The 144,179-nt window shown below is 32.6% G+C and overlaps 6 protein-coding genes across 10 annotated transcripts; all 6 read right to left on the bottom strand.

Annotated features, from left to right (window-relative positions):
• Nucleotides 1-31,060: 31,060 nt before the first annotated feature.
• LOC100260726 (peroxidase 43) lies at nt 31,061-33,727 on the bottom strand. Its single transcript, XM_002270914.5, has 4 exons — nt 33,316-33,727; nt 33,047-33,229; nt 32,753-32,915; nt 31,061-31,593 (listed from the first exon to the last, which is right to left on the bottom strand). Exons 1-4 carry the CDS (start codon nt 33,532-33,534, stop codon nt 31,172-31,174), a joined length of 987 nt encoding a protein of 328 aa, XP_002270950.1. The 5' UTR covers nt 33,535-33,727; the 3' UTR covers nt 31,061-31,171.
• A 20,902-nt stretch (nt 33,728-54,629) lies between these two features.
• Nucleotides 54,630-59,676, bottom strand: LOC100245216 (serine carboxypeptidase-like 42). Its single transcript, XM_002268361.4, has 10 exons — nt 59,211-59,676; nt 56,751-56,858; nt 56,552-56,644; nt 56,349-56,441; nt 56,169-56,254; nt 55,783-56,061; nt 55,546-55,679; nt 55,277-55,369; nt 55,067-55,184; nt 54,630-54,972 (listed from the first exon to the last, which is right to left on the bottom strand). Exons 1-10 carry the CDS (start codon nt 59,464-59,466, stop codon nt 54,808-54,810), a joined length of 1,425 nt encoding a protein of 474 aa, XP_002268397.1. The 5' UTR covers nt 59,467-59,676; the 3' UTR covers nt 54,630-54,807.
• Nucleotides 59,677-88,757: 29,081 nt separating this feature from the next.
• On the bottom strand, nt 88,758-103,536 carry LOC100255656 (uncharacterized). The gene is made up of 6 exons (XM_002271163.5): nt 103,145-103,536; nt 98,333-98,544; nt 93,292-93,609; nt 93,070-93,144; nt 92,858-92,932; nt 88,758-89,527 (listed from the first exon to the last, which is right to left on the bottom strand). Exons 1-6 carry the CDS (start codon nt 103,341-103,343, stop codon nt 88,973-88,975), a joined length of 1,434 nt encoding a protein of 477 aa, XP_002271199.1. The 5' UTR covers nt 103,344-103,536; the 3' UTR covers nt 88,758-88,972.
• Nucleotides 103,537-111,573: 8,037 nt separating this feature from the next.
• LOC100267521 (sucrose-phosphatase 2) lies at nt 111,574-118,065 on the bottom strand. Of its 5 annotated transcripts, none has more exons than XM_010659284.3 (10): nt 117,758-118,063; nt 117,386-117,456; nt 116,147-116,209; nt 115,544-115,843; nt 115,231-115,332; nt 114,872-115,066; nt 114,477-114,767; nt 112,945-113,131; nt 111,908-111,954; nt 111,574-111,837 (listed from the first exon to the last, which is right to left on the bottom strand). In XM_010659284.3, the coding sequence occupies exons 3-10, from the start codon at nt 116,183-116,185 to the stop codon at nt 111,742-111,744; spliced, it is 1,257 nt and encodes a 418-aa protein (XP_010657586.1). In that variant the 5' UTR covers nt 116,186-116,209; nt 117,386-117,456; nt 117,758-118,063; the 3' UTR covers nt 111,574-111,741. The 5 variants fall into 5 exon arrangements, with proteins under 5 accessions (XP_010657586.1, XP_002268435.1, XP_019078788.1 ...); XM_002268399.5 differs by having other exon boundaries at nt 116,120-116,209; nt 117,758-118,062; XM_019223243.2 differs by having other exon boundaries at nt 116,120-116,209; nt 117,851-118,062.
• A 13,102-nt stretch (nt 118,066-131,167) lies between these two features.
• On the bottom strand, nt 131,168-131,803 carry LOC100262359 (vacuolar iron transporter homolog 4). The gene has a single exon (XM_002268438.1). The coding sequence runs from the start codon at nt 131,801-131,803 to the stop codon at nt 131,168-131,170; it is 636 nt and encodes a 211-aa protein (XP_002268474.1).
• Nucleotides 131,804-141,220: 9,417 nt separating this feature from the next.
• Nucleotides 141,221-142,199, bottom strand: LOC100257248 (vacuolar iron transporter homolog 4). Its single transcript, XM_002268483.4, has one exon. It carries the CDS (start codon nt 142,185-142,187, stop codon nt 141,438-141,440), a length of 750 nt encoding a protein of 249 aa, XP_002268519.2. The 5' UTR covers nt 142,188-142,199; the 3' UTR covers nt 141,221-141,437.
• Between the last annotated feature and the right edge of the window lie 1,980 nt (nt 142,200-144,179).

The raw sequence follows: 144,179 nt of genomic DNA, 5'->3' as shown, positions 1-144,179 counted from the left end.
AAAACTCAATAAAGAACATCAATACAGTTTCATGGATAAAACATTTTCAATTATAATTACAAACAAGAGATATAACATATATTCATTTTTATAAAAACTTTTGAGTTAAACTATTAATACATTCAAAACTTTTTAATAAAACTTTCTCATGTCCATTTCAAAACAATTTCTCTTCAAAACCAAATCAAATACATTCAAAATGTCTTTACTTTGGTTATTGAATAATATATGTGCACAATTAGGTGAGACTTCACAAATGAATGACTAGTTTTAAATTTGTTCAATTTAAGGTGAACAAAATTAAAAGTCAACAATTATAACCCGTTGACTAGGGTCATATAAACCAGAGTCAAACACTTCATTTCATTAATTCAAACTTACAAAACAAAATATCATATCTCCACAATTTTCATTTTTCATAAACAAAGAAAATGCTTAAACATATTTTTCATACAAAATATATATTTGATCCGTGCATAGAAATAAAAATAATATTTTTGCACATTTCAAAATACAATATAAAAAAAAATTATTTCATTTTACAAAATTTGCATTAATTTTCCTTACCTTAAAGAAGCACTTAAAAATATTGGAGAAATAATCCTGAGAGTCTACTCTTCACCTAACATAATATCAAATACAACTATTACTATTGTTTATTTATCTAAAAGTATAAATTTGACAATCTTTAAAATATTTTATTTAGTATTAAAAATCCTAACTAATTTCCTATGTCAATGTTATTAACATTATTATTATATCCAACTTCCTAAACATTAATAATTTAAATTAATAAGTTCTCAAATTTTAAGAAACTCATATTTCTTTCTAATCTTATTCTAACCATTTATTTCTTTTATATATATTTAAACTAAATTAAACTTTTATTAAAAGTTATTATTATTATTATTATTATTATCTAACTGTCACTTAAACACAATTCCTACCCCCATTATTATTATTATTATTATTATTATTATACCGATACCTTTTTCTTTTCCACTTTTTAAACAAATGTCATGCACTTGAATTTTTTTTTTTTTCCAACTACTCTACACCAACTCCATCCTTTACTATTATTCTTTTGTTTCCCCAACATTTGACCCCCTTCTCTGTCTACACATTTATTTATTTATTTATTTTTTGTTGAACCCTACAATACACTACGACACACATTTACACTATTTTTTTTTTCCTACAACCAAAATATATATAATATATATATTTTATTCCATATCCAAAACTATAATTTATTTTCTTCAATATTTTTTTATTAATTATAATATTAAAAACTTTTTGATGTTTATTAATAACTCTATTCATATGCATAAATTTTAATCTTTTTGATCTAAAAATAATTTAAGAAACCCTAATCTAGATTGAAATCTTTCAAAACAAATAAAAAAAATCTAAAGTGTTCAAAACTAATTAATGAATATAAAATACTAATTTAAGGATTAAAATCTTACCCAAAAAAATTGATCTTCAACCCTAAGCCTTCAAATCTTTAGCCTTATGCTCTCTCATCTCTCTTATCTTTGTGTAAAAGGATTTTTTGAATAGAGAAGATAAGAAAAACCTAATTTATACCTAGAGGTTTTAAATACGAAAAGACCTTTTTACCCTTATTAAATTAATTTAATTAATTACTTAATTAATTAATTTCTAAATTACAGTTTTACCCCTAAATTGGGTTTGAGGCATTACATCCTCCTCTCCTTAACAGAAGTTTAGTCCTCTAAACTTGGCATACATGAATCTTGAAATAAATGAAGATGTTTTTCTCTTATCTCTTCATCTAATTCCTAAGTGAGCTCTCAAATACTAAAATTGCTTCACTAGACCTTTATCAATCGGACAATAATAGAACAAAGTTCTTTTCCATCTCGTACCACATTGGCATAAAACCCTTAACAACCTTTCCTAAGCAAGGAACTAGCCCATAAAGCCAAGATCATACACAACGATCGAACCACATGCTTTCCCTTAAAACTAAACTTATATTGGTCAGGAATATAGAAATCACTTTTTTACCAAAATAATTAACAGAAGCATAATACAAAGCTAACAAATCTATTCCCAAAATCACATCAACAATTTGAAGGTTAAGAGTACTAAGTCAATTTACATCTCTCTATAACCAATCATCACAAACAACCTCTAAACATTATATTGTCCACAATAGAATGTCCCATAGGAATAGCAACAATCAAATCAAAGTCCAAGCTACCAACAAACATACCTAACAAACCAACAAAAGGTATTGAAACAAAGAGTGTGTTGAGTTTGGGTCAATTAGGGCTCTAGCAAATAAAGTGCACATTTGAATAGTACTTATCACCACATCATAAGTGGTTTGAGCATCTTGATGAGTCATAGCAAACATCCGCCTTTGGACTCTGGGTTTTTGTTTATCCTCCTTATTCTCCTCCGTAGGCTTCCCAATTATAAACTTCTTATTCTCTGGACAATCTCAAATCATATGTCCATGCTTCCCATAACCAAAGCAAGCTTTAGTCTCTTTATAGCAAGGCTTACCCTAATGTTTCTTACCACAAATAGAACAAGTCAAATCTAAATTTTGCAATGTTCCCATTTATTCTGATTCTCAGTTGAAATGAACCTTTTTAGTTCTTGGTTATCATGGGCACCATCACTCCTACTTCTCTTCCTTTGTTGTTCTCTGTATTGTTGAAGCTCTTTATTATCCTTCTTCGCAATAAGGGATTTATCTACAACCTCTGAATAGACACTAAGCTTCAAAATAGATATCTTATTCTTCAGATAGGGCTTCAATCTATCCTGAAACTTTAATGACTTTTCATTCTCTGTAGAAATCAACTATGGAGAAAAAAGTGACAACTTTATAAATTTGGCCTCATATAGGGCCACTGTCATATTCTCATGTTCCAAACGAACAAACTTTCCTACCTTTTGTCGTCTAAACACTGTTAGGGAAGTACTTTTTTTAGAATGTCTCCTTAAATTGTCTCCAAACTATAGGTCCTTAATTCTCTAAAAGCCTTTTGGTCATACACCACCAATGATCTTGCTTCTTTATCTAACATAAATGCTGCATAAGAGGCTTTTTGCTCCTTAGAGCAATCTATAACATCAACGAATTTTTCTATCTTAAGAATCTAAGCCTCTGCTTCTGTTGGATCTAGAGTGCCAGAAAAATAAGGAGGACCTAACTTCTCAAAGTCATCAAATTAGCTACCCTTAGAAGATGAAGATTGTCCCTAAACATTAGTCTTAACAGCTTTAGCCTGACGTTCAACCAAACTAGCCAAAGTCCCAAGACACCTATAAAGCTCTTCTACATTCATGGGAGGCAAACCCTCAACTAGAAGAGGTATATCATCTTTACCCTGACTGTTTTAGGAAGATGCTAGTCTTCTTGGTGGCATGTTGCAGTCGTATAAAACATTAGGTATAACTAAATTAGTCACTAAGAAACCAATTAGACAATTTAGATTTATAAGGGAGAATAAGAATTTATACAAGATGAAGCTTAAACTTAAACTAATGCGTCATTCATTTATCCCTAAAGTAAACTAAAATAAGTTCCCAACAAGATGATAACCTAGTGTTTTGATACCACTATATCACGCCCCAAAACCCACTCTAAGGGCTGATGGTCATTTCACACCTCAAGTTTGAAGGCTCAAAGTGGAAACGATACAAGCATTCATCCTATAATTGGAAATTACCAATTACCAAATTCTTGTTAAGAGTAGAAAAATAAAAATTCTAAAATCTTCAATTCTCAACTTTTAAACCAATATATCAACCATAGTGTTATTGTCTAAATAATTTCAAACTCAAATAATTCAAACGAAAATTAAATTTTAACATCTAAACAATGTCCAAAATAAAGTTGCACCAAAAACCTAACAAAGAAAAAAAAATCCCCAGCCTAGCCATCATTCCTCGCTTGAACTGAGAGTACCTGAAAAATTATCAACAAAGAGGCATGAGCTTAAAGCTCAATAAGGAACGTCAATACAATTTCATGGATCAAAACATTTTCATTATAATTACAAATAGGAGATATAACATATATTCATTTTCATAAAAACTTTTGAGTTAAACATGCTAATACATTCAAAACTTTTCAACAAAACTTTCTCATATCCATTTCAAAACAATTTCTCTTCAAAACAAAATCAAATACATTCAACATATTTTTACTCTAGTTATCAAATAAAAAATGATGCTCGATTAGGTGGGACTTCACAAATGAGTGACTAGTTTCAAATTTGTTCCATTTAAGGTGAACAAAACCAAAGCTCAATAATTATAACCCGTTAACTAAGGCCATAAGGTCAACTATTATAACCCATTGACTAGGGCCATATAATATCAACTATTATAATTCGTTAATTAGAGCCATATATGTCAACAATTATAACTCGTTGACTAGGGCCATAGAAATTAGAGCCAAACACTTCATTTCATTAATTCAAACTTACAAAACAAAATATCATATCTCTACAATTCTCATTTTCATAAACAAAGAAAATGCTCAAACATATTTTTCGTACAAAACATATATTTGATTCATGCATAGAAATAAAAATAATATTTTTACACATTTCAAAATACAATATAAAAAGAAAATTATTTCCTTTTACAAAATATGCATTAATTTTCCTTACCTTAAAGAAGCACTGAAAAAATATTGGAGAAATAATCCTGAGAGTCTATTCCTCACCTAACATAATATCGAACACAACTATTACTATTTTTTATTTATCTAAAAGTATAAATTTGACAATCTTAAAAATATTTTATTTAGTATTAGAAATCCTAACTAATTTCCTATGTCAATATTATTAACCTTATTATTATATCCAACTTCCTAAACATTAATAATTTAAATTAATAAGTTCTCTTAGAAACTCATATTTCTATCTAATTTTATTCTAACCATTTATTTCTTTTATATATTTAAACTAAATTAAAACTTTTATTAAAAACAATTATTATTATTATTATCCAATTGTCACTTAACCACAATTCCTATACCATTATTATTATTATACTAATACCTTTTTCTTTTCCACTTTTAAATATTTGTCATGCACTTGAATTTTTTTTTTCCAACAACTCTACACCAATTCCATCCTTTACTATTATTATTTTTTTTGTTTCCCCAACATTTAACCTCCTTCTCCATCCACACACATTTATCTTTTTTTTTTTAACCCTACAGTACACTACGACACACATCTACACTATTTTTTTTTTCTACAACCAATATATATATATATTTTATTCCATATCCAAAACTATAATTTATTTTCTTCTATATTTTTTTATTAATTATAATATTCAAAACTTTATGATCTTTATTAATAACTCTATTCATATTCATAAATTTTTAATCTTTTTGATCTAAAAATTAATTTAAGAAACCCTAATCTAGATTGAAATCTTCTAAAAAAAAAAATCTAAAGTGTTCAAAACTAATTAATGAATATAAAATATTGATTTAAGGATTAAAATCTTACTTGGAAAAATTGATCTTCAACCCTAAGCCTTCAAATCTTCAGCCCTATGCTCTATGATCTTTCTTATCTTTGTGTAAAAGGATTTTTTGAATAGAGAAGATAGGAAAAATCTAATTTATACATAGGGGTTTTAAATACGAAAAGACTTTTTTTTTTACCCTTATTAAATTAATTACTTAATTTATAAATTACGATTTTACCCCTAAACTGGGTTTGGGGCATTACATCCTCCCCTCCTTAATGGAAGTTTAGTTCTCTAAACTTCAATACCTTCATTAATTAAATGCCCCACACTTCAAGGAGTCGGAGTGCATTTGGTAGTGATTCTAGGAGTTAACGTTTTAACCTTTTACCACTTGAAAATTTTTATCTTTCAAGACTTAAAAATGTTAGAAACATTTCTTATAATCATTGCCTAACCAACTCTTAAGTATTGTTGTTTGAAGGCCTTATGATTCAATTGTGATGGGCATTTAGATCGACTAGTGAAATGTTATGTTTTTCCAAATAAACGAGGCTGAAAGTATCTCACCACCCTACCTACTCTGATCACTTCCCATTCCATCTTAAGTGTGGAACACATCTCTATGGCATTTTTTTTCCGATGGGTTACCATTATCCAATCGCAAAAAGATATACCATCTTGGTTATCATCGATTGATCCTAACCATTTTATGGCTTGATTGATGGATTTTATCATTTATCATATCAAGACAAAATTTTTAACCTAATTCAACTATGTTAAGATTGTTCTTACTCAATCAAAAATGGTTTTTAACAAAAGTTATGATAGGGTAAGGGTTTAGTTGTCGCCCACTAGGATGAATTAATTGTGATAATTAAGACATAAATGGGAAGTAAAGAAATGAGTGTGATCAAGTGAAAATGTGACAAATCATAATAATAATAATAATAATAAAAACGACAATGACTTCAAATTGAGAAAAACAATTCAAGTTAAAACAATCAATATTTTAAAGAATATTAATATGGAAAAAAAAACCTTTTTGAGTTAGGATTCTCTAAGAAATAATTTTTATGGTGAATAGGAGTTCAGATCTATTCTTCATCAAGTTAAATTAAAAACATAAATTTTATCTAAACTGATTTTTTTATTTAGCTTTAAGTCTATATCTATTTTTTCTTCAAATTAAATAATTTAATCCAAAAGATCAATTCAATTCATATATTCAATTAATCTAAAATCATTTTCCAATAATTCAAACAATGAAACTATGCATTCTCAATAAATCTAGATTTTAGGTGTTAATAAATCTACTTAGTTTGCATAGTAATAATCATTCAAGACAATTTGAAGAGAAAAAAAACTCCAAAATTCAATTAATCAACCAATTGGATCAAAATACCTTCATAATTCAAGTTTTATTTTCATAAATCACCATAGATCTTGCTTCTAGATACTTCTTTCAAGAAAAATGAGATTTAGTTATTCATATTTGGAGATTTGACCTCACAGTACATGTTTGAGTAGTGAGAAAATGAAAGAAAGTTGTATTTGATAAAAAAAATATTTCCAATATGAAACACCTAAAATTGATTAAAAGATCAAAAAGTCCTAACTGAGAGTCTCCAACTCCTCTTTATATCTCCGTGGTCAATAAATACATGGCAACATCCTAAATAGTATCTAAAACCTTCCTTTAAAATCAAAGGCCTCAATTTGAGTTACAATCAAATCTCACATAACAACTTCTTGTTTCGCATGGGTATGCTAATTGCTAAGAACTATAAAAATGGTTTCCAAAAATTTGTAAAGTGCACCTTTCTAGTCATGTTAGCACGGGCATGCAAACTTGACTTTCTGCATGTGAAAATTTTATTAAAAAAAAAACACAAGCCATGTGAGATCACTTCTTCCTCATTCAAAAAAGTCTTTTTAAAACCCATCTTTGATTATGCATTTGGCATAACTGCACAAACTTCATAAAGTATGCGAAATTCAAACACAAAGCTCTTTATAAATGTAGCCTTATTGGTCATATTCGCATGACTATGCGAACTTAACTTCCTTCATGCGAGAAAAGAATACTAACATCGCTTAAACATGTTCATTTTTATCAAGACCATTTCCACTTCAACAATCCATCTTCCTTTGAATGACTCCCTTCTGAAACGACCTCATTTCACTCCTCTTTCCACAAAAGGCTACTCCAAATATTCTTGTCAATTTCACTTAAATTTATCCTTAAAAATCACTTCACAACTCAAAAAATTTGTTAGTTAAATTGCAAGAGTACTACCAATATGCCAATTGAGTAAAAATGATATGATTACTATCCAAAAGATGTAACATATATCATATTTTATCATCCAAACTATGTATACTTTTTGAATAATGATCATTTCCTCCCCTCCCCCCAACCAACACATTACTAGACCCTTAGTGATAAAAGAAAAAGACTACAAAAAACACAAATCACCATAATCCATATGAAAAAAATCAAAGGAAAGATTTCATAAATGATTCATAGTATACATGGTTGAAAATCAAGCAACTTCACTACCTAAAAAATATCACTAGAACTCCAACATATTTATCATTTATAATGGAAAACCATCATGTGAATCAAGGACTCAACAACATATCCATTTCCAATCCCCAAACAGTTTTACCATGTAAGTCTTGTGTGTAATTGAGCTAGTTCTCGAGTATACTACTCAAAATTAGTCATTTCCTCCAACCTAGCTCAAATCATTTAAGCAACACAAACCAGTATGTCAAAGGTATCTAACAACCTATTTTTATTCTTCATCATTTTGTTTTGTATTTTTGTTTTTTGTTTTTTTCAAATGACCTATTATAGGGGCACAATGCTAAAGGTATATCTCAAGTATTTGGTCCATGTAGAAGGGATCCAACAATGACTCCCAACTATAAGGCATAGGGCACTGAATTTATAAGATTGTTTCACTAGTCACTAACTCCTCAAATTTTACCTTAGACTCCACAAAATAGTGTCTAATGCCTTAGCACCTACAATTGAGCTCATACTTTACCCATCCACCCATGTAGCGAGCATTGAGGTTGGTAGCTCCCAACCAAAATGGCTTAGGGTGTTGGGCTTCAAAGACCTTTAGGCCATATACTCCTTGGACGTAAGTTATGTTTCAAGATAAGCATAACTCACATTTTTTGTTCATAATTTTTTCTTTTTGTCTAGTGATAGTTTATATTTTCTTTTTCTATATGAATTTATTCCTTCTACAATACTTATGTTTTGGTCCTATACCTTGTAATGATGCCATTTTTGATTGATTGATTTTGTCATTTATCATATCAAACAAAAATTTTAACCTAATTCAACTATGCTAACGTAGTTTTCCCATAGTTTCTTTATTTTCATTGGAAGTTTAGGTGGCTGCCCAAACACTCATTTTCTTTTTTCTATAACTGATGCTTGTGTGTAGTAAGATTTCTTTTGATGGCCTTGGTCTTAGTTAATTTGGATAGGGATTCGTGAATGACAACTATTGTAGTAACAAGATCTACTATAGGCACTAAACTTTCAATTTCCTCATCATGTCCAACCACCTCTTCATTTTGTATTTCAATAGTTTTTTGTTTTCTTACTACCATCTATAGCAAAAAAAAAAAAAAAAAAAAAAAAAAAAATGAAATTTAGACTTTATAAATTGGAACATATGGCAACTTATATTAGAAAATTTCTAGAAAAGATTAAGATAAATGTCCTTTAGAGATTAAGCACAAATATAGCTCTATGAGATTAAAAAATTACTCAAAATGGTCTTTAGATTACAAAAGGAATTAGTATTTTAGATTTTTAATTTAATTTCCAATAGATCATAAACCAAAGAACCTAGTGAATAATGTCAAATCAATTATGCCATTGAGCTAAATCAACATTGCATCCTAAAGAAATTTCAACAATGAGACATAATATCCTGATTTTTCAGATATTTCATTTAAGGGAGAAATTTCACCCACCCTGTTCAAAATTGCAATGAAGAGAAAATTTCAAAAAATAAATCTCATACCATCAATTTATGAGCTTTAAAAAAAGGAAAAAAAGAAACTTTGTGTAATGAAATGGTGAGTGGGAGAGTTTTTATCAAATTTTTGTCGTTTAGGGCAAAGAAAAGCCTTAAAGAAATGACTTATAATTGTTTCCCACTACGGACCTGCATTCTTCACATGCGTCCCCACTCGATGGCGAGACTCACTTTTGATTATGAAAAAAATTAGTTTTAGTAAAAGCAGAGTCACCACTTATTTTATTTTAAAAAGGAAAATAAAAAAAAGAAAGAAAACCCTAAAAAAAAATGTAATTGCATAGTTTTGGAAAAACATGTCTTCGAAAAGCCTGAGTTTAGGTTCAAGGATTAGGTTACCTATTGAGAAGGTCTCTACTAGCTAGGTTGAGGGAAGTATGACAATTAATTGATTGACTTAAGGTACCAAGAAGAGCTAAGGTGATTTTAAAAATCTACAAACACTAGCATGTCAAACAAGAATTCAAATCATAATCATAAAGAAAAGTTAGGGTATGTATCTTAATTGCTTCTGCGTTATTGTAGACCCTCAATTTTATCCCTTTAGCACATGTTTTAAAGTCCATTACCAATACTTTACAGTAATCTCTTGATGGCCCATTACTACTCATGTAGCTTACTTTCTTTGAGCTACTTTGGAGACTTTGGTTGAGGGGTTTGCCCGGCTCCACATTATGACCTTGGTTGCCCTTCAAGTTTAGATTAGGCTTCACTTAAGTGCACTTCAGGTTAGACTTAATTAGGCCCACCTAGTCTCACCCTAGGCCCACTTAGGTACACCTAGCCCACTTAGATTCACCTAAGCTCACTTAGGTCCACTTTAACCCACCTAGTCTCACCCTAGGCCCACTTAGGTCCACCTTGACCCACTTAGGTACACCTAGCCCACTTAGATTCACCTAAGCTCACTTAGGTCTACTTTAACCCACTTAGACTCACCTAAGCTCATTTAGGCACATCTAGGCTCACTTTGGTTTGCTAGGTCCACTTAGGCATCCTGACCCACCTATGTTACCTTTTAGATAATTCTTGTATGACTTGCATAGTTCGCATGATTTGTATTTCTTAACACTTGCATGAGCTTGATTTCTTATTCATTTATCTATTTATTTATTTAGTTATTTATTTATTATATTTGTTTACTTTTATCTATTTATTTGTTTTTACAAAATTGCATGTGATCAATTATCTTATCTCTTTTTATGATTACTATTAAATGTTTTTACTAATATGTGCATTAATAAATGTTTTAGTAAGTTATTTTGTATTTTATTTATTTATTTATTTTTATTTGGTTATCTTCTTAAAGTGCTTTTAATATATTTTTTGGTAAGTTAAGTTTTTTTAATATATATATATATATATATATATATATATATATATATATATTCGTTTATACCAATTTAATAAGTTATTATTATTATTATTATTACCTTTAAAAAGGTTTGTTAATATTTTTTTATTTTATTTTTGGAATTATGATGTATATAAAATAGAAAAGCACTTTCCACAAAAGTTAAAATACCACTTTCCAATTAAAACATCACTTTCCGTTACAAAAGAAAAGAACTTTCTATATAAAAATCAAAATACAAGCCTCCAAAAGGGAAAAAGATAAGAATAACACTCCACATTTTTTTAATCAAAGAAACAACCCAGTTTTTTTTTATCTCTTTGGGGAGTAGCAGTCCACAATTTTTTTAATCAAGAAAACAGCCCGGATTTTTATCTCTTTGGGGAGTAGCAGTCCACATTTTTTTTTAATCAAAGAAACAGCCCAGATTTTTATCTCTTTGGGGAGTAGCAGTCCACATTTTTTTAATCAAGAAAACAACCCAGATTTTTATCTCTAATGGGGTACTTTTCCACATTTAAAAAAAAAAAAGGAAAGGCATAGTCCACTTACCAAATGAGACGCGGGCCGCATCTTAGGGAAGTCCCCAATGTGAGCCACATGTATGCACCTTCCTATATCACGTGCATCTTCGGAAAGGATAGGAAATATGAGAGTGAGGCTGCCATATAAGAAAGGAGGACACGGAGAGAAAAAAGGGATTTTTTTTTTTTAGAGGAGGCCATCCACGTGCATTAGAAGGAAAAAGGAAATAGAATATTCCATATAAAGGGAGGTTGCCACATAAAAAAGAGTTTGGCAGAGAGATCCAGACGGAGGGACCTTTTTGGCTTGGAGGAGGAGACTTTTTCTTTTGGAGCGGAAATTCACATACAAGGGTGGAGAGGACACATCAAGAGAGGATTGTTTTCGATACAATACAGGTTAGTTTTCGATTTTTGATACAGTATTTTTTTTTTTTTTTTAGTTTGGGTTTTAATTGATTGGTTTAATTAATTGTTTGTGATAAATTCTTTTAAATCTCGATTTTGAACAATCTTTTATTTTTCTTAGATTAAATGTCTCTCTTTTATGATTGTAATTCATTAGTTCTATGCTAGTTTATTTTGATCTACATGAAAGTTTAAATAAAGTTTATATTTTTAATTTCGATTAATTTAAATTTTAGTTTATCTTTAATTTGAATATGTTATTGATCGTAATTTTTTTAGTTTAATTGATCTTGTGAGGTAAAATTCATATTTTTAATTTCAATTAGTTAAATTCTAGTTTATTTTAAATTTGAATATGTTAATGATCTTAATTCTTTAATTTAATTGATCCTGTGAGGTAAAATTCGTATTTTTAATTTCAATTAGTTTAATCCTAGTTTATTTTTAATTTGAATACGTTATTGATCTTAATTCTTTGATTTAATTGATCTTGTGAGGTAAAATTCATATTTTTTAATTTCAATTAGTTAAATTCTAGTTTATTTTAAATTTGAATATGTTAATGATCTTAATTCTTTAATTTAATTAATCTTGTGAGGTAAAATTCGTATTTTTAATTTCAATTAGTCTAATCCTAGTTTATTTTTAATTTGAATATGTCATTGATCTTAATTCTTTAATTTAATTGATCTTGTGAGGTAAAATTCGTATTTTTTAATTTCAATTAGTTTAATCCTAGTTTATTTTTAATTTGAATACGTTATTGATCTTAATTCTTTAATTTAATTGATCTTGTGAGGTAAAATTCATATTTTTAATTAGTTAAATTCTAGTTTATTTTAAATTTGAATATGTTAATGATCTTAATTCTTTAATTTAATTGATCTTGTGAGGTAAAATTCATGTTTTTAATTTCAATTAGTTTAATAATAGTTTATTTTTAATTTGAATACGTCATTGATCTTAATTCTTTAATTTAATTGATCTTGTGAGGTAAAATTCATATTTTTAATTTCAATTAGTTAAATTCTAGTTTATTTTAAATTTGAACATGTTAATGATCTTAATTCTTTAATTTAATTGGTCTTGTGAGGTAAAATTCATATTTTTAATTTCAATTAGTTTAATCCTAGTTTATTTTTAATTTGAATATGTTATTGATCTTAATTCTTTAATTTAATTGATCTTGTGAGGTAAAATTCATATTTTTAATTTCAATTAGTTTAATCCTAGTTTATTTTTAATTTGAATATGTTATTGATTTTAATTCTTTAGTTCAATTGATCTTGTGAGGAAAAATTTATATTTTTGATTCCAATTAGTTTAATTCTAGTTTATTTTAAATTTGAATATGTTAATGATCTTAATTCTTTAATTTAATTGATCTTGTGAGGTAAAATTCTTATTTTTAATTTCAATTAATTTAATCCTAGTTTATTTTTAATTTGAGTACATCATTGATCTTAATTCTTTAATTTAATTGATCTTGTGAGGTAAAATTCGTATTTTTAATTTCAATTAGTTTAATCCTAGTTTATTTTTTATTTGAACGTGTTATCAATCTTGATTCTTTAGTTTAATTGATCCTGTGAGGTAAAGTCTACATATTTTTAATTCCAATTAGTTTAATTCTAGTCATTAATCATGTGTTTCTTGAAATCTAAATGTTAGTTTTTTGGATGATAATTTTGTTAGTTTAGGAAGTCATAAATTTGTTGCCTTAGTGATTGTTGGTCAAATTTTTTGAGGGCCACTGGAAAACCCATGAAGGTTGGCCTTTACCCTCACCACTTTAATTGACAAGACTTTCTAAATCCTTTATTTCGTGATCTTTGTTTCCTTTTGTTTTGATTGATATTTTGTTTTCTATTTTTTGTTATTTTAAAAATTAATTTCTTTTATTTTAAAACAAAACTCTTTTTCTAAAAAAAAAAACCTTTTAAGAAATTTTTATTGTTCATTTAAAGCCTCTAGAATCAAAATCTTTTTTTTATTTAAAAAATAACATGCAACCATATCTTAGTCGGTTTGCATCCCTCTCAATTTTCAACAAAAATTTTGGTTTAAAACAAAACGTGAATCAAAGCTTGTGATCCCAAATAAATGGGTCAATTTTAGGCTAAATTCGTGTATATTAATTTGGGGAATTGGTGAAACCCCTACATAAGAAAATCTTTTGCAAAATTTATTTTTTGCTACCACCCTACTATTTATTGTAATCATATTTACATTTTTCTTTTTAGGAATTGTATACAAGATATGTATGATAATTAATTATTCCGAATTTTGATAATTTTTGCTAATTAATTAGATAAGCATGCTAGGATTTATTATTTATTATTTATTATCTAACCCCCATGTTCTGAGGAAGCGCATTAGGAGTTATATATGCTATCTAGGTACGTTCCCAAAATTTCATGAATATGCATGTCGTTGCCCTTGTTTGGTGCCATACTTGATTGTCTCGATGCTTGTTTGATCATCCTTGATAAAATGCATGTCGTGTGTCATATTTTTGAATTAACCATTGATGTTTTATGATAGCGCTTAAGAAGTGGTTCAAGTACGCACCCTAACTCTCCTTTATTGTGATTGATCTCTTTATTTAGCATGCTACTTTATGAAAATCACCTAGCTTACTTAGGTATCTACAATTAATCAATTAATTGTCCCATTTCCTTAATTTAGTCAGTAAAGACCTCTTTAAGGCTTAGAGGGGTGCTACCTCCTAGAGGTACCTTTCCAATAAGTAACCTGATCCCCGGACCTAGACTCGGGTTTTTCAAAGACATGTTTTTTTTCCAAAAATTATGGAGTCACATTTTAGGGTTTTTCTTTCTTGTTTTATTTTCCCTTTAAAATAAAAATAAAATAAGTGGCGACTCCAACTTTTCCAAAACTAAATTATTTTTTCACCAATAAAAAGCGAGTCTCGCCGATCGAGTGGGGACGCACGTGAAAAATGCGGGTCCACAGTTATCATAAGACATTAAAGTCAATTAAAGTAATAAAGCACACAACATGCCGAAAAATAGAAATACTTGTAGAATTTTGAAATTTAAAGGATAGGAAACATACCTGGGTAGCAAGTTGAGTGCTTAAATGGGATATACAGTTAGTTCATCAACAAGAATAAAACAATCTCATATGTATCTTGAAGTGGATCAATGTCAATCAAATTCAAACAATCATATCATTTGAATTATTATCGAAGAAAATATTATGGATGTTGGTCCCCCATCAAGACCCAATTATTTTTGCATGAATTAATGCTATGAATCCAATTATTTTTTGGGATCTTAAAGTTTATTCATGCTAATGAGCATTTAAAACCTTCCTTTAAAATCAACGGCTTCAATTTGAGTTACAATAAAATCTCACACAAGACTTCCTATTTTGCATAGGTATGTGAAATTGATTAGAACTATACAAAATAACTTCCAAAAATCTATAGGGTGAACCTTTTTGGTCATGTTGGCATGGGCATGTGAACTTGACCTTCTCTATGTGAAAATTTCATTATAAAACCTTATTTCCCTTTTTCTACGAAAGATAGAAGGAAGCTTGACTACAAGACCCACCTGTCGAGCAAAGATGAAAATCGGCCTTAGTGATCTGATGGTGCCGAGTGGAAAGGTCGTCACTCAATGGATAAAAGTTACTCTAGGGATACCAGACTGATCTTCCCTAAGAGCTCACATCGATGGGAAGGTTTGGCACCTCGATGTCGATTCTTTGCCACCTGGGGCTATAGTATGTTCTAAGGGTTGGCTTGTTCGCCCATTAAAGTGGTACATGAGCTAAGTTCAGAACGTTGTGCGACAGTTCAATTTTCCTAATTTGAGGGATGACTTGTTTTGACAATTAAGATGGTTTTCCCATGGTGAGTACACTAGTATATGTGATGCATATCGAATAGGACCTATGGTGAATTATGATATAAGGGTATCGATTGTCATGATTCACCAAGCTACTATACAGTATGGACTCTCAACCTTAAGAGGATATCAAGGTAGTCATATATCCATGGATTGGGTCACTATTGATAAAGCTTAGTGGCAATAGGTATTTTCAATAGAGACACCGTGATATCTCATAAGATTAAGACAGTATGTCCCTTTAGGTGATCTAAAGGACATGTGATCTAGAAGACTATGACCATAATATTTCCTTTAGTGGAAATTTGACATTTGCTCATTGGAGGTAGAATATATCAATTGATCACATAATAAATGGGATCTGTAACTCAAGGATTGAAGAAGTAATCTTGATAAGTGATAACACTACTTTTTAAATTATGAACACTAATTCATGGGGGTCTACATGCAATGGATAGTAGGTTGTGAACCTGAGTTTCATCTCAATGTTATTTACATAGGGTACAGGAGTGCGGTTAATTTTCTTTAGCAGAATATTGAATCAACTTTAGAATTTAATTATAAGGGAGCCAATATTCTTATGGGTTTCAATGGTCCTCATTCTGAGCTCATACACCATGATGATACAGTTTATGAGGGTTGGATTGGCTCTAAGTTCACTTTTATACATAAAGGCATTTTGGTAATTGTAGACCCGCATTTTTCACGTGCTTCCCCACTCAATGGCAAGACTCGTTTTTATTGATGAAAAATTAGTTTTGGAAAAGTTGGAGTCGCCACTTATTTTATTTTATTTTAAAAGGGAAAATAAAATAAGAAAAAATACCCTAAAGAAATGACTCCATAGTTTTGGAAAAAGAAATCTTGAAAAACCCGAGTCTTGGTTCGAGGATTAGGTTACCTATTGGGAAGGTACCTTTAAGAGGTCTCTAATGACTAAGTTGAGGTAAAAGTGACAATTAATCAATTGATTGAAGGTACCTAGGTAGGCTAAGGTGATTTCAAAACTAGCATGCAAAAAAAGAAATCAAATCACAATTGTAAAGGAGGGTTAGGATGTGTACCTGGACTACCTCTCAAGCGCTCTCATAAGACATTAAAGTTAGCACAGAAATATAGCACACGACATGTATTTAATCATAGAAAATCGAACATACATCTAGGCACCTAAGGGTGGAATCAAACATAGATATAGCTCACAATAATATGCATGTTCATAAAATTCTAAAAAGTAAGTGGTAGATAGCGTACCTGGATAACATGCATAATTTATAAGATTCCTCCAAAAATGCTAGAGTGGTTAGGACAAGTATAAATTATATAAAATATTCATTATGTCTAATATACAACATCAAAGCCAAAATTGAGCCAAGATAAGTCAAATGACTCAAAAAAATAAATAACAAATTTAAGCAAAGTACAAGATTATCAGCATGCAATTAGTAAATGGAGCATCACAAAAAAATTTCTAGAAAAAGGTCTTGGAATGGAATTTAATCACAAAAAATTTCAGGAAACAACTCCTACACATCTAGAACAACATTCCAAAAACCAGATACTCATTCAAGTGATAGATTGTAGCAAAGACACCTAAAAGTTCTAGAAGATCCATATTAGGTAAAAAAATAATAATAATGACATGCATAAATTAATTTTTTAAAAATAAAAATGGATCACATAAAATTTTATTAAAAAATCACACACATCTTTCAAAGTGTCTATATCACAGAAAAAAATAAATTCAAGTTTAAGTAGTACTCAAATTTTTTTTTTTTTTAAAACACTCCAACTAAATTCAGGTTTAGGTTCAAATAGTAGGTATGATTTTGACAAATCATATCTCCTTAAAAAAATGCATAGTTTTTAATATTTTATATGTCTAAGATCAATTTCAAGAAGTATAGAATTAAGAAAAAAATAATGAATCAAATTTGAAAAGTCATCTGTTATTTTATTTTTGGAAAAAGATTTTGAGTGTGCAGAACTGGGTGAAAACAGAGCCCCCTTAAAGACTCATTTATATCTTCTATTCCAGAATTGATTTCTAACTCAAACAAAATTTTAAATATAAGTTCAAAAAGTGAGGAAAATCATACTAGTTTTGGAATTTTTTAAAAAGTATTCTGAAGTTGCTGAAACGAATTTTAAAGATAAAGGGTTAGTGATTGAGTGAAAACTGGCAGCAAGGAAGAGTTTTGAAAAAATGATTTTATGTAGGGTTTCCACCAATTCCCCAATCGATATATACAAATCTAGCCTAGAATTATCCCATTTATTTGGGACCACAAGCTTGGATTCGTGTCTTACTCAAAATCATAACTTTTATTGAAAACTGAGAAAAATGCAAATCGATCAAGATATGGTTGCATATTATTTAAGAAAATGAGATTTTGATTCTAAGGACTCTAAATGAGTTTTTGAGATGCACTTTAATGAGGAACATTTGAGAAAAGTATTTTATTCTAAAATAAAATGAATTAATTTGAAAACAACAAAACATAAGAAACAAAATACCAAGCAAAACAAAATAAAACAAAATTACAAAGTAAAATTTTTGACAACCGAGCAAACTAAAGAGGTGAGAATGGAGGTCAATCTTCACTATTTTCCGATGGCTTTTGAAAAGTAAATTTGAGAAGGGACTACCAAAGCAATAAACTATTAAAACTTAGATAAAATAAACTAACGAGATATCCATCAAGAATTAATGACTAAGATGCAAGAAACACATCAATTGAGAATAACAATCAAGAACTAACATAAGGTCAATTAAACACACAAACACATTTAAACTATAAAAAAATTAAAACTAAACTAAATTGGAATTAAAAACATCAACTTTATCTAATAATATTAATTAAACTATCGGATTAAAATTACAAACACATCTAAACTAAAATAAGTAAATAAATAAGTAAATTAAAACTAAACTAAATCAGAATTAAAAACAAGATCTTTACCTAAGAGGTTTAATTAAACAATTGAATTAAAATCACAAACACATCCAAACTATAGAATAAATTATAACTAAACTAAGTTGAAATTAAAAATATTAACTTTATCTAACATGATTAATTAAACTAATGAATTAAAATCAACAACAATTCCAAACTAAAAAGATAGATTAAAACCAAACTAAATCGAAATAAAAAAAAAAAGAAAAAAAAAAGAAAAAAAATTAACTAATGAAAATCATGGGATTGATAAATAAAATAAAAGAAGATTAAAAAAGAAAAGAAAAGGAAAAAAGAAAGACCATTTAATAAGGCAACCACATGCATATTGAAAGTCAAAACAATTCAAGCAATTTTCTATTAAGTAAGTAAATAAATAAAAAAGTAAACAAAATAAATATAATTATTAAATGCATGTAATAATAATAAAAAGATTTTAAAAAAACCAAATGTTAAACTAACAAAATAACCAAATACTGAAAATCGAAACACCGAACTCATATAATTAAATATCAAAAATTCACCTCAAGCAATCAAAAATCAAAATTAAAGCTAATACTCGCCTCAAACTCAGAAATCATGCAATCAAAATCAAGAACAAGCCTAAGTGAACTAAGCCCAGTGAAGTGTCTAAGTGGGCCTAAGGTGTTCAGGACAGTGCCTAAGTGTGCTATCCTAAAGGTGCATCTAAAAGCTACCTTAAAAAGGAAGGAAAAACCTAAGTCTAAATTAGGGCTGTTAAGAGTCATAATGGGGTTAGATAAATCCCTCAACCAAAGTCTCCAAGGTGACTAAAAAAAGGTAAGTAGTATGAGTAGCAATGGGCCACCAAGGAACTACTGTGGAGCATTGGAAGTGAACTTAAAGACATGTGCTAACGGGACAAAATGGAAGGTCTATAGTAATTAATTAGCTAAGGTTGTACAATGGATAGTGAACAAGTTCTTTGGATTGGGCTAATTGATTAATTAAATGACCCTATGTGGTTAATTAATCAATTACAACCATTTTTGGTTGGATTAAGTAGCGCAAGCCTTGGTGGGCTCAAGTCATTTAAGCTTAGTTGGGGAACCTTATAAAATATCCTCTTAGGGGTTAGGGTTTCTATAACTTTTGGTATGAGAGCTAGTTTTCACTTTCATATATATATATATATATATATATATAGATAGAGAGAGAGAGAGAGAGAGAGAGAGAGAGAGAGAGAGAGAGAGAGAGAGAAAGAGAGAAAGAGAGGGGAAGGGGGAGGGGGGGGGGAGAGCTAGGACTCCTTCCTTCTAAATCCCACACTTTCGAGTGTCAAGATCGTTGTTTGAGTTATCAGGCGGAAGACCTTTGGTGTATGAGATCCCCAAACTCTTTAGGCTTCATCTTCACTACGTGGAACCGATTTAGGAATGTTCGAATTGGAGGTAAAGTCTTCTAATGCCTTGAATTTAGATCCTAGAATGATAAAAATGATATTTTTCACTTTTTTCATAAGATCTAAAGGCCTAAGGTAGTTAGCATGTACCTATTCAATCCAAGGTATGAGAATAAAGAAATCCAAGGTTCCCTGCATAAGACACTTTACAATGCTTTAGAAAGTTCAAGTGCTTGGTGTCTTAGTCAATTAAGGCCATCCTCTATGTATAGTCACATAAAGGAACTCTCTAGAACCCTTAAAGGTTCTCCACTACTCTAGAACTCTCTAGAGTATACAAAAACTATGTATAAGGTATGTACAATAGTTCTTGTGAACTCTTTAAAATCCTTAATTGTAGACCCTCTATTTTGTCTTCCTCGCACATGTCGTTTATAGCAATTCTCTGGTGGCCCATCAATACTCGTGTAGCCTATCTTTTCTAAGCCACCTCGGAGACTTTGGTTGAGGGATTATCTGACCCCTTATTGTGACCCTTGGCAGCCCTAACTTAGATTTAGGCTTTTCTTGCTTTTTTTTTAGGATAGCTTTTAGGCACCCTAGGCCCACTTAGGCACCCTAGGCCCATTGAGGTAACCCTAGGCCCATTTAGGTACACTTGGCCCATTAGGCATCACTTTAGGCCCATTTAGACCTTTAGGTCCATTAGATACACTCGAGGCCCATTAGACATTCTTTGCATGACTTGAGTTGCTCACATGATTGCATGGTTGCATAGATTGTGTGACACTTTACTATTATTATTATTATTATTATTATTATTATTATTATTATTATCATTATTTACTTAATTATTTTTTTAATTTAATTTGTTTATTTATTTTATAATTTTCTAAAACACCTTGGGATTCATTCATTAAGTCTAATTTTCTTTATATTTTTGTAGAGAAATTCACCAAAGGAATCATCACTAGAGAGAAAAAGGAAGGTTGAAAACATGTATTGGCAAGGATATTCATGTCAGGTTGAAGGATAGATTCAAGGTGGTTGGAAGAGGAGAGGACGTATGGAAGGAAATGAACTAAGAAAGAAAGCAAGTATGCGCCCATGCATGTGCTGATTGTGCTTATGATGGAAGGAAATGAATGAAGAAAGAAAATTACCAAAGCTATTTTGGCATGGAAAAAGGAAAGGTTCAATGGGTATTTGGACGGAATGAAGACTATGTTCAGGAGGGAGAGTCCTGATGATGCTGGACTAACGTGGATGATTGAGGCTCTCCGGGCTGGTGAGTTGTCTTCCCATGTTGGCAGAGTACTAGAGAGGAAGGGGGATAAGAAAGGGTGACACCAAACAGGAGGAGGGCAGCAGCCGCACTAAGGAGAATCCGGGTGAAAGGAGCAAGATTGATTTTCTGGAATGTGAGAGGGTGCAGCCGCACCATTGAGAGATTTTTTTTTCTAGTACAACCGCACCATTGGAGGTGCAAGGTAAAGTCGCACCCTTGAGGGAATTTCCAGAACAGCCGTACCGGTGAAGGAAGGAAAGAAAGTTGAGTTCCGGAGACAATCTTTGGTCCAGCCCCTCTCATCGGAGACACCATAGCCGCACCAGAATTTTAAGGAGAGATTCTTCTGTCCGGAGAGCTACAGATCGATTCCGAAGCGTGATCCTCCATTGCTTGTGTTGCCGCAACACTTTGCGCGATACCCGAGCATCTCCGACAACATCTTATGGCCATTGGAGGTTCGCACCAGCTTGTTAATCTCGCCACCTAAACACCACAGCCGCACCAGATTTTCAAAGGAAATTCATCTCCTAGCAGCACTTTGAGGATTTGCAGTACATAGGTATCCACCACACCATACATCCTTGGAATTTTTTTAATTAAAAAGTCCTACTAGTGGAAAGTAGTCTTCACATTTTGAAATGATATTTAAAGAATTTGTTGTGCAAGGGTATCCACCACACTATGCATCATTGGAATTGTTTTTTTTTTTTTTTTTTGTTTTTATTAAAAAATCCTACTAGTGGAAAATAACCTTCACGTGTTAAAAAAAAAGTAAACTAATTCATCCCATTTCAATTTTGCTCCATGAAACATTCAATTCAATTCATAGTTGTTTAGAATTTTGGTTATTTAGTTTAATTTATTCCAATGTCAATATATTCATGCTGTCAAGTTGTTAAGTTTAGTTTTAAATTATTCCTATTTGGCCTATGCATTTTCAAGGTTTATTTTATTGTAAATTCATATTTAGCTTAGATGTTAATTTTTAATTTTTCTTAACTAACTAAATTAATTATTACTGATTTATTATTCTTGCTTGAAAATTATGATTTATGTTTAATGTAGTTAAAATTTATTTTCTTAGTTCGAAAAATTAGATTTTTTCTTATTTATTTACTTATTATTATTATTATTATTTGTTAAAGTATTGGTTTGGGCAATTTTGTTGATAATGGAAAAGTTAGGATTTTTTAGAGTTTGGATAATTTGTGATAATGGTTAAAAATTTAGAATTTTGATTAGCATTATTTTTGTTCTCAATTAGGAAATTCATAATTTCTTTTAGTTTAAGTTTTAATTTATCTTTTAGTTTAAATGTTATTAAAATTCAGTTTATTAGTTCAATTGATTCCATGCCACTCTTTTCATATCTAAAGGTTGTTAAATTTAATTCATGATTCATCCTTTTAGTTTATTAGTTTTAGAATTTAAGTTGGTTAATTTATTTCATTCTGCGTTGATATATTCATGTTTTATAATAAAAATAATAATAATAAAAATAAAATAAAAATAAATAAATAAATAAAAAATAAATAATTATTTTAATTTTGATTGATCTTGTTTTAGTTGATATTTTTTAGAGTTTTAATTAATTTGATTGATTTCATATTGTTTAGTTTATGTTAAGATTTTTTTTTATTCCATTTTTCCATTAATTCTATGCTTTCGAATTGTAGGCTATTAGTTTAATCTATTCCCATGTTGTCATTTTGTGTTTAAAAATAGTTCATTTTAGTTTTTGACTAATTTTATTTATTCTATGTGTTTGTTTTCTTTTATTCAATTGTTTAGTTAGTCGATTAAATTTATGACTCCAAATCGTCAATATTAGTTTATACGTATCGTTTGTACTATTTTAAAGATCACATAATATTTAGTGCTTGATTAAGTTTATCTTACGATTAAATGTTGTTAAAGTTTCAGTGCTTGTAAGATCTATGGTTTTGGTTCATCACTTTGGTCATCCTTTGTCAAATTCAATTTTTGGAGGCTATTGAAAAATAGTGAAGATTGACCTCCATTCCTACCACTTCAATTTTCTCGGTTGTAAAAAAATAAAAAAAAAATAAAAAAATCCTATTTTACGATTTTGCTCTCTTTTGTTTTGCTTGGTATTTTGATTCATACGTTTTATTGTTTGCAAACTAATTTCTTTTATTTTTAAAAAAACATAACACTATTCTCAAAAGATCCCTTTAAAAAAATCATTTAAAAAAAAAATTCATCTAGAGTTCTTAGAATCAAAATCTCATTTTCTTAAATAATGTGCAACCATGTTTTGATTGGTTTGCATTTTTCTCAAATTTAAAATGAAATTACAGTTTTGAGTAAGATATGAATCCAAGCTTGTGGTCCCAAACAAATGGGATGATCCTAAGCTAGGTTCATGTATATCAATTGGGGAATTGGTGAAACCCCTACATAAGGAAAATTTTAAAACTCACCTTTGGTGCTCCCTTTGCTATTTGATGAAATCATGTCTATTTATCTTTTTAGGAACTATATAGAAGATATAAGTGATAATTGATGGTTTTGTATATTGTGACAATTTTTTTTCTATGCTAATTAGACAACAAGCATGCTAGGACTTGTTATTTTATTGTTTGTTATCTAACCCCTCATGTCTTTTGGAAGCACGTTATGAGATATCTATGCTATCCAGGTACGTCCCCTGTCACCTACTTTCTAAATTCTATAAATACGATTGTCATTGTAAATTACACCTATGTTTGAGAATGCTTGGGATGTCTTGATATTTGTTACGTTGTTTGATCATTCATGATAAAATGCATGCTGAGTGATATATTATCTAAACTAACAATTGATGTTTTATGATAGCGCTTAAGAAGTGGTTCAGGTACGCACCCTGAATTTTCTATATGATTGTGATTGATTTTCTTGTTAACATGTTATTTTAAAATCACCAAGCTTACTTAGGTATCTATAATTAATCGATTAATTGCCACATTTCCCTCAACTTAGTTAGTAGAGACCTCTATAGGGCTTAGAAGGGTGCTACCTTTTAAAGGTACCTTCCTGATAGGTAACCTTATAGGTAACCTTATCCCCGTACCTAGACTCGGGTTTTTCAAAGACATGCCTTTTTCCAAAAATTATGGAGTCATTTTTTAGGGTTTTTCTTTCTTGTTTTATTTTCCCTTTAAAATAAAAATAAAAATAAGTGGCGACTCCAATTTTTTCCAAAACTAAAATTTTCACTTTTCCAAAATAAAAGTGAGTCTCGCCGATCGAGTGGGGGCGCACGTGATAAATGCGGGTCCACATTAATAGTTTTCCATTATCTTCTACTCATATGTGGAGATGTGTGGATGTCTCTAGAGTCTACGAAGCTTCTTGCTTATCTATAAAACTCAAGTAAGGGGTCACTTTGAGCAAGTTAGGACACTCTTTCCTACCAATGCCATAGATGTCTTGATCGTCCTTGTTGCCCATAATCGTTTGATTTGTTTTTTTGAACTATCATAAAGCATCTACAGGATCTTGACTAGCCTTGCTTTTTTATAGTCCCTTTTTCGCTTGACTAAGTACTCCATTATAGGAGGCACCTTGTCTCCTATGACTTGGTCTGTTAAGATGTATTCTACTTCCTTGTTGTACAAGTAACTTGCATGGGAGACATAATGGATCTTTAACCTTTATGGGTAACTCCACCTTATAAAATACCTTATTGAATCTTCTAAGTATAAGGAAGGGACCTTCATATCTTCTCAGGATGCCTTTAGGGATTTGAATTACTAAGGAGGTAGCTTGACAACTAAGTCTCCAACTTGATACTTAATGTGTCACATTTTCTTACTACCCCACTTTTTCATTTTCTAAGTGGCCTTATCTAAGTATGAGAAGGTGATAAAAACTTATTCTTGACATCCTTTAGAAAACTTGAATGTCGTTGGAATCCTCCCTGTGTAGCCCACTACTAGTATGTAAGGAGTAAATGGTTTCTATTTTGTAGCTAGCTCGAAAGGCTCTTGTTGGTTACTTTACTTTTTTTTTGTAGGATTGTAAGAGAATTGGGCCCATATCTAGCAACTTTGCCCAATCCCTTTGATTGGCACTCACAAAGTACATCAAGTATAGCTCTAGCAAGGCATTAACCTATTCAGTTTGCCCATCCATATATGTGTAAAAACTTATAGAGAAGTGGAGTTCTAACCCCATCATCTTAAAAAGCTCTGTTTGGAACTTTCTAGTGAAACATAGGTTCTGATCATTAATGATGAGCTTAGGTAACCCATAGTACTTGACAATGTGCTTTAAGAATAACCTTGCTATTTTCTTTGCGGTATAGTCTATAGGAGCTGCTATAAAAGTTGCCTACTTAAAGAACCTGTACACTACTATGATGATGGAATCACATCCTTTCGACTTAGGCAACCTAATGATGAAATTGTAAACCTAAAATTGGTCCTAAGGCATTTAAAAATAAAAAATAAAAAAAGAAGTCCACTCTTATTTTTATTCTTTAGGTTTATCATATATGAGTCTTCAACCCATTCTGTAGGCCTAACCCATTAGGTACTGATATAAATAAAGACAATCTTTGGTTTTAAGGGTTTTTTTTTCCTTCCCCACAGTCATGTAATCACTTACTTTCTTTTTTTCTCTCTTCATTTTTCCTCATTTTCTCTCCCCCTAGACACCTTTTCCCTCTATATTCTTCACCATTTTTCCCCATTTCTTTTTCCTTCTCCCTCCATTTTTCATCCAAATCATGCCACCCACGCACTACCACCAACCACCCTCCATAACACCACTATCACATTGTCAGCCAATTGTCACCCACACCCTTCGACTAGCGTGACATTTCCCTCTCTTACCTTTCTCTCTCTCTCTCTCTCTCTTTCTGTCCATTTCCCCTTCCTCTTTCTCATCACTTTCTCCACTAAATCTGTCTCCTCCCACCATCACTTACCTTACCCACACTACTGCTACAATCTTCATCCTCCATTCCATGCACTAGGTGTACCCACTGCTCCCTTCATGTTCTCCTCCCCGCATCCACTATATCCACCGACACCATCACCACCATCGCACCACCTATCGATGCGACCATCGCACCACCTATCGATGCCACCATCGCACCATCTATTGATGCCACCATTGCACCACCTATTGATGCCACCACCACCCTACAGATCCAACATCACCACTCATTCTCATTGCTAGCACATGGACTCTCCCCTTACCGTCATCTCTAGAAAAGTTATCGTTGTCAATGTCATCTTCAAGCCTATGATTTCAAGAACATGGGAAAGTTGCCACTTGAGTCTTTAATTTTTTTTTTTTTTTTTCTGAGAACTTAGGCCTTTTTGTAGGTTGTAATTTCTACTTCCATTATTTGATTCATTGATCCATATTTATTGATATTAGACTTGGCTTAAATTTGACATTGGGCTTGGGCTTAAGTTTTCATTCAATTTGGGCTTGGTTTAATTATTTATGTAGGTTTTGGGCTTTCATCTTAGTTAATATTTAGGTTGGGCCTTTTCACTTAAATATTAGTTTAGGTCTATTTGTAAGTCATTCATTTAGCCTTACTTGCTATTGGGCTTTGGACTGCATTTAATCTTTGATTTATATGGTTAATTAACTCTCTCCATGGGAGAGGAAGAACAATAATTTAAATACAATGTCGAAGAAGACTCAAATGATGGTAAATTATCAAAAGTTTAGACCTCATTCTTGATTTTTTTTGGAGTTACCTTTGTGCTTGAATTTTGAGTGCAAAGGTAGGGTTATGTTTATGAGCCCATATCTCTAAGAAAAAGAGAGTAAGCCATCTTCCATCCCATTAATTGCACCAATCTTCTCCTGAGTTCACAAACTATCATTGAATTTTTTAAGGCAACCGCACTTGTCTCTTTGTCAGACAGTAATGAACTATTGAAGAGCGAGATGAACTTGAGCTTTATACCAAACCCAAGATCCAGCTGGCAAGTGCCATCTTTTCGATATCACTAGCAAACATGTTTCTTGTCAACAAGGAAGCAAGGTGGTTACGTTAATATATAATAATATGAACTACTTTTATATGATATCATGAACATATGATTTTCTAGAAACTTACATCGGAAGCTAGGTCCTAAACTTAAGGTTAAAGAATTGAAGACTAGAGTCATTGAGGAACATACATTGAATAAAAAAATTAAGACTTGAAAGAATAGTTTATGTATGTACCTTGAGTGGAGTTGAGAGAGTTGGAAAGTTAAACTTGATTTAAAAGTTTCTAAAAATTAGAATTAGTTTTATTCCCTAAATGTCAAAGATAATAGTTAAGTGTAAGTATTTATAAATAAGAGATTAGGTAATATTTGAACAAAAAGAAAGAGTGATGGAAAACAATAAATTTTTTAATTCTCCCTAATTTTTATCTTCTTTGGTAATTGTTTGTGTTTCTCTTTCAACCTTGTTACTCCAACAAGTATCAAAGCCGTACAAAAAAAAAGAGAAGTAAAATGAATCTATTTCAAGTTTCCCAACTCCACAAAGATAATTTCAATTATTGAAGTATCAAGATGAAGGCTTTGCTTAGTTCACAAGATAGATGGAAGATAGTAGAGAAAGGCTACAAAGAGACACAAAATGAAAGCACTCTATCCCTAAATCAAAGGGATTTTTTGAAAGAATGACAAAGAGAGATAAGAAAGCTCTCACCATCATCTATCAACCAATTCTTTAGAGAAGATTTTAAGTGTAACTACTCCAAGGAATCTTGGGAGATATTAAAATATACATCTAAGAGAGTCAATGAGGTATGAAAAGTTCATCTTCAAACCCTTGGTGAAGAATTTAAAGGTTTAAATATGAAAAAAAAAATGAATTAGTCTCTAATTATTTTTCTAGAGTGTTGGCTATTGTAAATTTATTAAAAACAATCAAAGTTTAAATGGTACTTGTTTGATTGAAAAAATACTTTGATTTTTTATTCAATTTGATTATATTGTTGTGACCATTAAAGATTCTAAAGATTTAGATTTTATAAGCATTGGTCAACTTATGAGATCATTGCAAGTCCATATAAAGGGATTAGAAAGGAAGAACCAAGAAAATTTAGAACAAGTTCTTTAAACAAAACTTGCATTAAAAGAGAATAAAGAAAAATTTAATGAAAAAAGTTAGAATAATCGTTGACATGGTCGTGGTTGTGGCTGTGGACATGGTTAACGTAATAGAGGAAGAAATATTTTCAATTCATCAAACAATGAAGGAACAAACCAAAATTCATATGCCTTAAAAGACGTAGAAGATGGCACAACTCAAGGCAAAATGAAAGGAGAAAGATATGATAAATCCCAAATTCAATGTTATAATTATAAAAAAAAAAAAAATGATCATTATGCTTATGAATGTAGAAGTGTCATTAGCAATATGGAAAACCAACTATGTTGGAAAGAAAGGTCAAGAAGCACCTACCGTATTCTTGGCATATAAAGGAGAAAGTGTAGAGAAAAACACATGGGATCTTGACATCGGAGCAAACAATCATATTGTAGTTTCAAAAATATATTTATGGAACTTTATGAATCAAAAAGTGGTCATGTTACTTTTGGAGATACATCCAAAATTCTAGTAACATGCTTAGGTAAAATCTTAATTCATTTGAAAAATGGAAGACATCAATTTATCTTTAATGTCTATTATGTGCTTGAAATGAAAAATAATATATTAAATTTGGACCAACTTTTACAAAAGACAATGATATTTATATGAAAAATCAAAGGTGCCTCTCCATAAGATATCAACATGTCAATTTAATTGTTAATATGCATATGACAAAAAATATAATGCTTTTGTTAAACATTCAAAATAATGTTGTAAAATTTCTTAAATCTTGTTTCAATGATTCTTCTTGGATTAATTTGACACTTCAGATTTGGACATCTTAATTTTGAAGGATTGTAATTGTTGAGGAAGAAAAATATGGTAAGAGGATTATCTTCTATAGATCAACCCAATCAATTTTGTGAAGGATACCTAATTGAAAAACATGCCTAAAAAAGTTTTTCAAAAAGAGCAAGCATAAGAGCAAAAAAACCCTCTAGAGCTTATTCATGAGGATGTATATGATCCAATTTATCCAAACTCTTTGGTAAGAAAAAAATATTTTTTTCTTTTCATTTAAAATTCTAGTAGAAAAACTTGGGTGTATGTTTTGAAGGAAAAATATGAAAGATTTAGTGCTTCTAAGAAACTTAAAGCACTTGTTGAAAAGGAAAGTGACCACAATATAAAGGCCATGAGTTCCAATAGAGGAAGTGAATTCAAATCAAATGAATTTGAAGAATATTATGAAAATCATGGGATTCATTAGCTTTTAATGGTTTCATACATTCTCCACAACAAAATGGTGCAGTTGATAGAAAAAATAAAACTTTTCTTAACATGGATCGGAGTATGTTGAAAAGCAAGAAGATGCCTAAGGAATTTCTAGCTAAAGTGGTTGATTGTACGATTTATTTGTCAAATTGTTCTCTTGCATGAAAAATATTACAATAAGCTTGAAATAGAAAAAAGTTGAGTATTCCACATTTGAGAGTCTCTGAAAGTATTGCATATACTCATGTGTCATATTAAAAGTAATCAAAGTTGGATAACAAGAGTGGAAAATATATTTTCATCAATCATAACTCAAGCATTAAAGGATAAAAGTTATATAATCTAAACAATGGAAATGTAATTATTACTAGAAATGTCAAGTTTAATGAAGAAAAAGCATGAGATTGGAGTGCTTAAGATGACAACTATGATACTCTTTTGTATGAAGAAAAACAAAGAAGAGAAAACTTGCAAGAGATTACTACTCCACTTTCACCACCATTGCTATCAACTCAAGAAGTTTCAACAATATTATCATCTTCATTGGAAAGTTCAAGTGAAAGGGAATCACATTTCTAAGTCTATAAGAGATTTATGACATAACAAAAAATAAAAATTATCGATCGAACCCTCTTTTGTCTTTTTGCAAAGTACGGATTTTGAAGAAGCAATTCAAAAAACAAAGATAAAAAATGAAAAGATTCTATGGATGAGGAAATAAAAGCAATAAGGAAGAATGATATATGAAAACCAAAATTCCTTCCAAAAGGGAAAAGGACAATTGGAGTAAGATGGGAATATAAGGGAAAGAAGAATGTAAAAAGAAAAATAGAGAAATAAAAAACAAGATTGGTGGCTAAGAGTTACAAGCAACAACTAGGTATCCACTATGTGAACAAAAAATCAATGATTGCATTATCAAAAAATTCAGTTTTCCATGATCGAAATAAACACATTGATACAAGATATCATTTTATTAGAGAGTACATTATGAAAAAGAAAGCATAATCAAAATTCTTAAAATCTCAAAATCAAATTACGAATATTTTTATCAAATCTCTTTAGTTTGAAGATTTTAAAAGGTTAAGGATGCTACTTGGAATTAAATCAAGTTTAGGAGGACATGTTAGAAAGTTTCTAAAAATTAGAATTAGTTTTAGTCCTAAAAGTCGAAGAGAATATTTTATTTTTAATGGTTGTTTTACTTTCTATATTTGAGTAATCAAGTCATAGATTGTTTTTATATTTTATTTGAATAAAAAGAGAGTGGTGGAAGACAGTAAAATTTTTCATTCTTCGCGATTTTATCTTCTTTTGTAATTGTTTGTATTTTTCTTTCAACCCTATTATTCCAATTTAAAGCCTTGCACTTAATAAATATACGTGGAGGTGAAACAGTGGAATAGGAATAACTATTTCTGTATATTTCAACATTCCATAGAATTGAAATTCGGAATTCTATGAGTATATATATGATGACTAGCTAGGGAGAATGGTACATTAAACATAGAAATTCAATTAAAGGCTCCGCAAACTCGCCTGATCTCCCCATCAGAACCTGTCTCCACACCGATCTGGCCCATTTTCACCATTGAGTTAACAAAATCTTCCTCAAAAGATGGTCCAAATTGTGAGTTTAGGGGGCCGAAGTAGGAGTCTATTACGCTCTTAGTTGCTTCATCCTCCATAAGACTAGCATCTGACTGCAGCACAGCAAATCCACCCCTAATGTTTTCCAGAATCTTTTTGTCAAATGTCTCCCCACTTCCCTGGTCCATTGGTAACCGAACATTAACATCACCATCCTGAGGGCACTTTGCTTTTAGCTCTGGGAGGAATTCAGGGCTGATAGATGGATCGGATCCCCCACCCGGAAAAAAGTTGTACAGCCGGTCTGTCATGAAGAAGCATGCTGTGGTTCCAATGGTGTGTGCAGCTGAAAATACACAAAAAAAAAAAAAAAAAAAATGTCACAAGAAAATACCAATTTGTTGGAAATAAAATTTTCCTGATTTTGAGCTGAATTGTAATAATAAAAATGATGGGCTTTTGGATGTCAAATGAAAGAAATATGGTAACACCATATTAATTCAAGAAATAAGCACTGCGACTCTTATATTTGGAAAAATAGCAGTGATTCAATAGAAGAGTAGTTTAGTGCCCTTCAATGCTTTAACAGACAAAAAATAAAAATGGTCTCCGGTACCACTACCCCACAAAACTAGGGGCGGTTGAAGATTGAAAATAACAGTTGATCAAGGTTTCAAGCTGTCTTTATGTGAAGTTTTGCTGTCTTTATGAGAAATCTAGTTAGTATATAAAGGAGAAATGTGTGGGTATTAGCTAGCCATTCGTACTAGGGTGGACCTCTACTTTCATGATCATGACCCAAAAGGAACCCATTTGATGATAGCCCCTCCAAATTTCATTTGTAAAATGAGAAGACTATACTTGGGACATATATATACCTGGAATGTAACTTAATCACCGTATGATTTGTGCCAAGCCTCACAAAATTAAAAATTAAAAAAGGAAGAATAAAAGAACGAAAATTAAAGATTTGCTCATAGACATACCAAAAAGAGGACACAATTAAATGGTTTGTTATCATTGAGCTATCTATATTTTAATGTGTAGCCTTCAGACCATTCAAGTGGACCAATATGGTTCGGTAGCCACATTAATTCAACAGATAGAAACATGTGGTGCCCTCTTTGATCAACTCAACACATTGGAAGGTTAACAATGAGCTGGCTTTGTTGAACTTTAAAAACAATGGGGAAAAAGAAAAAAGCCAGAAAAATATGAAGATAGATCAAGAATAGTATTTTCCTCGTTCTTTTCTTCAAGACCAAAGCCAAGTCTTTGCACTCAGATAATCTAAGACAATCAACTTGGAGTCTATCATGGCTCTGCAGTTCATGTCAGTGGTTCTCTTTGTGCAGCTAATTTTCTGATAAAATGGTCAAGTTTTAGATTTTTTTTTTCTAAAGTGGGTCATGTGTTATTAATAACCTTATTCATATCCCTTAAATTTCCACCAACTGTAAGATCACAAAATATGAATGAGAGGGGATGAGAGAGAGAGGAAATACCACTGAGGAGCACAAGGTCTTTTTCTGAGAGACCCCTGTCTAAAAACTTAGATTTCAGCTGTTGAATTGAGTCACTCACATCAGGCATATCAGCTGCCAGTGAAATGTTGGAGACACGGCCATCTCTTCGGCCTGTGGGAACCTGGTATGCCGGTCCATTAGCCTGCACAACCAATTAGTGGGAGCAAATTGAGGACTTTACAAATAGAAGTTGTATGAAACCAAGGGAACAAAAGAGAATTAAAGGAGTTGTTTTTTTTTTTTTTTTCAAGAATTATGATGAGGAAGAAGTACCAAGGCCACAGCATCTCGAGCAGCTAATGCCACAATATCTGCACAAGAAACCACACCCGGACATTGGGATTCCAGCTTTTCCTTGGCAATTTCTATCACTTCATAGCCTCCAACACCTTGGTGGCCAAATGCATGCTTCTCAGCATCAGGATCATTGTCAATGAGAATTGAGCCATCACAGCCCTATCAATATTGAAAGGCATAAGTGGATGATAATTAGGGGTTTACAAAGAGAGGGAGAGAATTAAAGAGGAGGAGAGATAGAACACCTGAACATAGCAGTCATGAAAGTGGAGCCTAAGCAAGACTGCTAGAATATTGGGGTTGGACAGAGCTGCATCTCGAACAGTTGCACCGACAATAGACTCAGCATCTGGGCATGTTTCAGTGTAAAATCCCACACTCAGTTGAGCTTTTGAAATCCCAATGAAAAAACCAAAAATGAGAACCAAAACCAAGGCCATCACTTGCATTAATTTGGAAACCATATCAAGAAAAGAACTCTAGCAATTCTAAGAACAAGCACAAGAAGAAATGCAGCATAGGGGAAGAAAGAGGGGAGTTGTGTCATCAGGGATGGAATCTTGGCAGCTCTTAAGCTGGCAGCTTTTAAGGGTTGATGCAAATGTGTCAACTAAATCACATGCACCTTGTTTTCTTGCTACTTTTTTCATTTGCACTTATCCAGCTACTACTATTTTTTAATGTACTTTTGGAGGAAGTGGAAAGAACTTGAAAGGGGCCTTCAAAGTAGAACTCAGCTTTGCCTAGTCCACATAATATTATTAGAGTAAAATCCAAGTTAACAAACTATTTTAGTATGAGGAATATTTTTTGTTGAGTAAGGGATTTCTTTCTCTCATTAATGATACTGCTGATGGAACTAACAAACTGTAAGAACCATACCAAGAAGTCTTTGGTTTCCATTTTCCTGTTGTATTTTTTTTTAACCTTTTTGGGGGAAACAGTTATTCTACTTTTGCTCACACAATCTTCATTTCTTAACACACACACATGTCTGGCTATGGATATTTGTCATGACTTGATCTCTCAACCCTTGCTGTGTGATGCTAGTGAGGTGTATTGTACTGAATTTATTTATTTAACTTTGGTTCATATTTTTTGAAGGGCATACATCCTCCCTTTTACTATATTCAGAGATTGGTGGAATTTCAATCAAAGTCCTTTGTCTTTTTCTGCTAGAAAGTGACTGATACCAACAAGGGAGTCCATTGGAAATCACAAATAGACGTTCACAAGAGGAGGCTAAAGGCATGTTGGTTTCTATTTGTACTTTATATTTCTTTCATGTTCTTATTCTTCATTTTTTTTTTTATTTACTGCAGAGAGAAGATGGGTCTCATTTGTCAAGGGCCACTTTCCCTTTCTACTATGAAATCAAAATTACGAAAAAATCATGATCAAATCAATGATTAGGATTAATTCGTGTGTATATATATATAAATGTACTTTTTTGCTTCAACTTGGTTTTACTAATTATGCATGGCATGGGAAATATGAAGACTTTACTCTCCAAGAAAACTTAATTTAGAAGGCCAAGTGGGCTACATAATTTCAAAAGTTTGGTGAGCAAAAGCATCTGTAACCTGCAAGTTGCACTCTCTAAAAGCTTGAATAGCCTGGTACGTACCTCACATCCACAGTTCCATTTTAATCTTATGAAGCTCATACATCAAATTCCAAGGACATCTCAAGACTTTAACAATAATAAATGCAACAACTTGCTCACATTCCACAAAGGTACTTCCTTTCACCTTAAATTGAGTAAAGGTGAAAGGAATTATGACTATGTTTTGCAGTGTTTTTATTTGAAGAGTTTTTAGCAAAAATGTTTTTTTTAAAGTATTTTTGAAAAAATTATTTATTAAATATTTCTCCAAGACAACACTATAAATGGTTTTTTAATTTTGAAAAATATTTAAAAATTTTACCAGACACTTTTTTTTATAAAAACAAACACTTTTTTTTATGTTAAAAGTACTTTCTAAAAATACAATCGAACAAAGTCCAACCCTTTTCATCTTTTAAATTCCTTTTGAGTTTGTAAGTATTTCTAGCGATGATAAATATTTTGCTTGTCTAGTTCATAATTCAGTACATTGTGGTTGATTAAAATTATGTATTGCAGTTAGAGGCCTTGGTGCCTGCACGAGGAGAGTTGGTGTAAGTTTTGTTTGGGCCAAAAATTGGTGTAGATGTTTTTAGTAAATGTATTTGAAAACCCCTGCTCCAAATTCAGTTTACACCTATCCCACATCTCAAGCATTGGTGTTGCTTGTTAATGGTACAAGTAGTATCCAGGGTTGTTGGGCACTTAATTTTGGGTGTCTCCCCTACTTACTATATGATTGTAGCCTGTACTAGTGCACTAATATATACAATGCCTCTGTTGCTGACACGTTGTGTCTCATCTGCTTTGGTGGTTAATTAATATGCCAGCTTGGTTTTGCATATCCATTGTTGTAAGATCAACATCGACAGGCATGGATGGTAATCTTCCAACACAGTAGCCATAGGAGCCGACACATCCATGGGGAGAGATACCATGGCAGCCAAAGAGCTAGAGAACATAGAACAAGGGCGGTAGCTGGCCTCAAGTCTCTAAGGACCTGCTTGGCGCTAAGCCATAGGAGCAGACACATCTGTGGTGAGAAGTTCTTTTGGATTAGAGATATAAGACATTGAAGAGTCGAGGTTATCTTGGGTTCTCGAAAAATAGTAAGGAAAGAAAAAAATTATTAAGAAAAACTATTTTTTTCATATTTGGTTATCTTAAGAAAAAAAAATGTAATTAAAACAATTTAGAAACTTATATATTTTAAAATTATTTAATTTTATATTGATGAGTTAAAATAAGTAAATTGAATTTGAAGTAATAGATAAAAATAATTTATTGATTTTTAATCTTTTTTTTTTCTTCATTTTTTCCTTCTATTTTTTTTTTTTTTTGTATTTTTTTCTCTTACATTTTCCCTCAAATTTTCCTGCAACAAAACATACTCTAACAGATTCTTCTTAGGAGAAAGTTACCACTCAAAGCTTGGTATAATAGATATGAAAAGCTAACATATATACAGTTCTAGAGTTTCCATTATTATTATTATTATGTTGATGTAACATTTCGGTCACAATATATAACTACTATTTCATTTTGGTTTATTTCCTTTCCTTAGGGCATAGCAAATTAATAAAGGCAAATTAAGCTTGTTAGATGGTGGGTTGTGACCTTATGTTAGGCCTTTTTTTTTTCTCTCCATCTTATTTAAGGTTGGGATGCATTTTCCTTATCTACAAGTTGGATGAGGATATGTAATTTATAGCAACAAATGTTATAGAAGTGAGAAATATAGAAATATACATCAAACTTATTATCTTTGTTACAAGATAGTAAGAACCCAATTGAAAGGGATTATGTAAAATCATTTTTATTTATGCTGTTTTTATTAGTAGCGTTTTTATTAGAAATATTTTTAAAGAAATTGTTTAGCATTTAGATATAAAAGAATAATTTAATAGGAAAAATTGTGTTTTCAGCTTAGTTAGACTTGGTAATTGAGGTAAAGTCCTCATATCACTCATAATTAAACTTAAAACCCAATGAAAGAGTAGAAATTGAGAGGAAGGATATCGCCTTTAAAAAATCCCTAAAATACCCTTGACTATTAAATGAAAAAGCTAACAAGCCAACCCATCTTTTTCATTCTCTTTTTTGGCTCTTTCACCCTTCTCTCACTTATTTTATTAATGGGACCAAGGTGAATCGTTTTCTAATCATTTCTCCATCAAATTGAATATGAAAGATGAATGTTTAAAAATTATTATTACTAAATACATTTTTGAAGTAAATAACTTTTAAATATCTCATCAAATATTATTCTTTTTTTTCAAACTTACATAATATATAATAAATATTTTTAAATACTTGGAACTTACATAATATATAATATTAAATATTATTCTTTATTTCAAACTTATAGAATATATAATTAATACTTTTTAAATACCTTAGCAATTTTTTTTTGTTTCTTACTTACAAAATAATAAATATGTTGTACATTATTTCTTATATATATTAAATAATTTTTAAATACCTTATAAAATATTTTTTTTTCTAACTTGCAAATTAGACACAAAGTGTTTATTATTTCCTGTATTATTTTGGAAATAATTAAACACTCACATGCTATATATATATATATATATATATATATATATATAGTATTAATCAAGAAAACAATATTTCTAAGACTAATTTACCAATCTTCCAATAATTTTGAAAGTGTAAATAGCATAATGGACAAAATTAAAGTCTTCAAGATATTCAAAATTTCTTCATTCCAAAATTATCTAATTGCTCCTCACACTAATCCTAAATATTTTTAAATAAAGATTTAAATATTTAAAACTATTAAAAAAATATTTTCTTATTAAAGCAATTTTTTAAAAGTAATAAGATAAAAATCATGAAATCTTCAAAATTATAATTACAAAAAATATTTTTAATTTTAAAACTAATTTCATAATTTAAATTAATGATTTAAAAAAATAAAAATGTTACAAAAATAATTTTTGTTTATTTTTAATTCCATTTAAATATGATTTTTTTAATCTCTATTGATAACAATAAAATTATGTTTATAAAGGCAAAATAGTAAAAATATATATCTTTCATTTAATTTACTTATAATGAACAATTCAAACATGATTGATTTTAATTTTATTTCTTATGTGTTCATTTTTGTAGGGAAGGTCTTAATGATATAGTTTAGTTATAAAAAAAAAAAAAAAAAAAACACTATCAATAATCATCTTAATGTCAAGTTCAAGTTGTTTAAAAATCATACAAAACCTATTAGGAGCTTTGTACACCCTTGTACACTTGACACATTTCCCTTGTATAGTTAATGTAATACCCTTGTACAATAGCGTAAATTTCATATCCCTTTTAAGTTTTGTGTTCATGTAGGTGTATTAATCATGTTTTCAATAGTTTGGTTGAGAAAATGGTGAATGACTTAGAGTAAAAAAAAATTTCCCCAAATATCATTATTAAGGAAAGTATGAGAATTTTCATGTGGGAATTAAATAAAGTTCATGACATAGGTGTACAATCCTTGGGTGATAAGGAAAATAAAGGAATGGTTCAATTGAAATCTTTCACAAATGATAGTTTTGTACACCTTTATACACTTAGTATATTTCCATTCTACACTTAGTGTAATACCCTTGTCCAGTGACACAAATTTCATATCACTCCTAAGTTATGTATCCACGTAGGTATGTTTAACTATATTTCCAATGGTTTAATTGAGAAAATGGTGGATGACTTAGGGTCAAATTTTTTTTCCCAAATATCATTATCGGGAAAGTTTTGAAATTTTCATGTGAGAATTAAATAAAATACATGACATAGGTGTACAATTCGTGGGTGATAAGAAAATGAAGGAATGATTCAAAATAAATTGAAATCTTTCATAAAATGTAGCCTTGTACACTTAGTACATTTCCCTTGTACAGTTAGTGTAATACCATTGTACAGTGACACAATAAATGAAATTTAATTCTTTTTATTATTTTCATATAAAAAAAATAATACTAAACAAGGTTTTAAATTTTTATTTCTAAAAATAGTTTTCATTTTTTAAGTAAACGTATTTTCAAAAGAGACAATATAGAAAATAAAAATTATTTAAAAAAAAACTAGAAAAATATTTTTAAACCAAACTTAAACATAATCTATATAATTTTTAACTACTTGTTTTCATATAAAATGAGTAAATATACTTTTCAACCCTTTTATATAAGAAAGATTCAATCTCTACCATGTATTGATATAATCTACTTCTAAAATTAGGTCATACAAAAACATTTTAATTGGGTATTGAAAATAAAAACTCTCCATCCATCCTTTTTTTTTCTTCTTATTTTAATAAATTTTCAATTAATTCAAATCATTAAAAAAAATCCTTAGTAAACAAATTTGCAACTTTTCATATAACTTATTACTAAAAGTTATTAAAATACGGAAGGAAGAAAATTAAAAAAAAAATTAAAATTTTTATTTTATAATAATAAAAAAACTTTAAAATATTTTTTAATATAAAAGAAAAGAAAATAGCAATATATTTATTTTAAATAGTATTTTAATCATTAAATTATTTCTTGTAAAATGTAAAAGATAATCTTTATTTATTAAAATTAACATTTTTTAGAAAGTATTTTCCAAAATAGTCTTTAAATCATTAATATTTTTTTAATAATTTAAAAATAGAAAATAATGTTGATTTTTCAATTATTTATAAAATAGTTTTAAAAATAATGAAAAATCCAAAAATGGTTAAATAAGAGAGAATTTGATGGTAGTGGCATGTGAAGAGTGGTAAAAGAGTGATAGAATAAAGATAAAAATGAGTCGAAAGGGTATTTTTGTCCATTACTATTTCATATCTTGTAATCAATTATGGGTTATTAAAGGATCTTATCTTAATTATTAAGCGCATCAATTGGGCTTAAAATACAATTCTCCCTAATTTAATAGTGTCTTTACTAATATATTATGTCGAAGATTGAGTTAGGATTTGTTAGATTTTAAAATAAAATTGAATTTTAGATTATATTCTGTTATGCTTTTATTTTAGGTTGTTTTTCAGTTCCTATTTTTAGAGGAGAATGGTTAACATCTCTCTACCTATTAATGTAATTCTAATTGACTAAAAAAGAGTTTGTTTTGTTTTTCCCTTTAAAACCTTTATGGTATCAGAGCATTAGGTTTTATAACTAGTGTTCATGGTGAAGACAACAATGATGGGAATCCATAGAGGGGATGCATAAAAAACTTAACAAGTTATTCCGCCATTGGAGAAGTCATCAAATGGACAAGACCATGGCAACATTAATTTGAACCAACAAATTACAAACCATAGACTAAATAGTTTGAAGTTTCTATAGTGGTCCTAGGCAGTCAAATTTTATTTGCATGAAAGGAGGAAGATAGGTTATTTGGTTGGAGCAATTAGCCAGCTGAAGAAGACATATGCAACCTTTGAAAATTGGGATGCCAAGAATTCTCTAATGATGGTGTGGCTTCTCAACTTGATGGAGTTTGAGATTTCTTAGCCCTACATGTACTACCAAATAGTGAAGGAAGTTTGGGACAGTCTAAAGGTGGTGTGCTCTAACCCTGGAAATTCTTCTCTTAAATTGGATATTAGAACACAATTCCATGGTCTAAAACTAAGAGATCAAACTATTAAACAAAACTATAACAATCTAAAATCTCTTTGGCATGAATTAGATTTGGTCACCGATATGGATGGAGTTGTTCTACTGATAGCATGAGGTACCAACAATTGTTCGAGAATGATCATGTTGTCGACTTCCTAGCAGGTCTAAACAAGAAACTTGACAATGTAAGAGGATGAATAGTTGGAAGAGAGTCGTTGCCCAATTTACAAGCTATTTTTTCTAAAGTCACTAATGAGGAAACACATTGTATAATCATGTTAACCAACATTGAACTACCAATGGAGAATTCAACACTTGCATCCAAGAGTTTTGAACCTAGTGGAGAGAAATGGAATGACAAGAAGATGGGAAAGTTGTGGTGTGATCATTGCAAGAGGCCATAGGATACTCAGGAAACCTATAAGAAATTTCATGGTAAGCAATAGCATTGGAAGAAAAAGGCTAGTAGTGATAGCAAGGCATTCCAAGTAACTGTTAAGGAATTTCAAGGGCACCAAATTAATTTGGAGACTCTTCCATTCAAACAGTATCAATTAGATCATTTTTGCAAGCTTCCCCAAAACTTTATAAATTCCTCTTCTTCTTATTGATTAGCCTAGAAAGGTAATTACCTCACTGCAACCTTAGTTAATGTTAATTCGAATTGCCCTTAGATCATAGATTTGGGAGTAGCAGATCATATGACTAGTTGTTCCAAATTTTTTTCTACTTACAATCCTTGTCTAAGGAATCAAAAAGTAAAAATAGTAGATGGTTCTCTTTCAACTATTGTTGGAAAAGGATCAATTGTTATATCTCCATTCCTCACAATTCGTAATGTTCTTCACATTCCAAAGTTGTCTTGTAAGCTTCTATCTATTAGCAAATTAACTCAAGATAAAAAATGTAAAGTTAATTTTTTCCATGATCGGTGTGAATTTCAAGAAATGAACTCAAGGGGGATGATAGGCAATGCTAGATAGAGTGGAGGCCTTTATTACCTTGAAGATGGAACTAAACTAGGAAGACAAATTCAAAGTACTTGTTTAGAATCTATATTTGTTTCTAGTGATAATAAAATAATGTTATGGCATTTTATGCTAGGTCATCCTAATTTTCATTACCTTAATTATTTGTTTCCAAACTTGTTTAAAAATAAAAATCCGTCGTTGTTCCAATGTGAAATTTGTGGATTAGCAAAATATCATCGTGCATCTTTTTCTCCACAGCCTTACAAAGCATCAAAACCTTTTTCAATTATTCATGGCAATGTTTGGGAACCTTCTCAAGTTATTACTTTTTTAAGCAAAATATAGTTTATCACATTTATTGATGATCACACACGAATTTGTTGGGTATATTTGTTAAAGGAAAAATATGAGGCAGAACAAGTATTTAAAATTTTTCACAACATGGAGCAAACACAATTTCAAACTAAAATTCAAGTTTTCAGAAGTGATAATGGAAGGGAATATTTTAAAAACATTTTGGAAAATATTTTTTGAAAAATGGGATTGTGCATCAAAGTTGTTATAATGACAATCCACAACAAAATGAGGTATTTGAAAGGAAAAATAAACACTTATTGAAAGTAACACGATCTTTAATGTTTTCTACAAAAGTACCTAAATACCTTTGGGGTGTAGCAATTCTAACAACTAATTTTTTAATTAATTGCATGCTATAAGAATTTTAAAATTTTAAACACCATTAAAAGTTTTTCAAAATTATTATCCCACATCAAGACTTTCTTCAAATATTCCTTTGAAAATATTTGGATGCACAACCTTTGTTCATATCGATAATCACAATTGGGAGAACTTGATCCAAGAGTTAGGAAGTGTGTTTTTTTGGGATATTCTCCAACATAGAAAGGATATAAGTGTTTTGATCTGATCTCAAAAAAATTGTTTGTAACCATGGACATGACTTTCGTTGAATCAACACCTTTCTTTAGTAACACTCATATTTAGGGAGAGACCAATGGTAAAGATTCATTGTTTCATAGTTTCCTCGAACTAGAGAAATCAACTTTAGTTCTTCCCATGCCTGAGGACAAACCTATTGTTGTTGCTAAGGAAACAACTTTGTTTTTTCCCATGCTTAAGGATGAACCTACTACTACTGCTGCTCTTTCAGAACCTAGTCTTGCTGCTACACCCAAAAACACTCCTAATGTGCATGTTGCAAGTCCTATTAAACTCCTTATAAGAGCTACAATACTTGAATCAGAGCTTGAGATTGCAACTGAAAGGGGTTCTTTTTCAAATCCTAGTAAGGAAACTTATATTTCAGGTGAGAAAATTTTACAACTTGCCTTAATGCCAACTAAGAAAGACAAACAAATAGAAATTGATGGTAAAAAACAAGCAAAAATAATGACTAATAATGTTTACTCAAGAAAGTTCTAAAAGCAAAAGAAGGTTGAAGCTCTACAACAAAGTTATGACTCTAACCTAAGGTTATATTCAAAATCCACAAGCAAATCAAGTAAAAATTCTTGTGATTTAAATCCTTGTCTTGAGTCTATTGATCTTCCTATTACTTTTCAAAAAGGAGTTAGATCTAGCACAAAATATCCTATGTCAAACTTCATGTTGTATGAACCATTGTCATCATCTTACCATGCTTTTCTCTCACAACTCTCTTATATAGAAATTCGTAAAAGTGTGTAGGATGCTCTAAATGATCCTAAGTGGAAGGAAGCTATACTCAAGAAGATGAGGGCTCTTAAGAAGAATCAAACTTGGGAAGTGGTGAATTTACCAAAAGGAAAAATGATTGTTGGCTACAAATGAGTTTTCATAGTGAAATACAATTTTGATAGCTCTATAAAAAGAATAAAAATACAAAATTCGACTAGTAGCAAAAGGCTATACTTAGACTTATGGAATTGATTACTCGAAAACTTTTGCATTAATCACGAAGCTAAACACAATCAAAGTCCTATTATCCATTGCTACCAACTTAGATTGGTCTTTACAATAGCTATATATAAAGAATGCCTTCCTTAATGGTGATTTGGAGGAGGAAGTCTATATGGATATCCCTTTAGGCTTCAATGAAAAGTTTGACTTGAAGATTTCCAACCTAAAGAAATCACTCTATAGGTTGAAACACTCACCATGAGCTTGGTTTAACAAATTTGCCTAATCTGTAAAAGGGTTTGGTTACACTCAAGCTCAAACGGACCACACCTTATTCTTTAAATTTTCTAATGAAGGAAAAGTAACCATTCTGATAGTTTATGTTGATGATATTATTCTAACAAGAGATGACTTGTTGGAAATAAAGAGATTGAAGGAACACTTGGCTTTGAGATTTGAGATCAAAGATCTAAGCCCGATAAGGTACTTTTTTGGAATGGAAGTTGCTCACTCCAAGAAAGGAATTGTTATGCCACAAAGAAAATATATTCTTGATCTCCTTAAAGAAACAAGAATGAGTGGCTGCCAACCTGTAGATACAAATATGGACCCTAATCAGAAAATTGGGGAAAATATAGGTGAAGTTCCAATTGATACAACTCAATATTAAAAGTTTGTAGGCAAATTGATATATTTATCGTACACTCGATCAAATATCTTCTTTGCAGTAAGTGTGGTTAGTCAATTCATACATTCACCATATGAATAATACCTAGAGGCAGTCTATCGAATCTTGAGATATTTGAAACCAACACTAGAAAATGGACTTTTTTTTAAGAAGAACCCACAACGAAGCATTAAGGTATATATCGATGCAAACTGGGTTGGTTTTGTTATAGATAGAAGATCTACTTTAGGCTATTGCACATTCATGTGGGGAAATCTTGTCACTTGGAGGAGCAAGAAACAAAGTGTAGTAGCATGAAGCAGTGCTAAGGGTGAATTTTTAGCAATGGCACATGGAATTTGTGAGATTCTTTGGTTAAGACGAGTTCAAAGAGAATTAAAGAGACCAACATGTTAGCCCAAGGGTTCTCCTAATCTGGTTTTGATGATAACAAACCATGGTTAAGTAACTAATTGGTTTAATGTTTAAGAATCTCAAGTATAAACTCGAAAATTCATCAAATGACCAAATGGATATAAGATCGAGACGCTTGGAAGACTTGAGATCATAGGAAACTAATGTAAGATGAATGCATGAGTGCACTTAGGATTTTCATAGGTTTTCATGCATCTTAGAAAACTCGATTTATTCTTTAAAACGTCGACTTCATTAAAACCCGAGTTTTAAACTAATTTACCTTAGGCAAAATGTTTCAAAATTGGCTTAATAATTTACCTAAAGACCTTGCCTAAGTGTTAAAAAAGAAAAGAATCATAAAATAGGTTTTTCTGGGCCAAAAAGGCTCAACCAGTCGAGGCTATGGCCAACCGGTCAACCGATTGAGGAACCGGTCGACCGGTTGTGGTCGTCCGATCAAGGACCGGTCGAGGAAGGTTAAAAACCTTCTCTCTCTCCCAGTAGCCTTCTCTTCCCAGTCGAGGTTATTCCTGGTCCGATCGAGGACCGGTTGAGGATCGGTCGAGGTCCTATTGAGGCAACGGTAACTTGTCATGCATTAAATGCTCCAACGGCTAGTGAACCGGTCGACCCCTAGCTCGACCGGACGAGGTTGTCTTTTGCTGATTTTGACTCCCGAGCTTAGAAACCTATAAATTGAGAGCTCCACTTCATTTATTGATAAGAGAACAATTGCATTCAAAGCTTACCTACCTGTTCTTGATAAAAAAAAAAGCTCTCATTTCCTTCATTGTGCATTAAATCACCACTTGCATATCCTTTAGTGCACTCTTGTTTGTCATTCTAGCCTTGTCTTGTATTTGAGCCATCTTTAAGCTAGGTTGAGTGATTATATCTTGTAAAAATCCGAGTGTTAAAGCCTTCAAGAGGGTTGAATCTTGAAGAGGTTGTGTAAAAGCCCATTGGAGCCGGAATCCAAGTGTAAAAAGATTGGAAGCTTGGTTGAAGCTTCAAGTTAGTGGAACCCTCACTCGGTTAGGAGGTTGAGGAAAGTGGACGTAGGCAAGGAAGTGTCAAACCACTATAAACCCTAGTTTGAATTCTCTCAACTCTATCTCTTTACTTTGCTTATCTTTTATTTAATTTTGTTATGATTGAAAAGATTTTAAAAACCTAATTCACCCCCCCTTCCCCCTCCTCCCCCCTTTTGGGTGTTTTTCTTAACTAAACATAGCCTTTGTTTTCTCAATTGGTATCAGAGCTAGACCTCTTCTTTTAAGACTTAATCGTTTAAGAGGAAATGGCTATTCCATCAAGCTCATCCCAAGCTGAAAATTTTTCAAAACATAGAGCTTCATTCTTTACGGGAACCGACTATCCCTATTGGAAAACTAGAATGACTTGGTATTTTCAATCTACTGATTTAGATGTATGGGATGTCATTGAAGATGGCCCAACTTTTCCTACTAAAATAGTGGATGGTGTTTTGGTTCTAAAACCCAAACAAGAATGGAATGAGCTTGATAGAAGAAACTTTCAATTAAATGCTTAAGTCGTTTTTACTTTGCAATGTGCTATGGATAGAAATGAATATAATAGAATATGTCAATGTAAATCGGCTAAAGAAATTTGGAGGTTGCTTGAAATAACTCATGAAGGAACTAATCAAGTGAAAGAGTCAAAAATCAATTTACTTGTTCATAATTATGAATTGTTTTCAATGAAAGAAACTGAGACTATTGTTGAGATGATTACAAGGTTCACCGACATTGTCAATGGTCTTGAAGCTTTGGGAAAAACCTACAAGGAATCCGAGAAGGTGATGAAGATATTGAGGTCTCTCCCATCAAAGTGGCATACCAAGGTCACTGCAATTCAAGAAGCAAAAGACTTGACTAAGCTACCTATGGAAGAGCTCATAGGGTCATTAATGACATATGAGATCAATTTGACAAAGAAGCTACAAGAGGGTGAAGACAAAAAGAAGAAGAGCATAGCCCTTAAAGCTACAACCAAGGAAGAAGAAGATGTTGAAGAAGAAAAGCCAAGTGATGAAGATGATGATCTAGCCCTCATCACAAGAAAGCTCAATAAAATCATGAGAGGTGAAAGGTTTAGAGGAAGGAAATTCACCTCTAGAAGGGATCCTTCTAAAAAGGAATCTTCATCCCATGGTGAAAAGGAGAAATGGGAAGAGAAAAGAGAATTAACATGCTTCAAGTGCAAAAAACCAGGACACATCAAATATGATTGTCCTCTTTACAAGAGTGAAGCCAAGAGAAGAATGAAGAAGGTAATGATGGCCACTTGGAGTGAAAGTGAAGAATCCTCCGAAGAAGAAAATGAGAAGGAAGTGGCAAACATGTGCTTCATGGCAATAGATGATCTTGATGAGGTAAACTCTAACTTTAGTGATGAAGATATGCATAATATCTTTGAAGAATTATATGAGGATTTTGAAAAACTTAGTTTGAAAAATAATTCTCTTAAAAAGAAAATTCAAGATCTTGAAAAGGAACTTGAAGAAGTGAAAGAAAAGTTTTCAATTGATGAATTATCTAAAACTCATCTTGAAAAGGAAAATGAGATTTTGAGGAGTGAAAATGAGATTTTGAAAAAGAAAAATGAATGGTTAACCTCCTCTTTTTCAATTTTCTCTTGTGGACAAAAATCTTTTGAAATGATCTTAGCTAGCCAAAAATATGTCTTTGACAAACAAGGGCTAGGATTCAAATCATCAAAAAATCAAAAGTATTTTAGAAACTACTTTGTAAAAGAATCCGCAAGTGTAAGTCCTTCCACCACTTGTAACTTTTGTGGAAGAGGAGGGCACATTAGTAGTACATGTCCCTTAAGAAATGGTACTCAAAAGATTTCTGATGCTAAAGCTAAAAAGGTTTAGGTTGAGAAATCCAAGGTCACTAACCCTTAAGGACCCAAAAAAATATGGGTACCTAAATCAACTTGAATTTTATTTTGTAGGGATCAATGAAGGATAAGTGGTTCTTGGATAGTGGATGCTCAAGGCACATGACTGGGGATGAATCCAAGTTCGCTTTCCTTACAAAAAGAAAGGGAGGATACGTTACCTTAGGAGACAATTCAAAAGGAAGGATCATTGGTCAAGGCAACATTGGTAATGGGACATCCTCTCTTATTGAAAGTGTTTTATTAGTTGATGGTTTAAAACATAATCTTTTGAGCATAAATCAACTTTGTGACAAAGGTTTTAAAGTGATTTTTGAAGCATCTCATTGCATCATCAAAGATATTCAAAATGATAAAACCATCTTCATGGGCTATAGATGTGATAATGTTTATGCAATAAATATTTCAAAATATGATGACCATGATAGATGCTTTTCAAGCATGCATGATCAAAGTTGGTTGTGGCATAGGAGGTTGGGACATGCTAACATGGACCTCATTTCCCAACTCAACAAAGATGAACTTGTTAGAGGCCTTCCCAAAATAAATTTTCAAACAGACAAAGTTTGTGAAGCTTGTCAAATGGGAAAGCAAATCAAAAACTCTTTTAAAAACAAAAATTTCATTTCAACAACTAGACTTCTTGAATTGTTGCATATGGATTTATTTGGTCCTTCTAGGACACCAAGCCTTGGAGGAAAATCTTATGCTTTTGTTATTGTGAATGACTTCTCTAGATACACTTGGGTCTTATTTTTAAGTCAAAAGAATGAAGCCTTTTATGAGTTTTCAAAGTTTTGCAACAAAGTTCAAAATGAAAAAGGTTTTACAATTACTTGTATAAGAAGTGATCATGGGAGAGAATTTGAAAATATTGATTTTGAAAACTATTGCAATGAGCATGGTATTAACCACAACTTTTCAGCTCCTAGAACTGCTCAACAAAATGGGGTAGTTGAAAGGAAAAATAGAACTCTTCAAGAAATGGCTAGAACCATGCTAAATGAAAACAATTTATCAAAATACTTTTGGGCCGAAGCGGTTAACACTTCTTGTTATGTTTTAAATAGAATTTTATTAAGGCCTATTCTTAAGAAAACTCCCTATGAGCTTTGGAAAAACAAGAAACCCAACATTAGCTATTTCAAAGTCTTTGGGTGCAAATGCTTTATATTAAACACCAAAGACAATCTTGGAAAATTTGATGCAAAATCGGATGTTGAAAATTTTCTTGGTTACTCAACTTCAAGTAAAGCCTTTAGAGTTTTTAACAAAAGAACCATGGTAGTTGAGGAGTCCATCCATGTTATTTTTTATGAATCTAACAATTCTCTCCAAGAAAGAGAGAGCTTTGATGATGATTTAGGCTTGGAGACCTCCATGGGAAAATTACAAATTGAAGATAGAAGGCAACAAGAAGAAGTTGTAGAGGATCCCAAGAAAGAGGAATCATCTTTGGCATTACCTCCTCCTCAACAAGTGTAAGGTGAATCAAGCCAAGACCTCCCTAAAGATTGGAAGTTTGTCATCAACCACCCACAAGATCAAATTATAGGTAATCCATCTAGTGGGGTAAGAACTAGATCATCCCTTAGAAATATTTGCAATAATCTTGCTTTTATCTCTCAAATTGAACCTAAAAATATAAAAGATGCTCTAGTTGATGAAAATTGGATGATTTCCATGCAAGAAGAGTTGAACCAATTTGAAAGAAGTGGAGTATGGGAATTAGTGCCAAGACCTCAAAATCAAAGTGTTCTTGGAACTAGATGGGTCTTTAGAAACAAAATGGATGAAAATGGCATAATTATAAGGAATAAAGCAAGATTGGTAGCCCAAGATTTTAATCAAGAAGAAGGGATAGATTATGAAGAAACCTTTGCTCCCATAGCTAGATTGGAAGCCATTAGGATGCCACTTGCCTTTGCATGTTTTAAAGACTTTGTTTTATATCAAATGGATGTAAAAAGTGTTTTCTTAAACGGATTTATAAATGAAGAGGTATATATTGAACAACCACCCGGTTTTCAAAGTTTTAACTTTCCTAATCATGTTTTTAGACTTAAAAAGACACTTTATGATTTGAAACAAGCACTTAGAGCATGGAATGAAAGATTGAGTAAATTTCTTTTGAAAAAGGGTTTTAAAATGGGAAAAATTGACACAACTCTTTTCATAAAAACCAAAGATAATGGCATGCTCTTAGTATAAATATACATTGATGATATCATTTTTGGAGCTACTAATGTCTCTCTTTGTGAAGAATTCTCTAAATGCATGCATAGTGAGTTCGAAATGAGCATGATGGGAGAACTTAACTTCTTCCTTGGACTTCAAATCAAGCAACTAAAGAAAGGAACCTTCATCAATCAAGCCAAGTATATAAGGGATCTCCTCAAAAGGTTCAATATGGAGGAAGCCAAAACGATGAAGACTCCAATGAGTTCATCCATCAAGCTTGACATGGATGAGAAAGGTAAGCCCGTCAACTCAACTATGTATAGAGGCATGATAGGTTCTTTGCTATACTTGACCGCTAGTAGACCCGACATCATGTATAGTGTATGCTTGTGTGCTAGATTTCAATCTTGTCCTAAGGAATCTCATTTAAGTGTTGTAAAATGAATTCTTAGATATTTAAAAGGAACTATGGACATAGGCCTATGGTATCATAAGGGTGATAACTTTGAATTAATTGGATACTCAGATGTCGACTTTGTCGGTTGTAAAGTTGAGAGGAAAAATACTAGTGATACTTGTCATTTCCTAGGACATTCACTTGTTTCATGGCATAGTAAAAAGCAAAATTCAGTAGCTTTGTCTACGGCGGAAGCCGAATACATAGAAGCTAGTTTATGTTGTGCACAAATCCTTTGGATGAAACAAACACTTAGTGGTTTCAATTTGATTTTTGAGCATGTTCCTATAAAATGTGATAACACTAGTGCCATAAACATTTCAAAAAATCTGGTACAACACTCTACGACTAAGCATATAAAGATAAGACATCACTTTCTTAGAGCCCATGCACAAAAGGGTGACATTACACTTGAATTTGTAAGCACAAAAGATCAACTTGCCGAAATTTTTACAAAACCCCTAAGTGAAGAGCAATTTGTTGATATTAGAAGACAACTAGGGGTGATTTCTTTATGATCAAATGATTGCTTGATGAATTCTTGTTGATATTACTCTTGAATATACCCTATGATTGCGTGAAATTCATATCATATGCATCATATAGAAATAATCATAGGAAAGAGGTCAAATTTTGACCAAAAATCAAAATTCCCGTGGCATTGGACATCAAAATTTGGGGATTTCAACTAAAAAGGGCAAAGGGAGGATCACGAGACAAGAAAATGCAAGAAAATTTTGAAAAATTGACCATTGACCGTTGACCAGGTGATCAATCGATTGAGGAACCGGTCGACCGGTTCGTCGGGGTTGAGAATTTAAAACGCCCCCTACGCGTTTCATTTCTCCCATTTTTTCCTCCAGAGCTTGCCGTCCCTTCACATCCCTGCTTCCAGAAGACTTTTTGCCAGATTTCGGACCGATTACAGGCTGAGGACTTGATTTTGGGACGGATTTGAGCTAGGGTTTTGGTTTGAAACCCAGGGTTTCACCTTTTGAGAGCGTCTTCTCTCTGCACCGCGTGTCTCAGGGCTGTTCAACTCCATCTCCGGGCGTCCAAGGTTTCGGGTTGGTGGTTGCTTCTTCCTCTTTGCTTTCATTCTCTCTTTGGACTCCTTCTTCTCCTCTTTCGCTTCATTGATGGCACCAAGGAGAGAGACAAGCAATTCTAGGGCTCAGGGCAAGCGCCCTACTGAGCCATCTTAGCCCGAGCAGACGGAGGCTCGCCAAAAGGCGAGGTTTGACACGGCACTCTTCAGTTCGAATGAAGATTATCAGCGCTACAAGCAAAAATTTGCTCAAAGGAAAGTCGTCCTAGGGAGAAGTGTCAATTTCTCCCAACTTCAGCACTTCGGGTTTGAGGAGCTATTCAGACGGATGGGATGGTTGCCCGTAGTGACGATCTCTGAGCCGGTCTTCCTGACTCTGGTGCGGGCTTTCTATTCTCGGGCGACCTACGAGCTTGGAGGACCCGTATTATTTACTGTGAGAGGAGTTGAGATCCGATTAAGTCCCGAGAGCATCTGCCGCATTCTCGACATCCCTTCGATTGGACTCCGTGTTTATGAGGCCAAGACGTGGCCCACTGTGCCGGGATTCGAGCCTAGAGAGGTTGTTCAGAGGTTGTGCGGACTTGTCGATCCCTAGGGGATGGGCAAACCATCGGCTCACAGCTTGACAGTGACTAGCTGAGTCTTTCACCATATGATTTGTTCGATTCTCTTGCCACGTGGAGGACATCGAGACGAGGTCTCCTACCTCGAGGCTTTCATTGTGGACTTGATCCTCACCGGGAGACGGATTCATATTGGATACCTTATGATGATGCATATGATCTCCTGTGTTGAGAGCTCGACAAGAGTACTCCCCTACGACCGCTTCCTTACCCGTGCTTTCAAGGATGCCAGGGTCGACTTGAGTAAAGAGATAGATTTTGAGGCCCCCACCACCTATGACACGTATGATGAGTAGTCTTTGGGGCGCATGAAGTTCGAGAAGGCACCCGATGGCTCCTGGGTTAGGAAAGCCGAGCGACAGGCCCGGGGACATGATCAGATACACCCCGGAGTAGAGAAGGAGGCCGAGATTAGAGAGATGGAGGATGGGTTGGACCCTCAGAGGGACTTTGAGTAGAGAGGGCCCGAGCTTGACATTCCGCCTCCACATCAATTAGACGGCATTCATGTTGAGGTTACCTTCCCCAAGCCTATGATGACTGAGTCGTCTTTCTCAGCAGGCCCTTCATCTCAACCTTCATTTACCGAGCTACCATCTCAGGCACCTCATGTTCATGATCCTGCGCCTTGGATGGATCTCTCCGCGCAAATCAGCTCTCTTGGGACTCGTATGGAGGAGCTTGCCCTAGTCCATGACTCCCGCTTCTACTCTATGGAAGAGCATCTCGATCAATATCATACTGGAGTCACCTCTCAGTTTGATCACTTCTAGCAGCGATTTGAGGTCATAGAGGAGCGTATGGATCAGCAGCAGGCTACCTTCGACCATCTCGAGCAGCGCATGGATCGTATTGAGAGTCGTCAGGCGAGTCAGCATGAGGAGATGATGGCCTATCTCCGCTCTGTGTTTCCTCTTCCACCTCCTCAACCTTGATACTTTCTGGACATCCCCCTTCGTTTCTTTTTTATGTTGCCAAAGAGGGAGATATTTATAGGATCTAGGATCTATAAGATCTAGGAGACTCTCATGCATGTCATTGTGATCATTGTCATATCTATCTTATTGTACATGTGAGGTTTCCATATATATATCATATGATATTTTTATCCATTGATTTTTCGTGTTTTACATTGCTTATTGTTTGATTGATCCATGATTGGTTTGAGGGGGAGATTTCTTTCTCTCCTAGATAACCAAGGTTTGTCATCATCAAAAAGGGGGAGATTGTTAGCCCAAGGGTTCTCCTAATCGGGTTTTGATGATAACAAACCATGGTTAAGTAACTAATTGGTTTAATGTTTAAGAATCTCAGGTATAAACTCGAAAATTCATCAAAGGACCAAATGGATATAATATCGAGACGCTTGGAAGACTTGAGATCATAGGAAACTAATGTAAGATGAATGCATGAGTGCACTTAGGATTTTCATACGTTTTCATGCATCTTAGGAAACTCGGTTTATTCTTTAAAACGTCGACTTCATTAAAACCCGAGTTTTTAACTAATTTACCTTAGGCAAAATGTTTCAAAATTAGCTTAATAATTTACCTAAAGACCTTGCCTAAGTGTTAGAAAAGAAAGGAATCATAAAATAGATTTTTCGGGGCCAAAAAGGCTCAACCAGTTGAGGCTATGGCCAACCGGTCAACCGGTTGAGGAACCGGTCGACCAGTTGTGGTCGTCCGGTCAAGGATCGGTCGAGAAAGGTTAAAAACCTTCTCTCTCTCCTAGTAGCCTTCTCTTCCCGGTCGAGGTTATTCCTGGTCCGGTCGAGGATCGGTCGAGGTCTGGTTGAAGATCGGTCGAGGTCCGATTGAGGCAACGGTAACCTGTTATGCATTAAATGCTCCAACGGCTAGTGAACTGGTCGACCCCTAGCTTGACCGGACGAGGTTGCCTTTTGTTGATTTTGACTCCCGAGCTTAGAAACCTATAAATTGAGAGCTCCACTTCATTTATTGATAAGAGAACAATTGCATTAAAGGCCTACCTACCTGTTCTTGATCAAAAAACTCTCATTTCCTTCATTGTGCATTAAATCACCACTTGCATATCCTTTAGTGCACTCTTGTTTGTCATCCTAGCCTTGTCTTGTATTTGAGCCATCTTTAAGCTAGGTTGAGTGATTATATCTTGTAACAATCCGAGTGTTAAAGCTTTTAAGAGGGTTGAATCTTGAAGAGGTTGTGTAAGAGCCCATTGGAGCCGGAATCCAAGTGTAAGAAGATTGGAAGCTTGGTTGAAGCTTCAAGTTAGTGGAACCCTCACTCGGTTAGGAGGTTGAGGAGAGTGGACGTAGGCAAGGAAGTGTCGAACCACTATAAACCCTAGTTTGAATTCTCTCAACTCTATCTCTTTACTTTGCTTATTTTTTGTTTAATTTTGTTGTGATTGAAAAGATTTTAAAAACCCAATTCACCCTCCTCCCTCCCCTCTTTTAGGTGTTTTTCTTAACTAAACATAACCTTTGTTTTCTCACAACAGATCATCTTATGAAGTTGTATTGTGATAACGAAGCTACAATTAGCATTGCACATAACCTGGTACAACATGATAGGACCAAACATGTTGAGATTAATTGGCTTGTTATAAAGGAGAAACTTGAGGCTAGTGTTATCTGTTTGTCATTCATTCCGACAATGCAATGGATAGCAGACATCTTGATCAAGGGACTTCTAAGATCTCACTTTGAACATTTAATCAACGACATGATTGATATCTATGCTCTTGGGCATGATTGATATTTATGCTCCAACTTGAGGAGGAGTGTCGAAGAGTCAAGATTTGTTAGATTTCAAATGATTTTATATATCTGTTTTATGTTGTTTTTTTAGTTCCTATTCAGATTAACTAAAAAAGAGATGATTTTTTCCCCTCAAAACCTTTATATTATATAAGAAAAAGTCATGTTTGGAAGAATCACTCTTTAAATGATTATTGAAAAATCACTTGAAGTGAGCGATTTTCTAGAATTTCAAAGTGAATTTAAAATTAAAATTTGCTAAATACTTAATTTCTTGTACAAAAGTATTTTCAAAGATCAGGAATAACTTTTAACCCTTTTTAAAATTACTCTCAAACCAGCTCTAAGTGAAGTATGTTTTCTCTTCTACAGAGTAAATTAGTAAAACAATATAACTATATTCAATTGACATAGAAAAATGTTCCACTTTATGTGGCACCATTCCATCTTTTTTCCGCCATTATAACTAGAAGATTGAATATAAAAGTTCATTGGCAAACAAAATTGGGTAAACAAGATTTTCAAAACTAGGCTAACTACAGCCAATGTCGATAGGGGAGATCGATTGCAGCTAACTTTTCAATCAATGGAAGGACGAGTATTATTGGGTAATCGCCTGCCATGAATAAATGTAGCGAACAGGTGCAAAGCTCTCGAAGGCTGTGAATATGATACCATATGAGCAGCTCCTCTCACAGTTGCAAATGTTAATAGATTTCCATATTCGGTCTGCCACCCTCCTACCTGTTCCTCATCACCATTTTATTTCAGAAACAGAGAAACAGTATCAAGTAACATATCAGCCAAACTTGAAGATTATATCGATTTTTCGAAGTACCTGTCCCTTGTGAAACCAAGCTCCATATGGGACTGTGTGCTGGAAGTTCAAATCTTTAGCTAGCTCACGAACGAGTGTCCGAGAGCCCATCAGTGGCACAACAGAATCTTGATCTCCACTGGAGTCAGGAAGATAATTCTCAATCATATCTTCCATTTCCATACTAGCTATGTTTCATAGGGAACAAAAGAGCAAAAATAAAACATTAACCTGAAAATCCAGACGGGTATCTTATCTTGGAGTATCCTCTTAAGCAATGGAAGCATGTCAAGATTACTATCTCCCTCGTTGTAAAACAGTATACTATGATCCAAAGACAAAAACATGAAAAAGAAAAAAATCAATTCACAACAAAAAGGCATAGAATGTGACATAAAAGTGATGCTACCATTACTAATATTAACAGCTGCATATCTCTATGGGCATGGCCTAAACCTAAGATATGAATATAAAGATCTTTAGATAGCATTGGCACATACTTGCTGCACGTTGTCCAATGATACGGTAAGTTAGTCCGATTTGCATGGAGGGCTTTCTGAACCTCTGGAAGGTTAAAGTAGAAGGTTCTCTCTGCAGTCATGCACACATCAACTCCAATACTGATTTTGGTAACCTGTACAAAAAAAAAGTAGAAAAATGAATGGAGAGAATGAGAAGAAGAAGAAAAACTAAAAGATGAATGGAGAGAAAAAGAGTATATGTAGCTAGCTAGATACCACTTTGCGCAACCGCAGCTCCTGCTGAACTATAGAGGGATAACAAACATCCAGGATAACATCATAAGGGTTTATATAGCTTCCCACAATACTGTAGGCATCGTTCAGCGCTGTACTGCATTCGGTGGAAACATTGTGTGTACCTGAGAAGGTGTAATCCTCAAAATTACAGTCATTCATGATGGCAAGGCCAACTTCATCAGAAATCATCCCGTGTGACCAGAAGAACTCATACACCGCAGGAACATCTCTATCAAGTTGGAGGAGTGGATTCCCAATCTATTCAAGCCAAAGAAAAAGGTAAACATTACACCAAAATCATCTACAAATATATTTATATTTCTAATGCAAGAATGGGAATTCAAAGGTTGTAGGAGGTTCCCTACTGCTACTCCTTTGATGTTGAACTTGAAATCCTTGGACTTCTTATTATAGTCAAGTAGAACATTAGCCAACTGTGGTATGTAATGCCCTGCAAGAAAAATAGACTCCCACTATATAATCAGCATACAAGGAAAAGATATATGTATGGGTTCTCAACTCAATCTAGCTTGTGGAGTTCAAACCTGCATAGCTTTCACCAGTGAGAAACAAAGGTCTTAACTTGTAACCTGGAAATTTCTTGAACCATTTCAACATGAAAGTGAGCATGTCACTTGCTGGAAAAAGGAAAAAGATCAACATTAGGTTAGGCTAAGCATACATTAATTAGATCTATACAGGAAACAGAAGAAGAATTTGGTGTTTATATGAATAGTGATCATGTTACCAGTGGAAGCATCCCCGCAATTGTAATCAGCACTTGTGTTTGAGTATGACCACCCAACTCCAGCAGGAGACTCAACAAAGAGGAGATTTGATACTACAATGGGTATTATGAAATGGCAAGTCAGTATATAATCACGTCTGTTAATTGATCAATATTTACATACTATCCCTAATGTTGAGTAGTATAAAGAATGAAACACCTTTGTTCCATGATTTTGAATTTCTTCGGACCCCTCGGCTATGTCCTTTAGGGAAGAAAGGTCCTAGTGCTGTGAATGCACCACCTCCAACTGAGGAACAACCAGGGCCTGGACATGAAACTTCTCATTAACAATGGAATTTGAAGAATTATCTTGAAAAAAAAAATCAACCTCTATTTTGAAATTTTCAAGGATTGATATTAGGCACATTCATACATTGCACTAGCAGTAGAAAGGTAATATATGGCTTCTCAAAAGGAGCACACATGATGTGAGAACATTAGGTGTGACCCATCTACACCATTACAGCAACTTGAGCATTTTTCTTTAATGAGGCCACATGGTTTGAAAGCAAATTCTCATCATGGCTTCCAATGTCCTCTTCCTTTCCAAATATTTTATTTCTTCCTCAATTCTACCATTATTTTTTCCAAATTGTTTTTGGTTGGCAACATTTTGAAATTATGCTGAAATTTCTGCTAATTTACTTTTGTTGCTTCGGTGTTTGTTTTTCACTTAATCTTAAATAGAACTTAATACTAAATAGTATTTTATAGTATTAAGTATTAAGTTATTTGTTTTTATAATATTTTATAAAGAAAAACCAATATATTACTTTTTTTCATTTAGAAAAAGATAAGATATTTGGTTTTTTTTTTATTCAACAAAAAATTTTCAATAAATCATAAAAAAAAAAAAAGTAGAAAAACAAGCACCCTCGATCTATATTTGGTTTCTATATTTTGTTTTCCCGTTTAAGGCTTGTACAAAAATTTAGGCTCTATTTATTTATTTATCTATTTTTGTCAAAGTCAAAATGGATTAAAAGTGTTTTACTATTGTTTACTTTTCAATTCTCTTATTTTAAAATATTTAGAATGTGTTAAATAATAATTTTAGAAAACATTTTAAATATTTCTAATACTTGAAATATAAAAATTTTCAAATGTTAAAAATATTATAAACATTTTCTAAAAACCATTGTGAAACAGACTCTTAATCCAAATAGAATAAAAAATATTTTTATTCTTTTTATGAATTTCTATTAAAATTAGATATAAACTCAAATCTATTTAGATTTTAAATAAAAATAAAACCATCTTAATATCAACTTCCCCTAAATTTTGCTTAGCTTGAAAAAAATCCTTTTAAAGCTATTGGATATACAAGTCTTTCTCTTTTTTTTTTTTTTTTGATAAAGATGCTAATAAATTCAGAAATAAAATTAAACAGTTCAACTACTTTTCTTTTGGATTCTCAAATAATTAATGAGGGAACCTAAATTTAAGTTCTCCAACAACCCCATCAAACTTGAAGTTGTCAATTCTTATCCCTTTGATTTCACATCAATTAATGATTGACGGTAAAAATCTGGCTTCAAATCAAAATTAAACAAGGAATCTTAACTGATTACTAATATTAAATGACAGAAAAAGATACCTTATTGAATGACCCATCAACTAAAAGCTTAAAAGGAATGATGTCCAAAAATGAGAGAGACGTAGGGAGAACTCAAATCTCTTTTTCTGACCAGACTACTTGCATGTATAATAATGGGGCACGTGAAAGGGAAGAAGGGTAAGGAAAAGCAAGGCAAAGAAACATAGAAGGTGTAAGTCTGTTTCATAAAATTAATTGTAAATCTAAAATGTCAATAAATAATTTCTTTATTTCCTTGTATATTTTTAAAATTAAAAACAATTATACAAATGAAAGCTTAGATTATTTTGTCATCTAAGGTTTTTCCACCACAAAACTAAAAGCCCGCCCATTTGACCGTGTGATTAAAAAATGATTTTCTGTTTTTAAAAATTCATAAGGAAATTTGGTTGTTGTTGTTTGAGAACAGTTATTAAAAACAAAGTGAAATATAGAACATTTTTCAAAGAACAAGTAGAAGTTGTTTTAATCTCTATTTTAAAAAATAAAAGAAAAATATAGAAAATTTAAAAAAAAAATCATAAAAAACAAATCAAAGTGAATATTATATCATTCTTTTTCTTTCTTCGCCATGCTTTAATAATATTTTTTTTCTAAAATTCCTTATTAAACAAATAAATTATAAATCAAACTACATTTGATACATAAAAATTATTTTAAAAAATATCTTATTCAAACAAGTTTTTTGAAAAAAAAAAAACCTACTTTTAAAAACAATTGTCAAACACCTTTTTTATAAACATTCAAAAACAGTTTTTTGTTTTTGAACTTAAAAATATTATTTTTAAAACAAGATTCAAATTAAAAAAACATGGCCAAACAGCCCTAAAATTTTTAGAGATGAGACAAGAGAAGACATTTCATCACAGAATATCACAAACATTTATGACATGCATTTGTTCATGTGAAACTGTTCAAATGGTGGCCTTACTGTAACAATGGTAGCATTCATATTGTAACAAAAATGATCATATACATGAAGAAGACAAGAAGGCAAGAAAGCAAAGGATAAGAATGAACCTCCATTCAACCAGAGAGTGAGGGGCTTGTTCTGAGGATCCTCTTCAGCTTCAACAAAGTAGTAAAACATACTCCTCCCAGCCTTTTCATCCACATCGACGTACCCACCAAACTGCCTGAAACCAACCTTTGGCTGCCCTGGCAATCTCACCACAAGGTCTTCCTCCGGCCACCCATTATTCGCAGCTCCACACACATCACATAACAACAACACAACACCCACAAAAGCTCTATCCCAGCTCCACCCACTAGCCATTCAACGAGATCACAAACTCTGGGTTTTGAGGCTTGATGCTTTCATTAATATGACATATGATGTGTAAAGGGATGGCTCTTTTGAATCTTTGATATTCTTCAGTAGCGAGAAATGATGAAGATGCATTAGTACCAGCTCTTGGAAATAATCAATGGGGCTGATTGTGGCACGTGAATATCGGGGTTTCTTTACCTTTATTATAAGTGACGTTTTGGCTTTGATAAACAGAATTTGGTTGTATAAAATACGACTATCTCCAGCGGAAGCTTCGAGCAATTTATTGTTTCTGTTGACTACTAGGGTCCACCATTAATGTGGTTCTTCAGTCTCCCTAAATATTTTTCTTTTCTATTTTTGGTTGTATGACATGTTATAAATTCAATGAAAATCAAATTAATGAATTAATTTAAATAAATATAAAAATAAAAAAGTAAATAAATAAATAAATTGATTTTTCTTTCCTAAAATACCCTTTCATATATTGAAAATTCCCAACAAGTCCCATTTTCTCAATCTTATTTTTCATTTTTTTAATTAAAAAATATAGATAATAAATAATAATAAAATTATTTACTTAAAATGTCTATTGTTTCTCTTAATTATTTATTCTTTAATATATCTCTTGGTATTTTTTTAAAATAAAAATAAATAAATAAACAGTTTATTTAGTAAACATTCCTTATGTTCCACCCATTTTTTCAACCTTATTTTTCCTTATATTATAAAACTATTCTCAACCAAATATTTGCTTATGTATTCCTCTTTATAGTTTCCGTTATTTCTAACAACTTTTCTATATATTATGTTCTCTCAATCAATATATCATATATCAAAAGTAATCTTCTACACCAAAGTTATAGTTTGCTATTAGAATATTATTAAATATCAAACCAAATAATTTCCTTATATTTTTTTCCTTTTTATAATTTCCACTATAACGATTTTTCTATATATTTTAATAATTAATAATTAATAACAAATTAATACTTTTTTCTACATTAAAAATACCCCCAATCAATACCAAATAATAACGAATAATCAATTCATTTCTGCTATGTTTGGTTCCTAGAAAATTTGAAGGAAAATGTAAGGGAAAGAAAATACAAAGGAAAAGTAGAAGGAAAGAAAAAGTGAAGGAAAAAAAAAAAAAAAGATTAAAAGTTGATAAATTATTTTTTTTGTTACTTTAAACTCATTTTATTTATTTTAACTCATCTATATAAATATTAAATAATTTAAAAATACATAAGTTTTTAATTAGTTTTAATTATATTTGATTTTCTTTGATATTTTTCATAGGACAACCAAACTGAAAAAATCATTTTCCTTTGCATTTTTTTTCTTTCCTTAGTATTTTCCGGGAACCAAACATAACCTTCATATCAAAGGGTTATGTATGCATCCGCCTAATGTCTCTACTCATCCACTTTATTTTCCATCCATCTTAAAATGTTATGAATATACTTAAAATACTTTTCTCATTCTTCTCTTCCATATCACACTTTCTTTTTTTTTTTTTCTCTTATTTTTCTATTCTTAAAAAACCCTAAGGCAAAATCTTATTTGCCCAAGCTTGTTTGCCAACAAGACAAAAAAAAAAGAAAAAAAAGTCAAGTTCAAAACCAATTCCAACATCTTTTATGTATTATTTTTAATCCATAAACTAATATTATGTTTGTTTCACATGAATATAATTTAGGGATTATTATTTTTATTGTTTTTGACAATTATTTGTTGCCAAATGGTTAAAAAAAAAATATTTAGAAGTAAAAATATTTGAAAAATTGAAAGGATTAGAAAACATTACAAGCGTGGGAACCTAAAAGACCAGACACCCTTAAGGGTGCCTCCAAGTATGGTGCCAAAGGTTTTAAAAAATTCAAATTTGGTTTCTTGGGATATTTTCTTTTCAGCCCTCATTGCTGATTTTTTTTTTTCCTCTGAGTGTTTGTTGTCTCATTCATTGAAACTATTGTAGTACCCAATCTTCTTATTATTATTTTTTTAATCCAAATCAGAGTACCTTGTAGCCATATATTATCTATTTATTTCGACCTTCATTGCCAATTGCAAAGTTTTCTTTCAGCCCCAAAACTCTCTTGCTTCCCCTTTTTTTTTTTCTACCTTAATTACCCAGAGTTTTTTTTTTTTCCCTAGAACATCATCATGTTTGATGCAATTGAGGTGTCAAATACGTCCGAGATTCAAGTGACAAAGACACTAAGCATAGTTTTAGTTGGAGATTTGCAAAATACTCAACCAAGTTATTGGTTGAATGGAAAAAAATTGCTTGAAATTATCTCAATTGTTCGAATCTTTCTAAAAGGGAAAGGCAAATTTGGTCATCTTCCTAGTATTAGAGAATTCATTACAATAGATTTTCTTTCTATTTTTAAATTCTTCTAATTACTTGTAATGTCCCATTTTTGTTGTAATCCCCTAATTTTAGGATTGTTTCTTATTTTTGTGTTTTGGGTAGATTGTTTCCTATTTTTGTGCTTTAGGTTTGTGTATATATATTCATTCTTAATCAATGAAAAAGTGAAGCCATTGTTTCTCAATAATCCTCTCTCTACTTCAACATGGTATCAGAGCCTAATCTTCTTGGGAGTTTTTTTTTTTTTTTTCCTTCTCCTCAATGGCTTCCGATGCATCCGTCTCTTCCTCCAACGATCCTATCACCATCCAAAACTCCCAAAATCCTCAACATCCCCTCCTTACAATCAAGATCTTCATCACTTTATTGATGGTGCTCATACTCCACCACCACCCACTATCACCGTCACTAGTGTTGCATCCCCAAATCTGGCATACACAACTTGGAAGTGTCAGGATCATCTCATCTTTAGCGCTCTCCTTGGTGCTATCTCTGTTTCACTACATTTACTTATTGCCCACACCACCACTTCTCTTTATGCATGGCAAACCTTAGCATCATCTAAGAAACAAAGTACAGTTGCTCGGTCATCCACATAGGCTGAGTATCGATCAGTTGCCGCTACTACTTCAGAAATCGATTGGATTTGTTCCCTTCTCACAGAGCTTGGCGTCACTCTAACTATAACTTTATTCAAGATCAAGTTCAATCAGGTGCTCTTCATGTTATTCATGTTTCTTCAACAGATCAATTTGTCGATGTTCTTACTAAACCGCTTCCACGAAGCCACTTCTAAGAATTACAGGTCAAGATTAGCGTCTCCTCCGGAGCTCCATCTTGAGGGGGCATATTAGAGAATTCATTACAATAGATTTTCTTTCTATTTTTAAATTCTTCTAATTAGTTGTAATTTCCTATTTTTGTTGTAATCCCCTAATTTTAGGATTGTTTCCTATTTTTGTATTTTGGGTAGATTGTTTCCTATTTTTGTGTTTTAGGTTTGTGTATATATATTCTAACTTAATCAATGAAAAAGTGAAGTCATTGTTTCTCAATAATCCTCTCTCTACTTCAACACCTGGCAAGGGTTCAAAACCTGGGGATCTGAAGTTCGACACTTAGGATGAAGTTGATTCTATGGTAATGTCATGGCTATGGAATTCGATGATGGCTGAAATAAGTGATACCTGCATGTTCTTGGAAATAACAAAGGATATTTGGGACATGTGTAGACAAACATATTCACAGGTTCGTGATGCTGCCCAAATCTACAATATCAAGACTAGAATCTTAACTACTAAACAAGACTATCGCTTTATTACTAAATATTCTAATATTTTGCAAAATTTATGGCAAGAATTGGATCATTATAAATGTATAAAGATGAAATGTAGTGAAAATGCTACCATTATTAAGAAATTTATGGAGAAAGACAAAATTTATATTTTTCTTTTTAGATAAAATGTTGAATTTGACGCTATTAGATTGGAAAAAAATACCTTCCATCATTGAATGAAACTATTGGAATAATCTAAGGAGAGAAAAGTAGGAGGGAGAGGGGAGGGTCATATTAGAACCTTAACCAATGGATAGTTCTTCTATGGTAGTAAAAGACATTAATGCAAGGAGTGGTGGGGCAAATCACCAGCTGAGCACCTATTCTAATGAAGTGACAAATGAAAGTAGCTAGTCAGAGGTGTTAAAGGCTGGAAACAAAGATCCAATGTGTGTACTTATAGTAAAAAAAACCACGACACACTAGGGAAAATTTTTGGAAACTTCATGGTAAGCCCTCAAACTTTCAAAATGCCCAAATAAACAGCAGAAGATTGGATGACAGAATGGACCAACAAAGAGACAAGGACACTCAAATGTAACCATAATGCAACTAGGAGAAGAAACAAACTCTTTTCAAGACCAAGCTGAGTTTAATATAGAAGATATTGAAAAGCTGAAAATTTGTCTACGAACTTTAGAGAAATCTACAAATTTAGGTACTTGTTCCTTGGCTTTTTCAGGTAATGTATCTCAATCCTTTACTCTCAGTGTCTTGAATATGCCCCCAACAAGATCTTGGATAACTGATTCTAGGGTCATAGACCATATGACTAAGTCTTCCCATGACTTTGTCTCTTACTGTCTTTGCCCTTGTAATAAAAAAATGTCTACGATAGATGATACATTGATTACAATTGCTAGTCTGGGAGATGTTATCAATTCAAAAATTGTTTTAAAGAATGTTTTGTATGTGCCTAAATTGTTCATAAATCTTGTCTCAATTTATAAACTAACAAATGATTTGAATTGTACTATGACATTTTCTTCTACACATTGTGAATTTCAAGACTAGGGCATGGGAAGGTGATTGGATTTGCTAGAGAGAGGAATTGACTTTACTACCTTGAATCAAGAAAGCAAAATAGCTCTAGGAATAATTTTCCTTTTTCATTCCTTTTTTAGTCATCTATTTCAAAAATAAATAAATTTAAAAAAAAAAATTGGTCGTATCATTTTCGTCTTAGTCGTCCATCGTTTAATGTTCTTAAATTAATTTTCTAGATTTGTTTAAAGGGATTGATATTATAATATTTCATTGTGATGTTTGTGAGCTTGCAAAATACAAACACGCTTTTTTTCCAATAAATAATAAAACAATTTCATCTCCTTTCACTCTTATCCATACTAATGTTTAGGAACCTGCTATGGTTCAAAATGTTTCCGACGCTCATTGGTTTGTTTTCTTTATTAATGATTGTACTCTTGTGTCATGGGTTTTTTTGTTAAAACAAAAATATGATGTTAGCTCTACTTTCCAAACATTTTTTTCACATGATTAAAAATCATTTTGGGATAAGACTTAAGAGGGTTTGATCAGATAATGCTAAGGATTATTTTAATCAAACCTTGTCCTCATTTTTTCAAGCAAAAGGAATAATTCATGATTCTTCATATGTTAACACACCATAGCAAAATGGGGTGGCAAAAAGGAAGAATGGTCATCTTCTAGCAATTACTTGTGTCTTATTCTTTAAAAAAAATGTTCCAAAAAAGTATTGGGGAGAAATTGTTTTAACTGCTACTCATCTTATAAACATATTACCTTCTCAAGTCCTTGATCACAAAACTCTTATGCAACTTTTTTCAAAATTCTTTCTTAATTTCAAAACCATAAACCATCTCACTCTTAGAATATTTGATTGTGTCTCATTGATTCACATCATAGGGGTGAATTTGATCCACGAGCTCTTAAGTGTATCTTTGTTCAGTATTCATCCACATTAAAAGGATATAAAAGTTATCATCCTCCTACAAAACAAATTTCATGTATCAATTGATGTTACATTTATTGAACATGAGAGTTATTTTTTCAAACCTTATCTTTAGGAGAAGACATCATTCATGGAAAATAAAGATAGAGATTTGTTTTTACTCGATCTTTACTCTTCCCACGTTCATCATCATCTTTGCCTTCATCATCACTATCACCTAATAAGTCACTATCTTATAATCAAATAGCTCTAGTCACTCCAAGTTCTATAGGAAAGGGTAAACATATTCAAAGTGCTACTTGCTCACTACAAGTCTATTCAAGGAGGAGTGAATATACTATTTAACCTATGTAGGTCCTAGAATCACAACCAAACCTTGGTACTGATGATAGAATTGATGGTATTGAGGTAATTTCTAACTCTGAAGCTTATGAAAGTGATGTCTCTAATCCTAAGCCTGAAGATGATTATGATATTTCTATTGCTATTAGGAAGGTTGTGAGAAAGTGTAACCAACATCCTTTATACCCATTATCTCTATGTTTGATGCAAATTTATATGACAGTCAAAAGCTTTCTTACTCATCTAAACACTATAACCATCCCAAAAATAGTATTTGAAGCATCGGGAAATAAAGAGTGGAAAGAAACCATGAGAGTTGAGATTAAGGCTCTTGAAAAAAACAAAACATAGGAATTATTTAAGCTACCTAAGGAAAAAAAACAATGGGATGTAGATGGGTCTTCACTATGAAGTATAAAGCAAATGGGTCAATTAAATGGTTTAAGGCTAGGTTGGTGGCCTAAGTGTATACTCAAACCTATGGAATAGATTATCTTGAAACCTTTGTACCAATTACCAAGATGAACACTACAAGGATTTTGTTGTCTCTAACTGCCAGCCATGGGTAGAGTATGCAACAATATGATGTTAAGAACACCTTCTTACTTGGCAATCTTGGTGAAGAAATCTAGGTTTTGAGTCAGAAAGTAATGAGGTGTATAAATTGAAAAAGGCGCTTTATGGGTTGAAAGCTATAGGATATAAGCAAAGTCAAGGTGATCACACACTGTTTGTTAAACATGAGTAATTCATTATCTTCATCAATAATTGTGAGATTAAATTTTGAGCTAGCAATCAATGTATCACCCAATATAAGTAAGAATAACAAAAATACAAGAAAATTTATTAAAAAAAAATCAATATAAAATGTTCATAATATTAAAAATATTTTAAGTTGGTTACCTTCCATTTCATTCTCCCAACCAAATTTAAGGCCTTCAAAGTACTTGGATGAAGTTTATTATGATGTTTTGATACCATTCTACCATCCATATTGAAGGTCGACTTTGATGCAACTATAGATACTAGAATGACATACATATCTCGAACAATCATCTATAAAATTGGATACTTAATACCATTTTTTTCCACCAACTCAAAACATCTATAAAATAAGCTCCTCTAAGTAATACTCTAACTCAAACTTTATACAACCTTTTCCAATGGTACTATGAACAAATAAGTCAAACTTAAAAAGAGGATCTTGTTCATCATAGTTGAACTCTAAAAAAGATGAACCTTATGAAGTACCATAGGATGAAGTTTGTTGACTCATCTTAGACTTTGATTGGTACTTAGAAAATAAATCATAACATATTTGATGATTTTTTTTTTCCAATCTCACTCAAAGCTTTAAACCCATACATTAATACGAAATAAAACTCTAAAATCTTCATCTTGTATCTTTAGGTTTAATATAACTACTATTAACATTACAATGACACCTAGTCAAATACTTGTCAAAATTTTCCAACATATTTGATTTCATCATGTTTATAACTTCATTTAAGCAAATAAGCTAATCATATAATACTTATTTAATCTCAAATACTTTGATAAAAAAAAAAGTATTCGTAATGGGATAATTTTGTCCTGAGAACATCTTTGTTGTATTATAAATAATTTCAACCTTCCATGTATTTCTTTTGTTGTATTCCACTCTTCCTTTGATGACATTGAGGTGTAGAGTTTTTCACGTTGCTTCAAACATGGGAACACATCTTTATAAGTTATAGATGTTCGTAGCATCAAGTATGTAGAATTCTATCATGTTTACAATCAAGATAAAACTTCTTATTTCATGAAAAGCATAATTAACAAGATGTAGGTTCAAACTTTTCCACTCTTAATGGTGTTGCTAACCAATATGCAACACTCTCACAGATTTTTTCAATTTCTACTCCAATGACATCTTAACCTTCATTCATAATCAAGTTCAAGACATGTGTTACACATTGCATATGAATGACTTTTCCATTCAATAAAAGTGAACCACTCAAAGATAATTTCTCTAAGAAGATATCAATCATGTCATTATTACTTAAACAATCATCCATAGTGATTATAGATATATTTCTATCCATATTCCAATCCAATAACACATCAAAAAGAACTTCTTTTATATATGGAGAAGGCACATAAACAAAACTACATTAAACAACATATAAAAAAAAAAACATATTATTAATATAAGTGGTATCATTAAATGATAAAAAAATAAAAAATAAAAAAAAATTGAAAAGTTAAATAAATAATATATGTAAACTTACAATACGATGTTACAGTAACCAAGACTCATCAATGTAATGCACAATAGCCATCTAGCATTTCTTTTGATTGGATGTCCACATATTAGTTGTTATCTACTTTCAAGTTTTTCCAAGCTACTCACTTTCCCTTTCTCAACCTCATAAATCTTCATTAGGCCATCCTTAATTGTATTGCAAGAGACCATATTAAACAAAGATTGAAGGCTACTAGTAATTAAAGCTCACATGAGTAAGCTTCTCTTTTGAGAAATCTTAATCAAATGTAAAACCACCAATTTGCAGTTTTCCATAACCTTTTATCTCTACTGCTAATAATTGTTGCTTGATTTCAACATTTATTTGTTTGATGCACCTATCTACATGAAAATGCAAATGTTTAGTCTCATTCTTACTATCAACCTTGAGTTTTGATTTACAATACTTATAAATAACATAATCTTGTCCATCTACTATGACTTTCTCAAAATAATTCTAAACAATCAATGTCGGCTTTCTTTTTCTAGATATTAATGTTTCGTCAATAGTTAAAGTACTACCTATAGCTGGATTAGAACCAATACTTGGTATGGAAAAAAAATTCCCTTTCTTTGGATGCTATTTTGTTGAACCCTTAGAATATTCTAAAATAGTTTGAGAACGCTTTAATCACAATAAAATTTTATTTTTCATAAATGATTAAAATTTAATCTTTAACAACCTTTCTTTATCGATCTTAGAAAAAGATTTCAATAACTAAATTTATTTTTATCATTTATTATTTTTAGGAGATGTGTACTTTGATGCCCATGACAAAAACATTAGTTCTAGTACCATGAAAAAAAAATGAAAAAGAAAAAGAAAAATAAACAATTTAATTTATTGTAGCCTAAGTTCTAAGATTAGACTATTAGTCTAACAAAGAAAACAAGCAACTCTTTCAAGTGAATCAACAAAAAATTGAGGAAACAAGTAACCAAAAATTTATAGAACTTGGAACCAAGATGTGATATTTCTACATTGATAGATTTTCTTAAAAAAAAAAAAAAAAAAAAACTTCTTGGAGTCTCTGATTGAATCAATGTTGTTGAGAACTTAGACAATAACTAGTGCCACAATTGGGACAAATATGTTGATTTTAACCTATGTTAGACAATGAAAAAACATGAGTTACAAAAGAAATTAAGAAAAATAAATATTATTGATTTGAAAATAAATATTACATTGTATATGAAAAATATCACTACAAGAAAAATGTCAAAAGATGAATCTTTTTAAGTGTCAAGATACATATAAGATGACGTTTTCCAAAAACGTCATATTTTAAATTGTCATCTTATGAATTTTCATAAATTAACGCTTTTCAAAAGCATCATAATGGGTTTCTACATTTTTTTTCTCTCTTTGTGAGATTTCTTAAACCTCTTGTTCCCTAAAACTCTAGCTTTTTAGGATGTGTTTTTTATTGAGGTCTCTAAGAGCTTGTGAACCTTCAAACCAAAACCATATTTTGGTTTCTTAAATATCAAACAAGAAAGGGGGAAATGCTTAAATTTGAAAGGAGGTTGATGATTCAAATATGCCTAAAAATCATTGAGTTAAGCATAAACACATCAAACATACTAAAAACCTAGGAAATAGAGTCTCACGTCATTCATTATAAAGCCTATTTTAGATTAATTAGGACAATTCACTAACATTCATTTGTCCAAAACATAATAGAAGCATGAATACATGAGTTATATGGTAAAAATGTGAAATTTTTTTCTCCAAGTGTGAAAGCAAAACCTTGATGATTAACTGTTCATGATCTCTATGATGATGGTTTTTATACATTACCATCGTAATAACTAGATAGTACATACTATAGGAAACATTAGGGCACAAGTTGAGGAGGATACTCGACCAACATCAAAGCACTAGCAATAAATAAGGAATAGAGAGTTAGAAAGAATGGAGAATCACATGGTTTGTTGCTCATTGATGGAGTTTGTAAAAGAGGAATGGAGTTTCGGTGCTTAATCTCTCTCATAAGAGTCACAAAATGGAGATTAAAAAATGATGTCCAGTTTTTGCTACTCAAGATCTCACACTAGGGCTTGGAAATGCATCGTGTGACAAGATCTCTAACATCAAGAGACTCCACTAATCAATATAGTTTGTAGTTCACTGGGCTCAAAGGGTTTATCAGGGTTTTACAAAAATGAAGGGAATGTTTGGCGCGCTATGAGGTCATGGGATAGAATGGGAAATACATGAGCCATATACCAATATGTTATTTTGATGTCTCTTTTGTAGAGCACCAAGGTAAAAATAAATAATAAAGACGTATTGGAAACGTTGTGCTATAGGAAGCGCCATGGTTTAATATTTTCATTCTAAGCACCAACATTAACCACTTATTTACTCAATTGCCTTTGTAAAAGCCAAATAATGACGCTTCTTGAAAGTGGTAAGGAATCTAGTGCCATAAATTGTATTTTTTGTTGTAGTGTATCAACTAAATATGGTTGTAGTGTGGTTGATGTTTGCATTTTTCAGTTATCATACTGATTTGGGAAAGCAAATTTTGGCTTAATGAACAAATCTACCAATAAATCAAGTGAACCTTTTTCTATTATATCAATTTTACTTGCTAGATTTTTTATTTAATAACCATAAGATAGATATTTACCCTCACGCTTACCCCTATGCTTTAGATCTATGCACTAAACTTTTAAGATGTCCCCATTGAACTAGTTCATAGTTTTGCTGATTGTTACATATCACCCATATATTTATGATAAAATGTATATAAAATGAAAATTGAAAATGCACATAAGAGATAGATTTACAAATGAACAACCTAAAATCATTCAAACTCGTCAACTAAAGCCAAAAAAAAAAAAAAACAAGTCATATTTCTAACAAAGCCTCAAAATTTAGGGTTTTCTTTCTTAGAATGGAGGAATATACAAAAACTCTAATAATTTGTCGTCTATGAATATAGTTTTTTAGAGAAAAATGTGTGCTTTTAGGGAAAATGGGAAAAAGAAATTTCAAAAGAAGTGAGAAAATGGGAAGATGAGAAAACGAGAGCTTTCTTACAAGCGAAGTTGTGAAAGAAACCCTAAAAAATTAAGAAGAAGCAATCATATATAGGGATGAGTTTCTAGGTATTTCACAATATTGTAAGGGTAAATTGGTGATTATATCTAGGGCAGGGCAGGGTGGGTAACTACAAACCCTATATGGCCCTAAACCCAATTTGGGTTTTAAAAAACTCCCCAAACCTATTCCATATCCAATTAGTATATTCTTATACCTATCCTAATAGGGGCAAGGTAAGGTGGGTGACCCGATTAACCCACAAAATTGTCATCCCTAGTTAAATGTTGGTTCCCATTGGCTTCAACAAAGGATTCTAGTTTGATATGTTCACTTCTCTCATCAGAGTAAATAGAGACAATAGGTGTCTTGAAGAATTTTTCTACAAATTTTTTTAATTTTAGAAACATAAGAATACACCAAATCTTTGACACAAAGGGTAAAGCCAAATATACTTCGTAAAATGATTGACAAAAATCATATAATAACAAAAACCATCCATGGAAATGATGAATGTTAGAGAATGTCCATTAAACAAAGCCACATTAGTAGTAACTCCGCAAACCATGGAAGATTCAAATGATTCACCAACAAACTTGGCCTCACCACCAGATGCAGCTTATCCACAAATCTCTCCTCAAGGTTCAGCTACCATTTATATCTCATCAAATTCAAATGATCTTGTTACACCAACTTAACTCTTTTTTCTTCTTTTTTTTCCAATTAGTTGTAAAGGTAGTATTCAAAATTTGCTACTAACTTTTCTTTGTCAAATATTTTTTGTATAGCTTTATATATATATCCCTCTCAAAAGTAAAAGAAAGTATGAATGAAAGCTAATAACATTTGGACCATTAACTTTGTTATGGTATCAAAGCTCATCTTTAATGAGCTCTATCATATGTCCACTAGCAACTCACCATCAATTGTTGTTTTTCCTTCAAATTTAGCTCAGAATTTAATATTAATGTTGATGCTCAATTGACTCTCAAGCTCACATCACTCAATTATTTTTCATGGAAGGCTCAATTTAATGCTCTTTTCTTTGGTTTAGATCTTCTTGGGTATCTCGACGACACTTTTTCATATCCTACTGCAATGATGGTTCGAAATTGTCAAACAATTCCATACCCAAATCATCTTTCATGGCACCACTAAGATCAGTTGATCCTTCATGCAATATTTTCTTCTCTAAAGGAGGTTATTATTCCACTTGTTTCCCTTGCCACAACTAGTCAAGAGGCCTAAACTCATCTTTCTCTTCTATATGTTAAGTGATTGGCTTCTCACGTTGTTCATCTCAAGGACAAGCTTACTATGATTACTCATGGAGCTTTTTGTGTGATTGATTTTTCTTATCTCTATCAAATAGATTATAGATGAACTCACTATTCTTAGTGACCCTCCAAGTGATATTGATCTTCTCATCTACACCACTCATGGCCTTGGTCCTACATATAAGGAGCTTATTACTACTATGAGGACTCAAGATTTTGTTGTTCCATTTGAATAGTTGTTTGATAAAGCCATCAATCATGAAAATTTCCTCTTACATAATAAAAAACCAAACTTCAAATCCACTTTACCAATCATGAATCTAGTTAGGCAATCACCTTTCTCCTATCGTCCTCCTAATTCATTTTCTCCTGCACTTTGTGCCTAGTCTACTTCTGAATCCTACTTTTGCCAATAAGCAAGATAAACCTAATAACTCTAATAATTCCAATTCCAAATCAATTATTTGTCAATATTATGGTAAGCGTGGTCATAATGCTAAAAAATGTTGTAAATCATTCTTAACCTTGGTCTCAACATCCCTCTACCAATCATGTTACCACATCCTCCTCAACTCTTAATCAATGGATAATCAACTCTAGTGCATCTCATCATGTTACCTCACATATGTTTAATCTCTTTTTTTCACCAACCTTGTGAGAGTCCAGATGACATTCAAATTAGTGATGGTTAAGATTTACAAATAACTCATATTGTCTTAGTTTCTTTTCCTCCTTTCAATTTATCTAATGTTCTATACTTTTCTTCTATTAAATAAAATTTAATATTCGTTTTTAAATTATGTTGAATTAATTAGACTTCTATTGAATTTTTTTTTTTCATCTTATTTTGTACAGGGACTCCTTTACTCTACAAAAATAATTGGCATGATCTCTACAAGTGACCGACTATAGCAAGTGTAATAAACAGCCTAATCGTGGCTTTTTCTATCAATATCACCACTTTTGCACCTCTAGTGATTTGGTATGGGCATCTTAGACATCCATCTTTTAAAATAATAAAATCTCTTGCTCATTTTGGTTTAGTATTGCTTTTAAATTATATGTGTGAATCTTGTTTGTGTGATAAAAGTCAACGTCTCCCATTTGGAAAATCAACCTTCAAAAGTAATGGGCCCCTTGATTTAGTTTATATTGATGTCTAGGGACTTTCTCTTATTAAATCCATCGATGGTTTTTATTATTATGTCATCTTTGTTGATAATTTTACAAAGTATGTTTGGTTCTCTTCCTCACATCTCAAATCTAATGTGTTTACCATTTTTCGCCAATATAAGGTTGTGGTTGAAATTTTTTTTCAACATTTCATTCTCTTTGTCTACTTGGATGGTGGTAGAGAATATATTTCTTTAAAAGATATTTTCAGCACAATGGGTATTCAACATCTAAAAACACCACCTCACAAACCTCAACATAATGGTACTTTTAAAAGACTTTATAAACACATTGTTGACACTAGCCCAACTCTTCTTTATTGAGCTAAGCTTCCTCATTAATATTGTTCTTATACTTTTCACACAACTATCTACTTAATGAATCTTCTTCCCACTCTCATCCTAAATTTTTCTTCTCCTTATGAAAAATTATTTCACAGGAAACCAAATTACAATAGTTTAAAATTTTTTGGTTATTTATGCTTCCTATGGTTAATACCATATAATTCCAATAAACTTGAACCACAATCTTCTCCATGTCTTCTTCTTGGCTATTCACTTAATCAAAGTGCATATTTTTGTTTGGATATTACAATGCATAAAATCTATACTTTTTGTCATGTTCCATTTGTAGAAATTAAATTTTCCTTTTCTTAAACCTTATCCCTTGCTTTTTCTACTTTTTATAACTCTACCCATGCTTGGAATCCTATTGTAATTGTGTTATCTTTACCACAAATGTCATTGCTCGCTACCCAACAACAAACACCAGCAACAACTGCCATAGTATTTTCATTGCATACTCTACCACGGTCACTCCCAACTTCATCATCACATCTCTTTGTTGGGTCAAGTAACTCCATTCCTACTCCTTAAATTCATGTCTCTTCCTCTCTTCCTATATCTAGTTCTTGTGTAGTAGATGTTACTCCTCCCAATTCTTCATCACTACCTTCGATTCCTTTTATATCAACAAATCCATTTCATCTAATTTCACCACCTTCATCTTATCTCCTGAGCATTCACTCCAAAAATAACATATTCAAACCCCAACACCTTTATTAAACATCTACAAAATATCCTCTTCATGATTCTATTGAACCCATGTGTGTCACCCAAACCATTAAACAGGTTGAATGGCAGCAAGCCATGCCCACTAAGCTTATAACCCTTCTCTAGCACAAAACATGGGAACCCGTTCCTTTTTCACCCTCTCAAAATACCATGGGTTGCAAATGGGTTTTTTTTTTTTAATTAAGCAACATCTTAATGGTACAATCTTTAAGTACAAAGCTCATCTTGTTGCAACAAGCTTTCACCAACATCTTGATATTGATTTTCATGACACCTTTAGCCCTATTGTTAAGTCGACAACATTTCGAGTTATCCTAACTCTTGCCTTAACCAATGACTGGTCACTACTTCGTCAATTGGATGTAAATAATGTTTTTTTTTTTGTGGAACATTGTCTAAAGAAGTTTATCTACAACAAATATTGGGTATTGTTGATCAAAATAATTCGACCTTCATGTGCAAACTATGAAAGGCAATTTACATACTTAAATAGGCACCGCGAGCATGGTACCTTAAGTTAAAAGGATTTTTACTCTCCTCTGATTTTATTAACTCTTGCAATGACAGATCACTTTTCATTTATCATAAAAATGATATTACACTTACTTTTTGGTTTATGTAGATGAATTTATTGTTACTGGCAATGACAATAAGTTTCTCACTTTTTTTTTTTGCAAGCATTGGTCTCTCCTTTCTCTATCAAAGACCTTGGCAACCTTCATTATTTTCTCAACATTGAGGTACTTCTAACCAACTTCATCATTTCTCTCGCTCAAAACAAGTACATTTGAGACTTACTAGAATAGACAAACATGGTTGGTGCTAAAGACTACACCATGCTTATGTCCTCTACTTAGTCACTTTAACTTAATGATGGTTATTTACTAGCAAATGTTATGAAGTGTTGCCAAGTAATTGGTACTCTCCAATATTAATCACTTACTCAATTTGCTATCCAATATTTATCACTTACTAAACCTAACATATTTTATGTAGTCAACAAATTAACCTAATTCATGCACTTTTCCATTGAGACTCATTGGTATGCAACTAAGCAAATCCTGTGCTACTTAAAATACATATCCATCATGGCCTCTTTCTTAAACATCACCTACAGCTTTATGTTAGTGCCTTCATGAACGCATATTGAGCAGGCAATCATGATGATTACACATCCACATTAGCTTACATTGTTTATTTAGGTGGTACTATTATTTCCTAATGTTTAAAGAAGCAAAAGTTCATTGTCGGTTTATCAACTAAAGCAAAACATCAAGCTTTTTAATCTTGTGCTCCTGAATTGCTTTGGCTTAAACATTTACTTACTAAGTTACATGTTAACTATCTATTAGTGATTACTACCCAAAAAGTGCTATTTTGCGCCTTTAATTCATTATGTTTTAAGCACTTTTGTGTAGTAGTTCTCCATTTTTATTCCAATTGGCATGTTAAGGACCTAGCAATGACTTCTAATCATATTTGTGGCTAGTTTTAGTGTTTTGACAGCTTTTTGGATCATTAAGACAAGCCAAGTAAAGGAGATAAGCAAAGAGGAAAAACAGAGGAAAGAAGCAGTTTTTGTAGCCGTGCACTATCACTTTGGGAGGCTCTATTTTGTTCATCGTGCAAAATCACCTTTCAAGAATCCCATATTCGGAACCGGCTCGGAATTGCTGACAAATCAAGTACCTATAGTGTATATTGCCATTCGTTTAAGGAGCTCAAAATGGCAAATTTCGCACCACCCCATGCAAGTGCGAATTTCGCACCAGCCCATGCGACTTTGGTACGAAATCTCCTTTGTTCTGCCAACTGCACATGAGATCTTTTCTTTTGTATTTTTTGATGTAAATTCCTTTCTTATCCTTGTAATTAGCCAATCACAGGCTTTGCTATGTAAAGACTATAAGAGGAGTGGAAATCATCTCTCGAAACATATATTGTATATTTTACACTTAGTAAAATTTTCCTCTTGAGGAGAAATACAGAGTTCTCTTTGCTTTCCTTTTCTCTCTTCTATTTTATTTTTCTTGGAAGCCAAACAACCTCTGAGGATGTTTTCTCATAGGATGAGAGGCTAAACCTTTGGTTTCTTGGAGTGAAGGAAGCTAGGTGAAAAGTCCAGATGCAAAAGTGGAAAACTCTCGTGCATTAAATACAGGTAGTTGGAGTTCATAAATGGCTTTTAAATCTAAATTTTTGCTTTAAATCCCTTAGAATCACTTTGAATAGCCAATACATGATAAGCTTTTAGGTCTCTGTGGATACTTATTGCTAGATCCACATCAAACCATTAGTTATCATGTATGAGCCATTGGAAAGTGGGTCAAGGTGAAGACCCGTAGTGTCTAAAGCCATTAATGGAACTTGACTACCATTTCTATTGACTTTTTATGGATTAAATCTTCATTGTTAAACCTATACCGGTTCGGGAAACAACCATCCTTTATGTTGTTGTCCCCAATACGAGGAGAAAAATCCGGAATTTCCCACTTTGCATTCTGAACTTGATCCTAGCAACCTTTAGCTTCGGGAGACTTTCTTTCTTCCATTTTTACCTAGTTTTATGTTAGTTTAGTTTCAAACACCACTTTCAAAACAAATTTTATTTTCTTTTAAACTTTAAGTTTTTGACAAAGGAAATCATCATATTCAATTTCTAATCTTGAGTCTATCACTGGTAGAGTGAAAACCCATCCCAGAGTTCGACCCTAGAGCTGCTATACTATAGTAGCTTTGCTACGCTAGTATGAGGTCATAGGATTTATAAATATTTTTTATTAAAATACCTAATTGGGCACGAATCAATTAGCTTCACATATTTTATGATAACATTAGTGCCATGTATCTCTCTATTAACCCTATGCTTCACCCACAAATGAAGCATATCTCAATTGACTATCATCTTATTCGTGACCATGTGGCTCAAGGATCTTTTACCGTATCTCATATCCTATCTGAAGATCAGCTTGTTGATGCTCTCATAAAGCCTTTACTATTCATCACTTTTCATCAATTAAGCTCATTGGTGTCTCCAATGAGAGCATCTTCTTGCAGGGGCATGTTAGAGAATGTCCATTAAACGAAGACACATCAATAGTAACTCCACAAACTATGGAAGATTCATATGATTCACCAATAGACTTGGCTTTGTCACCAAATGCGGCATCTCCACAAGTCTCTTCTAAAGCATCGACTGCCACTTTTATCTTATCAAATTCAAATGATCTTATTACTGTTGGGATTGAACCCATAAAAGTAAGACATGATGTAAGAAAGTTAAACTTAACTATCCCCTTGTTATCCCTTTGGTGTATTGACATTGATTTGAGCATTCAATCTATGTCTCTTACATTGTACATAACTTGGATGCATTAGGAGTTGCATAAAAGATACAAGTCATAGGTCCCTTGTAAGTAAATAAGTTGCCCACAGTTGGTTCATGGATTTGGGCAATCCATTAGAGATTGTAGTGCACTACCTTCTAATTGGAGGAATGGCTTGTCTTGGCCATCAAGATGGGTGTCCCATGGTGAGTGTACTAGTGTATGTGATGCACATTGGACATGACCTATGATGAATCATAACGCAAGGCTATCAACTATCATGATTCACCAAGCTACTATACTGTATGAACTCTCAACCTTGAGAGGATATTGAGTCTATGCCAAAATTAATAGGAGGCTTTAACCTATGGGTGAGACCCTAAAGTGGTCATATATCCCTATGGATTGGGTCACTATTGATGGAGGCTAGTGGCAATAGGTATTCTTAATATAGGCACCATGATATCTCATGGGATTAAGATAGTGTGTCCCCTTGAAGATCCAAAAGACATGTGATCATGAAATCTATGACCATATGCTCCTTGGAGTTAGAGTATGTCATCTGATCACATAATAAGTGAGATCTGTAACTCAAGGATTTGAGAGGTAATCTTGATAGGTGATAACACCACCTTATTAGATTACGAATACCAGTTCATAGGGAGTCTGCATGTAGTAAATAGCAGGTCACAGACCTGAGCACTTAGTGTCTTGTTGTTATTTACATAGGATACTAGAGTTCAGTTAATTTTCTATAGTAGGATGTTGAATCAACTTCAAAATTTGATTCTAAGGAAGTTGGTACTCTAATGGGTCCCAATGGTCCCAATGGTCGGATTAGCTCTAGCTTCACTTTTGTGTATAAGGGCATTTTGGTAATTATGTAAGATTGCACAGGGATAAGTGAACAAGGTCTTTAGATTGGGCTAATTGATTAATTAGTAAGCCATATTGGGTTAATTAACCTATTAGGACTCATTTTGGGTTAGATTAAGTGACTCAAACCCATATGGGCTCAAGTCACTTAAGTCCAATTAGGATCCCTATATATACCCCCCATAGGGTTAGGGTTTCGATAACTTTTGTCTTCCACCATCCAGAGAGAAAGAGAGTCATAGCCTCCACCATCCTATCATTCCCACTGAATGTGTGCCAAGAACAAAATTGAGTCATCGAGAGGAAGATCATGGGTTTACAAGACTTCCAACAACTTCAAGGTTGTTTTCAACACTTGGAATTTAACGTTTGAAATCATCCAAACCTAAAGGTTAGAGAACATCCAAACCTAAAGGTTAGTACTGTAATCCTAAAAGATCAATTTTTAAACAAAATTGGTATTGCTTCTATTTCTTAGATCTAAGATGCCAACAGTTACTACAACTTGACTCCTATATTCTTTAATTAGTTGTACAACAACATTCATAATTTGTTTTTAACTTTTCTTTGTATTTAGGACTCTTTGACAATGTTAGATATTTTTTATGCAACTTTGTATATATATCCCTCTTAAAACTAAAAGTATGAATGAAAACCGATAACATTGAGACCATTAATTTTGTTAGTGGGTGTGTGAGCCTATACATTAGTATAAAGTAAATCAAGGGACTATGAATTTGAAGAGAGGAAATTTCAAAAGGAAGACAATGACTTCCATTACAACAACATAAATTACAAAAGATGTTTGGAGACATTTTTAACAAAGATGGAACAAGATTTTTAATAACAAGGTGATAATGTATTTTAATACAATGATGACTAAGGCAGTTGTGCCAATAAAATGGAGAAGCCTTAGCCCCAACCAAACCAAAGCAAGTGTAGGTTGCATACTTGTATCCTATTATTAGGTCACTCATAGACATCATGAATTGTTTTGCATATTAAGCACACAAAAGGCATTGGATAAAGAGAAATTATTCAATTGAGTAGAAAGGCTTGTAAAACCAGTGTGAGTGATTTTAAGACCTATTCCATCTCCAATAACAAAGTTATATGGACTTTCACATATATTCTTGTTGGATACTCAAGTTATTAAGATCAAGGGTCACATGATGAGAGCCTCTTAAGTGGACAATCTCATTCAGTGTGAAAGAGGGATATGCTGCTATATGGTGTGTGCCATAGGTACGAAAGAGTGCAATTGATAACACTATCATGTAGTATGATCCTTTTTGTTATAGAATCTGTAAGTCACATTATTTTGCCAAGATTGACCATGATTATTCTGTTGTCCACTTCTATTTGAAAATAATGTTCACAGTTGAAATTATGTGTTCTTGTTGCGTTGATCTGGACATTGGCCGTGAGATTGATTTTCCATTCTTGGATTAATTTCCACCTTGGAAAATGAGAATGCACATGATTGGAGGATTTTAGATTGGGGCTTCCTGGTATTTCTTGAGAAAGCTCTCATGGCACTGAGAATGCTATCATGGGCATGAATTGTGCCAACAATCCCTTTGTACTCAAAACCAAGGCCTTTGAGATAGTAAAGGGCCAATGATGGCTAGTTTGTCATGTTGGAAACCGTTTTGTATTTTTAATAAAATAAAATAAAATAATTTTTCTTTTAAATTGTGGCCCATTTAAACATTTTTTCCCCTAAAATAAATTAAACGAAAGGTCACATCTCTTATGGAGTAACCACCTGTTTCTACATACGTGAGTCTTATTACTCGTTTAAATACTACCCTAAGTCTTCTTTGATGGGAAGAAGAATAACTGAAATATACAGAGATACAGTATTAATTTCAAAATAGGGAAGACAGGTCTCTGGTCTACAAGAATAAGTCTATGAGTTCCATCGGTGCATGGATATAAGGTCTTGTAAGGACTAGCCAACTAATCCCTATTTTGTATGAATCTGATTGCCATGGCTGGAGGTACGATCTTGGATTTTCATTTATTACTCGCAATTATCAGAGATATTTTATCTAACATTTGGTATCAAAGCCAAGTTTCTCTAGTTTGGCTTTCAATTAAATATTTGTTGTCTTAAATGAATTAAGTTCTATATGATAAGAGAAATTTATCTCCATATTCATTGGGTTTTTTTAATTTAATCTAAATGGAGAAAATTTAGTAGACTCCATAAACTATTGGATATTTATGATTTAATCCATATGAAGAAAATTTTAATAGACATTTCTCATATATGTTTTTCTGCAATTGCAGTTCTCATATGGCATGTTATGTTTTTGTTATGAGATTTATCTCTGAATTGCTTATCTCATATTATTTGATTATTTATCTCATTATTTGGTTATATCTCTATGAGATTTAGAGATAAATTTGGAGATACATTCGGTTCGATTATCTATTTATCTAGAGATATATCTACTTATCTATATTTATATATAAATATGGAGATGTTTATCTAGAGATATATATATATATATATATATATATATATATATATATATATGCTTATTTGTATTTATATATAAATTTGGAGATGTTTATCTAGAGATATATCTGTTTATCTATATTTATATATAAATCTGAAGATACATTCAGTCTGGTTATTTGTTTATCTGGAAATATATTTGTTTATCTGTATTTATCTGGATATATATATGCTTTTAGTTATTCTATTTATTTATCTGGAGATATATCTACTTTAAAAAAAAATTATTGAATTGAGAAAACTTGAACACGTGACCATGGGTTACTCTTAATTAGAATAGTCCTTGAACCATTGGACCAAAGCCCATGACTTGTTAGAGATTGTCTCTTTTAAACTTAAATGTTGGCTCCGTCATTGTGAACAACTTGTATAAATTATTTTTTAATAAAGTAGTATTTAGAAACACTACTTATATTTGTTTACCATTGATTTGGTAATTTTTTTGATGTCATACTAAGGTAACATTTGATTATTAAGTAATAGCCACAGCATTCTTGATTATGATAATGTTAAGTGACAAACGAAAGTTTTATTTTTGTTGTCATATTAAATTAATGACATCAATATTTGTAAATAATCATAAAAAATAATAATTTTACCCCACAAGGTAATTATTATGTTTTGTGTTTATTTAGGATGGGATGGTATATATATATATATATATTCCCACAGGCCTAAAAATTACCAGTCCTATTATAAATTAATTAAAAGAAAATCATTTGTGTGTTGTATTTTGTTCCCACAGGAAAGTTTATGATCACGTGTTGATTTTTTTGTTGATTGAATTAATTTACATGAGTAAATTTCAATTTTTGCTTCATGGCATATTAGTAAGCTTTGTCATTTAGTTTGCAGTTCAATCTATATATGTTCCAAATTTTGATTCATCTTGTATACATTCCTTGAATGGTGATAATTATGCTGATTGGAAGGAGAAAATTCTCCTTACATTGGGGTGCATGGACCTTGATTTAGCACTTCGTGTGGATGAGCCACTGGTTCCTACAGAATCAAGTACCCAAACAGAGAAAGCATCATATGAACGTTGGGAGCGATCTAATCGCTTAAGTTTGATGTTTATCAAGTCTAGTATTAGGAAAAGTATTCGTGGTTCAATTTATGAACGTGCTAAGGTGAAAGAATATCTCAAGACTATTGAGCAACAATTTGAGACTTCTGACAAGGCTTTGGCTAGCACCCTAATGACAAAGATGTGTTCTATGAAGTTTAATGTCACCTAAGGAGTGTGTGAGCACATAATGGAAATGAGGGATATTACTGCTCAACTTAAGTCATTAAAGATTGAGATGTCTAAGTCATTTCTGGTTGACTTCATTCTTAATTCTCTTCCATCTGAGTATGGACCTTTTAAGATTTCATACAACACACATAAGGAAAAATTGTCTATCAATGAACTTTTGACCATATGTGAGCAAAAGGAAGGGAGACTAAATCAGGAAAGGATTGAAAGTGCCTATTGGGTGACTCAAGAAAAGAAACCAGGCAAGAAAGGTAAAGGAAAGCAAAAGAAACCTCTTAATCATGTTAATAAGAGCGATATCAAGTGCTTCTTTTGCAAGAAGAAAGGACACATCAAGAATAGTTGTCCCAAATTTAAGGCTTGGCTTGAAAAGAAAGGTAATATCATCTCTTTAGTGTGTTACAAATCTAATATGGTTCATATTTCTTACAACACTTGGTGGATTGATTCTGGTACTACAATCTATGTTGCCAATACCATGCAGGGCTTCTTAAACCAAAGGAAACCAACGAAAAGTGAACGCTCTATCTATTCAGGAAATCGGATAAGTTCACATGTGGAAGCGGTTGAAACCTACAAACTTGTTCTTAGATCTGGCTTTGTTTTAAACCTTGAAAACACCTTTTTTGTTCTATCATTTTCAAGGAATCTTATTTCAATTTCAAGACTTTTACCATATGGTTTTAGTTTTAAATTTGTTGGTATTTCATTTCATTTGATAAAAGACAATGTCATTGTTGGTGATAGTATTTTGGATACTGGTTTATTCAAACTCAATTTAAATCCAAGTTTTAATCATAGCCTTACAACTATACATGGGAATGTTGGCATTAAGCATGGTGTTATAAATGAGAAATCTTCCACATTGTGGCATAAGAGATTAGGTCATATCTCTATTGAAAGAATTAAAAGATTGATAAATGATGGAGTCCTTGAGGCTCTTGATTTTACTGATTTTGATATGTGTGTGGACTGCATTAAAGGAAAGTAGACCACCATGACTAAGAAGCAAAGTGTCAGGATGACTTCTGATATTTTAGAAATCATACACACTGACATTAGTGGTCTCTATGATATGTGCTTAAATGGTCAAAGATATTTTTTCACTTTTATCGATGACTACTCAATATATATGTATCTCTTTTTGCTTTATGATAAGTGTGAAGCACTAGATGCTTTCAAAATTTATAAAACGAAGGTAGAGAAACAATTGGGTAAACAAATTAAGATGGTGAAGTCAGATAGAGGTGGTGAATATTATGGTGGGTACACTGAAAGAAAACAATTATCTGGTCCATTTGCAATTTTTCTACAGGAACATGCCATTGTTGCCCAATACACAATGTCTGGCTCACCATCCCAAAATGGTGTGGCGGAAAGACGAAACCGAACCCTAAAGGACATGGTTAGGAGTATGGTTAGTAACTCCAACCTCTCATTATCCTTGTGGAGTGAGGCCATAAAGACAACGACATATGTACTAAATTGGGTTCCAACCAAGGCAATTCCTAAATGCCCAATCTAAGGCATGTACATGTATGGGGTTGCCCAGCTAAGATTAGAATTTATAATCCACAAGAGAAAAAGTTAGACTCAAGAACAGTCAGTGGATATTTCATTAGCTATGCAGAAAAATCTAAGGGATACAAATTTTATTGTCCTTCTCGTGCTATGAAAATTGTAGAATCTCATAATGCAAGGTTTTTGGAGAATGATGTGATTAGTGGGAGCAATGAATCTCAACACTTAGTGTTTAAGGAACGCCACAATATTGAACCCACTCTTGGGTCTTCAAGTGGATTAATTATTTTCCCGGATTGTCATCAAGATTTGACAATCCAAGAAACACCAATTGTTAATGAACCACATCATGAGGATATTCTGGTGGATTCAGTTGTTCAACATCCTTAACAAGGGAATGTTGATATAACATTAAGAAGATCTACTAGAGAAAGGAGACCTGCAATTTCTTCTGATTATGTTGTGTACTTACAAAGAATATGACATTGGTATTGGTGTTGAAGATGACCCCATTATGTTTTCACAAGCCATGGGTGGAAATGAATCCACATTATGGTACAATGCCATGAAAGATGAGATGAATTCAATGGCTAATAATCAAGTCTGGGATCTTGTTGAGTTGCCCAAATGTGCAAAGGTCATTGGTTGTAAATGGGTTTTTAAGACTAAAAGAGATTCTTCGGGCAATATTGAAAGATATAAGGCAAGACTTGTAGCTAAAGGATTCACTCAACAAGAAGGAATTGATTATCATGATACCTTCTCTCCTGTTTCAAAGAAGGATTCATTTCGGATAATCATGGCATTAGTAGCTCATTTTGATATGGTGCTACATCAAATGGATGTGAAAACAACTTTCCTTAATGGAGATTTAGAGGAAGAGGTTTACATGAAACAACCAAAAGGGTTCATCACAAATGGAAATGATCACATTGTTTGCAAGCTTAAAAAATCTATATATGGACTAAAACAAGCATCCCGTCAATGGTATGTAAAGTTCCATGATGTTATTTCTTCATTCAGTTTTATAGAAAATGTTATGGATCAATTATATACCATAAGGTTAGTGGGAGCAAAATAATTTTCTTAGTCTTATATTTGGATGACATTTTGCTTGCCTCAAATGATTTGGGCTTGCTTCATGAGGTGAAGTGATTTCTCTCGCAACAATTTGATATGAAATATATGGGTGAAGCTTCTTATGTCATTGGCATAAAGATTGAGAGAGATAGATCTCAATGGATATTAGGATTGTCTTAAGAAACCTATATCAATAAAGTGCTTGAGAGATTTCGCATGAAGGATTGTTCACCTGGTACTGCACCGATTGTCAAAAGTGAAAAATTTAGTTTAAACCAATGCCCAAGTAATGATTTGGAGAAGAAAGAGATGAAAAATATTCCTTATGCTTCTATAGTTGGGAGTTTAATGTATGCTCAGGTTTGTACAAGACCTAACATTTCTTATGCAATAGGAATGTTGGGTAGATATCAAAGTAATCCAAGTCTCGAACACTGGAAAGCTGCAAAGAAAGTCATGTGATACCTTAAAGGGACTAGGGACTACAAGCTTACATACAAGTGATCTGATCATTTGGATGTGGTTGGATATTCAGATTCTGACTTTGCTAGCTACCTTGATTCTAGAAAGTCGACATCCGGATATGTCTTCTTATTAGCAGGAGGGGCCATTTCATGGAGAAGTGCAAAACAAACATTGGTTGCTACTTCGACCATAGAAGCAAAATTTGTTTCATGTTTTGAAGCAACGTCACAGGCTATTTGGATGAGGAGTTTTATTTCAGGGCTTCAAGTTGTTGACTCAATTTCTAAGCCAGTGGGAATTTACTGTGATAACTCTGTTGTAGTGTTTTTGGCCAAAAATAATAAGAGTGGAAGTCACAATAAACACATCGACATAAAGTACTTAGCTATTAGGGAACATGTTAAGTCAAACAAGGTGACTATTGAGCATATTAGTACTAGATTGATTATTACGAACCCTTTGATGAAAGGATTGCCACCTAAGGCTTATAAAGAACATGTTAAACATATGGGTCTCAATTCTGTTTTGTAAATTTCATGTAATTGAGACACCCTTTGTGTTTTATCGCATTTTTGGTTGATATGAAAACTCCAATTATTTCAATCTTGTCTTCTCATTTGGTTGTATACATAAAGTTTAGATAATGACAATATGCCTGTTATGTATGTTAAGTAGACCTTGAATGAGAATTTTGGAAACTCATTCATAAAGTAATTACTCACATATTGTTCTTATTCAAAAGAGAAAGTTACATTGTAATGCATGGAAGGTAATACTTGTTCTTAGAGGACTTACCGCCATGATTCATGTGCTTTAAACTCTTTTGATTAAGTATAAGGATTTAGGGAAAAATATGTTATGTATTAATTTAATTAATACATGTTAAGTAATTTTTATGGGCCAAGTGGGAGAAATGTTGGAAACCATTTTGTATTTTTAATAAAATAAAATAAAATAATTTTTCTTTTAAATTGTGGCCCATTTAAACATTTTTTTTCCCTAAAATAAATGAAACGAAGGGTCACATCTCTTATGGAGTAACCACCCGTGTCTATAGACGTGAGTCTTATTACTCGTTTAAATACTACCCTAAGTCTTCTTTGATGGGAAGAAGAATAACTGAAATATAAAGAGATACAATATTAATTTCAGAAGAGGGAAGAAGGGTCTCTGGTCTACAAGAATAAGTCTATAAGTTCCATCGGTGCATGGATATAAGGTCTTGTAAGGACTAGCCAACTAATCCATATTTTGTGTGAATCTGTTTGCCATGGCTGGAAGTACGATCTTGGATTTTCATTTATTACTCGTAATTATCAGAGATATTTTATCTAACACATCATTCATCAACAGTACTTTTAATGGGCTTCATGTGCTCAAAAATACTTTTGGTACCACTTGTGATGAAGGAGAGCTTATTATTCAATTGCATGACCCCAACAATTAACATGTAACTTTTGTAGGCTAAATTTGGAGAAAGAGACAAGTAAGAATGCCATCTACATAACCCAACAAGTTATAAACAAACGAAAAGGGAATTTGAAGGAGTGAGCTTTAATGGAAGTTGAGCAACTGCATTTATAGATGTAAGATTGATTGGACTATTGAAGATGGAAACATATGGAATAATGTTGACTCAAGCCTGAAGTTGCTGATTTTTTTGTGGCCATTGTAGTGACAAACAACAAGCAAGGAAAACCAAAAACATAGGAGTAGTACAGACTCTAATACCATATAATGACAACCACAATAATGGGTCGGAAGACTTGATGGAGTTTGTTTTTTGACTGAATAGAAAAAGTTAAAATAATTTACTTTTTCTATTCAGTTAGAAGTAACTTGTTGATATCAACCAATATACCTAAACTGAACCTATTGATAATAAGTTCACTTTAATTATGTTGGATGATATCAACATGTTATTTTTAGCTGAATAGAAAAATCCAAATGTTTTGGTTTTTTCTATTCAACTAAAAAACAAACACCAATGTTATGTACTCAACTATGTAGAATACAGGAGTCGAATACACAACGATAAAATTGTAGCAAGTTTTACTACAAGTAAAGTTGACCTATTGATGGAGGAGAAATCAAATGACATGCTAGAGTGGTTTATCCAAAGGAAAGTATAGACTAAGGGGGTATTTGATAAAATTTAATAGGTATTACTTAATGACCCAAGTTAAATTATACTTAAGTTATTAACTTAAAATTTATAACTTAATTTTTACTTTAAGTATTAAGGTTATTTGATAAAATTAACTTAAAATTTATCTTAAACCATCAAATTGACATATTTATTTTCATAAATTATAATTAGGGAAAATGAGGTCCAGTAACAATTGAGGTATCATGAAGTAGCAAAAGAGATCGTGGAGGTAACTAGAACAAATGGGGTTAAAAAGGTAAAATGAAGATGTCGACTTAAGAATAAATTTGTTATTTTTACCTATTGCTTAAAGTTGTTTTTAACTTTAAGTTATACCATTAAGTTATTTTACCGAACATATTTAATTTACTTAATGACTTAAATTAAGTTATTAAATCATTTTAAGTTATTAAATTGATTTACCAAGCACCTACTAAATGTGCTAAATGTGTGATAATTACTCTCAAATGGGCTATTGATTTCCTTTCATTATTCAAGCATGAAATTTGTAGGCTCTCTAAAATTCTCAAATTTTGCCCATCCAATCAATTAAGAAAACATAATTTTAGGAAGGTGTACTGTTATGAGGTTTACCCAACAAATTCAGGATGTGTCCTATTATTAATTTCTTGAACAGTAAGTAGGTAAATTTATCTTTTGCAAATATAAACTAATTAACAAAAAACAAGGGATAAGATTCAACACTGTTATACTGCCTCTCTTTATTGTTTTAATTAACATTGAAATCAAAGGTTGTAATAAATATATATGTAAAAAAAAAATTTTGAAAAATGAAATACAGTTGTGGAAGTTACAAAAGGGAAATAGAGGGTGTGGGGGTGTCTTGACTGTCTGCAGGAAGTCACTATATAAATAAAACTATCATAATAACAATGAAGAAACTGGTAATTAAGATCACACAACACATTACATTTTATAGCCCCACCATTACTTGTGATGCCCTTTCACCTTTCTCTCAGTTATCATTTGTTGGACCAAATGCAGTTGGACTTAACAGAGCTCAATCACTTTGTATTTGCCTTGTGGGTTGTTTATGTGATGAAAGGACCTCAAAAGCTATCATACAAGGAAAGCTGGCCTACTGATATGTGAGGAATCAAATAATATGCTGGAGGAATGCATTCCAAATATCAAGGTGATGAGGCACTGCTGTTACAAGGCAGTGATCTTGGTGCTACTGTTACCAACCTCCACCTATGGAAGATTGAGGAGAGCTGATAATTATACGATAATTCTTACTTTTGCTATCGTTATCAAGTAAATGAAGTCAGAATTCCCAGAAGCAATGGGGGAGTTAGCATAGCAATGAAAAAAAAAAGCCTTACACAATACTCATCGATACAAAAATAGCTGATGTTCCCATGACTCATAATCACCTATTGGGCCGCAAGTACTCGAAGCTAAACAGCTCAAAGAATACAGTCTAAAGATAGAAACTACACGTATTTCCCTCTGTACTTTGGTTTGGAGTCTTTACTGGATTTGGAATCGCCTGCATCACCCAACTGAGGGTCAGCACTACTAAAAACAGCAGCATGAAGATTACCCTCCTCCAACCACTTCAGATGGTTCTCCTTGAACTCTAAATGTTTTAACCTAGCTGTTTCTGCAATTTCTTCAGTGTATGGTCCTATCTTCACCATTGTCAGTAAGACTCTGCTGTAACGTAAGCTTAGAATCTGTTCACATGTGGCAATTAGTTTGAAACATGGATGCTCTGGGAAATGGGTCTCGGTTGAATCATCTTCTCTTAGTACAGGATAGAAGTACACAAGCCTGCCACCCATTACAAGCATCTTAGCAGCAACGTCGAGCAAATCGTGCACACACTCAGCTAAGCTGTAGGCTGCTGTTGATGGTATATGATCTGTCCTCTTGTCATCTGGAACAGTGTAGGGGCTTATAACACCCTTTAGGAGTTTCCGTCCACCAGATTTCCGTCCACCAGCACGAACTCCATAAGGAGGGTCACAGATTATGGCATCAAATACCTACAAATCACCAAAAAAAATTCAAAAATAAGACCAAGGATAGCAACAAGATTGATGAAAACAAGTGTTTGACTTGAGAGAAACAATTCTTGGGAAGAACCCTAAACTACCACCATAGGCAAAGCAATCATTTAGTGCCCATTTAGATTTTATATTTTTAAAATCAGAAAATGATAGTGACTTTTATATAAGATAAAAGAATTTTAAAGGCCCAAATTGAAAAAGTAAAGGTTTTAAAAACTGTTTAAAAAAATTGAGGTATAAAAATATTTTTACTATCTCAAATCTTAAAATTTTTTAGAGTGATTTTTAAAGACATAAGATAAATCTATACATTTTTTGTACAAAATGTTCTATTTTTATATAGAAGGTTCTGATTTCCACAAAAAAAAAAAAAAAACCCAAACTGGTGTGTCCAAATAGACACTTAGTTATCAAAATTGAACTAAAAAAGGCAAGGCAAAAATTCATTTCGAACATAATACAAAGTAATATAGAAATAATAACATTCCATGCATCCTTGAGACCTAGATCAAGTGGTAAGGGATTGGGATGAGGTTGTGGGAGATCCAGGTTTGAACAATAATAATAACAATAATGCTCGAGTGGTGAGGGATTGGGGTGGGTTGTGGGAGATTCAGGTTCAAATAATAATAACAACATTACATGCCTTGAACAACTGGTGTGGCACTGAGAAACTAAGTAGGCCGGACAGTGAGGGTGCGGCAACCTGAGAAAGTCATATAGTCCAGGTCTCCCAAAAGATAAAAAGTAGCAATGTAAGATTGCAACACTCTATATGATTGCATAATCACTTCATATTACCATTCAGTTACTTCTTTTTATTCTATTTCATGAGTATGAAAGGGTATGCACAAAAAGCTGATTCGAGGACTTCAATTTCAAATTGAAGTGTCTTTCTACCAACTACAAAAAGGTATTATTGATCCTGAAATGCTTGTGAATGTCATAATTCCTTTATTTTAAGAGTCAAAAAACAAGAAGGCTACTCATTAAACAAAATTTTCTCAGATACAACATAAAAGATTGATTGAGGATATAACTGAAATCAGGATTTAAGATTTGGTTCATCATCAATTTCAACCATTACCCAAAAAGGGCGGGGAAATTCAATGCCAAACTTGCCAATCTTCAATACACAAACTTTTATGTAATCAAATATCAGATCTTGAAAATTATAAAATAGCACAAATTCAATGCAGATGCTAAAAATGTCAAAAATTCTAAATAGATATAAACTCAATTGGGATGGACAAATTAGAAAACAAGAATGCATTTGAGTATATTTAATAAAGACATTGCCCAAAATTATAAAGATACTGAATTGAATAATTTCCAAATATGCTTAATTAACACTTAGCAGTTAGCTGAAAAGTGTTCACTTAGCAACCTAACACATAATTTCATCATAGTATGATCCAATCTGCTACAAGTAGTTCATATCTACCAAAATAATAGGAGGGGTTTATCACTGTCCTCAGTCTCTCTTGGATAAAAGAGGTCCATTCCCCATTAAAAGCAATGGTATTTGATAAATTGTGTATCATAGGTAAAAACAAATGGGTGATGATAAACACGCCTACCTTTTCTCTCTCTACACCCACCTTGTTTGAGAAAAAAAAAAAAAAAGGAAGGATGGTGAGACAAATAGATAGGTGCATTTAACATTTCCAAAACCAAATTCCTCCTTTGTCCACATGCGCCTACCATTGCAACTCTCCATCTTTAGCCTTTTTTTGTTTGAGGATTCTGATATACATTATTATGCCTAGGATTCAATATTATAGTTTCTAGCTCTAAGTCACAAAAACCAAGCTTTAGACAACTAATGGCTCGTTCTTGGGCCGGTTCAATCAAATCGACAACCAAAATCAGAACTAATCTGCCCTCTTTCCCAGAACCAAACTAAACCAACCCATTGAGGTCAAGTAGGTTAATTCTTGAGTTGACCCAAATTTTTCATATCTACTTATCACCAGAAGAACCACAAACCCAGTAATATTAGTCCTCGGAACATCTACAGTGAAAGCTATTACCTTTGGACATTATCACTCATCAATGACCATCTCATCTATTAATGCCATTTATGACCAAGATATGTGGTTCAAAAATTAGGCGATCAAGAGTCAGGTCAACAAAATCAATCCAATGAATTCATAAAATACATTTCACATGAAACATGAGTTTACACACTCCTTCATGATAATATTTTATTATTCTAAATTGCTATCCATGTTAACAAGTGTTAGATGCTGCTCCTGATATGTTCTTATTCCATGTGCTTGAAATTGCATAACCATGTTGTTTCATCATTACTTTTTTTCAACATTTTGGGGTATGCCAGCCTTACTCCTGCTAGGGTTCGTGGTCTGAAAGCTGCATGATTGGGTAATCCCAAGTAAAGTCAAACTCAGGACTTCTGATTCATAGTCCCAGTAACTAATCTACCTGTTCGACTTTGTTTCATAATGTCACTTCCTTAGTGAATGAATGCATAGAAAAGCATGGAAAGAATAAAACAAAGAGATTGATACACAAAAGGACTGATATAATGAAATTATATTTTGACAATTAGAATCAATAAATCCTGCTTAACTGAAGTCATTATTGTTTTTCCATCAATAACCACCTCCCTCGAATTAGTTCTTAAATACATTAATTTACATATTGTAGCCATGTGAAAAATCTACTTAATGTTATTCTAATGAGTTATAGTTTAGCATGTATGGTTGAAGAGCTTCATGATGGTTAAGGGTCAAAATTCAGTTTTATTGGCAGTATAAAACTAATCTGCAAACCCTGGAGATACAGTAAGTCAATGACACTCAGAGTGCTCCAGTGGCAGCTCATGAGGCAAGTACACTTCAAGGCTGCTGGTGGAAAGAAAGTGTGGAGGTTGTCCAATAGCTCATTTTCTCCCTCCAGCTTATTCTGTTATTATTCGATCAAACCGTTGAGAATTTCCAGTGTTTACAGAGAACCTCCTCCATTTGTTCATTGAAAGGATTTTCGCTTCTTTATTTCCTCTTTTCTGAGACACTCTTAACATGCTACAACTCCCTTTTATGATGTTTTATCCAATATTTAATGAGTTTATACGATTAAGTCAAACAACATATTATGTTGATTATAATTAACTTGTAGAGCAATTAGACAAGTTACAGCAATGTTAATGCCACAATCAAATGCATTGGTAGCAATGAGAAAAAAATGTGCATTGGTACCAAGATCAGTAATAGTAAACCTACTGAAGAGATTGAAAGGAAAGAAACAAATTTTAATTGACAAATACAGTTCACAAAAAATTACCTCTTTTAATCCAGGACGCCAGGGAGTAAGGTTATTATCTGCCCTCAACAGAGAAATTGGCATTGGTAAGTGATACTGCAAGAAGGCATGAAAAGAAGTATGGAATTCAACATTCATTACACAATTATGTACCACTGAGTGAGTAATATATTTCAAGATGATTCAATAGATACATTTACAAACTATAAATCAACATCATATAGCAAACTCACCTGCTTGAAATTGCTCCAAACATTACAGTCAGGTCCACGCCCATCACGGACTACCCTAATGTCAATATCTGCACCCTGAACAATTTAAATCAATTGATACTGAAAAAAAAAAAAAAAAAGGTTATCTACACCCTAATTATTCACATTAATTTTCCAAATGTTATCAGGCAGATAGCATCTAGAAAATGATTCAGGATTTAGCAAAAGAAGGAGAAATCAAACCATTGTCATTGCACCAAAGTGTGCTGCAGCAACAAGAATGCTCCCAGTTCCAACAAAAGGATCATACACAAGTTTCCCTGCTGTGGCCAGTGCTTGGTTGGCCATTAAGAAAGCCATTTCTGCATCCATGGCTGTTGGGCCAAGATAAGTGCGGCTTTTTAATTGATAGGTGGGCAAAAGCTTCCTATCAGCAGCACCAACCTCCCGACCAAAAAAGATTCTCTTTTGGACTACAGGTGGAAGCCCATTATTAGACCCATAGTCATCAGTTTCTATAAGCCAAAACTTGTGTTCTGGATTTTTTAAGTTCACTCGACCCTGAAACAAATTCATCCAAATTTACATGAACGAACTTCATTTGTGCACCATAGATAGAAAAAGCAGAACAAATAACTGGAGCATTGGTTTTCTTTACTTTTCTCCGTTTGTGTGTGTGTGCGTGTGTGTTTAATGAATCATAGCTAGAGTGTTGGTTATAGTAGATGGCCAACAAAATCCCAGGTTCTAACAAGTTTCAGTCAGAAAACTTAATTATTGTGATAAAAATAATAATAGTAAGTATTATTAATTATAATTATAATACATTTACCTATAATAGCCATTAATGTCAATTCTCCAAGGAACAGAGCGACAATGCAAATAGTCTCAAGTGAATTAGTTGAAATCTAAGCTTTCTTGCCTAAAAAAATTGTTCTACTAGCTAAAAACTATTATACCACCAGAAAAAAGGGTCAACAGGGCCAAGTGCAACTAGCAGACTGTTCTGTTTAGGACATGGAGATATCAAAATCCAGTAGCATATATTGAGGAACCACACATGAGCACAATACCATGCTAGGGTACTAAGCACCAAGCAGTAAACAAAAAAGTAGGAAAGTGTCTAGACCACCAAGTAGTAAAGAAAAAAAGAAGTGCCTCTAGACTCACAGCATGAGAAAACAAAACACAAGTTATAGAGATTCTCATTTCTCTTGCTTGTATAGAACATGAAGTGGTCAAATTGATTTTTTGTTTTGATAGGTAAAAGCACAAATAAATTTTATAAATGAAGAAAAAAGGGCACCCAAACGGAGTGGTCAAATTGATTTAATGATGCTATGATTTAAGAACATGGAAATAATGCCATCACCTATCTATTATGGGGCACCAAAAAGGTTTGTGACAGCATCTTTTTCTTCTTGGTCCAGTATCATGTAATGCAGCATTTTTTTTCTTTATCAGAAACAAATTAATTCATTAATATAAATTTTTAAGTACAAATGAAGGATGAACAATCCTTAGAAAAATATATAAAAGCTCATCAAAGGAAGAAAGGGAGTGAACTTCTCAGGTAGAAATGATAGGACATATACATCTCAAGAATATAGCATGAACTTATTCAAGTTAGAGAAACTCTACAGTCCTCAAGGGGGGTAAGAAATACCCAACAAAAGAAGTGCAATATTTGCCTTCTCATTTTGCTAATTGATGGAAGACATGATTAGCTAAAAGAGGAGACCAAGAGAAGGACAAACCTAAATCACTAGCAACATCTAGTCATAGAGCTTTGCCTATCAAAAAAAAAAAAAAACATCTAGTCATAGAGCAATGTTGACCTACAGGAAGCAAAAACTAGCAGCGTTGAAGACTTATAGTAAGTAGAGAAAATGCAGTCATATGTTGATTAATGGGGGAATTTTTAGACAACTTTTTCGATATCAAGAATGGGTTTTCCAGCATTTCAACCTTTTTAAATATTAAGAATGATTTCTTTTTCTGCATTTCTTGTGCTGTTAACCACTCAATGTGCAAGATTGTTAAAAAAATAAATAAATAAAAACAATGACATAAAAACTAAAATGTTATATTCTTAATATTTTTAGTGGGCAACAATAATATTTTTTTTTTTTTTTTGATAAATAAGCACGGATTGTATTAACAAGAGGCAAAAAAGCCACAAAGCATACAGGGGGTATACAAGGCAGCTAGGACCTCACAACCAAAAAGATAAAACAAAAAACCTCACCAACCCTTAACTGGAAGCTAACCACTCCAAGAAGCCTATAAGGGAGAGAAACTCCTCTCCAATATACAATATAGCCCAACACCATAAATTACAAACAAAAGAATTTTTAAGTTTCAGAATTGCTAACACACCCCCTAAAGGCTAGTCTATTTCTCTCCTTCCAAACCGTCCAAAAAATGTACAACGGGATGGACTTCCAAAAAATCAGTGCACCAAGGCACACAGGGCAAAAACAATGTGCGTTAAAAGATTGAGCATTAAAAGATCAACAAATACTCTCCCTTTGCTAGAACTCAACCAATCAACAAAATCTATGAAAGGCATCATGTATGTACAACTTCATCCCCCAAAAAAGGTTATTAAGGAAAAGGTTCTTCAAAACATGTAATCACTGCTCCTTGTTCTCAAGCGACCTTCAATTCCTCTCCTTCCAAACTGTAAAAAAATGCATAATGGAACAGCTCTCCAAATCTTTCTATGTCTTCTTCTCAAGAAGGATCCATGCCATCCTAAAAAGTCTCTCTGACTGTAGTTGGCAATATCCAAGTAAAACCAACCAAGGAGAAGAGTAACAACCAAAGAACCCTTGTCTTGGGACAGTGCAGAAAAATATGATCAATTGATTCTTTTTTGAATTTACATAGGAAGCATCGATTAACTAACACCCACCCTCTTCTTTGAAGCTAATAAAAAACAATACCTTTCACCAACAAATGTCTCATGCAAAGAAACTTACCTTAGATCCTACAAACTCCAAATAACCCTCATCAGAAAAAAGATTGAACTCCCAAACTCCAAGGAAGCATAAAGAGACTTCATTGAGAAGGTGGTCTCATTCCTCGAATCCATCCATGGTGCCCTATCCTTGTCCTCTCTATTCACCACCTTACCTTGCAATCTTGAGAAGAGTTGCTCTATTTCATCCAACTCCCAATCATTTAGACTTCTAGAAAGGGTTCCAATAACCCTTCTCACCTATCTAGTCCTGCAACTCTTCCACCCAAGCATCTTTTGATAAGGCTAGAATGTACAAAGATGGAAAAGAAACATGTAAGGGCTCATCCCTCCACCATCTATCCTTCCAAAATTTCACTCTCCTCCCATTCCCTGCACAAAAAAAGAAGAAATTATACTATTAAGGATGTCCCAACACTTCTTGATATCTAGCCATAAACCAATATCATACCTATCTCTTACATCACAAGACCACCCCCAACACAATATTTTCCACTTATAACCTGTCTCTAAAGGGTTCTCATCTCAGATGCATATCGCCAACTTCACTTGCCCACTGGAATAACCCCACCCCCTCTTCTCTTTCTTTATATCAAGCCATTTACATCACAATACCACCACCCCCTCCTTCTTCCCCCAATATTTTCCACTTATAACCTGTCTCTAAAGGGTTCCCATTTCAGATGCATATCACCAACTTCACTTGCCTAATGGAATCTTATTAAGAAAAGAAAGACTTCTAACATCCAAACCCCCTTTCTTTTCTCCGTGCAAATATTTGACCACTTCACTAGATGAATTTTTTTCTCCAATGCCCCACCACCTCCCTAGAGGAAGTCTATTTTAATCTTCCCAAACCTCATTCTGACTACTTTCGGAATGGAAAACAATAACATAAAATAAATGGGCAAGCTAGATAATGAGCTCAAGTAAGACATAAGAATAGGTCATATACAAAATAAGCTGGATAATGTGTATATTCTCACTATATATAAGAATAGGTCATATATATACACATATATGAAATTCAACTTTTTCAGCAACTAATAACTGTAAGAACTTACTGAGGAGTTCAATTGATAAACAAGGTTATTCGCACTTCTACTAACAAGGCTAGCAAAAGGATGCTTCTTGTAAATAAGGTCTAACAGTGTATCATATAAACCTACACTACCAAGCATAGCAAGTGCAAAAACTAGTGACACAATTTCTGGTGCTAGAATTCAATATAGTTTATCAATGTTTTTTTTTTTTTTTTTTTTTGATAGACAAAGAGAAGAAATCAAATAAAAGTATGCCAAAACAGGGGGCGCTCCCTATGTACACCGGCAGTATACAAAGAAAGCCAAACCCAAGGCAACAAAGGAGGAAAAAAACCTAGAAATGACAAAGTTAACCAACAATCCAAACACCCAACAAATTCAGAAAATAGAGATAGTCCATGTCCATAAACTGTTGAGACCACTCAAAAAGAGACTGTAGGAAGAGGTTCCTCAAGCTCGTATCTAACATCTCTTCCTCTTGGAACATTCTTCGATTTCGCTCTCCCCAAATACACCAAAACAAACAAATAGGCGTCATTTTCCAAACTACACTCCTCTTCTTTCCTAGGTCCTTAATTTTCCATTCAAGAAGCAAATTTCTCACTGAGTTTGGGAACACCCACACCACCCCAAAAGAAGAAAGAACCAAAGTCCAAAGCTCCCTTGTCTTACCGCAATGAATTAGAATATGATCCGCCGATTCCTCATTCTCTTTACAAAGATTGCATCTATTAACCATGGACCAACCCCTCCTCATTAACATATCAATAGTAGAAATTTTACCCCAAACAGCTTCCCAAGCAAAAAAACGAGTTCTTAAAGGGGCATACGAACCCCAAACCTCCTTTGCTGGAAATAAGGGGTTGTTCTCCACCTTTAAAGACCTATAATAAGATTTAACACTAAACTTTCCTTTCCTCTCAATCTTCCAAACTAGAGAATCCTCCTCTTCTTGGACCTTTACTGCAGAAATGTGAACTAGAAAACGATTCACCTCCTCCAATTCCCAATCTTGAAAGGGTCTTCTAAAGTGCACCTCCCAACCCCTGCCACCACCTCCTTGTCTCCCCCAAAGATCAGCCACTACAGCAGAATTATGGGTTGCAATTCTGAACAGCAAAGGAAAGAGCTCCTTCAGCTTAGAATCTCCTACCCAAAAGCACAAGTGCATATAAATCATAGCAAAAGCACAATGTGATGAAAAATTCTTCAGACCATCTTATAGTTCCAAAAAAAGACCACAAAAGAAGAACAAAACCTTGAAAGGAATATAAGTCAGCCCCTGAATACGATCATTTTGCTCTTGAAAGCTGATAACCTTCCCAAAACTATCAACAGTAATCTTGAATGTGCTTTCAGCAGCCAAGTATGGCAGCTTACGCTCATCAGGATAACTTCTTATAGCCTCTTCCAGTTCCTCATAGCTGCTTCCTTCTCCCCAAAGTTCATAGATTCCCTTCACAAGTATGCCTGCAATTTTTCAAGAAGATAATGTTGTAATGTTTCTGGCAGTTACTCTAGCACAACCTTGAAAATTATGGTTCATATGTTGTCAATGCCTAATAGAAAATTTTAACTTGTCAACACACTAAGAACCTTTAGGGATTCAAGTCAAGACAGTTGACATGTTTATATCAATGAGATGGGATGGGATTGGTCATCTTCAACAAATGCGTATGTGAGTGAGGCTCAAGTTGATCCTCCCACACAATGACCATCTTGGCACTATGAAAAGCAAGCAAAATGACACATTTAGCAAAATTTCACCTTGTAGGTAAGATAAGGTTCTTGAAGCCAAACATGATTAGCACCCATATTCCTCATTTGGTGACACAGACCAAGTGCATGAAGATTATTTCTTTTAGATTATTCCTAAATTTTTAGATTTCCAAATTTTTAGAATATCTATTTTGTTTAGATTTCCTATTTTTTAGGGCTTTTATCCTTCTAGGTTTCCCATTTATTTTCATATTTTCTCTAGGTAACCCAATCAATTATGAATTGGAGGCCTAGTGATTCATCCCTAAGAGAGTCCTTCCCCTCTTTGTATTCCATAGTTGTGACAAAGGAAGCTTGGGTGGCTGATGTTTAGGATCGACAAGGTGAGGGGTGGGCATTGGAACCCTCTTTTTCCAAAGAACTTGAATGACTAGGAGACGAAAAGGGTTGAGGCCATCTTTTTAAGGCTTCAAGGCAAGGTTGTGAGAAGGAATGAGAAAGACAAGATGGAATAGATGATATAAAGAAGAGTAAACTTTTAGTTATATCTTTCTACAATTTCTTAGGGCAAGAAAGTGTGGAGAGCTCCAGGGTTAATTGGAATGTGATGCTCTAACCAAAGTAGGGTTTTTTGCATGGGAAGCTTATCAGGGAAAGGTTTTGACTTTGGATAGGCTGCAAAGGGGGGATCGCCTCTAGTGAATTGTTGTTTACTAATTTGAGGAAGATGAAGAGTCAATAAATATAGATCACAACCTTTTGCATTGTGCTTTAGTGTTTTCTTTGTTCGGGATTGCATAGGTTAAGTAAAGTTCGTAAGAAGATTCCTTTTCTGTTGGCATGGTTCTTTTGTAGGAAAAACATGGCAGAATATTTCAAGTGTTATCTTGTTGTGCATATTTTGATCTTTGAGGAATGAGAGGAATTGGAGGGCATTCAAGAACAAAGAATTGCCTTAAACCCATCTTTCTTTGTAACCTTTTTTTTTTTTTTTTTTAATAGGTAAAGATAATTCATTAAGAGCCAAAAGGCTAGAGAAAGGGTACACATGGGGTATACCAAGATACAAAGAGGCAAAAAAACAAAAAGATAAACAAGCTGACCCTTTCTTTGTAACCTTATGTTGTGGGTTAGAATGTACATAGATGAGGATTCCCTAACTATAACAGGTTTTCTTGATTAGTTGGGGTCTTTGTGATGGAGCTTTTGTTTTTTATGCCCCTCACTTTTTTCACTCTGCCTCTTGGCGAACTATACAACTTGTGCGCTTTATTGCACTTTTTTTAGGCATTATTATTTTTTTTTTTTTTACTTGCATATTAAAAACAAAAAATTCCCTTCTAGGAAACATTGATTGATTAGGGATCAACAATGTTTTAAAAGACCATTGAGCCTTACTCCTTAAGGCTCACCTTAAGACGAGGTTGTGCAAATTAGCCTTGAGGCTATATCTTTAGTATAGGGTAATTGAGGCTTATAGCCTTGACGTTATAGCCTAAGGCTATTGAGGCTTAAGCCTCAAATATTCAAAAGGTTTTAATGAGTTTAATGTTTTTATAAGGTTTTTTGTATAGATTTTATAAGAGGTTTTAGCCTCAATATTCATATGTTTCCATGAGTTGTGCTTTTATGGGGTTTGGGTATAGATTCATAAGTTTTGTCTTGCATCCAAGACTAGTGTTAAACATTTTTTAAAAATAAGAGCTTAATTGGCTACCAATTAATCCTTTAAATGGAAAGGGAAAGAAAAGATTGAGAAGGAGAAATATAGGAATTATTAATCACTATAGTAACTGAGCTCTTATATAATTATTATCTTATTATTGATAGATAAAGGGAAACAGATCATTGTAATTAAAGAATAAAAAAGAAAAATAAGTTGCCATTAACATTAATGGGAGGATAATAGATCAGTTCGATATGATTACAATTCATTGGAAGATCCTACTAGTGATAATGATAAGAGTTTCAAAGGTTATTTGTTAAAGGCACAAGAGAATTAGATTTTAGAAGAGACAAAGAGGAACTAAACTAGAAACTATTTAAAATGAAATTACAATTGATTTAATTAATATGATTCCATGGTCATCTCATTATTTAATTTTTATATGATTTTATTAGTATTTTTCTGACTTTTGAGATTTTTTTTCTTTTTTCATAATTATTTTTAAGTTGAGGCTTACGCTTTGCCTCAATGGGGGCAAAACGCCTCAAGATAGACTTTAACCTTTTAAAACATTGGGAATCAAGATGATTATTGTCATCATTTTTTTATATATATAGGAATGATTATTGTCATCATTCATCAATAAAATTAGGTTTTAGAAAAAAATCTTTTAATTATATTTACTTTATTCTTTGAATAAACAAGACTATGCCTAATTTTTGGTATTTCCTTTAAGAAAATAAAAAAGGATTTCACAGATGGCACCTTTTATTGTTACTTAACTTTGTAAACGTGGCATCATAGCCTTAACATGCTTAAGGAGAGACATTAATAGATTTTGGATAATTAAGTAATTAAGGAACTTGGCACTTGGCACTTGGATAGTTATTATATTGAGTTTGTACAACGTTTAGAGGTTGACTTGGTCTCTTCTTGGAGTTCCACCACATCACGTAAATCATACTACACACTAGTGGCATAGGAGTGAGTCTATGGTTAGTTCAATGACATTTTTGTCCTCTTAAGGAATCACATTCATTCCTTACTGCCAGTATGATAATTGATTTTAATGACTTTCAATATCATTATCCATCTTTCTACCTCTATGTCAAACATATACAATATTTTTTGTTTTCATAAAAGAGAATATTAACTTGTGAGGGATTAAAAATGTTTTATCGAACATGGACAATTAAGTCTAGTGCACCTACCTGACATTGAGAATGATGCACCATGCAAACCAAGTGAGGACTTAATAGGTTCTCCTACATTAAAGACATCCACATGGCACACATAAAACATGAAATAACCTAGTTGTTCCAGGAATGATTTGGACCCATCAGCATGAGGGGCTTGGAGACCCTGCTAAACAAGGCTGCAGAATGCCCAACTACTTCCTTGAAAGATTCTGCAAAAGGTATGATTTCCCACCCATTCTTCTGTCTAAGGAATTCAAAATGCTTGACACTCAATTGGCTGGCCAGCTTGAGCCAAAAACAAGTTCTTTAAAACTTTTTCAGGTAAAAATGGCATTTTCTGAATGTTTCAACATCCACACAACCTTCCCCACTAATCAATTAAATTCTTACCAATTTCACAAGGTGTCCTAACCCAACCGGGGCGATTATCTGTACTCCTAAACAGCCACATCCTAAACCAATAGGAATTGATAAATAATCTATACCAGCTAAAATGGAGAAAAAGAGATCCCCTTCATCTCAAACTACTTGTAGTCATCTCCTAATCCCTTGTAATTAGGGGACTCGCACTGATAAAGATCACCAGCTGCCATTTTAAGCTTCTAGTCATTCAGATTTCTTCCAAGGATGCAAACCCAATAATGAACCAATCCGGAATGTTTGAAGTTAACCACTCAAAATTTGCTACTGTTTACAATGGGGCATTTTTATTTAAGCTGAAAACCACACCACTTTAGTCCTCCTTGTCAACATTGGATCTAAAAACTCTTTTAGGATATTGATATCAATTACTGCTATTTCCAGCAAACCAATGCCATAAGAAGAGAGAATTTAATTCAATGCTGGCATTTTTATCTCATAAGTTTCTTGAAAGACCATCTTCCCCTTCACCAGAACCTCATTATCGATTTCCAAGGGGGAAAAAAAAAACAGTATGCTTACACTCTTAAACAATTGTCATAACCCATCTACTTTCCTCTTGCTACACAGCATATCCAGAACGTCTAACTTTATACATATCCTGTCATTACTCATATGGGGCTCCCTAACAAGGGCTTGTTCCAAATCTTTCAAAATGCATAATTACCGATAGGATGTTGCATGGATAATAAGGTGCCACTAACTGAAGAAAGCTCACCTTGCTTTTAGAAACTGACTGTATTCCCATGTATTTGAGAACCCAAAGATACCACTAGGCTATCAAGAACAGGATTTAGAAATCATGCAATCAACCACAAATAGTCAAGATAAGGGTCTGCTAATTGATTGATTGACTCAGAAACCAAACTACTTCATACACAACGACCAGTGATATACAGCAAAGAACATTTCAAGAGACTGTCTTTCGATTGACACGTAAAACAACATATGCACATACCGAACGTCGACTTCATCATCATATAACAAAAAGACAAAAAAAAATGGAAGTCGTTCAGGATTTTCTCGGGAACCAAACTGGCGAGATAAAAGGAAAAAGAAGACTTACTTCGATTAGCGATGTTCCTGGCCACATCCTCGGAAGGGAGATAAACAAAATGGAAAGGGGAATCAGGGTGGTGGTGCTGGGGAAGCTTCCATTGAAGAGCAGAGCCATCTTCCAGAACCCCAAATAGATGAGCTAGGGATTCCACTTCTGCTTTCCTGTAATCCAACAATCTGTGGTAGAACACGCACAAATACCACATTTTCTCTCCAACCAAACAAGCAAAAAAAAAAGGGGATTCCACCACAGGAGGAGGCAGGGACTATTGTGGGCTCGGAATCTCCTTGCCCTGTCACTACGATTGTGCTTAAACCCTAAACCCCATAAAAATAAACTCACGAGTCACGACTCGGAAAATGAATGACCTCACCTCCGCTTCTGAATTCACCCGGTAAAATCAACTAATTTCACAAATTATACATAAATCCTGTTTAATTTCCAATTAATTACACGTGGGAAATCATTTTTCTTTATCCAACCACAATAGATTTTATTGTGAAAAAATACATTACTTGAGCCTTATTTACGTATACAGCCATTATTTATTAAAAAAACAACAAACATCCAACACAAAAATAGGGTGTGTTTCACTTTCATCCACTTTTTTATTAACAAAAGAGATCTCGTATGGGAGTGTCATCCATTTTCATCCTTGTTTGCATTAATCGTTATATGAGTATTCACGTTTATATCACTTACGTTGTATTTGACTTAGGTGCATTAAAAATGAGTTTTTTACAAGATGATAAGTAGTGCATAGTTAGCTCATGAATTTGGGTAATTCATCTAAGACTATAATGCATTACTTCATAATTGAAGGATAATTTATCTTGGTTTATCGGAATATTTTCCTATAATAACTATATTAGTGTGTATGGTTATACATTAGATATGATTTATAGTTAGATTATGACATTAGCTATTAGGTAGTCATGATTCATTAAGCTACTATGTTGCATAAGCTCTTAATCTTGAAAGAATATTTAAGATAGTGTTAAAGTCTTTAGTGGTTTTGACCTACAAGTAAGACCTTAAGGTGGTCAGACATTTTCTACAAATTGAGTCATTATTGATTAAGGTAAGTTACAACAGGTATTCTCAAAATAGACATCATGATATCTTATGAGTTTGAAACAATATGTCCCATTGGGTTTTCCTAAGGATGTATGATTAGGGGATGTATGGTTCCTTAATTAAAATTTGACATATGTTCTTAGGGTACTTAGACTATGTTAGTTGATCACATAATAAGATGGTACGAGACTCAAGAATTGGAGAATAAATCTTGAGAGGTTGATAACATCTACCTTATTAAATTATGGACACCAATTCATGAGAAGTCTGCATACAGCAAATAGTAAGTTACAAACCTAGGGTTATATCTTGTTTTTGTTGGGAACCTCGGATTACTCCATTTACATGTCCTGGATCTCATAGGGCACATGCATCTATCCTTAGGCATCTCTAAATCTATCACAATGGAAAATAATGACTTCAACACCATTTTAGAATAAAAATTTAAAGATTTGAAACTCATACCTGGATCTGGATGTTCCCATATCAAAATCCATCTGATGAAGATGAAGTCTAAAGAGTCCAAAAGTCTTGTACACCTAAGATCTTCCGCTTTATGACTTAAACCACAATCTTGACACTCCATAGTATGAGCTTTGGAAGGAAGGAAGCTATGACTTTCTCTTTCTCTTTAGAGGTAGAAGATGACTCTCACAAAAAAATAATAGAAATCCTAACCCCTCAAGGGATATTTATAGGGTTCCCTTACTAAGATTAAGTGATTAGCCCAATAGGTCCTAATTGATTAATTAACCATATACGATCATCTAATTAATCAATTAGCCCAATTCAAAGGCTTGTTCATTGTCCCTTGTGTAACCTTACATAATTATCAATACGCCCTCATGCACAAGAGTGAACTTGAAGCTAATCTAATCCTCATAAACCGTGTCATGACATATGAGTTATGAGCAGGGACCATTGGGACCCATAGGAGTACTAGCTCCCTCAGAATCTAATTATAAAGTGGATTCAATATCTCACTAAAGAGAATTAACTACACTCTAATCCCTATGTAAATATAAGACAAAACTCAAGTTCATGACCAATTATTCACTGCATGCAGACTTCTCATGATCTTGGTGTTTGTAATCTAACAAGGTAGTATTATCACCTATCAAGATTACATCTCAAATCTTTGAGTTACAAATTTCTTTTATTATGTGATTAACTAACATAATCTAACTCCAATGAGCATATATCAAATTTCACTAAAGGAATTACTGTGGCCATAGATTTCATGATCGCATGTCCTTTGGATCATCTAAGAGGACACACTATTTCAATCTATAAGATATTATAATGCCTCTATTGAGAATACCTGTTGCTACTAACCTCCATTAATAGGGATCCAATATATAAGGATGTATGATCACTTCAAGATCTCACCAATAAATCAAAGCCTCCTATTGATTTTGGTACAGGCTTAATATACTCTCAAGGTTAAGAGTCCATACAGTATAGTAGTTTAGTGAATGACAACAATTGATAGTTTTGCATCATGATCTATAGTGAGTCTTATCCAATGTGCATCACATGCACTAATGTACTCACTATGGGAAACTCATCTTGACAGCCAAGATAAGTCATCCCTTCAATTAGGGGGTGATGCACTACAACCCTTACTAGATTGCCTAAATTCATGAATTGACTGTGGATAACTTATTTACTTACAAAGAATTCATGACTTATATCCTCTGTACAACTATTAATGCACCCAAATCATGTACAATGTAAAAGATATAAGTTGAATGCTCAAATTAATCTCAATGCATATAAGGGATAGCAAGGGGATAGTCAATTCTAACTTCGTTATATCATGGTTTGCTTTTAAAGACTCAATCCCAATAGTTTTAATATCATAGGATATTGGAGTGCAGTTCACTTGGTAATGGAATGTTAAGTTAACTTTAGAATTAGATTCTAAAGGAGCCAATATTTTTCTATAGATCATAGTGGTCATCACTTGAACTCATATTCCTTGGTGGAACATTTTTTAATAGATATTTAGGTTCCTTATTCATATGTGTGCATAAAGGTGTTGTTAGGAATTTGAGGCTAATCCAAACTATGGTAATCACCCTAGAAGGGGGAGGGGGTGGGGGGGAGGGTAAATAGGGTGATGGTCTCTTTTTCACAAATTTAAACTATGCAAAAATAAGAGACAATTATATGTAAATATATAATAAACAAAATAAACACAATTGCATATAATTTAAAAGAATTAGGGAAGAGAGAGTGCAAACACGAGAGTTTATAGTGGTTCGACACTTCCTTGCCTACATCCACTCTCCTCAACCTCCTAACCGAGTGAGGGTTCCACTATCTTGAAGCTTTAACCAAGCTTCCAATATCTTTACAATTGGATTATGGTTCCAATTCACCCTTTTGGACTTTTGGCTCCAAGCACCCTTTACACTTCTCAAGAGATATCCCACTCTTGAACAACCCCTCAAGTGATACCCCACACTTGAGAAAATTCATTACAAAGATATACAAATAATGATCTCTCAAAATCTTAGTAATAGAACTTTAGGCTCAAAGATATAAGAAAAACTAGGATTGAATGGTGCACTAAAAAAATGCAAGTTATGAAACAATGGTGCACTCAAAAACACTTTTCCAAGGCTCAAATATAATCAAGAATGATTTGGGAAGGTTAAGCTTATGAAACAATGAAGATTGGAGCCTTTTTATAGAAGAAAAAAGTCAAACTAGCCATTGGGGGTTCGACTAGTCGAGCTAGGGGTCGATCGGTTGACTAGTCGTTAGGAAAAGTGACCGTTGGGCCTTAATCGGACCTCAACCGAACCTCAACCGGTTGAGGTTCAACCTTGACCGGGAAGAGAAAGCCACTGGGAGAGAGAAAAACCTTTTAGCCTCCCTTAATCGGTCCTCGACCGGACAAACACAACCGGTCGACTGGTTGAATCGGTTGAGCCATTTTTTTTGGCTCAACACTCAACCTTTTTTAACTTAAAACCTTTCAACATAAGTTTGAAAATAATTTAACACAAGGTTTTAGTTGAAAGCATGAAATCATCTGATTCTTAAGATATTTAAAACAATATTACTCTTAGATGATTTTGGTGCATAAATAAAGAATGAAATGCATGAAAGTCCTAGTACACCAACAACCTTACAAAGAGATCTTAAGAAGCTTTGGTCTTGAAAAACTCTTCTCTTTGAGGTAGTCTTCTTCTTCATGATTTCTCCTTGGCTTGATTTGTCTTTGGATTGCCACTTTGGAAGTCGTCTTGCCTAATCACACTTAAAATATGATCATTAGTTCTAAACCTTGTTTTGTTATCATCAAAATCAAGATTAACCAAACCTTGGTTTCACAGATACAACAATAAAATGGTAAAGCACCACAAGACTTCTTGGTTATCCCTTAATAGAACCTAGAGCAAATTCTCTTTCTTCCCATGCCTTATCATAGTTGATCTTAAACACATAATTTTTTCAAATATCAATTTCAACTTTTTTTGGTTGGTATTGACGACTAACCCTAGACACATTTCTCTTAGATTTTTATCAATCATTCAACTACTAGCATGGTAATGATCACAAGATATTATATCCAAACTGCAAGTGTGACTTGAATGATATTTTTTTACTTGAAATAGATCAAAATTTTCCAACTTGATTACATGAATTTGCCTAATCACACATCCAACATATGCATACTTGGTTGAAGATTTCAATATTTTGAACTCAAAGTTTCTTTTCAAAGCAATCTTGAAAAACTTCTTTTACAATTATTTTTTATTGGAATACATTTGGTACTCTTCCATATGGTAGTGCTATCAACACCAACTATAGCTGATTGTCTTATGCTTTGTTTTATAGTAGTTGCATCTTCCATGTTTAACTCTTCCATTAAACTAATTTAGGTAGTCATCCTCAACAAGGTTAACATTTATCCCATCATTTTTATCATCCTTGTTTGTATTTTAGTCATGACTATTAAAATGCTTAAGTGGCTCGTAACTTAACCTTGGTGTATTTTCATCATCATCATCATCATCAACTAGAGCTACTATGAATGAATTTTGAATATCCATTGATTTCTTTCTCATTCTGAGATAGTGTATCACAATTAAAATTAGTGTTGATGATTGATTCATGCTTATGGTTCTTACTTCTTTGCTTTATTTTGACAAATAATGGAATTGGTAGCTTGCTCCCGATGCATTTTAAACGAATAAAAGGTTTCACATCCTCATCATCTCTTAGTTGTATCGAAGTTGTTGGTATATTGACATTGAATATGTATTTCATCAAAAGATGATACTTTTGTTGAATCTAGTTTTAGAATGTGATAGACAACCTTCAATAATTCTTCATAAATTGTAATCTTACTATCCTTAATATCTTTACCTTGATGCTCTTAGAAGTGGTACATGTTTCCATCCTACACTCAACCCCTTTCATAAAAAAAGTATTATTCCCACTTCAACAACCACTAAATAAGAAAAACACTAATAATTATTAATACCAACAAACAATATTAGAATGGTAATGCAAAATTTTCAGTGTTTCTCACACGACTAAAAGATGCCAAGGACATCAAAACTACCATAAGTTTTGATAGTTAGGTTACATTGCTTATTTAATTTAAATTTGCCATATGCTTTTCTTAACTCGTAGTGAAGTCATGATGGTGAAACAAAGACCAAGCTAGGAAAAAAAAGTTATGGTAAGGGTTCGCAATAAAAATGTTGGTTAGAGAGAGAGAGAGAGAGGCAGTGGCAAAAATGAGAAATAAGCGATGTTTTGAGAGAGATAAAGAAAAGACAAAAATGTATAGAATCAAACGCGACACCAAATAGGGTTAATTTTCCAATTTTATGACCATTTTGAATTCTCTATCCAAATATTTCTTCTTCCATCACTTCATCTTGACATCCCTATTCATTATTTTTCTAGTATATGCTCTTTTTCTTCCCAAGCACCAACATTAAGAGGATGGGAATTATTCATTTTCTTTCAAACAAAATACTTTTTCAATGGGCTTCTTCCAAATATATTAATCCTCATCCTAATCTTCTTCATCCCTAGTCTTTATATTAATTCCCATTAGCTTATACTAGACTTCATCTCCATTTCCATTAAAGTCATCCTTTTTATTTTTACTTTTTAAATTATAAAAGCCACAAAGGAATCATGGTTGCATCATGGGTGCAAAGCATTGCTTTTGCAAATTTGTGAACTTCTACAAACATATATGAGAATCCTTATTTCCACAATTAATGTTGCATATCAAGGATTAGGGTGTTGAACCACTTGATGAAGCTAACACCTTCTTCTCCAAGCCGAAGGTGGTCTTGCTCGTCCATATTAACTTCCTGCAACCAAGGATGAAAATATTGATAATCACGGATATATCGGTACCTTGATTTTACGGATATATCGGAGAAATATCGGTGAATATTTTGGAAAAAAATTTCGGTATGCCAAAATTTGATTAAAACTCATGGAAATGTAAGAAAAACCTCATAGCAATGTAATTAGAAATATAATAGACAATTTAAAGTTGTTTTGTTGAAGAATTTGATATATGTATGATATAATTTGCGATATTAAATGTAATTATATCATGTTGGTCAATAAGAAATGTAAATTTTGCAATTGTACACTCATTATGAAGTTTCATGAAAGGCTTGATTTCATTAAATATCAATAATTTGTACATATTATATTGCAATGGCCCTTTAGTTTTATGAAAATCTACTAATTCATTCAAGATTTAAAAAATGTACTAATTAATTACAATTGAAAATATAAAAAAAAATTGAAAAAATTGGGAAGCTACTAATATTGTTAATTAAGTTAATAAATTAACTAAACTAAATTAATTCTATGAAAATCTACTAATTCATTCAAGATTTTAAAAATGTACTAATTAATTCAAATGTACTAATTAATTACAAATGAAAATATAAAAAAAAATTGAAAAAATTGGGAAGCTATTAATATTGTTAATTAAGTTAATAAATTAACTAAACTAAATTAATTCTATAAAAATCTATTAATTCATTCAAGATTTAAAAAATGTAATAATTAATTAAAATGTACTAATTAATTGGAAAAAATGTACTAATTCAGATCATTGCGGGGAAGTTGGGCAACAAGTGCAAAACGCCAATTTTTTAAAAAAATCGACGAAAAATCAGCTAAATAAATCGAAACAAAAGGAAATTTCTCCGAAATTTTCCAACTAGAGGCGGTTGTTTCAAAAAATCGCCGATATTTCTCTTTTTAACGAAATTTCTCTGATTTTTGGCGAAATTTACAGATATTTGGTCAACACTTCGCCCCACGAAATTTCGGCGAAAAAAATCGAAATTTTCATACTTGCTTGCAACACAGGTTGGCTCTCCAAGGATCAATTAAAAGCAATTAAATTTTATATATTCTCAAGTAAAATATAATAATTATAAATAGATTACTTAAAAGTAAGGATGAAATTATTGGTTTTAACGGATATACCAGTAACTTGATTTTACAAAAATATCGAGATATATTAAAAATTATTGATGGATATTTAAAGCATCGGTGGGTGAAAATTGAGAAAAATAATTCAAAAATGTTGGAAAAACTCAAAAAATAATAACAAAAATAACAATACATATATTGAAGTTATTTTAACAAAAAAAATAATATATATTGAAGGATATTATGCATTTAGTTCGGATATATTAAAGAATATAAAAAAAATGTTTATATATATAAGTATTTTTATTTAAAAATATTAATAATTTTATTTATAAATTTACATTTGTCTTGTATTTAACTACTATAACTATTGTTAACTATTATAATTAAAGTTAACTACAATAATTTTATCTTATTTAATTTATTATTTATTATATAATATAAATGTTATATGTATTTTATTAACCAAAAGAGTGATTGGTAAATTGTTAAAAACATTAACTTCTAAGTGTTTTAACCTTGTTTCAAATCCTAGAAGCCTAAATTGCCCTTGGATTTATGATTTCTAAATATCATTGTGAAGACGAATCCCACATCGAAAACGGGAACAAAATATAGCTATATCGGAATATTAAAAAATACTCTACCAGTCAATCAGACCGTCCAATTGTCAATTGACATATCGTGAAAACACACTGTCCCCCTTCTAAGATTAAAAAGAATTACAGGCTTAGTAATCAAAAGCACTGGGACGCATCGGGTGAGGTGTGGAATGTCACATGGAACCAGCTCCTACAATTCCACACCAAAGTAGGCACAATGCAGACGAGAAATCAATCTGATGGCATGGCTCTCTATTTCAGTAGGGAAACAAACCAGAATGAGACATTTGAAGGAAGAAAATATAACAAGGGATCTGACTGCAAATTTTGACTTGTGTTTAATTATTTCATCAGCCATCTTCAAGAAGTTGATGATGTGATACATGGATTATAAAAAAAAATATATGTATTAACTACTGTAAGATTTTCATTTATTCTAACAGAAGATACAGTGAGTTACTCAGATCTTTGTGTGTGTGCAATCTAGAAGAGCCAGTTTGAATGGTCTTTCCCTCCCCATCCTTCCAACCATGTCTGATGCATATGCCGCCAAGTGAAACCATCTGAAGCATCAGCCCCCTGAAATCCAGGAATCCATTATTTCAGAAATGTTCAAGAGCTAATGGGATGCTATTGACTTACAGTCTACCTTGGAACTCAATACAACTGTGGTTATGCAACAGTGCCGCTCATCTCCTGCAAGAGCTCTACAGTTGTTAGGAGCAGCAGAAAACCACAAGAGAACAAGAGAGGAAGTAAAACCTATCCTTTCCTAGTAACTAGAAAAATGGTATTGAGAATTTCCCATTATTTATGCAGAAATTACATCACACAAACCTTTTTCATTATTAGAATGTAAGAAAGAGCAGCAGCATTTGTTTCAATGAAAGAAAAGGAAAATGAGAACATTGAAAGAGTTGGATGACAACTGTATCATGATGATTTTGGTGCCAGCATGCCCAATTATTGGAAATTTGCTCAACAGATATGGATGAAATAAACTCAACCAGCTGTTTTAAGTTCCCTTTAGCAATCTAATCCTTCTTCAAATCATTATACTGATGAATAATGAATCGTGAGTATTAAGTTTCCCAATGCAATTTTTTGGAACTAAAGCAGAAAATGTAGCAAATAAAAAAAAAATGGCAATCGGGTAAGAAATTATAATTTTGAAAAACACTTGTATATGCAATAAATTATCCACCTCGTTTACAATGTTGCTTTTTTCTTCTCCATAAAGGCGGACAAATTCAAATGAGAATTTTAAAATGCAATTATGAGTTTTTCTTTCAAAATTGAAGTACTGCTTTCTCTTTGATGGGTACACAACTGTATTAGGTTTATTCTAGACAGTGTAAAAGAAAGGAAAAAGGAAATAAGTTTCACGGTGTATGTTCCACATATTCCCTAATAAATTAAATTTTCAGAAAATCTCAGGAATAGAGAACCTTTCACTCTCTCTGCCTATTAACTACAGTAGAAAAAGCATGGGCTCAAAACATAAGTGATATTCAGGTATATAAAATACATAATTTATTGAAAGCAAAAGAATATACCAAGGCATCAAATAAATTTACAACATGTGGTGCAATGAAAAATCAGAAAAAGGGAAAGGAGGAAAAGGCAAGATAGGAAGAAGTAAGGCAACAAGCAAAGTCAAAGATTATCTTGTTGTGTAGGCCTTACCAGATAATTCCCACTTATCAAATTTCACTATCCATGTGTCTGAACTCATCTGCACTGGTGAAACCCGATCCACCCACACCTGAAATTTTCTTCCTTGTTTGTCACCATAGCAGCTTCTCATTGCATTTATACAGTCATGAAGAGATCGTTCAACACCAGATGGATGGACAAAAACACCAGCTGGATGCTGAAAATAAAATAATAGCAGTAAAGTTTGATGATTAGTCGCGATGTACAAGATTAACAGTTTGAAATGACACAGAAGTGAACAGGACTCCTGTAGCCAAGCCCTAATAATACATATGCAAATGCGCATGTGGTCTCTCTCCAATGAGAATAGTTGTCAAACCCAAGGCCAATGAAGAATGGACATACACAAAGCATTTGGAAGCCAATGTGTGTCCTGAGTAAATTGCAACCATTTGTTTTGGGAACTAAGGAATCCAACACTAATTACTGAAAAAAAGTGGCTCTTACAAAAAATGAAGAATGCACATAAAAGTACATATACAGATGTGAGAAAGTTTGATTCAATTAGTAACTCATAACCGGTTTCTACTTGATTATTTCAAGACAATTTAAAATTTTAACCTAATGATATATTAGTAGTACCCAGCTTTACAATTCAACTTTGGTTAATCATACAATATGGCAAATAATATGACAAATTCACAATCTAACTCATCTACTAAGCCCATCAGACATAAGCTGCATTAAGAAAGGGATGAGAACCAAAATCTGACAAAGTCACAAAAACACACCCAGTCAAAATCATAAGCATCCATCTTTATAAGTCCAATAATTGGATTCAAGACCCAAACTATATAATCAAATAACATGGTAGAAAATAGGAACTTCATAAAGTTAGACAATTTGGGTATCAAATTTTAATAATCCTCCTAAATACCAAACACAAAAGGAGAAACATTTAGGTGGTGTTTGTTTTTTCACTTAAATCTAAATAGAATTTAATTTAACTTAATTATAAATACAACTTAATAGTATTAAGTATTAAGTTCTTTTTTTTTTTTTTTATTTCTGTTAAGTACTAAGTATTAATAGGGTGAGGGTCATGTCGGTATTGTGTTTTAGTTGTTTCAAAAAGTAATTTTTGGCATTCAACAAAAAACTAAATATTTTGATTTTTTTATTCAGTCAAAAAGTTTAAAAAATAAGTAATAAGTAAACAAAAAAAAAAAAAGTTAAAAACAAACCATTCAAAGTCTGAAAGCAAATTGCATTCAGCATTAAGTTAAAAAAAAAACACCACCTTAGTCTTGTTTTGTTTTCCACCTTGAACTCTCTATTAGAAGAATTATACTCAAAATCAAGTAGATCTCATGTAAACTTTTGAGCATACAAAATCCAGCAATGTTGCACAGAAGTCCTGGATGTCAGAATCTTATGTATGCAGGGCATTAAAATCTCTCCTTTGGAAGAGTATTAGACATTGATCAGTACCAAATAAAAGTCACATGTTATATGTTCACAAAAACGATAAGCTGCTGAGAGAAGGGATAACGGAAACATACATAATCCACTTTCAGATTTTCCATACATGGATCTGTATCCTCAACTTCTGCACATCTCCATCGCTCATAGAACAGGTAAAATTTCACTATTTCATGACCAGGATTGACATTATCTGGCTTACACTCTGAGAAGTGGGGAACATCTCTTGGAGATGTATTTGGACCTAGGCTAAAATGACCAATGGCTTGTATAATTCCTGCTGCACACCTTTCAGTTGCATGGATTATGTTAGGATTATTTTTAGCATTTTCAGCGTACCACTGCAACAACTCTTCCTGGGCATTGCTAACCTACACATTAAACAATGTTAAAGGGAAAAGAGAATAACAACATCACAAATTCTTATCATGCATATAAAACTAAAATACAATAAAGAACTGGGTGAACTACAAACCATGACACCATAAACTTCTGGAACACTGAAAAGTTCAGCATCATTTCCAGAATCCCCACAAGCAAGAGTGTTATCAGGGACCTTTCCCTCAGTCTTTAACCTTTTTAGCAAATATGCAAGAGCTTGTCCTTTGCCAGCACCATGGGGTAATACATCCAAAGCTATTCCTCCACTATAAATTATTTTAAAATCCAACTGGACAATAACCAAGCGAAAGTTGAAAGTTAACAGTGGAAGAAAAAAGAAGCTTCAAAATTAAATCATAAAACTCTACCTTTATCCAAAATCTAGGCAACAATGAAAAAAAGCTCACAAATTCTCATGCAACATAAATTAAGCCCAAAAGAGAAAAATCTTACCCCATTCTTTTCCAAACTTTCTGACAAAGCCTTTATCACTTCACCAGCCTTATCTTTCTCAATATAAAAGCTAACTTTGTGCGGCCGCTGCTCTGTTTCTGACTGCACTACCTCATATGTTTCTACCATAAGAAGAGTGCAAAAACACAAACCATTTTCTTAATTGATGTGACATTCTCAAATCCCTTCAGATAACTTGGTAACAGAAAATTTAAAAAATAAAAAAATAAATCCAAGCCCAATGTCTAATTAACCTTAGTTGACTCAAAGTTAATCATCAAGAAAACAAGTTCTAATATTTAAGAAACTGCACCTGAGGAATCAGCTCTGGAAACTTCCTTGTCTCCTCTATGACCATGTTCCTATCCCAATTCTGATTTAGAAATTCAACCCAATCATTGTCTGGCACCATTGATTCACCATATGCTATCTCAGTTCCCACAGACATAACTGTTATATCTGGGCTTAGCAAGGGTTTCTCTTTCCTCAACTGTTTGTAGATTGCAGGTGACCTTCCAGTTGAGAAAACCAGAAGAGAATTATGGCGATAATTGGCTTCCCATAAGGCATTAAATCTAAGCAACGAGTGGTTTTCAGAATCATAATGATCAACCTGCAAGTAGAACATTTTGTCAAACTGCAGCATTCTTATCAAAAAATAAAAGGAAATCATTAGTGGAATGCAAACAATCAAAAGGATCATACTAGAATGACCATCTTTTACCACTTCATCTCACAGAAGACACTTCTTCACTACATCAGTGCCACCATGTCACCGTATGTAATACAGATATGGGTTAGCATGCTAATATGATAATTTTATCTTAGCCACCAACTTAAGTGATATAACAGGTGGCCAGCCTAATATTTATTACATTATAAAACCTACCATTGTAAGATCGAGATCTGAGACTACCATGAGACGTGGACAACTGTTGACACCAGCCATGATCATGCAACCAATTAATAATTTTGATAACTACAAAAATCAAGAAAAATGGTGAGCATAAAGATATGCTATATATACTGAAATAAGTATGCTTAAAGAGAAAAGAAAACATTGGAAGTTGAACACCAAATCATCTCTCAATGATATGTGGGAGGGTGATGGTAATGGGCAGAATTCAGATTACATTTTAGTGGGTATTGATCACCTAATTCTTTCTTTCTCAATGACAACAAAAGAGACAATCTTTCTCTGCAAATAAGGATTTGGCTCCACCCAAGGATCAATTGTCCAATTCCTTAACCATTGCACCTTATGGTAAAGAATCATATTGATCACGCAATGTAAATATTTCTTTCATCTACATTTACACTAGCTAACAAATCAATAAAATAATCAAATTGCGATGATTTTGAATACACGTAAGATAGTAAGTTGGATATATTAAATGATGAAACCTGATCCTTTAATCTTTACCAAAGAGAAAACTGTTCTTTTTCTTTAAATTAACTGCCAGAGTAAGGTGCAAAAGTGTCAAGCTAAAACTCTAGATACCATGTTAAGCTCCCAATTCAACCAAAAAAACTTAAGCCGTTTGGTAATGGCTCGCAATGTATACCAGGTTAACCCTGATCACTTCGTGACTCTAGGGATTGCTTCTCCAAACAGACAAGGTGATCCGTATCACTGATTTGCGTTAACTTGTATGAGTGGCCACTTACTTTCAAGCAGAATAAAAAGGGAGGGGCAGTTCGAAACACAAATCATTTTTTGAGTGCAAAATACGATTTCTAAGACGAGTGGGAACCCAAGAAATTAAAGCCATTACATGATTTCCTAAGCTTAAAAGCAAATCCCAAATTAAGATTGTAATTATACTACCATGGAGCATAATCTGTTGGGACGTCATTTGTTTGTTTGGCCCTGGTCAGCCGTACCACCGGGACTAGCCGGAATGGGCCGGACCAGAGTGGCCTCCCCAGGATTCGAACCCAAGTCCAAGACTTAAGGACGTTGAGGTTGCCCTCCTGCGCAGATGGTACCAGGAGGGCAACCTCAACGTCCTTAAGTCTTGGACTTGGGTTCGAATCCTGGGGAGGCCACTCTGGTCCGGCCCATTCCGGCTAGTCCCGGTGGTACGGCTGACCAGGGCCAAACAAACAAATGACGTCCCAACATAATCCACAAAATATATATAGACACACTTACAGAGATCGACACATAAAAAGCCTGAATCGAGGCAAAGGAAGCTAGCCAAACTTCACCGCTGATTTGCACGGCTGCCAATAAGACCAAGGAGGAAAAAAAAAATGAAAGAAGATGAATTTTCATTCAGTTGACTTCTATTTCTGAAAAAATTAAAATGACAAACTCAACTTCACTGAGCAAAATAGTTGTTCCAAGATCAGTTTGGCATATGGGTTTCTCAGTTCTGTTAAGCTCAGTTGTTTGTATTAATTTCAAATTTTCCATTTCTTTTCCGGTACTTTCTCGGGAACGAAACGGACATTATAAACAAGATCAAAAAAGGAAAAAAAAAGAAAAAAAGATTGAGAATAAAGGCAATGATGAACAATCTACCAGGTGCTTGGGTTGCAGAATCAGCTGCGGTTTCACGAGAAACATTTGAATTCCATCACAAAGTGACTTGAAAAAACTGGAGAAAATAATTACCTTAGTCAATATTGGATTGGGAAATTAGGGTTGGGGCATATAGAGATAATTGGTGGATGCTTTCAATAGAACGAGTTGAAAAAGGGGAAGAATCGAATTCCGTTCCTCGGCGTTTTCTTTTGTGAACTTCAAGGGGTCAATTCTTAAAATCGTTTATTAAGCGGGAAGATGACAGGAATATGGGTGATTGAATATAATATGTAATATCCACATCAGGCCATGGAGACTGCCTAGACCATATTTTATAAAAATAATTAAAAATTGGGCTATTAGATCAAAAGGGCATTGAAAACCAATTTTAGAAATCTAATCTTCAATCTTTTTTTTGTCACATTTTGACCAAAACGCCTTCATTTTTTTCTTATAAAATTAATATTTTCTTTTAAAATTCATATATAAATATTTGAAATAGTCGAGTATTTATATTAAAAATGAGTTACGCTTTAAGAAAAAACATGTAAGATATTAAATTCATAAATGTGAACATTATTTTATTCCTTTTAACGGATTTATTCTTAAATTTTTTTCTTTTAAATGGTTTACAAAAATACAATAATTTTCATCACTTATAATGTTTTTACACTTATTATGTTCATTTTGTCTTTTAAAAAGATAAATTGGATTTATATATTGAAAGATTTTACCATGCTTATTTTTTGAAAATATGGTTTTTTAAAAAGGGTTATTGGAAAACCAATTTTGGAAATCTAATCCTTCATCCTTTTTTGATCTGAATAAAAATGTTTTTATTGTTTTTTCTTGTACAAATAACATTTTCTTTTAAAGCATATTATAAATACTTGAAATAGTTAAGTACATTTATGTAAAAAAATGAGTTACTTTTCAAATAAAAATATGGAAGCAGATAAATTCATAAATATGAAGTTCATCCTTTTAACCAATTATTATTTTAAAAAAAATTTAAAAATTATTGTACCCATCCAAAAAAACTCAAGAATCTCCCCAAGTTATTTAAAAATGGACACTGACTTTAGGTTAAAAGAATATATGATCCATTTTTAATTTTTTTTTCTTTGAAATTTTGTGAGAGTTGAGAAGGGGATAAGGGTTAATGTTTTCTTAGAGAGATAGAAAGCTCAAAAGGGTACATAAAAAGGTTGTCTTTTATCATATAAGCATATCAAACTATATAAACTAATCCCTCTTATTGAAGCTACCAAAGTTAGAGGTGCAACTTGGGTGGGCTGATCTGACCCAACCCAAACTCAAACCGATGTTTGGATGAACTTAGATAATCATTTTCAATACTTAAGTTAAGTTTGAGTTAGGTTTTTTCAACTCAAACTCAATTTGGGTTGTGCTTGGGTTAAAATCAATTTAATATTTTTATAATATTTATAATTTATATTATCTTATATAATAATATTCTTTTTTCTTCTTCTATTTTTAAGAAAAAAATATCAAATTATATTATATTATATTATATTTTTTTCATTTCTTTTATAAAAATATAAAAACTTATGTTTATTCTTTTGTTGCCATCTTGAAATTTGTCACATTTACTATTTAAATTTTTATATAAATATAATAAGTTCTTTTTTTAAAAAATATTATAGATGGATTTTGCATTATAGAACCCAACCGATTTGAATTCAACTTGATAAACTTGAGTTTAACCCGATCAACCCAATTTAACTTTATTAAACCAAGTCCAACTTGAACAACTCAAACTCAACCTAAACTTAAAAAAATGAGGTTGAGTTGGACTTGGATTGAGTACTTTAGGTTAGAATTTGAGTTGAGTTGAGTTGAGTTCAGATTGATTATTTCTTAATTCGATATGGGATCACATTAGTCATTAACCCAACTAACCCACCCAAATTACAACCCTAACCAAAGTGGGAATATGGAGGATACAAGCAGGATGGTGTGATGGACTGGCTAAGCGATCAATCATTAAAAACCCATATTTCCGTTGTTTTTCTATTACTTCTAATTTCAATATTCTCTAAAATCTTTGATATTATAAAATGATTAAGACACATCGACTTTCAAATTCCTAAGCTTTGCCATTTGAAAAGTGTTTGCCAATGAGATTCAATCATAGATTTGTTAATATCATAATTAATTAAAAAAAAATGTTGTGTACACAATATATGCTTTTAACTTCTTGTTAACCAACAAAAGAGTCATGTCTATTAAATTCGAAAACAATTTTTGCAAATGTGAGTGTTGAACGGTTGTAAGGCTATTGGAATCTAGTTATATTATGCATGTGTGGATAGCTTTACAATGTGTTGTAGCTATTCAAATGGGCATACACTAAACAAATGGAGAAGAATGGAGGACATAAAGAAATCAAACCCAAGCTTGGTAGAATAATTGATACAAAATTAGTAGTTATTAGAAAAATTTTGATGAGAATTGAATTAAGTTATATTTAGCAAATATTGAATTCATGCTAATGGTTATCTTAGGTTTATTAATTTTAATTTTGGGGATTGGTACTTATAAATACAATAGCATTATCATGAATGTATCTTTATATAAAAATGTAAATTTAATGTGTATAAGTTAGTAAACTAATTAGTATCTGCATAGCAGATACTAGCGCTAATATATATTTATAAATATAATAAGTAAATAAATATAAAAGTTGAAATGAAGATGTGAAAAATGGTGATTTAAAAAACAATAATCCGTATGACATGGTAATTTAAAAATGGTGATTTACGCATTTGATTACTGGGAGTCTCGGATTGCTCCATTCCTTAGCCTTAGAGTTAGTAGGATGCATGAATCTACACTTTCAAAATACCTATAAAATTTGAGTTGTGAATGCTACTCTTCATAATATTATCCATAAAATTCACAAATACACCTAAAAAACCCATTAAGCCATGACAACTGAAAAGTAATGAGATAAAAAAGACTTACCATTGACATATGTCAATGGTAGAAATCGGTATTGGATTTTTCTAGTTATACCCATCTATACATGTCTATTAAGGCTCCTACAATGGTAAAGTGAATTTCAATTGTGGAGCATACAAGTGATGAATATATTTTAGGAATGAGAAAGGGGTTAGGGCAATTTAAAAATGGAGTTCATGGTGAGGAAATAGTTTCTTGCCATTGTTAAAAATAAAAATAAAAATAATTGTTTATTATTTCTGCACGTTTAATTACTTTGTGTTGTTTCAGTCCAATTTGACTTAGTCTTTAGGAGTTTTGTTGTAATGACTTGCTTCCAACTATGTAGATATTGTCCGTTCTAGGCCTAAGGGGGCTTTCACGGCCTTAAAACGCGTCTACTTAATTAAAAGGGGCCTATATTTATATAGAGCTATGAACTTTCTCCCATTTGATATGAGATATCACAAACACCCCTTACATAGACACATTGTTCTCGTTGTGTCCCATGGGATTGCAAGGTTAAACAAACAAACACTCCCTATAGGCTAAACAAATTCCTACATTGAGATCAGGGATCAACTTTGATACCATTTGTAACGACTCACACCCAATCGTGTAGATATTATCTACTTTGGGTTAAAAGGGCTCTCATGGCTTAAAATACGTTTACATAGTTAAGAGGGATTCATAATTATATAGTGTCGGGAACTTTCTCCCCTATCAGATATGGGATATCACAAACATCCCCTATGCAAATACAACATTTTCATTGTGTTCCACGGGATTATAGGGACAAACAAACAAACACCCCCTATGAGGTTAAACAAATCCCCCACATCGAGGTCAATGATCAACTCTAATAGCATTTGTAACGACCCGTTCTCAACCGTTAGATATTGTTTGTTCTAGGCCCAAAGGGGCCCTCATGGCTTTAAAACGTGTCTACTTAGTTAAGTGGGACCTATACTTATATAGTACTAGAAACTTCCTCTCATCTGATATGGGATATTGCATTAGTTACTGCATAACATGGTTTTGTTACCTAGACTTTAGGGAAAATCCTTGCATTTTAGTGCATCTTCTAGAAAGAGTCCTTGCATGTTAGTGCATATTTTAGGAAAAGTCTTTGCACATTAGTGGCATCTTTTAGGAAAAATCCTTGCACGTTAGTGCATATTTTAGGAAGAGTCTTTGCACATTAGTGCATCTTTTAGGAAGAGTCCTTGCACGTTAGGGCATTACTCTTATTATGTATCTGCCTATATAAAGGCTTCAAAAGTTCTAAATAAATAAAGGAAAAAATGTTTTTTCTTTCAAGATCTATTTTATTTGAGTGATCAGTGGTATCAGAACGTAACCCACAAGTCTCAATTTAAAGAAGGTGAGTGTTTCTTTCAACCATTCCATGTTTTGATGGTCACTATAACCATTGGAGTATGCTAATGGAGAATTTCTTGAGGTCTAAGGAGTATTAGCTTGTTGTTGAATTCAATGTAACATCACCTGCTATTAGAGAGCCACTTATAGATGCACAACAAAAGAGTTTGAGGGACTAAAGTTGAAAGATTTGAAGGCAAAGAATTACTTGTTCTAAGCCATTGATCGATCTATCTTGGAAACTATTCTTAGCAAAGAAACTTCCAAGGATATTTGGGATTCAATGAAGAAAAATATCAAGGCTTTTCTAAAGTGAAGGACACATAACTTTAAGCCTTGAGAAAGTATTTCGAGACTCTACAAATGAAGTATGATGAATATATTACCAACTATTATGCAAGGACCATGGGAATAGCCAACAAAATGAGATTCCATGGTGAGAAGATAGAGGATGTTGCTATTGTTGAGAAGATATTGTGTTTCTTGGCACCGAAGTTCGATTATGTTGTCTGCTCAATTGAAAAATCCAAAGACATATATAGATGCACTCTCCCTTGATGAACTTCAAAACTTCTTGTTGGCTTATGAACAGAAGATGAACCAAAGTTCAACTACAAAGGAGCAAGCTTTAAAAGCTTCTACCTTTATTTTTTCCTCAAATTTCAAAGGAAGAGGTAGAAGTAAAGGAAGAGGAGATCGAGGAAATTGAGATGGTAGTAGGCATTTCAAAGCTGATGATGATCAATTTCAACACAAAGGCAAAGGATAGGATCAACAATTTGACAAATCCAAAGTAGAGTGCTTTAGATGTCATAAATTCAGTCATTATTGTTCTAAATGTTCTACTTAGTTGTTTAAAGACAAAGAAAAGGAAGAGAAATCAAATTTTACAAAAAAGAAAGAAACAGAAACTTTGTTGATGGTGGTTCAAGTCAATGAAGGATCTCAGTTAGATGTATGGTATGCAGATACAGAATGCAACAATCACATGTGTGGAAGTAAGTCTTCTTTTTCTTACTTAAATGAAGAATTTCATTCTATAGTAAGTTTTAGTGATTGTTCTACCGTGAATGTAATGGGAAAGGGTGATATTAATGTAAGAACTAAGAATGGTTTTGTAGAAACAATTTCCAACATTTTTTTTTACGTTCTTGACTTGAAAACTAATTTATTAAGTCTAAGCAATTGCAAGATAAGGGTTATGTAATAACTATTCAAAAGGATGCTTGTGAAATATATGACCTTTCTAGAGGAGCTATTGTAGTTGTTCAAATAAATTTAAGCAAGTTGTTTCCATTAAATATTGATTATGCTCAACCTTGCTTGATCGTTGAAGTAAAAGACACATCATGGCTTTATCATTTTTAATATAGTCACTTGAATTTTAGTGGATTAAAGACTCTCCAACATAAAAATATGGTGACCAGTCTTTCTTAAATTGTCATTCCTTCCTAAGTATGTGAAGAATGTGTTGTTGGCAAACAATATCGTTCTCAATTCCTTAAAGGAAAGTCTGGGAGAGCAAAAAATGTCTTGAAGTTGGTTCATTCCAACATTTGTAGGTTGATAAAACCATCTTCTAATGAGGGTATAAGATACTTAATTACCTTCATTGATGATTATGCTTGAAAAACTTAAGTTTATTTTTTGCAGGAGAAATCAAAAGATTTTAGTGCATTCAAAAAGCTTTAAGGAATGTTTTAAAAATGAAACAGGAGAAACAATTAAAACTCTTTGTACTGATTGTGGCGGAGAATACTGCTCAAAAGAGCTTGAAGTTTTTTGTGATGCTCATGGCATTCAAAGATAGCTCACATATGCTTATTCACCCCAACAAGATGGCATATTAGAAAGGAAAAATAGAACCATCCTCAATATGGTGAGAAGTTTGCTAGCAAGAGGGAGAATGTTAAAGAGCTTTTTGTCTAGAAGTAGTGAATTGGAGCCTCCATGTCTTGAACAAAAGTCTTATTATTGTTGTTCAAAACATGACACTAGAAAGGCTTGAATTGGGCAGAAACCAACTGTAGATCATTTCATAATTTTTAGTTGCATTGCTTATGCACATGTCCCAGATGAGAAAAGAATGAAGCTTGACAATAAGGGTGAAAAGTGTCTTTCTTAGTGTAAGTGAAGTATCTAAAGCATATAAATTGTTCAATTCACTGACAAAGAAGATTGTGACTAGTATATGCCATTTTTTTTTTATAAGAAGAGCACTTGGAATTAGAATGAGCAACAACCTACTCTAGTCATTTTTTTATAGTGAAGCTGAAGAACAAAGACAACATACTCTACACCAATAAATTCCAATAGCTTTTATATCCAAAAATTCACATGTAGCTCCAACAATTGTTGAAACTTCACCAACAACAATGGAAGCCACTAATGCAAACGATGAATATCGTGTTGGTTGTGCTCAAAAGCGGTTTGCATGGATGACATATTATGTGGCAATCAGAATTGATCAAGCTAAAGATCTAATCACCCTACAACTTTTGAAAGTGCTATCAAAGAATCAACATGGCGAAAGACGATGGATGATGAAATTAAAGCCATTGAAAGAAATGACACTTGAGAGCTATCTGATTTTCTAAAGGGGTATAAAACCATTGATGTGAAGTGGGTATTCAAAACAAAACTAAAGGAGAATGGAGAAGTTGACAAGTATAAGGCGCGATTGGTGGCTAAAGGATACAAGCAAGAATATGAGATCAACTATAAAGAAGTTTTTGCTTCAGTTACAAGACATGATACAATTAGATTGGTGATCACATTGGCAACACAAAATTCATGGCCTATCTTCTAGTTAGTTGTCAAATTCGCGTTCATGCATAGAAATTTGGAGGAATAGGTATTTGTTGATCAACCTCTTGGTTATTTAAGATTGGAAATGAGCATAAAGTGAATAGATTGAAGAAAACTCTTTATGGACTAAAACAAGCCCCACAGGCTTGGTATAGTTGTATTGAGACTTATTTTTTGAAAGAAGGTTTTCAAAAATATCCATATAAGCGAACACTTTTTGTTAAAGTTGGGGATGGAGGAAAAATGCTCATTATCTGCTTATATGTAGATGATCTTATATTTACTGAAAATGATAGTGTTATGTTTGAAGAGTTCAAGAAGTCTATGATGGTTGAATTTGAAATGTTTGATATTAGTATGATACATTACTTCTTTGGCATAAAAATAGTGTAGTCTGCTAATGGAATCATTGTTTCTCAAAAAAAATGTGTGAGATATTTTGGATAGGTTTCAAATGAAGGATTACAATCCTATAAGCACTAAAATTGAGTTTAACTTGAAGCTAAATAAAGATCATTTAGGAAAGGTGGAAAACATAGTTTACAAGAAAATTGTGGGTAGCACATTGTAGCTCACATAAAATATGCCAAAATCTGCGAGTACAGGTGTAAGTCCAAGATTTATGGGAGTTGTCAAGGTTGTTGGGCTTGTTGATATGTTTTTGGTAGCTTGTTGGTACTTCTCCATTCCTTAGATGTTGTGGGTGTAAACTCCTATACTTTTAGGATTTGTCAAGTTATGTGAAATTGGAGGAAATGTTTGGTGGAATAGTTAGACCCACAAATTTGTTGCATTTATTATTATTATTATTTTCCTTTCTTACTTTTCTTCATTTTCTTATTTCCCATTCAAAGCCACTCACCCCTTTTTCCTTTATTTTCATTATTTTACCTTTTATTATTATTTTTATTTTTTTTACCCTTCTTCATTTTTTTATTTTCTATTCAAAGCCCACTCACCCTCGTTTCCTTTCTTTTCTCCTTATTTTTCTCCCTTTCTCCGTCACTCATCCTTTATACCCATCATAACCACGACATGGCCACCCCTCACATCACTATCGATAGTGCCACTATCGGTGGCCTCACGTTGTTGGCGGCAACCACCCTACTCCGACCACTCTTTTATCTCTTCTTTCCTTGTTTCATTTCTTTTTTTCGTCCTCTCTCTCCTCGTTTCTTTATCTACCTTTGTCCTCATTAGTTACCGCCACACCACCTTCGTCCGACAAGACTACCACTCACACCCATTGCCAACACCACTTTCTATCGCCGATATTTGTCTGTGTCACTATGGATGATGACATACCATTTCTAGCTAGCCATCATTTTCTCTCATCCTCTTTTTCTCTTTATTTCTCCCTTTCTTTCTCATCATTTCCACCACAATACCCATTCCCTCCACTATCATTTCAAAAGCTTAGAAAATTGTAAATCTTCCCTTCTTTCTTCATTTAGATCTTCATAGTACATTGTTTAGAGACTAGAGTTTTATTATTGGGCATTGGATTTTGTTATGGGCTTTGAACATATTGGGCTTACATGATTGTTGATTTGGGTTGCTAATTTGTGTGATTTGAGCTTTTATATTTATTGGGCATTAAATTGGGCTTGAATTATTTGATATTGTTGTTGGGTCTACTTGAAATTATTTGATTTTAATTGATTGGGCTTATTTGAGCTGGTGTTTTGGCATTGCACTAAGGATGGGAAGAGGCAAATTTGGGGCACAGTGTTTTAGTTGGAGTAGTTAAAGCAGGGTATGCATAAAAGTAGATTGGAGTGGACGGGATGGGAGACTTCTTGTATATATTTTCGATTTATTTTTTATTTTTTATTTTGTATTTTTGTAAAGAAGAAGATGATGGCTTTGGATTTTCATGAGTCTCTCTGTTATTTTTTGAGTTTTTGTATGTAGTGAGGTTGAGAGATTTTGGCTTGGTATTTTTAGCTTTGTTTGGGAAGCTATAGAGAGACTTTTTTTTTTTCAACAAATATTTTTTTTCCTTTTCTTTAAAAAAAAAAAAAACAAATCAATTGGAATATATATATATATATATTATTAAAACTAAAATCTATGCTTTCAATAAAACTAAAATCTTGTATTTCAGGAAATTGATATCACTCTTTTTATATACAAATTTCAATTATTCTTTTAATAATAAAATTCAAACCCTTTTTTATACAATGATACAAAGAATTGAAATAATTTCTTTTAAAAGCTTTATTTTATTTTATTTATTTTATTTTTTCACAAAATTATAAAAATCATTTTTTATAAAAAAAAAATTGATCAAGATATATTTGGTAGATAAATGTAATTGGAATAGAATTATTTGGCAAGTAAAATTGAGAAAATATTTTTTTTTTCAAAGAAAAGATAAACAAAATTTTTGTTTTTAGATAAACTTGTAAAATTGTCTTTAAAAGGCAAAAATTATTTTTTTTAATTGAAGTTGTAAATAAAAGTCCCTATTTAGTAAAAGCTAAGAAAAATTCTCTCTTTTTTTTAGATAAGGTTGTTTTTTTTTTTTTAAACAAAATTCATTTTATAAATAAAATTGGATAAGCTCTTGTTTTATGTTTATTTATTTATTTATTATAAATTCCAAATTTTGGAAGATAAGTAATATATTTGAAATCTCATTTTATAAAATCAAGGCTAATTTTTCTTTTAAATTCTAATAAAATTAAATAAACCTTTTTTTTTTTAAAATCAAACAAAGATAAAGTTTGTTTTTTTTCAATAATTTTTTTTAATAAGATCAAACAATAAATAAATTTTGGTAAATAAAAAGGGGATTGAAACATTTTTGTAATAATTTTGTAAAAATTCATTTTCCTATTAATAATCTTTTTTTGTATTAATAAAACTGGATTTAATTTTGATGTTGTTTTGTAAATAAAATTGTAAAAGTCTTCTTTATTTAATTGAAATATCTTTCGTAGATAAAGTTATAAAAAGTATCTTTTTCTAAATAACTTGTATTCAAATAAAAGTTAAAGTGAAATACTTTGTAAATAAAGTTTTCGAAATTCATTCTTTTTCTGACCAAAAGTAAATAAAAATCATTTTCTTGTAAATAAAATTGTTTTTAATAAATTCGTTTAACAACAATGAGTGAGAAAACTTTCTTGAAAGTAGAATTGCATACAAATTAAACCAAATCAAATTATTTGTTGTTTATAAATTGAAACATTTTTCTACAAATTGAAATCATTAACTCAATCTTTTTTTTTTTAATGAAAATAAATTATTTCAAAATTTCTTAAAATTGTGTCATGATATTTGAAATAATAAATTTTTTTAATTAATTTAATATATTGATTCATATTTTTCTCTTTTTATTTATTTTGTTTATTCTTGTAATTTAATTTTTACCATGATTAGTACATATTTATTTGTGTTATTATTTTTCTTAGTATCCATGATTAATTAATTAATTAATTAATTAATTTTCACAATTTCTTCCATTCGTTTAGTATTGATTGTATGTATACAAGTTTTGAGGGTGGTACGACTCACCACTATACCTTCCCAACAGGTATCCTGATCATCAAATTCAGACTCAATTTTCACAGACTTGTCCTTCTTTTCAGGAGTTACACTTAGGGTTTTTATTTCTTATTTTGTTTTCCTTTTTTAAAAAATAAAACTAAAGTAAGTAGCGACTCCAAATCTTTTTTTAAAAATCAATTTTTACAAATAAAAAGCGAGTCACCATTTCAAGTGGGGACGCACACAAAAAACGTGGGTCCATAGATAGATTGGGAAATTTAGGAGATTCAATATTTATATGCATTATATTTCAATGACACTTGTATAAAGCACTATATTTATATATATAAAAAAAATATTTCCAATCCTACAAACTGCCTTGCTATAATTAGTTACCTTCAGGTGTCAACATTGATCTCTTCCATGCTTCTTTCTTTCAAAGTGTCCCCCCTATAAGCTCAATAATGGAGCTTTTAGCAAATGTTATAGATTAGAGTGTCATTATTTTATAAGTAGTGTTATTTTATCATTTATCAGATTTTTGTTTTCCAATGTTATATGAGTTTTGACTAGTTTTCATCTCATCGATAACTTTTTCCACTTCTTCACCCAATATTTCCCAATATTCTCATAAATTCAAATTAATAATATTTTCATATTTTTTAGCATTTTAATCCTTGGGAGGGATAAGATAGTAAACACTTATTCAATATTTTTCCTCTTAAGCTGTCATATTTAGGCTTCAAGCAAACCAACAATTGAAAACAATTTGTCCTTTCCTTTCTTAGCCTTTGTTATAGGATCTCAAGTATGATGTTCTTTGATATAAGGATATATTTCATTCATTCCTAGTAGAAGTTTGATTTGGCAAAGCTCATGGACCTTCAGCTATTTTGAAAAAAGGAAGTTAAGCAATCTTAGGGTTCATAGAATTAAAAATCTAAACAACACTTTGATCACTTAAAAATCATTAATTCATCATATTGGAGATCACCACCTTTGGAAGGCACTATCATCATCAACTTCTCAATGGGAGAAAGATCCTCAGAAGAGAATAATCTCTATAATTGAAGATCACATGCACTACGTACAGCCATGTCAAAAAAACTCTTCCAAACCAGCTAAGATAATACACATGCTCAGTTTCATAACCAAAGTCACTGCATGCACAAATTTTGCAGTATTACCCAACAAACTTTCGGAAACAGAATGCCAGTGTTTTGTGGAAAAAGCACCTATTGTAATAGACCAATAACCACTTGAAGTGGTCATATAGATTATTGGCAATGAATTTTAATACTTTGTCAAGGCCTAATGTTTGTAGATTAGGAGAGTGCTTTCAAGCAAACAGACTCCCAAGTCCATGGATCACCATATATACTGAATTTGTTGATTTAACTTGCATCATGTATGATAGATTTCTAGATATGGAACATTCTCAGTGGGCATCTACTCGGATGAGAGTGCCCCATATCCAAAAATCCATCCTAACAAGAGTGTTCCTTTCAGGAGCTTTGCTTTCCATAAACATAATGATGTCTCCATGATATAGTCAATATTTTTTTTCTAGAATTGTTGCCACCATATGCAGTCTTAACCTCAACCATCATTGACCTGAACTGATCTATGCCTTACTAGTGAAGCTCGGTTTCATGCATGGATTTGGGCATCATTGACCATTAAATAGGCTGTTTTTTCATCAACATTAGAACCTCTACTGCCTTCGCTGTTTGGCACTTTGTCATTTGTCATAATTCTTCCCAAATAGCAACTCAATTGGCCACAAAAGTAATCTTTCTTTCTTTTTTCGTCTTTAAAATTTTAAACCTACATCATATTCATCAAACTAGTTGTCATATCGAGGGTCACAGTTTGTGGTCGGGGTTTAACCTTAAAGCTAAAATCATAGTTATCCATTGTGAATTTGATTAAAAAAAAAAAGAAAGTAAAAATAACATATTGATACTAAGGGCTTATTCGGTAACTGTTTTCGAGAATAGTTTTCTATTATCTAGAAAAAAAAGAGGGGAAAAACCCGTTTGACAATTAAAACTTATTTTTTCAGGGCTATTTTAAAAAATAATTATATAAACACGTAAAATGATTAAAAATGAAACACTAGACATAAAAATTATTTTTAAAACATATTTAAAAAATATTAAAAACATGTTACAAATATTTTAGATTTCTAAATAATTGTTTTTCTACAAAACAAATTTTATCGTTATTTTTCAAAACTGTTTTAAAAAACAATTGCCAAATAGGCCTAATGTGCTAAAAAAGTTGTAATATGATTATTTTAAAAAGGGATCTACATTTAAAATTTTCTTTTCAAAAAACGCTCCTAGCTCCTCATAGTGGGAATAATACTTTGAATATCTGCATTGCCAAGTGTAACATTCATCAATACTACAGATTCGACGCCAGATTGTCAGTAATGCAACATGCATCCTCTCAGTCAGGTTGGGCATGATTCTCTGCCACTTTTTCCTCCATTGCATCAGAATTAATGTTTATCCAATCTAATTAGAATGTTCTGATTGTACCACACAGTTCTCAATAAATATTGTGATGAACTTACAAGGGAGCTCAAAGGAGTTTTATAAAGCACTTCATACGAAATTTTATGCTTCAGAATGCTTTATTTCAAAGAATTCTTCAGGTGAAGTTGACATATATAGTACATATATACTGCCAAGGGAAAAAGAAAGGATAAATGGAGAGGAAGAATATTTCAGAAGGCAGTAATCACATATATATTTAATGACTGGAGCCAATCAACATGGTGAGCCCAGAAGTAATAGCCATAGCCATCCAGCCTCCAACTAGAACCCTGGCGCAAGACCACCCCACAGGAGTCCTCCCCAGAATTGCCCCTACCCCTCCAAATACCAAAAATGCCAAGCTCGACACAGCAACCACCACCCCAAGCCTCACCTTATGATCCCTTGTGATTGCAGCCGCCACTACTGGAACCATTGCCCCCACCACAAAGGTCAAGGCAGATGTTATAGCAACCTGAAAAGGATTTGGCAGCTCCAAATTCTTACTATCTTCTCTGCTGTTTCTTCTCATTTGAGTTGCCTCTATATCTAACTGGGTGTATATAGAGACAAACTCTCCTATTGCCACACTACAAGACCCGGCAACTAACCCTGCAAACCCAGCAAGAGCCATGGCCATGACATCTCTCTTGAGAGCTCCAACACCCATCATCAGTGAAGCAACCGAGACCAACCCGTTGTTAGCCCCCAATATAGCAGCCCGAAGCCATTGTCCCCTGTTAGAGGAGTGGAAATGCTGAGCTTTAGGATCTTGGGGTTGTCCATGGGGCACTAAGTTATCCTCATGAACCGAAATTTCAACGTTTTTACATGCAGGATTAAGGGCTGCCATAAAGGATGAATGCAAAGGGTAACTATCACAAAGAGACTAAAAATAGGATGATTGCTCGTGGTCTTTAGTAGTCTTCATGGAGGGTATTTATAGGGAATCTCCAGTTGCTATTGCTAGTGGCAGTGCAGGTGGCAGAAAAGGAGAAGATAGTGAGGAAGACACATGCTTCTCAAGGTACTGTTTTAAATTAATTTTAGCAGATAGTGTAGTTGTTAATGAAATGTAAGAAAGTCTTATTTCTTCTAAGTGGATTATTCAAAGGAGACAAAATGACATGCTTTATACCTTTTTACAAAGATGGTGATCATTTTCTCACCATTTCTTTATTCTTCTGGCTTGAATTTTCATACATATAAAAATATCAGTGCTTTAAAGCTGTTAAGTAACATCCTGGAGCGAACATTTTAAAGATCAAAGCATTTTCCTTGAAGGAAAAAGCATTTTTGAAAATGAGTACAAATCTAGATTTCTATCCATGAAGAAACCCAACATAGAAATGATCGAGACTAAAATCAATTTCCTGCCCATAGTTACAAATTCTTCAAATGTTGGAATATGAATGGCTGATTCTTGGACTAACCACTCATGCATGAAATAGACATTTAATTAATTCCATGAATCAAAAGAAGCCTTGGTTAGTATTTACACCTTCAAAAGTTTAATTTAAATGTTTTGCCAATACTATGTGAATGTACATTTCATGAAAATAATATTTTAACGAAATGCTATGTAAAAGAAGTTATCCTAATCAAATGTCCCTAGCACATATTTGATAATTCTGAGAGTTCTCTCTCTCTCTCTCTCTCTTTCCCTCTATATATATATATATATATATATATATATATATGTTTGTATTTTTGTGCACCACTTAAACCATTTTCAGTCAATCTATCAAACATCTAACGAGCTCCGTGATTTAGTAAATTTGTTGAGGTGAGGAATCTTGTTTCTTGGGTAACTTAAATGGATGGATTGCTGAATAGGAGAGCACTTGAGCGGAAAATGAGGCAGCTGAAAGCTATAGATGTAGTGTAGGTGCATTGCACAAGCCGGTGGTTAATATAAAAAAGAAGCAAAGGAGATTTAGTGGCAAGTCTATTACTAGTAAATTGAAGGGAGTGTGCATTCCACACAAAAAGAGACCAGCCCTCACTATTAAAATGAATACAAAAGATTATGGAAAGACATATTGCTAGTAAATTGAAGGGTCTGTCCACTTTACAAGAAAGCCACCATTATATGGGTAGATCAGATATGCATTCCAAACCCAAGCCACTGGTTCCTCACAAACAAAAAATATATAAAATAAAATAAGATAAAAAGGGTACTCTCTCTCTCTCCGCCGTCTGCCTTTTTAAAATTCTCACTTAAAAAGCGTGGACCTAGCAGGTGCCCATTGGTTACACAATTGGTTAGAAATTTAGGATTGGTTTTTGGCAATTCTATGATCACTATGTACCTGGAATAATTAGGAGATTCTCTAGAAGAAATATGGGATTTTGTTTTCAGCAGCAACATGCTTTTGGGTGGTAGTCCCACTTATAGGGTCAAATCAATAAATTCTAAGAAGAAATATTTGAATATCAGTCTCATTGATATCATTGATCTTGTTGCTGAATCTCTTTCCTACACACCTTCTATTTGTTTCCTGAGCCTCTAGTGAGTTATAGACGTGGTTTGAAAATATTTGATGATTCCATCATACATGATTGAGTTGAGAAAGCGTTTGAATATATTTCATTATTTTCATTGTAAACTTAAAATAAATGAAAATATAAATGATAAAATAATAAATGTAAATACGTTAAAAGTACAACTGTGCTAAGGTAAAAATACTAAATAAAACAAATCATTGTGTGGAGGGGTAGATGGATGCATCGAGTAAGTTGACACACTTATAAGTTGGCACACCTTAAAATTAAAAGAAGGATCATACACCTTTTAAACATAGGGAGTGGAGAGGTGCCACTTAAGTTTGTGCACCCTAAGGCGGACAGGGCTAGCATACCCCTCTGTGCATCTGAGGAAAGTTTGTACACCTCCAGGCATACCAAGAAAGCTGGTGCATCTCGTAGCTCACCAACGAAAGCATGCACACCTCTTGGCACACCAAGAAAGCATGAGCTAAAAACTCTATCCGACAAGAGAATTTTTCCTGTTTTTTTTTCTAGTTTTCTCCATCTTTTCCATTCTTAAACTTTTGAAATCATCTTTAAACTTCTATCGAAGACTTTTTAACTTTTAAGAACTTATTTACAAATGAAACTTGAATTCATATAATCAAAATGAAATTTATAAATCTCCAAAACATTACTCTACAAATAGGTTCTAATGAACAATGGTCATCTTTTAGAGTTATGATTACAACTCTATGTTCCTTCCATCATACAACAACTAAGCGGTAGAAAGTATTCAGAAAATAAATAAATAAATAAAATCCATTTTGAACACAAATAAAAAAAATTATCTTCAAACATCACATAATTTTCAAGTATTCCTCCCCTCTTGCACACCTTCCTTTTTGTTTGAAAAATCAGTTTTTGAAAAGGGTGAGCTACAACATAGTAGGGAAGAGTTTAAGTATGATAAAAAGATTTATTAAATAGGTTTTAAATATTTTTCAATAACAACACACTAGAATTCATTTAAAGACATGGATTCTTACCAAAACATACATGTATTTCCACAACAATTTATATTCAGCTTACCATATACCTTTTTATAAGGCTTCCATGTATCATACTGAGTAGCACTTCTTTCTTATGCAACCATGATACTTATATTTTAGAGACTCTCACATAGGGACATACATCTATGCCTCCTATTATATGCACTCATGGATCTTCCCAAGGATGTTTTAGATATTTCATTCAAGGGTACTTTACCTTTCTTCCTTCATGGACTCTCACTCAAGGACTATTCCTCACTATTATTCATTTTCAAGCCATCCAACATGATGCCTTGAAATTGAAATTTTTATTGCTTTCTATAGGGAATCATGGACTACTCTATTTCTTAACCTTAGATTAGTTAAGTGCATGTAAAACTTTCTTAGGCTTCTAGATCTATGCACATTGGGCTAATTAATTAATTAGGATCCTTTCTGGGATAGATTAAGTGACCCAAGCCCATGGGAAGTCCATAAATACCTCTTTAGGGTTTAAGACTTCAACCTTCTTCTATTATTTTCTCTTTTCTTCCACACATTCTAGGGAGAGAGAAACATTGCTTCCAAACCTTTGAGATCCACTATCTTTGTGCCACGATTCAAGGAAGAGTCACCAGATACAATATTATTGTGTTTACAAGATCATCTATAACTTTGGGGCTTTCTACACTTAGAGGAATTGATATGTGAACATCCATATTTGAGGTAATCACCAATCTTCTAAATCTAGATTATTTTTTATACCATATTTTTCTGCTATGCATAGATCTAGAAGATTAAGAAAGTTTTGCATGCACCTAACTAATCCAGGACTAGGGAACGAAGTAATCCAAGATTCCCTACAAGTGGTATCAAAGCCTTAGATTAGGGAAAAACATGCTAGAACCTTTCTAAGATATGCTAACCATTGTTTTGTAGGTTTTTTATTTATTCATCCCATAGCCCAAAGGGATGAATGAATGATTATTAATTGTTCATGTATTGAATTTTGAATGTATGGATTGATTGTTTTTGTTTCTCTAGATGGGTTGTAAACCCCATAAGGGGTATAAGATATTTTATTGGAACATAGAGTCTTTTTTTTTTCCTCATAGATTGGTTGTAAACTTTGGTTTCATGAAGCATAGGTTTTTTATTTTTAGATGTAAAAGTTTATGATTTTATCATTCTACATAACCCTTGAAAAATTTGGAGGCAATCTAATTAATCAAAAAGCATCCACAGTGATTCCCTAACTGGAAAAAGGTAAGTTTTTCAATGGAGAAGCAATTGGAGAAGAGTTTGAATCACCCTTAGAATAACAACCACGACAACAAAACTCAAGCATTAATCCAACCGCTCAAATAGTTGTCGAGTGCTTGAGCACATTTCCAGCTTTACATCCAACGCTTGAGCATCTTTAACAATAGTTTTTAAGTGTTTAAGGGGGATATTTTAGGCGTTTTTTCTTTTTAAATTTTTACTAACCCTAATTTGAGTTACAAGTGTTTTTGGATTTTTTAGGAAATTCAATATTGGTGCTTACCAAATATAGGATCCCTAAGACCATGAGAAGTTTATTTTATTATTTTATTTCCTTATTTTGCATAATTTTATTATTTCATAAAATTTATAATTAATAAAAATAATTAAAAGGCTAATTTTGGAATTTCTTATGGAAAGTAAATTTTCATGTGTAGTAGTTTCCAAATAAAAGTTTAGTACAAAATTAGAATTGTGCCATCTTAAGGAAATTTTTATATGAAAATATTTTGAAGTATGGGGGAATCAAGTTTTCCTTTTCAAAATATCCTTAGAAGATTTTTTTCCCAAATTTCCTAAATTTTGAGATCTTCAAGGATTTAAGCTTTCATTAATTTAGGAAAGATTCTTATTTTAGATCTTTATAAAAATAGATATTCATTATGAATACAAGTGTTAGCCCAATGGTTTTTCTAATCAGGTTTTGATGATAACAAACCATGGTTAAGTGACTAATTGTTTTAAATTGTTAAGAATCTCAGGCATAATCTCAAAAATTCATCAAGGACCAAACGAATATGGGATCGAGATCATTTGGAAGACTTGTGATCATAAGAAATGAATGTAAGATGATAGCATGAGTGCACTTAGGATGTTCATACCTTTTCATTCATCTTAGAAAACTCGGTTTATTCTTTAAAACTTGATTTTCTTTAAAAACCCGAGTTTTATCAAATATACCTTAGGCAAATTGATTCAAAATTGGCATATTAACTCACCTAAAGACCTTGCCTAAGTATTGGAAAATAAAGAAATAAAAAAGATAGGTTTTCGGGGCCAAAAGGCTCAACCGGTCGAGGCTATGGCCAACCGACTCAACCGGTTTGGGAACCGGTCGACCAGTTTCCCTTGTCCGGTCGAGGTCAGGTCGAGGAGGCACAAAAACCTTCTCTCTCTCCCAATAGCTTTCTATTCCCGGTCGAGCCTCACCCTTGTCCAGTCGAGGTCGGGTCGAGGCAACGGTAACCTGTCATGTATTAAATGCTCCAACGGCTAGTGATCCGGTCGACCCTTTCCTCGTCCGGTCGAGTCTACTTTCTGCTGTTTTTGTCTCCCGAGCTTAGAAACCTATAAATGGAAAGCTCCACTTCATTTATGAAGAAGAGAACCTTTACAATCAATTGTCTACCTACCTGTTCTTGATAAAAAAAGCTCTCATTTCTTTCTTAGTGCATTAAACCATCACTTGCATATTCTTAGTGCACTCTTGTAAATCATCCTAGCTTTCTCTTGTACTTGAGCCATCCTTAAGCTAGGTTGAGAGTTTCATCTTTGTGTAAACTGAGTGTGAAAGCCTTCAAGTGGTTCAAATCTTGAAGAGATTGTGTAAGAGCCCATTGGAGCCGGAATCCAAGTGTAAGAAGATTGAAAGCTTGATTGAAGCTTCAAGTTAGTGGAACCCTCACTTGGTTAGGAGATTGAGGAGAGTGGACGTAGGCAAGGGAGTGTCGAACCACTATAAACCCGAGTTTGAATTCTCTAACTTTATCTCTTTCCTTTATTTATTTTGTGCATATATTATTGTGTGGAAAAAGATTTTGAAAAACCCAATTCAAACCCCCCCCCCCCTCTTTTGGGTATTTTCCTTAATTATTCATAGCCTTTGTTTTATCAACAAGTATTCCAATTTGGGGAACAAATAAAGAATTTGGAAATTCTCATGATAGAAAATTTATTTTAAGAAAATTACCAAAATTAAAAAAAGTTTCTTATTTCAAAATATTAAGTGGGGGTCATAGGCAAGCCCATAACCTCTAAAATTAAGCTTATCTTGATTTTGAGCTCATCACCATCCTAAAGATGAGGTGACCCAAGGAATCAAGAGATATGAACTATCCTTAATGGAGAAGACTATACATGTTTTAAGTGAGAGTGGCCAATCCTCTTCACTTAGTAACATTGATATCAAGGATCTTGGTTACACACTTAACTTAGATATGAAGTGGTTGAATCACTTAAAGTGATCACACTTGTATAGTTTAAGGGTTAAATGGAAAAAGTATGTTAATCATTGCCTTATGATAACTGTCAAGTTTAAGGCAGGGTGATTAATTAGAAAGGGTCTCTTCCTAGTGACAAGAATCATGACCTACCTAAAGTAGGTTTGATCCTTATGATACTTGGACACGTTGCATAGATACATGTAGTTTGAGAGTACTGCATTTTTGCTAAACTCCACTAACCTACCTTGAATGCTCAGTATTTATTAGTAAAGAGTTATCAAAAATCTAGTTTTGACTATGAGGAGACCTTCTTGTCGGTAGCCATGCTCAAGTCTATTGAGATGTTCCTATCTATTGCGACATGTCTTGATTAATTATGAGATATGGAAAATGGATGTCAAGACTACATTTTTGAATGACAATCTTGATGAGAGCATCTATATGATGCAACCAAACGGATTCATAGAAAATGGTAAAGAACATATGGTATGCAAGTTGCATAAATCCATTTATGGATAAAAGAAAGCATCCCACTCATGGAACAGACGTTTTGATCGAACAAATAAGACCTTTAACTGTGATCAAAATAAGGATGTGCCTTGTGTATACAAAAAGGTTCAGGGAAGCATAATAGTCTTTATGATCTTGTACGTTAATGACATTCTACTCATTGATAATGATATAAGGTTATTGTCATCAGTCAAGATTTGATTGTCTACTCAGTTCTAGATGAAGTATCTAGGAGAATCACAATATATTCTTGGGATTAAGGTCTTATAAGATTGCAAGAATAAGGAAATCGACATTGTCTCAAGCCCTTTACATTGACAAGCTCTTAGTTAAGTATGTGATGTAGGATTCCAAGAAGGTTTCCAACTTTTTAGACATGAAGTTCCTCTTTCCTATGATCAATGTCCTAAGGCACCTTAAGAGAAAGAGCGCATACAAGTAGTACCCTATGCATCTATGTGAGTAGCCTTATGTATGCAGTGCTATGTACTAGACTAGATATTTGCTTTGTAGTAGGCATGGTGAGTAGATACCAAACTAAACCATGCCCCAAAAACTAGAAAACATTTAATTCATACTCAAGTATCTTAAGAGAATGAAAGATTATATGCTTAAGCTCCCGATTGATGAGTTGTTACATAGATGGTACACAAATTCTAACTTTAGTCTAAAAAGGATTCTTATCGATTTACCTTTGATTTTGTATTTATGCTTGGTAGTGTGATTGTTATTTAGAGGAGTGTGAAGCAATCTTGCATTGCTAACTCTATTATGGAAGCTAAATATGTTGCAACTTCTGAAGCAGCAAAAAAAGCCATTTGACTTAGGAAGTCCCTCATGGGACTTGGGGTAATATCCTTAGTTAATATACAACCCATGACATTATTTTGTGATAATAGTGAAGCAATAGAAAAGTCTAAAGAACCAAGAAACCAATGGAAGAATAAGCATATTGAGAGGAAGTACCATTTAATTTGTGAGATAGTTTAGAGGGGTGATGTGATGGTTAAGAAGATATCTTCTATGGGAAACCTAGTGGATCCTTTCACCAAGACATTGATAGGTAGAGTCTTTGATGGTCATAAAGATATCATAAGTGTTAGAGGTGTACCTAGTGGATCCCTTTACCAAGACATTGATAGGTAGAGCCTTTGATGGTCATAAAGATATCATAAGTGTTAGAGGTGTGCCTAGTTTACTTTGATAGGAGTATGCTTTAAGATCTAACAAAATATTGTTAGGATAGAGCCCATAAAAGCATGATATGATATAACAAATTTGGATTTATTATTTATTTAATATAATTCTAGTTTCACTTTTATCTATCCCATTCCATGCCCTACATATTATAAGCATTCTAGCATAACATTTATTGCATTGTACATCACTTGGGTGCCAAAAGTATCCTCGCATTCTCTGAAGTACTAATGACTAAAAACCTTTTCGAATTCAAGTTATTAATTTTGAACTCATCATTTTTCTTTGTCCAGATTGTTTCTAATGTGCATAACTTCCTTGTTAAAGCTCTGATTTGCATCATGTTTGAAGCTTTGGACTTCTAACTTCCCAAGCTTCAAAATGATATATATCATGCCAAAAATGACATTGGGAAGTGCTCCAAATTTTACCTCAAAGTCAGAGTACATGTTATTACTGGATTTTGAGATCTAATTCATATGTTTAAACTTCAAGCGTGGCATCCAACCTTCTTTCTCGTGTTTGCTTGCTCTCCAACTCTTTCCATAAGCTTCATTTCACATCTCTCAAGCTATGAATTTCTCCATTTTTATTTGTTGAACTCTCACCATGCTTCACACTATTGGAGCCCTATTTAAGCATATTTAGTCCATTCTCTACCATGCTGAAAATGATTCCTTCAACTTAGACCCTTTTCATGCTTTAAACCTAAGATATAACTTAAGATACATGTTATATTAGTGACCAAGTTCTTAGCAATAATTCAAGTTAAGTTGGATGAGTTGAACCTTTACATTTTCATAATTCATTCTTATGTGTTATTGAAGCATTAATTGTGGCTTTAATAAGTTCTCATTTATGGAACCATTTTTGATGTGGAGAACCATTAAATAAAAATAAAGTTTTCAACAAAAGTAAACTCTCTACCTATTATACAAATTGATTAATTTTAGCTTCAATTTTTTCACTTGACTTACACTTGAACTGCAACTTTGGCATCGTGAATTAAGAACCTATCTTCCCAAAAAATTAGTCTCCTTTGTTTTTTTTTTTTTTTTTTTTTTTGATAAATTTATTAAACAATAATAAGTAAGGAGTTGATTGACTTTGTTAACCTACTGCCTGATGTCTAGTCCCTCAAATCATTGGGTTATAACACCTATTTAACTCATTTTTAACTAAATCATTTAGAGTCAAATGGCTTCCATAACAACCAAGTAAAATGAAGAAAGTTGGATGAATTCTCAACCACACCAAGTCAAGCAAGTATTTGACTAAGCTGCCAAATTCAAGTGTATTACTACAACTAGCAGCTCTTTTATAGAATATTTTCACTGCAATGGTCCATCATTAAGTTGTTCTGTAGTTGGTTTAATCTGCTAATTATCACACTAATTACTTCCCTGAATTAAATAAATAATCAAAACCAATAATTAAATCATTAATCCTTATTAAAAGACTAAGCAAAGTTAATTTTTCTTGAATGAGCATGATTGATTGAACCAAGTTAAAAGCTTGCTTATCTTCATATGTAAATTGTTTTCTTTAGGTAATTGAGCTAACTTGTGGCATCAACGCTTGAGCTAGCTGCTTCAAGAATATATTACCTTAAATTGTTACACAAAAGCCATAAATACTTTTATTGCATTGATTGGCATACAGTTCTTCCTTCAATGAAAAAACAAACTTAAAACCAGTGGACATTTGCATATTCCTCAATCGAATTGAGGAGATTATTACATACTAAAGGAAAGAGAACAGGAAGAAGAGGAAGAACTCAAATCCAGCGATCAGATTAAAGTCCAGTAGAGCCAATCAACTTGGTGAGCCCAAATGTAATACCCATAGCCATCCAACCTCCAACTAGAACCCTAGCACAAGACCGTGCCATGGGAGTCCTTCCAAGTGCTGCTCCTACCCCTCCAAACACCAACAGGGCCAAGCTTGACACAGCAATCACTACACCAAGCCTCACCTTGTGCTCCTTTATGAATGCAGCTGCCAGTAGTGGGACCACTGCCCCTACTGCAAATGCAAGGGCGGATGCTATAGCAGCCTGAAAAGGATTTGGCAGCTGCTCATCCTCAGGTTTTTCCTCATTCCCTGCACTGTTGGTTCCCTTCTCTCTTTTCATTTGAGCCACTTCTATGTCCAGCTGAGTATACACAGAGACAAACTCTCCTATTGCCATACTACAAGCTCCAGCAACTAGCCCAGCAAAACCAGCAAGAATCATGGCCATGACATCCCTCTTGACAGCTCCAACACCCATCATCAATGATGCAACAGAGACTAACCCATCATTAGCCCCTAATATAGCAGCACGAAGCCATTGTCCCCTCTTAGCGTAGTTGAAATCCTCACCTTTTGGATCTTGGTGTTGTTCAATGGGCACAAAGTGATTCTCACGAACGGAAATTTCAATATTTTTACGTGACAGTTGATCGCCTCGTTCAAGGGAAGCCATGAAGGATGAAGGCAAAGGATAGCTATCACAAATAAAATGGAAAGAAGATGATTGCTTGTAGTTTACCATTGTCCCCATGGAGGGTATTTATAGAGCTGGATTTGCAGGTGCTGGTAGTATAGGCAAGTGGCTGAAAAGAGGAAGATAGTAGGGAAGGCACAAGCTTCTCAAAGTTAGATTTTAAATTAATTTTAACAAAAGTATAGTTTCAAAATGTAAGGAAGTGCTATTTCTTCTAATACATGCTTTCTACCTTTTTAAGAAGAAAGAAAACATTTTCTTATTGTGATTAACTTGATTAACTTGTGGAACTGGGTTGGAGGAAGAGTGATGCTAGATTTACTCCTCTGGTTTGGTTCTCCAAATATAAATGTTCTTTGATTTTACAAAAATTTAACTATTGAGTCATTGAGTCTATCAAGGAAGCATTTCAAAGAGCAACATATTTACCTCAGAGGAAGTAACATTATTGAGAATTGAAGCAAAGCTAAATTTCTTTTCATGGACAAAACCTAATGTAGAAATGATAAAAAATAAATCTGCTTCCTACCCTTGTTCTCAACCTTTTCAATATTGGAATTGAATTGCTGAATTTTGGACTTCCCACTCATAAATATACATCTCATTCCCTGCATTCCATGAGAATGAAATTGTCTTGGCATCACATATGTAACTTAAAGACAATTTTAGATGTTATGTTAACATCATAGATAAAGTGATAGCCTTTATTTCATGAAAACAATTGTCTTCATGCTTTGTGAGTTGCTTCAACCCTCTTAGTCCTATTAGTGAAATTCTTGTAGACTTGCCAAAAAAATTTGAGGCCTATTTTTCTCTTGCCCTGACCTTATCAAATATCCCTTAAATGTACTCGATAGCTCTACTAGTTGCCCATACATTTCAGTTTTTTCTATATTTTCTGAGTCTTACCTATATGATCATACATTTTTCTTTACTTGTGTCCACCTCTTAAACCTAGTTTCTATGAATCCATCTAGTACACATCTAGTGAGCCGTGTGATGATCAACTAGATTCGTTTCGTGCAGAATCTTTGTTTCTCTGGTCATTTCTGTCAATGGATGGATTGCTGAATAGGAGAGCACTTCAGAGAGGATGGAGAAAGGTGCAGCTAAAAGATACACATTAGTAAATTAAGATCGGCATTAGGAGTGTGCCTTCCACGAGCAATTTCTCAATACTAAAATGAATCTAAAAGAGATTTAGCTGAAAATATAGTGCTAATAAATTGAAGGGAGTGTGCCTCCCACAAGAAAGCTACCAACTCTTCACTATTAATTAAAATAATTAACACAGATTGTGGGAAGATAGATATCATTAGTAAAATGAAAGGAGTGTGCACTCCACAAGAAAGCCACCAGCTCCTCACTATTAAAGGGATTGTAGGAAGATGCATACTAATAGTAAATTGGAGTGTGCATTCAACACTAAGTCCACTGGCTTCCCCCACACAACATAAAAAATGGAACTCCCTTTCCCTCTCCTTTAATTAATTAGTTTTACATTTCCTTCTTTAAATCATATCATTTTAGAGTCTATGCAATGAGCTTTCTGATTCTTTGGAGATCTGGTGTTGGTTTAGTGTAACTGTATTACTAAGTGAAGCTCTTTTTTATCAAAAGTAGAAGATTTTATTAATATATATGTAAAATATTAAGTTCAACACTTCATATAAATCTTTTTGTAATCTTAAGCTGTTCAAAAAGTTAAGCCAAACTAGGCCTTATGATCCAAGACATCATCCCGGAGAGGAAATTTAAATTTGATGTAATAAGAATAAAGGACTCTAATTCTTGTAATAAAGGACTCAAATTAATTATCATGGCTGTCACATGGATAAGATATATAGGGCTTGTTTGGCAATTAAGTTTTCTATTCTTCAATAAAAACACAAAAAAAAAAAAACATGTTTGATAATAAAAAAATTGTTTTCTATTTTCTATTCTTAAGAATATAAAATAAAATATTTTAAGAGAATATTTTTTTACTTATTTTCAGTTGTTTTTATTTGTTTTTTTAGAGTTATTTTAAAAAATAATTATATAAACATA

The sequence above is a fragment of the Vitis vinifera genome, chromosome 12, assembly GCF_030704535.1.
Source record: "Vitis vinifera cultivar Pinot Noir 40024 chromosome 12, ASM3070453v1".
NCBI classification, from domain to species: domain Eukaryota; kingdom Viridiplantae; phylum Streptophyta; class Magnoliopsida; order Vitales; family Vitaceae; genus Vitis; species Vitis vinifera.
The sequence above is the reverse complement of the archived record's forward strand: the minus strand, read 5'-3'. Positions and strand labels throughout refer to the sequence as shown.

What these genes read in the sequence shown, in the direction of transcription:
- LOC100260726 (XM_002270914.5), bottom strand. Translation starts at nt 33,534, where the DNA reads ATGGTTTCCAAATTAATGCAAGTGATGGCCTTGGTTTTGGTTCTCATT. An exon ending in TTCATGACTGCTATGTTCAG is followed by an intron (nt 33,230 to 33,315) that starts GTGTTCTATCTC and finishes CAATATTGATAG; the next exon opens with GGCTGTGATGGCTCAATTCT. An exon ending in AGACCTTGTGCTCCTCAGTG is followed by an intron (nt 31,594 to 32,752) that starts GTATTTCCTCTC and finishes GTGTATTTTCAG; the next exon opens with CTGCACACACCATTGGAACC.
- LOC100245216 (XM_002268361.4), bottom strand. Translation starts at nt 59,466, where the DNA reads ATGGCTAGTGGGTGGAGCTGGGATAGAGCTTTTGTGGGTGTTGTGTTG. An exon ending in TTCAAAATCATGGAACAAAG is followed by an intron (nt 56,645 to 56,750) that starts GTGTTTCATTCT and finishes TACCCATTGTAG; the next exon opens with TATCAAATCTCCTCTTTGTT. An exon ending in AGCTGCGGTTGCGCAAAGTG is followed by an intron (nt 55,680 to 55,782) that starts GTATCTAGCTAG and finishes TTTTTTGTACAG; the next exon opens with GTTACCAAAATCAGTATTGG.
- LOC100255656 (XM_002271163.5), bottom strand. Translation starts at nt 103,343, where the DNA reads ATGTGGTATTTGTGCGTGTTCTACCACAGATTGTTGGATTACAGGAAA. An exon ending in CAGGAACATCGCTAATCGAA is followed by an intron (nt 98,545 to 103,144) that starts GTAAGTCTTCTT and finishes GAAAAATTGCAG; the next exon opens with GCATACTTGTGAAGGGAATC. An exon ending in GGCGTCCTGGATTAAAAGAG is followed by an intron (nt 89,528 to 92,857) that starts GTAATTTTTTGT and finishes GGTGATTTGTAG; the next exon opens with GTATTTGATGCCATAATCTG.
- LOC100267521 (XM_019223241.2), bottom strand. Translation starts at nt 117,802, where the DNA reads ATGTTTCTCGTGAAACCGCAGCTGATTCTGCAACCCAAGCACCTG. An exon ending in TTCTGCAACCCAAGCACCTG is followed by an intron (nt 116,210 to 117,757) that starts GTAGATTGTTCA and finishes TGATTTTTGTAG; the next exon opens with TTATCAAAATTATTAATTGG. An exon ending in CAGTTGTATTGAGTTCCAAG is followed by an intron (nt 111,838 to 111,907) that starts GTAGACTGTAAG and finishes CCTGGATTTCAG; the next exon opens with GGGGCTGATGCTTCAGATGG.
- LOC100262359 (XM_002268438.1), bottom strand. Translation starts at nt 131,803, where the DNA reads ATGGCAGCCCTTAATCCTGCATGTAAAAACGTTGAAATTTCGGTTCAT.
- LOC100257248 (XM_002268483.4), bottom strand. Translation starts at nt 142,187, where the DNA reads ATGGGGACAATGGTAAACTACAAGCAATCATCTTCTTTCCATTTTATT.